Raw genomic sequence first — 136,026 nt, 5'->3', positions numbered from 1 at the left:
CAGCATCTATGGAGATGATCATGTGGTTTTTGTCTTTCTTTTTGTTGATGTGGTGGATGATGTTGATGGATTTTCGAATGTTGTACCATCCTTGCATCCCTGGGATGAATCCCACTTGGTCATGGTATATGATTCTTTTGATATACTGTTGAATTCTGTTTGCTAATATTTTATTGAGTATTTTTGCATCTACATTCATCAGGGATATTGGTCTGTAATTTTCTTTTTTGGTGGGGTCTTTGCCTGGTTTGGGTATTAGGGTGATGTTGGCTTCATAGAATGAGATTGGGAGTATTCCCTCTTCTTCTATTTTGTGGAACACTTTAAGGAGAATGGGTATTATGTCTTCTCTGTGTGTCTGATAAAATTCCGAGGTAAATCCGTCCGGCCCCGGGGTTTTGTTCTTGGGTAGTTTTTTGATTACCGTTTCAATTTCTTTGCTCGTAATTGGTTTGTTTAACTTTCGTGTTTCTTCCTTGGTCAGTCTTGGGAGGTTGTATTTTTCTAGGAAGTTGTCCATTTCTTCTAGGTTTTCCAGCTTGTTGGCATATAGGTTTTCATAGTAGTCTTTAGTAATTGTTTGTATTTCTGTGTAGTCTGTCGTGATTATTCCGTTCTCATTTCTGATGCTATTGATTTGTGTTGATTCTCTTTTTCTCTTAATAAGTTGGGCTAGAGGCTTATCTATTTTGTTTATTTTCTCAAAGAACCAACTCTTGGTTTCGTTGATTTTTGCTATTGTTTTATTCTTCTCAATTTTGTTTATTTCTTCTCTGATCTTTATTATGTCCCTCCTTCTGCTGACTTTAGGCCTCATTTGTTCTTCTTTTTCCAGTTTTGATTATTGTGATATTAGACTATTCATTTGGGATTGTTCTTCCTTCTTCAAGTGTGCCTGGATTGCTATATACTTTCCTCTTAAGACTAATTTCGCTGCGTCCCACAGAAGTTGGGGCTTAGTGTTGTTGTTGTCATTCGTTTCTATATATTCCTTGATCTCTATTTTGATTTGTTCATTGATCCATTGATTATTTAGTAGCATGTTGTTAAGCCTCCATGTGTTTGTGAGCCTTTTTGTTTTCTTTGTAGAATTTATTTCTACTTTTATACCTTTGTGGTCTGAAAAATTGGTTGGTAGAATTTCAATATTTTGGAGTTTACTGAGGCTCTTTTTGTGAGCCACTATGTGGTCTATTCTGGAGAATGTTCCATGTGCACTTGAGAAGAATGTATATCCTGTTGCTTTTGGATGTAGAGTTCTATCGATGTCTATTAGGTCCATCTGTTCTAGGGTGTTGTTCAGTGCCTCTGTGTCCTTACTTATTTTCTGCCTGGTGGATCTATCCTTCGGGGTGAGTGGTGTGTTAATGTCTCCTAAAATGAATGCATTGCAGTCTATTTCCCTCTTTAGTTCTGTTAGTATTTGCTTCACATATGCTAGTGCTCCTGTATTGGGTGCATATATATTTAGAATGGTTATATCCTCTTGTTGGACTGAGCCCTTTATCATTATGTAGTGTCCTTCTTTATCTCTTGTTACTTTCTTTGTTTTGAAGTCTATTTTGTCTGATATTAGTACTGCAACCCCTGCTCTCTTCTCACTGTTGTTTGCCTGAAATATGTTTTTCCATCCCTTGACTTTTAGTCTATGCTTATCTTTGGGTTTAAGGTGAGTTTCTTGTAACCAGCATATAGATGAGTTTTGCTTTTTCATCCATTCTATTACTCTGTGTCTTTTGATTGGTGCATTAAGTCCATTTACATTTAGGGTGACTATTGAGAGATATGTACTTATTGCCATTGCAGGCTTTAGATTCGTGGTTTCCAAAGGTTCAAGGTTAGCTTCTTTAGTATCTTACTGCCTAACTTAGCTCACTTATTGAGCTGTTATATATACTGTCTGGAGATTCTTTTCTTCTCTCCCTTCTTATTCCTCCTCCTCCATTCTTCATATGTTGTGTGTTTTGTTCTGTGCTCTTTTTAGGGGTGCTCCCATTTAGAGCAGTCCCTGTAGGGTGCCCTGTAGAGGTGGTTTATGGGAAGCAATTTCCCTCAGCTTTTGCTTGTCTGGGAATTGTTTAATCCCGCCATCATATTTAAATGATAGTCGTGCTGGATGCAGTATCCTTGGTTCAAGGCCCTTCTGTTTCATTGCATTAACTATATCATGCCATTCTCTTCTGGCCTGTAGGGTTTCTGTCGAGAAGTCTCATGTTAGCCTGATGGGTTTTCCTTTATAGGTGACCTTTTTCTCTCTAGCTGCCTTTAAAGCTCTTTCCTTGTCCTTGATCCCTGCCATTTTAATTACTATGTGTCTTGGTGTTGTCCTCCTTGGATCCTTTCTGTTGGGGGTTCTGTGTAATTCCATGGTCTGTTCGATTATTTCCTCCCCCAGTTTGAGGACGTTTTCAGCAATTATTTCTTCAAAGAGACTTTCTATCCCTTTTCCTCTTTCCTCTTCTTCTGGTATCCCTGTAATACGAATATTATTCCTTTTGGTTTGGTCACATAGTTCTCTTAGTGTTGTTTCATTCCTGGAGATCCTTTTATCTCTCTCTATGTCAGCTTCTATACGTTCCTGTTCTCTGGCTTCTATTCCTTCAATGGCCTCTTGCATCTTATCCATTCTGCTTATAAGTCCTTCCAGGGATTGTTTCACTTCTGTGATCTCCTTCCTGACATCTGTGATCTCCCTCCGGACTTCATCCCACTGCTCTTGCATTTTTCTCTGCATCTCATCCCATTGCTCTTGCATTTTTCTCTGCATCTCTGTCAGCATGTTCATGATGTTTATTTTGAATTCTTTTTCAGGAGGACTGGTTAGGTCTGTCTCCTTCTCAGGTGTTGTCTCTGTGATCTTTGTCTGCCTGTAGTTGTGTCTTTTCATGGTGATAGAGATAGTGTGCAGAGCTGGTACAAGTGACCTCTGGAAGAGCCTCCCTTCTTGTTGGTTTGTGGCCTTCCTCACCTGGGAGAATAGCGACCTCTAGTGGCTTGTGCTGGGCAGCTGTGTGCAAACAGGGCTTCTGCTTCCTGCCCGGTTGCTATGGGGTTTATCTCCGCTGTTGCTGTGGGCGTGGCCTGGCTGGGGCTGCTCCTCCAAAAGGTGGAGCCCCCGTTGGCGGGGGAGTGGCCGGGAGGCTATTTATCTCCGTAAGGGGCCTCTGTGCTCCCTGCTGCCCAGGGGGTTAGAGTGCCCAGAGATCCACAGATTCCCTGCCTCTGGTCTAAGTGACCTATCCTGCCCCTTTAAGACTTCCAAAAAGCACTCTCCAAACCAAAACAACAACAGCAACAATGAGAGAGGGAACAGAAAAGAAAAAAAAGAAAGGAAAAAACACGTGATTTTTTTTTTTGTCCTCAGGTGCCGGTCCCAGGCACCCACTCACCAGTCCTGTCGCCCTGCCTCCCTAGCACCAGGGTCCCTGTCCCTTTAAGGCTTCCAAAAAGCACTCGCCAAAAAGAGAAAAAAAAAGGGAAAAAGCGCGATTTCCTCCGTCCTCAAGTGCCGGTCTCAGGCACCCGCCCACCGGTCCCGCAGGTAAAAACGCGGAATATTCTTTGTCCTCAGGCGCCGGTCCCAGGCATCCGCTCACCAGTCCCGCCACCCTGCCTCCCTAGCACTGGGGTCCCTGTCCCTTTAAGGCTTCCAAAAAGCATTCGCCAAAAAGAGAAAAAAAAAGGGGAAAAACACGCGATTTCCTCCGTCCTGAAGTGCCAGTCCCAGGCACCCGCTCACCGGTCCTGCCACCCTGCCTCCCTAGCACTGGGGTCCCTGTCCCTTTAAGGCTTCCAAAAAGCATTCGCCAAAAAGAGGAAAAAAAAGGGGAAAAACACGCGATTTCCTCCGTCCTGAAGTGCCAGTCCCAGGCACCCGCTCACCGGTCCTGCCACCCTGCCTCCCTAGCAACGGGGTCCCTGTCCCTTTAAGGCTTCCAAAAAGCACTCGCCAAAAAAAAAAAAAAAAACCACTCCGGTTTCTTTCCACCCGCTGGGAGCCGGGGGGAGGGGCGCTTGGGTCCCGCCAGGCCGGGGCTTGTATCTTACCCCCTTCGCAAGGCGCTGGGTTCTTGCAGGTGTGGATGTGGTCTGGATGTTGTCCTGTGTCCTGTGGTCTCTATTTTAGGAAGATTTTTCTTTGTTATATTTTCATAACTCTATGTGTTTTTGGGAGGAGATTTCCACTGCTCTACTCACGCTGCCATCTTGGCTCCACCCCCAGCAGTTTTGAAAGTATGGAGAGAGATGATATTCTGGTTGAAACTGCATTATTCCACCTCTAAGGACATTTTGATTGAATTTGAGAAGAGTAAGCAGCAGGTGCTGCTCAAACGGTGTTAATGACAGAAACCAGGGCCACAGAATCAACCTGCCCAGTCTTTAAGACTTTGCTATCTTCTTATATTGACCCTTCTGTAAACCTTTCATTCTAATCTTAATCTTAATTCCTTTCTTGACTGAAATCCTGGGAAAAAATAAGCCTATCTAACATACACGAGACAAAAACTCTGATTTCTTAATCTTGGGCTCACGAGGGTGAGTCAAAGCTCGGTCTGTAACAGACAGGGGGCAGCCGCTGCCAAAATGCTGAGTTAATTCTCTTGAGCCCTTTCAGTTCTCCTATTTTCCTACCTGAATGGTGCTGCCTTCCTGCTCTCACTGCCCTCTCTGTGCCCTACTCCCACGCTTGTCCACTCCATCCTTCATAAGAGTTCTTACTAGCTCTTTCATTAATGTCCATCATGCCCTATTCCCGTGGGAGTGTTAGGGGATTCAGTTCCCAGATCCTTATTACCCATTTATGGGCTTTTTATTAAAACCATTCTACCCAAGAAAGAGCCTGTGGTGCCAGTGTGCTCTGGTTCTGTATTCCCATCCCCCTTTCACAGGCACCCTTCTCTTCACCTGAAAAAGTGATGGCACACTTCTCACCTATTAGGACTCAATGCAGCGTGTTGCCAGAGGGTTTCCCACTCTCTGAAGCAGCCAGGATAAAATCAGTTTGAAATAGTGGTATTGGTGTTGGAACTTCAATGACTGGCTAACAAATCCTTTTGCAAGTCAAGTGGCTTCTTGGTTCTTCTGAAAGAAAAGCTATAAATCCTTAAAAATCATTCACAATAGATCACTATGTGATTTTGTTAGGATATATCTTGAAGAAGTGACTGGCTTTCCCACAACAAAACTCTCTCTATTACCATCTAGTTACTCAGTGAACAAAACTTCTCAACACATCTATAAACATGACAAATAAAATGAGAATTGGAGCTAAACCCTGTCTTTTTTCTGACCATAAGTAATATTAATCCTTGAAGACATGAAATAACATTTTAAATACCTTATCAATCTCATTAAGAGATGGTTCTAATAGAATCTCATTTTTATATTTAGCAATGATTAACACTTGTACTATAATGATGTTGAGGACCACTAGGTAATAATACTTGTAATAATAACTCAATTCAAGAAGAAAATCTTTATACTTTGAGTCCTGTGGTCAAAAGTTAATTTCAATATACATTTTTTTGATTTCAGAAAAATATTTAAGACTTTCAAGTGTTAGAAAGCACTAAGATAAAATTTCTATTGAGGAATGCAATAAAAACTTGATTTTGAAGAAGCTGTGGATAAAATTTTCCCTAATGTATGTCCACGTCTTATCACTATAGGACTTAGGCTCCATTGAATGTATTAGAAATTATGCATCAATTTTATTTTAAATAAAAGTGGAAATTACATCCTTTGCCACTGTGTAAACTTAGATTGAAAGTTTTTAGATATCAAGTTAAACAGGTGCAAAGAATACATAGCTTTTGAATAACTGTCTTTGGGGATAGATAAGCAAAAAAGTCAGAAGATCCCTGGGCGATGTTATTTCAATCTACGTTTCTTCCCTCTCCAGCATCATCATTCAGAAGGTTCTACGGTGCAGTGGTGAAGAGCATATGCTCTGGAGTCAGGAAGACCCAAGCATAATTACTGAGTCTGAGGTCAGGCAGGTGAGAGGCCTAGGGTGCAAAATTTGAGACGCTCCCAGGTTCGCGCAAGCATCACCTGCACTTGTGCTCACCCGAGAGTTTGCCTCCTTAAACTCTGCACCCTGTGAGCCTCACTTTCCTCACCCCATTCCATTCCAGGTATTTCTGAGACATCTCAGTAAATTATTTTGCTTCTCTGAGGTTGTTTTCCAATAGCAAATGAGGAAAGTAACATTGCTTTACATTATTGCAAAGGAAGGTTACAGTAGCAAACATGCAAATAACTTAGCAAAGTGCCTACCTATCATCACCCATCAATAAATTGCTGCTCCTATCTTCTAACACTGAGGAGAGTATCTGATAAACTAATTCATAGTGAGGCAATAATCAGTGAGGGATTTAAAGGATTCTCATTCCCAGAAGGTTTGACTTTAGAAGGTCCTTGGAAAGGCAATATTTTCACACGTGTGTACAAGGTCACACACATACATGAGTGTACCCACATGCACACAGAAGGGCAGCTGATAGGTGGAAGCTTTTACCCTTTCCTCATGTATGTCCTCTCCCACTGCCTCTCCTTACATTAGTGTGTGCCCTCTCTGTGCTCAAGAATGTCTGTTTTTCAAACAAACCTGAAAAGGCAGAAAACTTGCCTTCCCTTTGCAATAAGCATAGACACAAGCACTTAGTCCACATAATACTTGAAACAAAATGCAGTAGAACCTCACAACGTGTTCTCTGAGGCAGAATCATTAGTGACGATTTAAAAATGTGGAGGCAGGTGGCTCCCACATGGGTGCAGTGGGTAGTTCCCTGAGAAGCCTAGTGAAGATTTAGGAAGTTTCCTTTTCTTCCCCTGCTGTCTTCATCCTTTCAGGTGGCTACAACAAAAGTACCACAGACTGGGCAGCTTGTAAACAAAGGAAATTTCTCACATTTCTGGAGACTACAAGTCCAAGATCAAGGAGACAGCAGATTCGGTGTCTGGTAAGGGCCTGCTTCCTGGTTCCCAGAGAGCTGTCCACTCACTGCCCCTCATGTGGTGGAAGGGGCCCAGGGAGCTCTCTGGGCTCTCTGTTCAGCACTGATCCCATTGATGAGGGCTCCACCCTTCCAAGGACCTCCCTCTCCTGAAACCATCCCATTGGGCATTAGGTCTCAACATCCAAGTTTTGGGGGGACATAAACACTCAGATCACAGCATTGCCCAGTAAGGGCCTGCCTGCAGGACTTGGTCTCCCCCCTCTAGGATCCCGTAACGTACTCTGAGCATGGATTATGCAGGGCACAATCCTATACCACATACAGAGATGAGGAAACATAATTGTACCTACAATTAGCTTAAAATTGAGCAGATTTACTTGATTTCTTGTTTTTGTTGCTTCATCTCTCATTCCTAGCCTTACAACACCAAAACTGGATTTTTTACCAGTTGGGTTAACTCAAACAGTAATGTACTGAGTCATGCATGGAGTCACAGAGATACTAAGTGTTCACTCAACCCTACTATGTAAGAGAATGTTATTCCCTCCAATATTCATTCTTCAACAAATGCTTTGGAATGCCTACTGTATGCCAGGTAACCGTGTGGATGTAGAGGATACGGCAGAAACAAAACCCCTGCTCTCAAAATTTTTTTGACAGGGGAGGGATGGGGGAGGTATTTCTCATAATAAATTAAAACCTAAACCTCAAGGCTTCAGCCCCCAGGAAGCACCCAGGCTGTGCGCTGAGCCACCTGCTCCTTATGCTTCTTTACCTTGAGTTCCTTTGGCCACCATTTACCCTGGCACTCAGGGAGGGCTCATACCCCTTCGACCTGTCTGCAGCACACCAAGGCCAGTGCACCAAAGATAGCCAGTTGCCTGTTTGTATAAAAAAAGTTTTATTGGAATCCAGTCATGCTCATTCATTTATGTGTTGTCTGTGACTGCTTTAGCACAATAGTGGAATTGAGGAGCCGTAACAGAGACCACATGACCTGCAAAGCCCAAAACATTTACCATCTGATCCTTAAGGAAAAAAGGCTCCTGATCTAGAGGTACAACCCAAGCCTACTCTTTCCCTTAGCTCACTTCGCTCCCCTTAGCATGTTTGAAAAAGGCTCGAACGTCCAAAAAGATTTTACTAAGTATTTTCAAAAAATAAAATGGAAATGAATACAGAGAATAAAATAAGCATACAACCCTTCTGATGCTGGACTTTGGCATCTGACCCTGTCACACTTGATTTAGCATAGCATGTTCCTCATTTCCTTAGTCTCTAACATGTAATCTAGCCCAAAGGCAAACCCAGAACAGCAAACCCCTAATCTCTTCTGTTTCCAGCCCAGTTCTGTGTGAAGATCGCCATCTTATGATCCGACATTTGGGAGCTACTTCCTGCACATCTTGAAACCCTCTGGTTCCAACCCCAGTACACCCCTATTCCACAGCCCTCCTGGAATTCTTTTCTCTCAGCCTTCCATAAACGGCCAAGTGCTGCAGATCTCCTCTAAGGACTGACCCAACCAATGACCGCATCCTTCAGAAAAGGGTATTTTCTAGATTACAAAACCAGTGGTATAAAAGCTCCTGGTAAATACGATATCCCAGTGAAAGGGTCACCTTCATGGATAGAGAATGATAGCCAACAGAGAGATGGTTCTACCTACTGCTCAGCTCCCAACTTAAGAAACCCAATCAGCTAAAGAACCTAAATGACCTGAGGAAATCACTGATGGACAATAATCTCAGAAGGACATGAGAAAAGTCCATAAATAAGCGAAGGTGTAGATGTGGCTGTCGAGAGATATGGAACCAAAGCATGGTCGGAGGAACTGAAGGGAGGGGCATGGAAGCCTTCTTTGAAGGAACGGAACTTGGCTAAACCTGGTCTCAGAGCCCACAGGGAAGATCCTTATTGCTAAGAGACCCTCTGCCACCACTTTGTCTCCTCCCAGCTTCTCCTGCACATTATTTCCTCCCTGGTAAATTACCTCAATAGCAGCAGCCACAGCAGCAGGAGACTGTGGGCCTGGTCACAGCAGCTGAGGCATTAGTGGTTGTGTTTACTGGAAAAAAAGAGAGAGAGAGAATTTGAAGTGATCTTAATTCTGCAGAGAAAATTAGATTTTTGGCGATCAGCAGTGAAACACATTTTGCTCAACTAATCACCCTTTCATTCTCATTTTATTAGTTAAAACACTCACTAAAAATGGAGGGAGTCAGTGACTAAATAATAACTCTCAGAGGCTTTCTCTCACCTAGGCAAATGGATTGTTGTATTGTTGTAATTGTCAGGTAGCTGCTTACAGATACTGATTTTCACAAAAGGTATAGAATTTCCTCAGTATTGCATGCTGCCCCCTCTACCCAATAAGGTTACTTAACTCAACAATTTTCCTTCATTACAGGATCACAGAATAAATATTCTTTTCCTGATAAAGCAAGTTGATCTATACTTTGATGTAAAATAACAATGAAAGACTTATCAATAAGATAAGATCAAATTTATTTATTTGCTTCAGATTTTAATCTTCCATTCTATTCTAGTATTTCTAAGGGAAAGCAGACAAAGCCAAAAACCTATTATTACTAGCATTTACTGTACTTCAAAAGGATAAAAATCCTGTGGGATTGTTGAGCACCAATTTCATTCTAATGGACACTGTTTTCTGTTTTATAATTTACATTTGAATTTCTAATATTTTACTTTGATGCATTTCCAAGAGGAGATCGAGACAAATTGTATTTTTCTTTTAAGTGTAATATTAAAGCATCATTCTATGCCACTCCTCCAGGCACCTCATTAAAATTTTTAAAAAGTCACCACCCTTTTCTCATACAGATGTTCATAGGGGGAAAGGGAGCTTAGAACAAGATGAAAAGCATGTTTTCATCAGACAATTGTTCCAGGATGAAAAAGCTCACAGGAATACATAAGGTGTTTCAGAAGAATTAAGGAGGAAAAAGCAAAGGTTGGGAGCAATCTGTGGGTGTCGGACCCACCAGAGAGACTGTTCCCACATGATATGTTTCAGATCACTTGACACGGTCATGCAAGCAACAGAAAGTTATATGGTTTTTAGTCTTCAAGTAGCAGTGAAATGTTAATGTGGGTGGATAAGGGGGGAAAAATGAGCTTCTCATACTTTATTGAAATTACTTTTGAGCTAGTTCTAGACTATGGAGGAGTTGCTAAGCCACCCCATTCACACACACGAACACCTCCCTCCTCCTCCACAGCCACTCCAAAGTTTTGCACAGACTTGCTTCTAGCCAACTCATCACTCATTCAAATTGCATTTATGGAGGGACTGGTACATGCGGGCATCTTGTTATGCCCTGGAAAACAGATGAAAGGACACATTTCCTGCCCCTAATGGAAAAGTCAGACAAGTAGACAATCACAACACAGAGCGGGATGTCTGCTGATATGAGCAGGATGCTACGAGCCAGGCACCCAGCCTAGACGGGGATGCAATGCAGAGGGTGAGGGAAGCCTTCCTGGAGGAGGTGGTAGCTGACTGTGTTTTGAAAGAGAGAATGGGAGTTGTTCAGAAAGGGGAAAGACATTCTTGGCAATCCCTGCCGTCCAGTCCCAGGACAGAAGACGGGAAATGGAAAAGTTAAGTTTGGAAAGGAAAGCAGGGCAATCACACAAGGACTTGGAGGCTATTCTAAGAGTTTGAATTTCATTCTGAAGCAGTTCTGAAGCAATTATGTGCATTTTAAAGAAGGGAACATCCAATTTAGATTCACAGCATCAGTGTTGTGCACAGAATGTCACCTCCTCTCTAAATGACTCCAATCAGGAAAAGGAAGGGCTAGGGCACTGAGTGAAGGAGAAGGGAAACACTTATGACTCAAGCAAAAGGAATGAAGGACAAGGAAACACTTATGATTCCTTTTAAGCAAAAGGTGTACCAAACGCGTTGATGGCTTGGATGCCAGAAGTGAGAGCTGAGGCCACCACATATGTGGTGGTGCAATTCATGGCTCGGGGCCCTCAAAGAGGAGGACGGAGGGAATGGTAATAGTGGGCACAGAGGAGATGAGCAGAGTTTAACTGGTGGAAGTAGCCCAGGGGCAATTCTTCTGGAGGTCTAGCACGCAGGAGACAGGGCAGGGTAGAAAGGCACATTTGGGTGCCATCCAGTGGGTAGGAGAAGTCACAGGTGGGGATGGGTAGTTGAGGGAAGACATAGAGCCCTGGAGAACACCTGCAGTTAAGGGACCCCGAGAAAGAGACTGAGAAGGAAAGAGCACCTGGGCAGAATGAGTACCATGAGCGTCCCATAAACATCAAAGAGAGGAATGTGTTTTAGAGACAGACTGATCAACAAGAGCAAACCCCACACAAAGTAATAAGACCAAGCTGAAGAGGGGACTGGCTTCTGTAAGCATGACATCTTTGAGGATCTCGGCAGAGCAGGTACGGTGGAGTGGTCAGGGACAGCTCAGATCTCAAAGACTGAAGAACAGATGGGGGAAGGGCGAGCAGGCACAGCAGCACAGACGTGAATTCAAGAGGCTTGACAGAGAAAGCAAGTAGGAGAAGGGACAGAAAGAGAACCAGGTCAGAGGAGGAGTGTGTCTTAAAGGTGTGAAAAGAGACTGGAGGTTTGCTGTAAGAATGTATATCTGCCTGGTGAGAATGCTGGGATTAACTCATCCAATGCTCAGGTTTTGAATTAAAAAAAGAGTGGTGTGGGTGATGCAAGAATTTATGGAACACTTACTTGATGTCAGAAACTTCATGTATTTCTTTTCTCTTTTATCATCGCAGCAGTTCTACAACACGGACACTATTGTGGTGTCTCCCTCTGAACCACTGAGGAAAGTGAGTCCGAGTCGGTCACTGATTTGCCCAAGGCCCACCATGAGACAGCAGGAGCTGGAATTTGGCTCAGGGTCTATCTGAAGCTAAAGCTCTGAGGCCCTGGGAATGTAAAGGTCAGCTGCCCTCTAGTAATTTCACCTCTAGGAGCCTGTTTCCTTGTCTGTGAAATGAAAGCTCGAACAGGGAGGTCACATCACCACATGCTTATCCTCTCTGGTGCACCATGCAATCAAGCCCCAAGTGTCCTGCTGAAGAAGCCAACTACTGGTAAACAAACCATGTGAAAATCTATTTAACTTCTTGCCACTTTAACTCCCATCTACACACCTGAACACCAATTCTATTATTTTCAAACTCTAATTTAAGTATAGGAGGAACTGAGTTCATTTTAACGTCATTGCTGCCTGACTCAGCATGACAAAGGCCCATTCCAGGAAACACAAATGACCTTCCCAGGTAGTTTTATAAGTTCGGTAAGGAGATCTTTCTTCTTTCTTTTTATACCAGATTTCATATATATATATATACTTAACTTTGCATTAATTTGTAACACACATTCACAATAGTGCACACACCCTATTTAGCTTGATGAATTTTCACAAGATGAACACATCCATATAACCAGCACCCAAGTAAGTGGTTGACACCCTTTGAAAATTATTTGTTCTTTGTTTCTACAGTTAAAAGCTTTCTTGGTAATTCAACTCTCTACCTCACAGTGAATTTAGAAGGGCTAGCTAATTATAGCTGTAACTGTAAAACACTTTGACAAACTTGAAGTAGTTAGAGAGCTGCTCAAATTGATTATAATGTCACATGGTCTTTCCTTAAATTATTTCACCTGGGAGAATGTCAAACTCTCCTCATTAACAGATCATGACAGAAATGTGTTTGAAATTCAATTTAATGGAGACTTGGAATTTTTTAAACTGTTGGTGGCTTGTAGCCTGAAATAGTCATGTTTAAGCTCTCTGAGTCAGCCTCCTTCCTTTCCCATAACTCTTTCTACATTCCTCTTTTTCTGTAGCAATGGGAAATTCCATGTTTGAAAGTAATAGTGGTCCCCCAAACCTCCAGGTAATATCAGTTGGTCACATGGTTGACTATCACTGGTCCTCAGCCTCAATTCTTGGTTTTCTGGCATTGTTAATAATGTTTTGTACAAAGCCACATTCAGATTTGCACTTTCTCCAGGCACGGACCACCTCCCAGAGTCGGATCTTGTTCTAGATAATTTCTAACTGGAGGGGCATGGTTTGAAACCACCTAGGTGGACTCATCTCAGTGTAGGAGGAATGAGCAACTGGCCTCTTTGAGGACTATGCTTTGTCCTCTTGCCTCAGGTGGAAGAGGGTAGGGAGAACCTTCTGTGAGACAAGGACTCCACTGGGGAAATCTAGAGAATTCCAGAGTCAACAGCAAGAAGAATGCTTGACTAAACTGTGCATGATTTTGGCCCCAGAAAGTCTATGGTACGTCAGCCATTGTGGTTAATCCACAATGATATGAACCGAAGAATAATAATGCTTCTAGTGGCACATGAAAAGGGATCTCATTAATATTATTTATACTTATTCACACTTCGTGACCAACCATTCCAACATGGCTGGGAATTGCCAGAAAGATTGGTTTTCCTTTCCTGTAGCTATTTTAATGACTCTGTTCATTTCACATAATCTCTGGGTAATGAGTTTTTCTTCTTTTTTTCCTTGTATGAAAGATCTGGCTCACAATCTAGATTTGTATTATTTGCAGTCAGATAGTTATTGCTTACAAATTATATGCCTCCCATCTTTCAAGTTCAGAGACTTATGAAGGGAGTGAAATTTTAGTCTGGCTCTGAAAGTTAATAACTCCATTGTGCCTTAGAGCAACATCTATGGTTTGCAAATTAAAGGGCTGTTGTTTTGTTTTGTTTTGCTTTTGGTACTGGCTTAGGTACTATTTTGGATTCTTAGGTCATTTGTTATGTACCTATGTCTTATCTTCCTGAGGAGAATATTAGCTCTTTGAGAGCAGGAACTAAGTCTTGCCGGCCTTTGGATGCCCAAAGTACCCTATGTAATATAACGCATAAAAATATTTGTTAATTGGGTGGTTGGTCAAAGAAAAATAAAAAGTCTAGTAGACCATGCTAATATCTTTTAAGTTTAGAAATAGATACCTATTGTTAATCTGTCATAACAGTTGTATAAAATCAAAGAATTCAGCCTTTTTCAAATTTAAATCACTGCTGCAGACAATAAGCAGATCAAGCATCTAATAAGGTTAAGCATCACTCAGATAGACCAACACCTTTCTTTTACTAATTCTGGCAATAGTTTCAGATGAGGATCAATCATAATCCATCTTTGAAAAAGTGCTGTTTTTTCCCCCATGAGCAGCTAGCTAACAGAACCATCACAAACACGGTAAATGCTTCTCTACAAAATATTTTAAATTACATTCTTATTACGCTCAGCTTTACAGATTTGAACCATCTTGGGAAAGCATCATTTTATGTATCTGACAATAAAAATTAATTCACACAGCAAAGTACAACAACCCTCTTAACCAAATCCATGAGAATGACATGATACCAGGAAATAAGAAAGGTACTTTAGAATGCATGTAAGTGAACAATGTAGGAATTGTGTTGACCTTCTCAGAGGAGACTGTCTTTATAAATCGTGAATAGTGATATTATTAAGTATTTCAAATGCAAAATGTGGATAGATCTGTTTTGCTAATTAAGATGTCTGCTCAACAAAAGTATTCAGCACCTCATTTAAATAATTATCTAGCAGGGTATATTGCACTTCTATGTTGTATATTAAGAATGTTCAATCAGGAGAAAGTCTAGCCCGCTTAGGAATGTTTGTTAATTAAAAGGTTTAGAGATTTATATGGAGTTCCTCTGGCTTTGGGAAAATCCTCAAAGTTAAACCAATAAGAATTACAGCTCCTGTTGTTCATCCAGAACTCATTGCATGCTCTGTCAGCCATCTGAACGCATCCTCAGCCACACAGAAGTACAAGCCTTCTTCAGGCTTGAACAAGCCACTTTCAGAAAAACTTCTTTATTCTCCTTCCATAGCTGGACTCTTCCTACTTGTCCAGAGTTGCTAGTCTCCCCAAGGATTTTTATTTTTCTATTTCAGAACCTGAAAACAAAACAAAGGTTTTTGTCCCTCACTATCCAGCGTACATAACAATGACTGACTTGCCCAGGTTTAAGGATAGCAGAATTTACAAGAGACTAATGGCCAACTTAATATAAAGAGAAGAATTAACTCGATGTCTGTGGTTTATTTTAAGAATATAATAAAATATAATTTAACTTTAATTATAAATTTAAGAATATAATAAGAATATAATTTAATTGTAATGCTTTGACAATACAATAGCAGGACTTTAGGGAAGATTTTCAATGCTCACGTTTTTTCAACGTCTGCCATTTAAGGGCCTATAAATTCCTTCATTCAAGTGTTTTTTTTATTTTCACAGTGAATGTGTTTTTGAAATTTAGTTTAGCTTAACAAAATAGTTTCAATAAGCAAAAGCATTTCCACGCACCAGAAGGGATTCATGCATTGAGTGCACACTTAGTAAATGCCTACTAGATGCTAGAAATCATAGTCACAAGGAATACAAAGGTGACCAACCCTGCTCCATGATAGCTCAGTCTAGTGGGGACACACATACACAAACATAAATACAAATATAACACAGGGTGAAAGTCCAATAACGGGTAGAAGTAAACCCTTCAAGGGTAAGCTTCAGGAATTTTTACAGGCTCTTTTCCACCTAAAGAAACTATGTTCAGAATATTTCTGTAAAGCCTATCATTTATTTATTTAGTCACACTTTCACATATTGAGTTTTAAAAACTTAACCGCGGTATGTTCATTATTCTTTAAAAAATGAAACAAAACAACCTTATTCCTGAAGCTCTCTGATCATCCCAATTTTCAAACAGGAAATCCAAGGCCACCTGGGTAATGAAGGGAGCCTGCTGCAAAGTCTGTGCTCGGGGCTTGTTGTTCCTCATACAACTCTTTAGCTTCTTACCAGCAACGGAGCACTTGGTAATTAGATCTGTTTCCTATTTTAGCAACTAGTGAACTGTCTTCTAAAGATGAAGACTACCTTAATTTTTCTTATTAAAACATCAAACTTCAGAATCATCCTGGGACCAGAACTTCTATTGGATTCTCAAATAAAACCTCTAGCCATATGCATATTTTTTCCCTTGAGTATGAGTCAGTGACTACATATTTTTCTTTCTATCATGGTGTTTTAATCATAAGTTCTCTTGGGTGTGATTTAGATTGTGTTAGCACCAGATACATACCCCATAACACTGGTGCTCCTACAATACATCTTAAACATGTTTCAGGGTCATAGGTTCACTCTCAACACCAGAAAACTCTTCTGTCCTTAAAAAAATGTTCCCTTCTCAACAACAAGAAAAAAACAAACCCTATTAAAAAATGGACCAAAGGCCTTAACATACACCTCACCAAAGAAGACACACAGATGGCAAAGAGGCATATGAAAATATGCCCCACATCATATGCCATCAGGGGAAAGCCATTTAAACAAGATACCACTATGTACCTATTAGAATGGCCAAAATATGGAGCATTGACAACACCAAATGCTGACAAAGATGTGGAGAAACAGTAACTCCCACACATTGCTAGTGAGAATGCAACATATACACCTCCTTTGGAAGATAATTCAGCAATTTCTTATAAAGCTAGACATACTCTTACCATACAATCCAGCAGTCACACTCTTTGGTAGTTACCAAAGGACCTGAAAGCTTGAATCCATGCACAAACTTGCACATGGACATTTATAACCTCTTTTTCAAAATTTCCAAAACTTGGAAGCAACCAAGATATCATTAGTAGGTGAGTGGTAAATAAACTGTGGTACCTCCAGAAAATGGAATATTACTCAGCATTAAAAAAGTGCACTGTCAAACCATGAGAAGATGTGGAAACTTAAGTGCATATTACTAAGAGAAAGAGGCCAAGCTGAAAAGACTGAACACTGTATGATTCCAGCTATATGACATTCTGGAAAAGGCAAAACTATGAAGACATTAAAAAGATCAGTGGTTGCCAGGGTTCAGAGGGTGGTGGAGAGAGAGATGAATAGTAAGAACACAGAGGGTTTTTAGAGCAGAGAAAATACTCTGTATGGTATTATAACAGTGGCTGCATGTCGTCATACATTTGTCCAAACTCACAGGATGTCCAACACCACGAGTGAGCCCTGACGTAAACTGCAGATGGGAGTGATGGTGCCGTGTCAGGGCAGCTCACCAGTCAGCACGACGTACCACCCTGGTGGGGGATGTTGATAATGGGGAAAGTGATGCATGTGTGCATCTCCGGAACTTCCTCTCTATTTCACTATGAACCTAAAACCATCCTTAAAAAAATATAGCCTTCTTTTTTTTAAAGGACTCCCTTCTTTCCTGCTCTCTCATCCTGTCCTATGGCTCCTTCTTCCCTCATTCGCTTGGTTCACTTTCCTGCTATCACTTTTTATTACTATTATCCTCAGTCCTTGCTTAGCTTCACTAGGGTAGCTCCATGCTAACTTAGTAGATGTTAACTGTTCTGTCAAAACCCAAATTTCTCCAAACTTGGCACGACTGGTACCCCCAGGATGTCTTCCATGGGGGGCCTAGTGAGGGATACTGCTGGCCTCCGAAGGGCTCAGGCTAGTCATTTCCTATTTATTAGTTATATTGATCACCACCCCCAGAGGAATGGCAGACATCCTGGCACGGATATTAACTCCACAATATAGAACAAATTTGTTCATCTGTCAAGATGTCTTTCAAACACTATTCAAAATAGTATAGAAAAGCCAGAACAACTTCCCCTTCATTTTTGTCTGACCTATTTCTACTTTCCCTGTCTGAATTATTAACAATGTTCTATATGATTTTTCAAGACAAGCATCCTAGCCAAAAAAATAATAATGATAAGTTTCTTTAGAACATTTTTATTGGATTGAGCCAGAATAAATCTAAAACCTGACTGCGTAGAGCCGGGGGGCACTAAGAATGCTGGGCAAGAGCTCTTCTGCTCACTGAATAGACTTAAACAGGCTGCACCAAACCTGCCTCTCTACCTTTTATTCCTTACATAGCATATTTAATTTGTAGCATTTTATTTTATAAGAATAGCACTAAAATCAAGCTTACCTATCAGGCTGTCTTAAAAGAAATTTATAATCCACTGCAGTTTCCAAATGAGTGAGAAAACTGAAGTTGGGCTTTGGTTTCATGACTTTGATTCTTTGTCAGTCAGTCAACAAATATTTATTGAGTGCTAGACCAAACTCCAGGGACAGTGTTGGGCAGTGGGAAGTAGGAGAGCAGACAAGACAGCAGAATGCCTGCCTTTAGGTAGTGAATTGTGTGGCCTACCATCTCCCCTTCTGCAATCATCTCTCCATATGGTTATGGAATTAAAGAGGACAGTATTTGTTTACAAAGTCATTCATCATATGAAAGAGGTAGTGCCATCCATGAGTACAGCAGGGCTCTGCCACACTTAGGTAACATTAGGCAAAGTGAATTTCCCTTTATACCATGGCAATGACAGTAAGTGCCTACGGAAATGGCCGCTTCCCAAGTCAGTAATAATATTTATAAAATATATTGCAGATTTTGGAAGACAGCCACTAGGTGAATGGCAAAATGTAGAACTTTTCCCTATTTGCCTACATAATTTGTTGGGAAAATGAACATTATTCTTCAAGGAAAAAAAAACAGGAAACTGGCCATTTGAATGGGGCTAATTCTTATGGGCTTCATAAGGGTATCTTGGCACAGAAATTATGTATGAGAAAGAATGGTAGCTCTCTGGAGAACTGGGTAATCAGTGTGAAAGCACTCCACATACATCCAGGACTTTTGAATTTTAGTCATGACCTGTATTAACTCCCACTAAGCCAAGGCAGGGGTGCTATAAGGCAGAGATTTATAACTGGTGGTGTTTTATTAAACCACACAATAGATTTGTACTCTGGACTCATCATAATTGTAGGGAAAACCATCCCCAAGACCAACAGCACCTCTCAAAAAGATCTTTGATACAAGGACACACACACTCTCTCCTTCTACATGAAGCCAAATAGCCAAACAAGAAATTTGGTCCACTGTCCAGGTATCTCTGAATTAGGGGCTCTGCATCAAGATATAAAATCAACCAGATGACAGGGTTCTTTAATTCTTCCACCAGGTGTTTTGGCATCAAATGATTAAGATCAGACTTACCTTTTTTCTATCACGTGAAAGGAGGCAAGAATGGATCAAACACACTTGGAATTACATGTGGGGGAAAAAAATCAAGGGCATGCCTTTGGTAATAAGGAATTGTCTTTTCTACTGCATCAACTTTATTTTACGGGTTGTTTTCAGAACATATCACCGAGGTTAATTGATTGTTACATGCTTGAAAGCTTCAAAGATCTACCAAGTTTGAGAAAATGATGGGAAAGATTTGAGAAAAAGGATGGTTTCTACCTTTTTGCTTTAGTGTTCTAAAATTTTTTCTGCAGTGCAATAAAAGGGACAAATAACAGATAATACTCAGATAACTAGGGAAAAATTGTATTTGTCCTTCTGAACCTAGCTGATATTATCAGTTGACTATCCATTGGTGTCTATCACGAACTAATTCTTGAGTTCTACTACAGAGTATTGTACTCATTGGAATGCTGCCTGCTAATGGAATCAATGAAAAGAACTGAATAGTATTTTATTCTTATATACAGTACTGTGTCTTCAGTGGCTCTGCCAATTGAAAGTGAAATCACACAGTGGGTATGGGGGGTGTGGAGTCCTAGGGCATCACGGGATTATTCAGGGTCCCAGTTTTCCTCTGTTGTGCTCTGATATCCCCAAGTTGTGTCATAGTCCGTCATGGCCACATCTGCCCTTGAGCTGTGGGACTGGGAAGAGAGAAAGGAAAGGGCAAGCAGGTTTCTTTTGCTTTTCAAATAGCTTCTACTTTTAAAACTGTTAAAAACAGCTTCATTGAGACAAATCACATACCACACAATTGACACATTTAAAGTGTGCAATTCATTGACTTTTGGTACACTACATTGCTATTTTTTTAGATTGCGGTAAAATATATGGCTATGGACAGAATGTGTCCCCCCAGAATTCAAATGTTGAGGCCCTAATGCCCAGTGTGACCGTGTGTGCAGGTGGGCCATTTGGGAGGTGGGTGGATTTGGATGAGGTCGTGGACATGCAGGCCCAGAACAGGATTGGTGCTTATACCATGGGAGGGAGAGCCCAGAGCTCTCTCTGAGCCATGCAAGGACACAGTGGGCAGGTGTCTGTCTACAGGCCAGGAAGCACGACCTGACCCGATCTTGGATTTGCTCTCTACTCACTGTCACCTCACATAAAAGTTTTGTGTAATGGGACAGAAAAGGGGTGATGTCTTAATAAGTATGGCTTTTCCACATTCTAGGAAGTGGTGAAGAATTGTATTAAAGAATATCTGCTCTTTGGCTTTTGAGAATAGTGTTATGGCCCTTCTGGTTACTTCTTGAGAAAAGTATTGAGAAAATAAGGAACGAAGATGCTTACATCTAGGGTAAGGGTGACTAGGGGAAAAGGGACAGTTCTGGGTAGAGGAGGGCATGCCCCCCACCTCCACAGCAGCAGACGGGCTCAAGGAAAGAGAGGGACGCTCAGAGACTCCAAAGCAGGGGCTTCCAGTATTGACTTTTGGGTTTTCCTTTTCCACCCTGAAACACCCTTATGATAGGCAACTTCAAGCATTCAGTCTTCTTAACTGCATCCCAGTGTCAACTTTACATTAGCAATACCTTGCATAAATAAAGGAAAGAAGGAGCAGGTTAGGAAGAACCACTAGAAAAGCAGTTTCAGGATAGCAAGGAGCATCTGTCCAGAGTAAGCAGATCCACAGAGGCTGAGAGTAGATTAGGAATTGCCAGGGGCGGGGGAGGACTGGGGAGAAATGAATAGTGACTTCTCATGGATACAGGGTTTCTTTTGGGGTATGACAAAGATGTCGTACAATTCGATGGTGCTAATGCTTATACAATTTGATAAATATACTAAAGACTATTTCATGCTTAAAATGAGCAAAGTTCATGGTAAACTATATTTCAATAAAGCTGGGTTTTTTATTTTAAAAAGTGATTAATGCAGCAGAGGGAGCAGGAAGTAATAGCCACACTGAACATGGCTCAGAAACATTAGTGAAGGTCTATACTTTCCAAGATTATATAAGGTGGAGAAGCAAGTTATTTTATTTGAATATTAAAAGAGATTTACCCAAAAGTCTAGATAGCTGGGGATAGATAGTTATAACAGCAATTGAGCTCTTTTCTCGACTCTACTTTCCGAGTACTTCAACTTCTGCCTGGGTCCCTTAGGGCTCACAAACAGAAAACTGTTCATACACATATGGGTTTTCTAGAAACAAACTGGATTCTCTTCTTTTGTGAGGACAGCAGAAAGGAGTCATGGATAGAGGGTGGGGCCTCACTGAGCTGCAGAATTAACATGCACTGGAAATGCCTACCACACCACTCCCGTCACCTCCAGCTTTTTTATGTCAGATTGAATGCTTCTCACTGAGAGGCAAAACAACCTAATGGGGAAGCACATGGAACTGGAGCCAGACTACCTGGGTTCCAATCATATTCCAGATCTGCAAGATACCCACTATGAGATCAGGGCATGTTACTTAGCCTTTCCATACCTCAGTGTATTTCTTGTGTAATTGGGATAATATTAATGTCAACTTATTGGTCTGTTATGAGAGTTAAATGAATCCGTACATTTAAAACACTTAGAACTGCACTTAGCAAATAGCAAGCACTATAATAAGAAGTGTCAGGCATTGTTATTTATAACAGCGTGCAATACACAACATTCCTCCAATACCCAGTGAACTTGCAGAAGCATGAATGTAGGAATCAACTGAATTGTAAATTGGAGAGAGAGATAATAGATAAAATGATGGGTTGTGTAAGACCATGGGTGATCATGCTATGATAGTTTGTGAAAGACCAGGGATGCATATCTAATCCCCAGCTGGGTGCAGGGGATCACAGCTTGTGTGGTGAAATCAAAAACAAAAACAAAGACAACAAACAGAAAACTGCTTTTGATCCTTGATCCTACCCTGTTGGCTGAGAACAATTAATTTAAATCTGTGTCACTTAGGACTCCTTAGGTTGCAAGTGGCAGAAATCCCAACTCAAAATGAGTTAAGCAAATAACAACAGAAAAGACTTTGTTTTATGTAACTGACAATCTGAGCGATACTGTTAACTTCAGTGAAAGTCAGTTTAACCGCAGGGCCGTGTGAGGACACCAGCACTCAGTCTGTCTCTCCCCGCTCCCTCCATGGTATACCTCTCTGAGCTGTTTCCTTTCTATTACATCTTTTCCTGGTGACAAGACGGCAGCAACATGTCTGTCCCACCCACCCCATCTCCTAGGTTCAAGTCCACTAAGAAAAAAATATGCAACTTAAGTTTTGTCAGAAGTATCCTTGCACTTCGTTGGCTCTGACCAGGTCCTATGACCATGCCTGATTGACCTGAATGTTCAGGGGGAGGAAATAAATGCTTTGATTGGATTGGCCTGAATCTTACACTGAGGGTAGAAAGATGAAGTCAATACCATCTGAACCACATGAACTGAGACGTAGGAGGGGATGGTCCCCAAAGAGGATTAAGAATCCATTTTACTAGTCATGCATCCTGCTACTCTATGTTCTACTTTGTTCTCCTCACAGGCTCTCTTCCAAACCCTGCTGTTTCATCTCAGGAGCAGGACAAAGCAGGTTTGGAGAGGAATACATCCAGAATCATAAGTAGTTGTTGTGTGTGTCATGGTCCAGGGTAGGGGACAGGGGGCTCAGGGAGAAGATATAATTTCAGCATATGCTGTGATGAAGTCCAGCCTGGCAGACCTGACATGGTATCCAGGAATGGAAGCAACAGATGAGTCAGGTCAGCAGTTATCACTTGGAGGGTAACGTGACAGTTGAGGCGTCACAGCAGATACTTGAAACATGGGAAAAGGAGTGTGCATAAAATTGCAATATTTCCAGAATCTCTGGCCTGACTTTGGTGCATCTGCATATCAGTAGGTGTTTCCAAGTGATGGAGAGAAGTCCATCTACACATCAATAGGTAATTACATGGGCCTATGAGGGCTCATCTGGACCAGAGAGGTGAGGTGGAACTCTCTTCTGCTGCAGCCTGGTCAGGAGAGAGATGGGAAGACTGCTTGTAAGAAATTAAAGGGCTTCTTAAACTTTATTTCTCCCTTTGATTGGTTTTGGTTTCAAAGGTACTTTGCCCCAGGATTTTCCTCCCAGAGTTACAAGGAGAGATTTCTTTTATGCCAGAATAAAGTAGCCCAAGACAGACAAGGGAGAATTGATACTCTGGACACCTACCATGACACTCCAATCTCAATGAGCATTGACTTTTGGTCACAACGCACTGGCATGCAAAATTTGCCCACACTCATGCATGTGTCATCATGCCTTGTGTGCAGGAGTGGCCAGAATTCAACATGAGGTGTGGGGGTGGAGTGGTGCAGGAGGTACAAGAAGGACCAGTAGCTTTGTGTGTTTTCCTTTTGGAACCTTCCTTAGGAATGTCTAGCTTCCCTTAACAACTTTTGTCTTTACAGAAATTGAGCAGGCTTCTCAAAAGTCTTCAGTCAGGACTTCTGGTTCCAGCTCCAACATGTAAAGAGCTTGGAAGTTGTGACTTCCACCCGTACAACAAGAAAAAGATGAACAAACAAGATCAATTACTTTTCTAGGACCTATCAGAGAACTGAAGTCACAGAGCAAACTGCCACTCCAAATCTGTTTCTGTTAATCCAGAAAGTTACAGCAAAGATCTTATCCAAAGTAGAGCCTTTGGAGCTATAAATTGGTAGAAACACTTAAATGGTAAATTTTACAAATTTCTGGAGACTGAATACAGACTATCATGAGAGTGAGAAACTCCTGGGGACCAGTCTTAGGGGAGCACCCATTTTGACTCCCAGAAAACTTTGGCACTCTGGCAGAGGGAAGGAAAGAATAATCATTGTGAAATATGCCCCAGCGGGTTCTCTATAACAAAGGCCTACTTTCCCAAAGCAAAGACTTCAGAACCTTATCCCACTCTGGGGAGGGGCATTTCTCCTACTCTAGGCCTTCCTCTGGCCTTCCTGTCCCATCTAAGGGGAGGGACACACAGCCAAGCCACACAGCACACTAAAAGACCAAGATAAAATAATGGGATTGTAAAACACTTCCCCTCCCCTACATTTTATGAGCACACCAACATGGCTCCACTCAGCATGCTAAGAGTGGATTACAGCTGGGAGAGCAGCAGTGTGTAGAACTCTATCTAAGGAGGAATTCTCAGAGAAGCTCAAAGACAACAGGGAACTTAAAAAAGGATACTAGAGGAATCTGAAGCCTCTGGCACCTGTAATTGCAACAAACATTACACAGAGCCCAACTTCTAGCTGTATTGTCATGAAATCTCACACTAGAAGCCTAGTGAATTCAGTTCCTAATATCCCACACATCATGTGGCTTTCAATAACAACAACAAAAAAGATAAAGCACATTAAACAGCAAGGATAAAACATGACTGAATAGACAAAGCAAGCATAAGGACCAGACTCAATGTGACTCAGATTTTGGAATTATCAGACAGGGGATTTTTAAAACTGTGATTAATATGCTAATGGCTCTAATAGAAAAAGTAGACAACATGAAGAGCAGATGGGTAATGTAATCAGGGAGGTGGAAACTCCAAGGAAGAATCAAAAGGAAATGCTAGAACTTTAAAAAAAAATGAAACATTGTGACAACAAATAAAGAATGCTTTTGATGTGCTCATCATCAGGTTGGAAAAAAAGACTCAATGAGCTTGAAGACAGGTCAATAGAAATTCCCCAAATTAAAATGCAAAAAGTCCCCCTTCAGTGGGTTAAGGACTTGCAGGCTCCACCAAGCTTTGTCTCCAGTGAAGTAGTGCTATAAAACACACAGACTGTTAGGCCCTCTGACAACAAGTGATGACTTTTGTAGGATGGTTATCTTACAGAAGTTAGGTCACTGCTTCAGCTCTGCCCTCCATCCACAGTAGCATGCCCATACCCTCTCACTTGCACACTGGGGCACTCATATGTCCCAGTGCTTCTGATGATCACATCATAATTAATAAGAGAGGGCTAGACAGCATTTAGGGGAGAGGGCTGGCAGCAGGGCCAGCACTGAGAACGTCTGTCTGACATCATACTGTGTTCCACAGAGTCCAGCTGAGAAGTGGCAAGTGGGTATGAGGCAGGGCCTCCATCCTGAAGAACTAACAGAGGAACAGATGGCCAAGTCAGGGACCAGACACCCAAGTGGGCACAAAGTGGGTGCATAATCTCAGAAAAAGGGAGAATCCAATTTGCCAGGAATGGGGCACAAAGACAGGGTCATTTAAGCAACAGTGACGACTTCCAGTTCAGTCCCTCCTGCTGTGATATCTTGAAATGCCTCAAAAGCCTCATTCCTACCTAACTCAAAGCCTTACTAAAGCTCAATGGTCAGGGAGAACCTAAATCTATAGATGGGCTCCAGCGTTACTGATAATGGAGGAAGGATTTGGAAGCTAGGCAAGGCCTGCCACCTGTTTATGCTCTCCTGTGGCTGAGCTCCAGGCACTGACACATTTTGCCTTGCCCTATGACTTACTTTCGTGTCATCCAGAGATTTCCAAGCTTTGCACAAACCAATGGATGTCACAGAACTTCCACTTTCGATCTCCCAGGGTTTTCCCTGTACTCAACCCCTGAACTCTGTCCCCTCCTACCATTGGTGTCTGTGTTGGCTAGGCCATGGCACCTAGTCATTTAGCCAAACAGTAGTCTAGATGTTGCTGTAAAGACATCTGTGAGATGTAATTAATATTTACAACCAGTAGATTTTGAGTAAAGGGGACTGACTACCCACCATAATGTGGATGGGCCTCACCTAATCAGTTGATGGCTTTAAAAGCAAAGACCAAGGTTTGCAGAAACAGCAGCAACTCTGCTTCAAGACTGCAAGAGAAAAATTCCACCTGAGTTTTCTACCTGCAAGCCTGTCCTAGAGATTTTAGACTTGCCAACCACCACAATTACCAATTCCTTAAAATATCCCTCCCTCTCTTAGTCTGTGATATAGATAGATGAAGATAGACAGATATGATAGATGGATAGAAAAACATAGATACAGAGATACATACACCCTCTTGGTTCTGTTTCTCTGGAGAACTCTAACCCAACAAACTCTACAAGTTCATTGACAGGTAAGAGTTCATTTTTTTGCAATAAATGCAAGCCCATAGCATTAACTAAAAAGGGGATTTTTTTAGTGAAAAACAATCATCCTATCCATATATCTGGCAGTGGTATTAAAATATATATACATTCAATCAACTTTGCTTCTTTTCATTAATTCTCAGCCTCACAGAGTTGCAACAGGATGTTGGTTTGTAGCAAGCTGACATTAAAATTAATGCTTATTTTTAAAGAAGATAACATGAACCAAGCCAACCATTCTAACTGCAACCCAGTGAGGGCCCCTCTAACTTAAATGGTTTATAGAGTTACCTACAGAAATAATAAACTAACCCTGACATTCAGTAAACCAGGACCAATCACAAACCACCAAAATCACACATACCAGCTCCTTGAGTGAGAATTGATAGAGCTGAGACTTCACTTTGCGTCTGCTTTTGCTTTGTGGGTTTTTCAGAAAATAAAGAAAAATATAGGATGCTACCATTTGACAGTCTCAGGAACATGCTAACAAGTAAGAGGGCTTTCACTCTTAAAGTACCTCTCCTGGACGGGGCTGACAGGAAGGCTTCCCTCTCAGTGCATTCTGTTATTAAAGCTCAAACTCCTTACAAACTGAATGCAGCTGTGGATGGCTTTCAACCTGCAGCCTGAGGCCTATTGTATTTCACTTTGTCAGTTTCCCTGGCTGGAAAATAAGAGTGTGTTTACTGTGGTGGTTGTTCTAAACTAAATAGTCATGCTAATTTAGGACTCTCCCCATAGGGTGGCCCCTGCATAGTGGACACTCGACAATACCCTTTAAAGGCAAACACAAGCTACACACCAACAGTAGAGCATAAATGTGTCTAAAACCACTTATCTTTTAGCAGATAGATTCATACTTTATTTTGACAAATTTAAGATAGAAAAATATCATAAGTGAATATAGCCATTGCTCCTTTTGTAACATGGTTTGGGACATGCGGTACAACTTAATAGGATGGTCTCACTTCGGTTTGGGCTTCAGTTAATACTGAATTATATTTCAGCCATTGCGTTTGCTTGGAAGAATATTGGACACAGTGAACCTGGTTTTTAAAAAAGTTCTGGCGTTCAGTAATGAATATCATAAAGCAATAAAGAAAGCCACCTTAAAAATATTTTATAAATACCACAAGCCAACTTTAAACTTCATGTTTAAAGTTAAGAACTCATATTTTCAGAATATGTTTAACATTTTCTACCAATACATAATAGAATAGAGCACTTACTTTAAAAAAGCATAAGTAAAGAAAGGTTAAATTTGGTATTTCAGATGACAAGAAACAGTAAACATCAATTTAGTGTGTTTATATATGTCATTTCAATAAAGTATTCTTTGCACAGCTGGTCATAAAAATCGTAATTCTAACAATCATCAAAAATGTGCCCCTGTGTGTAATCTTTGAGTTAAGTGCTGTCATCCTTTCTACACTCCATCTTGGGGGAAGGGGGTGCAGTTTGAGGAACTTTGGTACATGCAGACATTTGGTTATGGTTGGAATGACAAAAAAGTTACGTGCCAGGAATCCGCAGCTGAAACTGCTGCCTTTCTTTGTCAAGCACCTTCACATTCTTTTGTTTCTGTGATGCCTCAGGTAAACTCATGCTAAATAATTCACAGATGTGCTAGTGTTGTTGGCTTCCATCCATTTCTTTGCTTCCCGTCCCCACTCCTCACAGAATAAAATTGGGCGGACCCTCATCAAAATATGTTATCTCTAACGTATAAAATACGTGTATGTACATATATACATACAGGCATCTCCTCTTCAAGGACTGGGTAACTCCTCATTTTCTATCAAGTAATCCTTCTTCATGTATTTGGTTCCCCTAACTAATCTCCACACTTCGAGGTAAGTCTCCTTTAATGACCTCTTGCTCACTTCTCCAGGGCTGTCTGAGATCTGTGAGCTCCTGGCCACCAGTGGGGCTCTTCCGGGGCCACCCCTCACCTCTTGCCCGCTCTGCTGAGTGGAGCCACCTGCCGCCTTCCCACCTTCTGACCCACCATTTCCACCCTCTGCAGGCAGCTCCTCCATGACGAACGGCAGCTGATCTCCACTTGGCTGCGCCTCCTCTCCCCTGGGCTGCATGTCCAGGTCCTCGTAGTTGCTTTGCTTTCTGGTCTCCAAGAACTTGGCCACACAGTAAATGATGGAGCCCAGGGTGTTTACTACGACACCGGCAATGAATAGGGAGGTGGGCGCCACGTCGCTGAAGGCCACCATGCCCACCGTGATGGTGGCGATGCTCTTCACCACGCCCACAAAGCTGGTGGTCACCGCCGAGTTGATGTAGGTGCAGTGCAGCGTGGTGAAGTTCATGGCGCAGCCGATCAGGATGCAGGCCACGAAGATGCAGACCATAGCCGGGTCTTTCCAGCCCGGGAAGGACCAGGCGTGGATGGAGTCGGTGCTGGCGAAGGAGCAGACGACCAGCAACGGGGTGGCAGAGACGGCGATGACGTACTGCGCGGTGAGCGGCCCGTGCTCGGTGTCGGCGCTCGCCTTCTGGATGAGCACCAGGTAGGCGGCGTGCACCAGCACCGCCAGCACGCCCGTTACGTACCCGATGGGGTCGCCGGTCAGGTCTCCGGCTCCTGCAGCGCACCAGGAGGACAGCGGAGCCAGGGCAGGGAGGAGAAAGAGAAGACAGCGGGTTGGCGCGGGTGGGGATTCCCTGGGGCAACGCATTGTGTTGGAAAGTAGACGGGGTTTGCAACCGCGCTCGGCGCATGGGTATGAAATGAAGAGCCAAGATCGGTCAATGCCCAGTTAGAGACAGGAGGAGAGGCGCCTTCCCTGCCGTATACCCGGGCAACCTGTCTACCTCTGTCCACGCAAAAGCCCCGGGGAGAGCGCAGATGCCCTCGGGGTGGGCGTGTGGCTCCCCCGAACTGACGTGGAGGTCACTTAGGCTCGTGGTACCCCTGCCCCCTCCGCAGGGCGCCAGAAGGGAGAGGCAGCTCCAGCTAATGGCTTCTAACTCCGGGCGGGCTGGGCGCCGGGTGAAGAATGCCTCCCCCCGGACCCCGGAATAGAGGTTTCCCGCTCCGGGTGGCTCCCATCTCGTCAGTCCTCCAAGCCGGGCTCGCACGTGGCTCTGCATCCTGGCCCCTCTGCCTCGCAAGCCCCTGCGCGGCGCCAGAGACCCCAAAAACTAGCCCTGGCAGCTCAAGCTTGGCTGGGAATGTCCTCCCTACCCTCACTCCAGCCCGGCGTGACCCGAGGAAGTTCACGGCCCCTCTTCTTCCGGCTCGGTCTGGGGACTCCAGCTCCTTGGCTCCGGCGGCTCTCTCACCCCTCCCGGGGGAAAGAAGGGGTCATGGGGTACCAAGGGGTGGGGGCGGGAAGGGTGATACCCTGAGACAGGCGCGGGGGTCGGAAGCCGAGACAAATGGGGTGGGTGGGGGTTCTGAAGGAGGAGGCTAGAGCTCTGGGAAAGGCTCCGCTGGGTCTCAGAAGTCCTGTTTGCAAGCCAGGCGACCACGTTCAAGGCTCCCCGCTTCTCTGCCTCAGTCTCCCCTGGAAGTGAGGGCGGTGCACTAAGTGATCCCCACAGTCTCGGTCCTGTGGGGTCGGGGTGGGGGGCCGGGGGTCAGCGCGGGTCCCGCTCACCTGCCAGGGCGGCGCCGCAGGTGGTGATGAGCACAGCCGCGAGCACCCCCGGCGAGGGCGCGCCGTTCTTGAGCACCAGGACGCCGATGAGCATGGTGACCAGGGGCAGGCAGCGCTTGAAGACCACGTACATGGGCAGGCTGAGGCCGCGCAGGGACCAGAGCGTGAGGCTGGACTGCAACGTGGAGAGCACGGCGACCCCCGCGAAGGAGCGCGCCAGGCTCAGGCCGAAGGGGGGCACGGCGATGAGCCCGAGGCGCCGCAGCAGTTCCAGGCTCAGCGCCGCCGTAGAACTGGTCAGGCACTGCACCAGGGTCAGGAAGGAGAACTGGTAGCGGCTGATGAGGAACTTGAGCAGGATGTTGAGGGAGCCCGAGAAGACCCCGTGCGCGATGGCCACCGAGATGCCCAGCACGCGGCCCCGGCACAGCTGCCGCATCGCGCCTACCGCGCCGCACCCAGCGGTGCAGGAGCTCCGGGACCTGCGGGAGGAGAGCGAGGCGGAGAGGAGAGCCGGGAGGAGCGGAGCCAGGCGGCGGGGTGCCAAGGCCGCGGCGAAGGGCAGGGGGCGCCGGCTGGCCGCAGAGGGCAGCTCCAGCCGGGCGTCCTCGCGGCTCCGCGGCTCCGCGTCCGACTGCCCCGCAGCTCCAGGGAGGCAGTGACGGGGGCGGAGGACTCCGAAAAGTGGCAGGGGTTGGGGGCTGGTCTGAGAGGAGTGGCGGGAATCCTAGCGACAGCGGTTTTTTAAGTAGGTGACGAACTGCGCTGGGTTGTGTCCCGCGCGGGTTCCACCGTGAGGGAGGCGGCCCTGTGGCTGGAACCGGGCAGCTCCTGCCAGCGGGACCGGACCCGCGCCTCTCGGACAGCCGGAGCCCACCGCGCGGGCCCCTCTCCTTCCGCAGCGGCAGCTGCTCCCGCCTGCCGCTTCTTCCCGGCTCTGAGCTGTGGGACGCGGTTTGGGGGATCCGGGACACAGCTAAAGGAAGATTTTAGAAACAGCTCTCCGCGTCAAGCCCCGTTTATTAGCCACGACAAGTGACAGCATTCCCCAGCCTCCTTCCCCCAGAGCTGGAGGCACCTGGCCCAGCTGTCTTCCAGGGAAGGGATGTCAGGGCCGGCGGGCTGTGAGGCTCCGTGGTGCTCGAGCGCCAACGCTCCCACGCTGAAGAAACCCACAGCCCCAGACTTGGCCCCGGCGTGCTTTAGGGCACCGAGGCTGGCCCCTTCCCGCCCCGGGAACGCGCTCCCCAGTGCGCGCGTCTTCCAGAGCGGGACCTGGGATTGCGCGCGCGGTTTAGGGGAGCTTCCAGAGGGAGCCGAGGCCTCGAGGGGCTGCAGACCAAGGGGCGGGGGCAGGGACACGTGTTCCAAGCGAGGCAAAAATGTGAAACATGCAAAAGAGCGAAAACTAACTCTGGAGCGAGCAGCCTCTACCGGTTCTGGTAGAGCGAGGGGTGGAGGGTGCGGACAACGGTCCCCCAGGGATGGGCGGGGAGCCACTGGCCGCGTTAGGGGGATGGGACGGCGGAGGAGGCAGGGGAGACGGCGGGCCGGGGGCTGGAATCCGGGACCTGGACAGCGCGGAGACTAACAGTGCTTCTCCAGATACCCGGAAACCAATCATAGCCTGCGAGGCATTCGCGGGCCTCTCTGCGGAGCAGGAAAACCCCTACCTCTCACCTCCCTGAGCCAGGGCACGTCTGCCTCCCGCAGGACTTGTGAACTGTTTCCATCCCATTTAGCAAAGAGAAAAAGGAAGTTCTTATTCTCTGCGGGCGAATACTTGTGTGATCCTTTGATCTGAATTTCGTTCCTTGGAAAGTAACGGCCGGACCCTTAAACTCAACAGCAGCAGAGGGATTTTTGCTCAGCCAGGTCGCTGATAAGAGGGTTTATTGTACGTGTGACTTAAAAATTTTGGACTCGGCTAGGGTATGGAGTGAGAATGAGCAAGCTTGAAATCGCTGCATTCCACCTGTTTCCGTTCACTTCTCTTATCTACCCATCCCCACCGGGATCCCAACCTCCTACCCCTTAAATGCTGTGCCACAAGACCCATTTCTCTAGTTATTCTTTTGTTTTCTCCTCCTTACATCCACCCCTGTGCTGAACGCAACACTTCTAGCCCAGATGTTGAAGCCATGAGTATTACTACCACAGCAGAAAAATAAGTTTTACATCAGGAATTGGCAACATCATTGGCAGCCCTTCATCTGGGCCAGCTTTTGTACATGTTTGGAGCCCACTTTGGTGAGAGAGAGAGCCCAGTCTCAACCAGTCCTCCTGTTCATATGCCCAGGAACTAGTAGGGCCACCTTCCTGCCACCCACTACCACCTCCCCCCACCAAAACCACAGGTGGACACTCAAGAAAATGTCTGCAAATGGCCCACTGTGCCAACTCTCCAGGAACAGCACTGGAAGGCATTATACCAAAGCCCATCCTTCCAGTTCCCTGGGGAAATCTTGAGTTCGGTTGCTAAAGCTGTGATTGTGATTGCACGCTATGGGCTATTTCAGGGACTTTGGTTTTCAAGTGTTGATGTTCTTCAGGAAACAATGAGGTCTGGAGTAACATTTCTAATTATGTGTAAGTGTGCCGTGTAAGTATATATTCAAAGTATATTCAGATAAGACCTTTGAAAATTAACTTTTTTAAGTCATCAAATAATAGGTTTCTGCTTTGGGGGACCATTCCAATTAAATGGAATCGCAAGTGAATAAAATAAATTGCCTGCATGGACCTAGTTTTGGAATGATTCATTTCTGCCAGCAATTATAATTGCTTCCATTTGTGATATGAACATTAGGTAAAAGATTTGGGGCTGATTCAGCTATCTTATTCTTCTCTAAATATCCTTAGGCAAGAATATTTAGCTTAATATTTGAAACCTATATGGAACAATACATTTTCTCCACTTTATTGCATATAATTTTTTCACCAGAGCTTTCATTTAAAAAAAAATTAATATCATCCCCCATACCAGTTACTAGATAAGCTCCTAAAGAAAAATGGGAAAAATAAGACTATTATGTTTAACAAGGTTAATTGAACAAGAATGTTCAAAAAGCTTATTCAACTTACTGCTATCAAGGGTCTAGACTCAAGCCCCATTACCTTTGGAGATAGTCAATAAATATTGCTGGTGTTAATGAATTCTTTAGCTCATTCATTCAGCAAACATATAGAGCAAGTTTATTTTTATGCCAGGTAGTTTGAGAGTCACAGAGGACTCAAAGGAGAACACTTAGTTCTTGGGGATTCAAAGGTGGATATGAGTGACACTAGCAGGCTTGTGCGATATGGGGGTTTGTGGTAGGAACAGGACAGCACTAAGGAGGGCAATACAATTGGCTGAAGGGAGACGAGGACAGGGAAATACGGTCTTATTTCATTATTTTTAATTATAAAGATAACATGGACTCCTTATAGCATGTAACAGGAAAACAAACTTTATACATAATAAGTAAACACATTATCTTCAGTATTCTCTGCCCCCAACCCCACACCAGCCCACTACAGAGAGCTGCCTACTGTTCAGGGTTTGGTGTGAACCTTTCAATTTATATTGCATATATATTTATATATACAAAACACCCCTCCTTAAAAAATAATAAAATTAGGATATCATTCACATTTTTAGAATTTGCTATTTTTAAAAGCATATTGTGGTAAACAGCCTCCAAGATGACCTCAAAAATCTCCCACTTCCTTGGTTCAGCCCTCCCTCATGTACCCAGGGTGATCTGTGTGACATAGAATACAGCCACTCCTGAGATTAGGTTATCAAAGATGGAGGCTTCCATCTTTAATTTTCTCTGTCTCTTGTATGACAGAGTCAGGAGGAAGCCAGATGCCATGTTGCAGGGACACTCAGTCAGCCTATGGAGGGTCCCACATGGTGAGTTATCTGATGTCTACTAACAACCATGTGCGTGACTTTGGAAGTCGATCCTTCAGGTCCAATTGAGCTTTAGATGTCTGCAGACCCAGGGGACAGCTTCACTAATGTCATGAGAAAACCTGAGCCAGGACAATGCAGCTAAGCCACTCCAGGGCTCCTGACCTAACAGAAACTGTAAAATAAATAAATTTTCGTTCTTTTAAGCCGCTAATGTTTGATGGTTTGCCACACAGAAATAGATAACTAATATACACATCAATGTAGTTTTCCATGTCAGGACACATATTTTTCTATGTCAGAACATTCTACCTTATTCTTTTAGTTGACTGTTCTATACTATAACCTTTTTTCTGTAGACAGGCATCTAGGTTTTACAAACGATGTAATAAATGCCCTGGATATTTGTTCTTACATATGTCTGTGAGTACGCGGTGGGGGGAATGGTACAGGCAGGAAATGCTAGAATCAGGACTGCTCGGTCAAAAGGTAATTTAAAATCTTCCAAACTGCCTTCCAAAAAGGTGCCTAACAGCACCCTCAATTTAACCAATATTAGATATTATCAATATTTTAGATGTTTGCCAAACTGATAAACGAAAAACCCCAGGTCTCATTTAATTTGCATTTCTCTGTCGTCAGTGAGACAAAGTCTGACTGAGCAGAGCTACTTAGAGATATTGTGGTTGGGCTCCAGACCACTGCAGTAAAACAAATATTGTGAGGCAAGTGAATTTTTTTGCTTCTCAGTGCATATTGAAAGTTACACTTAAACTATATTGTAGTTTATTAATTGTGCAGTAGCATTGTCTACAAACATGCATATATCTTTATTAAAAAATATTGCTAGAAAATGCTAACCATCATCGGCGCTTTCAGCAAGTCATAATCACTGATCACAGATCAGTATAACAAATACAATAATGAATATGTTTGAAATATTTGGGGAATTACCACAATGTGACACAGAGACAAGAAGTAAATGCTGTTGGAAAAATGGTGCTGACAGACTTGCTCAATATCGGTTTGCCACAAACCTTCAGTTTTTAAAAAATATGTTGTTTGCAAAGCACAAGAAAGTGAAGCATAATAAACAAGTATTTTTTGAAGTACATTAAACATTTGCATTTCTGTATCTATGAATTGTCTATTGATACCCTTTGTCCACTTTTACGTTTGGATGTGTTCTTAGTAAATTTTAAGCTTTTATAAATTCTGGATATTAACTTATTTGTTATATATTTTGCAAATAAATCCTTCCAATATACCCTTGTTTAGTGCAAATGGTGTGTGTTGCTATTTTAATTTGTGTATGTTGTCAGTCTTTTCTTTAGTCATTTCACATGACTTTCAAATGACGCATAAGAATTTGCTAAGCCAAGAGCAGGGCAATCCAGGCCCATGGACTAGCTTGAGCAAAGAAATGAAAACCTGCATTATTTACACAGGGAATTCGTGAGCACACTTGGTGCTGCTGGAGCACAGAGTGTGTGACACCACGGAGAGAAGCAATGCTGCAGGGAAAGGCAGGGGTTGGCCCCAGAGGACCTCAGCTGCCTGGTTAGTTAGCCTGAACTTTCTCCTCTAGCAATCCTATAAGCAGAGAAAGGTTTCACACTGAGTTGATGCAATCAGGTTGCATTTTAGATCAGTCCCCGGCAGCTGTGCTGAGGACGATGGCTCTGAAGGCACAGAACTAGAAACAGACACGTCATTTAGGAAGCTGCTGTGATCATTCAGAGCATAATGACGGCCTGAACTAGTGCAGTGGTGGCTGGACTGAAGGGAAGAGACAGAATGAAGAAGTATTTAGGGGGGTAAAAGGGACAGGACTTAGTGATCTATTTGATGTGTCTTCTAATGGAGACGTGGAAGGGAAGGAACAGAGATGGCAGGTCTTTAGCTTGAGTGCATGAAAAAGCATGGGTAGGTGGAGCCCACTTAGGGGGCAAGATGAGTTAGGTGAAAAGTGAGTGCAAAGGCTGGGGCGTCCTGGGCAGGGAAGGTAGGAAGTACAGATCCAGGAAGATTCAGTAAAAAGTGGAAGTAAAAAACACTTAAGTGGATATTACCTCATTCAAGAAGATCAGTGAGCTATATTTTGGAAGAGCCATATTATAGCTAAGATAGTTGCAAAGCGCCAAGGCAGAAGGGATAGCTCGCTCTCAGCCTGCATCTTCCTGGGAGTTACATACCTTGGTAGGATTACTCCAGATCCTGGGTCAGCTTCTTACCTCGTTAGACTTTGAGGCTCAGTTTTGTCAGTTCCCTCAGGAATGACCAGGATTTAGTCACAGAGAGTTCCACATCTTTGTTATTTTTAGGTGAGTCAATTTCTAATATTCCTAGGGAAAGGAAGCTGCCAGGATCATGAGTTTGGATACAGTTGCAGCAGATTTCACATTCCAGTTTCATACTTCCTGGTTATTATGGCTCTTGAGAGCTTTTGTTTCCTTGTCTGGAAAACTGGGAAGTCTTCCTTGCAGGGATGTTATAAAGATTAAAAGGGATAACATGCAGAAAGCATCTCAGACAGGGTTCAGATCCAGAAGGTACTCAGTGAGCTGAGTGTCTTTTCCTGCAATCACTCTTTGGTGCGTGCTGACAATGCAGGTGCAGAAGGAACTGGGGGAGACAGACAGGATAAAAACTATGAGCTCGGTAGCCAGGAGATAAATGCTGACTTTCCCAACCTGGCAGGAAGACTGGTTGTCCTCTTAAAGTCCAGAGACTGCATGGCTTGTAAACTACCAGGTATTTACACATCTTGTGCCTTCTCTTTCAGGATAAAATCCAGCTCCTTTCCTTCTAGGTTTCCAATCTTAGCTCGAGGGAACCCACTGGATAAATGTTCACCCACATTCATTCCTGTTGAGAGACTCCAAGAACCTGAGTTAAATATTATGAAGTTAGTGCTGTAAACATCTCTAAAATCTCCAAAATAGAGGCAAAAAATAAATCAAGAGAGATGTTAATTTTTATATCACAAGTGTTTGTTTCAGAAGATACATGGTAGATTAGTTTAATAAAAATCTCCTGCATTCTAAAAGGAAAATAAATAAGTCATTTCATTGCAATAAGAAACAGCTCTATGAACCTCACCATAGTGACACTAAGAATGTGTTGGAGCTCCTTGTTTCTTATGATAAATTCACTTTCCCTGAGACCACTCACTCATTTAACAAATACTTATTGGGCACCTTCTGTGTGTCAGGCATGGTGCTAGGGCCAAGCTTGGGACTAGGATGAATTGGGTGCTTGACCATGCTTCCCATTTTGCTGCCAGAAGCAACTTTTTTATAGACTTTGGACTATATGTCTCCTCTTGTTCTATCTTTCATGCAATCTTGTTTTTGTATTTTGTAAGCTACCATTTTTTTTTCTGAAACAAGTAAACAAAGAAATATGTAAATTAGATGATATACATGTTTTATTTTTATTCTGATTACAAGTATATTTTGCTGTTTAAAAATGCTCAAAAACTTGTCAAATTTTAAGGACAATTTTTGCCATTTATAACACGTTTTATTTTAATGGTACATAAAAATATAAATATTATTCAAAGTTTTGTTTGACCAATTTTTCCCTTTTAATCTATATTTTTACAGGTCATCTGAACCTAGAGATTTTTTAAGGAGACTAAGGGAGGTAATGAAGAGGGTTTAGAGTATTACTTGGGGCTGGTTTCAAGGGGAATTGCTTGAAACCTTAGTAGGGCCTAAAACTTTTTGCCCCGTGGCCAGTTTTTAAAAAATTTGATAGTAGAGAAGAGAGAAATGGTCATTGGTATATCTAAAAATATTTGAATAAATGTAAAGAAACTTGTAAGCTCTGAACTCACAGCATTCCATGCTCTTAAAGCAGGCACCAGTCCTTGATGAAATCTTATTCATCCTGTGTCAAGCACATAGATGCTCAATGAATAACTGCTGAATAAATCAAATCTACATTAGAGCCCTGTTATTGAACCATAGATATAGCTATATTACATATAGTATTGTACCCATATATACACCATTTTAGAAAAAGTAACCTTGCTGGGAATGTCATAAAATCACAAGTGATCAAGAGATGCAGTTTATTTTTATTTTTATCAATAGCAGTGATTACATTTTACATAAAAATTGATAAATTAAAAACAAAATATATTACTATCAATATAATCTATGAATCTCCCATATTTTAATTCATTTTATAATACAGAGGTTACATTTTAATAAATCATATAATATATACCATAACATCACTTATTCCTTAGGATTTTAAGAAATATGGCTTATGTGCCAGGCTTAAATAGTGAGCCAAAGTCTTTATCAGCTGCCTTAAAACTGATTCCAGGGTAATTTGTAAAATTTGAAATCCGAATAGCATATAAAAGCATAATGTCTATGTTATCAATAGTTTATTTCCCACTAAGTAGTCCTTCAGCCAATATGCTTTGTTTTTGATTGGAGTAGTATATCTCAAGCAGGCATAGTAAGACAAACAGGATCATATATCTTTATGGTTTCATCCCAAGCACAGTCTGCCACCTAGAAAACAAAAAAGCAAATAAGAACAAACAATCTACAAACATTCAAAAATGGCAGCAAAAGCCTTAGCCACATTTAAGTAGATCATGCACTAGTAAACATAACCTTAAAATATGCTTTTAAGTGTATTTTAAGATACACTTCAGGGATTGTTGCCAATTGATTGAAGTTGCCTCTAAGAATTTCCGCCAGCCCCACTTCACCCCAGAGACACTTAATTCCCTATACATCCTGAGATTAATGTTGAAAAGATGCGTTCCTAAACTGAGAATCAAAGCACTGTGCTAGGAACTGTGGGGATAAAAAGGAGATAAAGTATAGCCCTTGCCTTCAAAGAATGGCTCATTCAAGACTGAAAGTGGAAAGTGCTCTAATAGAGACTCTCTGAGGAAAGACTATTTGAACAAGCTGGGGCAGTGTCAGAGGAGTTCACGAAGGCCATGACATTCACACTGGCCCGCTTTAGGCACTGACATGGGAGACAAGGGCATTCAAGTCTAAAACACTATGTAAACATGAAGGGTACAAAGTCTATGATACATAGGAACTGTGTGTTAAAAACTTGGTGAGTGTATAGGTTAATATATAAAATCAATTATATTTCTATATACTAGCAGGAAAAAAATTTTTAAATATATTTATAATGGGATCAAATAACAAAATATTTACATATATATGTATGTAATAATGTACATTTAACAAAAGACATGTAAAACATCCACACTAGAAACTACAACATTGCTGAAATTAAAGAAGGCCTAAATAAATGGAGAAATGTACTAAGTTCATAGGCTTGATACTGCTTAAGAAGTTAATTCTCTTTTAAAATAATTTATAAATAATTCACAGTCCCAGCTTTTTAATAAAAATGGATGAATGACTTTTAAAGTTTATGTGGAAATAAGCAAGACCTAGAATAGCTAAAAAAAGAAACTTGAAAAAGAACAAAAATGTTGCACTACTTATACTACCAGACTCAAGACTCACTAAAACACTACAGTAATCAAGACAGTGCCATATTGACATAAGGATACATTAAGTACAGCTGATCCTTGAAGAACACAGGGGTTAGGGGTGCTGATCCTGCTGCACAGTCAAAAATCCATGTACAACTTTTTGACTCCCCAGAAACTTAACTACTAATAGCCTACTACTGACTGAAAGCCTTACTGATAACATAGTTAATTAACACATATTTTGTATTTTATGTGTACTATATACTGTATACTTACAATAAAGTAAGCTAGAGAAAAGAAAATATTAAGAAAACAATAAGGGATCATGGGAAGATGGTGGCATGAGTAGTTCAGAGGAAATCTCCTCCCCAAAACATATATATTTATGAAAATACAATAAATACAACTATTCCTAAAAGAGACACCAGTGGATGCAGTACAACAGCCAGGATACATCTACATCTGCGAGAACTCAACATCACATGAAGGGGGTAAGATACAAGCTGCGGCCAGGCGGGACCCGAACACTCCCCCACCCCAAAACCTGGCGGGAAGAAAGGAGTCGGAACGGGGAGGGAGTGAAAGCCTAGGACTGCTAAACAACCAGCTCTAGAAATTTGCACCCGGAACGCAGACACAAGGTGCACAGGGTGCTGGATATTAGAGAAACGGAAAAGCAAAACCTGTGGGCAGGTCCCCACAACCGGCGCCCCTGAGACAAAAGAAAAGCGAGTGCTTTCTGCAAGTCTTAAAGAGACAGAGAACCATAGCTGGACAAAGTTATCCCGGCAGCTGGGAATACCGGGGAAACTTAGGCGCCCTAAATGGAGGCAGTGCAGCTCTGAAGCCCCTCACGGCACTAAGCAGCCTGCCAGTCATTCCTCCAACTGGCACGGACCCCGACACATGGGCCCAGAAGCAGGAGAGAACTGTGTGATCAATCCAAAAGGAACAATATCTGCATTATAGGGGTACCAGAGGAAGAAGAGAGAGAAAAACAGATAGAAAGTGTCTTTGAAGAAATAACTGCTGAGAACTTCTCAAACTGGGGGAGGAAATAGTTGCTCAGACTACGGAGGCACACAGAACTCTCGAGAGACGGGATCCAAAGAGGAAAACACCAAGACACCTAATAATTAAAATGGCAAAGATCAAGGACAAGGACAGAGTATTAAAGGCAGCCAGAGAGAGTAAAAAGGTCACCTACAAAGGAAAATCCATCAGGCTATCCTCAGACTTCTCAACAGAAACCTTACAGGCCAGGCTAGCACAAGCCTCTCCTGCGGCGCACGGATCTGCTCTTGGTTCCTTCCAGCGCTGCTGTCCCCAGCCTTTGGTAACCACAAATCTAAAGCCTGCAATGGCAATAAGTACATATCTTTCAATAATCACCCTAAATGTAAATGGACTGAATACACCAATCAAAAGACACAGAGTAATAGAATGGATAAAAAAGTAAGACCCATCTATATGCTGCTTACAAGAGACTCACCTCAAACCCAAAGACATGCACAGATTAAAGGTCAAGGGATGGAGAAAGATATTTCATGCAAACAACAGAGAGAAAAAAGGGTATTGCAATACTAGTATCAGACAAAATAGACTTCAAAATAAAGAAAGTAACAAGAGATAAAGAAGGACATTACATAATGATAAAGGGCTCAGTCCAACAAGAGGATATAACCATTATAAACATATATGCACCCAATACAGGAGCACCAATATATGTGATACAAATACTAACAGAATTAAAGGAGGAAACAGAATGCAATGCATTCATTTTGGGAGACTTTAACACACCACTCACTCCAAAGAACAGATCCACCAGACAGAAAATAAGTAAGGACACAGAGGCACTGAACAACATACTAGAACAGATGGACCTAATAGACATCTATAGAACTCTACATCCAAAAGCAACAGGACACATATTCTTCTCAAGTGCACATGGAACATTCTCCAGAATAGACCACATACTAGGCCACAAAAAGAACCTCAGTAAATTCCAAAAGATTGAAATCCTACCAGCCAACTTTTCAGACCACAAAAGTATAAAACTAGAAATAAATTGTATAAAGAAAGCAAAAAGGCTCACAAACACATGGAGGCTTAACAACATGCTCCTAAATAATCAATGGATCAATGACTAAATTAAAATGGAGATCCAGCAATATACGGAAACAAATAACAACAACACAAAGCCCCAACTACTGTGGGATGCAACAAAAGCAGTCTTAACAGGAAAGTATATAGCAATCCAGGCATATTTAAAGAAGGAAGAACAATCCCAAATGAACAGTCTAATGTCACAATTATCGAAATTGGAAAAAGAACAAATGAGGCCTAAGGTCAGCAGACGGAGAGACATAATAAAGATCAGAGAAGAAATAAATAAAATTGAGGAGAATAAAACAATAGAAAAAATCAATGAAACCAAGAGCTGGTTCTTCAAAAAAATAAACAAAATAGATAAGCCTCTAGCCAGACTTATTAAGAGAAAAAGAGAATCAACACACATCAGCAGAATCAGAAACGAGAAAGGAAAAATCATGACGGACCCCACAGAAATACAAAGAATTATTAGAGAATACTATGAAAACCTATATGCTAACAAGCTGGAAAACCTAGGAGAAATGGACAACTTCCTAGAAAAATACAACCTTCCAAGACTGACCCAGAAAAAAACAGAAAATATAAACAGACCAATTACCAGCAATGAAATTGAATCGGTAATCAAAAAACTACCCAACAAAAAAACCCCCGGGCCAGATGGATTTACCTTGGAATTTTATCAGACATAGAGAGAAGACATAACACCCATTCTTCTTAAAGTTTTCCAAAAAATAGAAGAGGAGGGAATACTCCCAAACTCATTCTATGAAGCCAACATCACCCTAATACCAAAACCAGGCAAAGACCCCACCAAAAAAAGAAAACTACAGACCAATATCCCTGATGAACGTAGATGCAAAAATAATCAACAAAATATTAGCAAACCGAATTCAAAAATAGATCAAGAGGATCATACACCATGACCAAATGGGATTCATCCCAGGGATGCAAGGATGGTACAACATTCAAAAATCCATCAACATCATCCACCACATCAACAAAAAAAGGACAAAAACCACATGATCATCTCCATAGATGCTGAAAAAGCATTCGACAAAATTCAACATCCATTCATGATAAAAACTCTCAACAAAATGGGCATAGAGGGGCGGAGCAGGATGGCGGCATGAGTAGAGCAGTGGAAATCTCCTCCCAAAAACACATAGGGCTATGAAAATATAACAAAGAAAATTCTTCCTAAAATACAGACCAGAGGACACAGGCCAACATCCAGACCACATCCACACCTGAAAGAACCCAGCGCCTTGCGAAGGTGGTAAGATACAAGCCCCGGACCGGAGGGACCCGAGCGCCCCTCCCCCTGGCTCCCGGCGGGTGGAAAGAAAAGGAGCGGTTTTTTTTTTGGAGAGTGCCTTTTGGAAGCCTTAAAGGGACAGGGACCCCGGTGCTAGGGAGGCAGAGCAGCAGGACCGGTGAGTGGGTGCCTGGAACCAGTGCCCGAGGACAAAGAATATCGCAGGTTTTTCCTTGCGGGACCAGTGGGCGGGTGCCTGAGACCGGCGCCTGAGGACTGAGGAAATCGTGCATTTTTCCCCTTTTTTTTTCTCTTTTTGGTGAGTGCTTTTTGGAAGCCTTAAGGGACAGGGACCCCGGTGCTAGGGAGGCAGGGCGGCGGGACCGATGAACGGGTGCCTGGGACCGGCACCTGAGGACAAAGAATATCCTGTGTTTTTCCCTGCGGGACCGGAGGGTGGGTGCCTGAGACCGGCGCCTGAGGATGGAGGAAATCGCGCGTTTTTCCCCTTTTTTTTTTCTCTTTTTGGCGAGTGCTTTTTGGAAGCCTTAAAGGGACAGGGACCCTGGTGCTAGGGTGGCAGAGCAGCAGGACGGGCGCCTGAAGACAAAGAATATCGCGTGTTTTATCCTGTGGGACCGGTGGACAGGTGCTTTTTGGAAGCCTTGAAGGGACAGGGACCCCGGTGCTAGGGAGGCAGGGCAGCAGGACCAGTGAGCGGGTGCCTGGGACCGGCGCCTGAGGGAAAAAAAAAAAAAAATCGCCTGTTTTTTCCTTTTTTTTTTTTTTTTCTGTTCCCTCTCTCATTGTTGCTATTGTTGTTTTGGTTTGGAGAGAGCTTTTTGGAAGTCTTAAAGGGGCAGGACAGGACACTTAGACCAGAGGCAGGGAATATGGGGATCTCTGGGCACTCTAACCCCCTGGGCAACAGGGAGCACAGAGGCCCCTTACGGAGATAAATAGGATCCCAGCCGCTCCCCCTCCAACAGGGCTCCACCACTTTGGAGGAGCAGCCCCAGCCAGGCCACGCCCACAGCAACAGAGGAGATAAACTCCATAGCAAACAGGCAGGTAGCAGAAGCCCTGTCTGCGCACAGCTGACAAGCATAAGCCACTAGAGGTCGCTATTCTCCCAGGAGAGGAAGGCCACAAACCAACAAGAAGGGAAGCTCTTCCAGCGGTCACTCCTACCAGCTCTGCAAACTATCTCTATCACCATACAGGCAGACAAAGATCACAGAGACAACACCTGAGAAAGAGACAGACCTAACCAGTCCTCCTGAAAAACAATTCAAACTAAAAATCATGAACATGCTGACAGAGATGCAGAGAAAAATGCAAGACCAATGGGATGAGATGCAGAGAAAAATGCAAGAGCAATGGGATGAAGTCCGGAGGGAGATCACAGATGTCAGGAAGGAGATCACAGAAGTGAAACAATCCCTAGAAGGACTTATAAGCAGAATGGATAAGATGCAAGAGGCCATTGAAGGAATAGAAGCCAGAGAACAGGAATGTATAGAAGCTGACATAGAGAGAGATAAAAGGATCTCCAGGAATGAAACAACACTAAGAGGACTATGTGAGCAAGCCAAAAGGAATAATATTCGTATTATAGGGATACCAGAAGAAGAAGAAAGATGAAAAGGGATAGAAAGTCTCGTTGAAGAAATAATTGCTGAAAACTTCCCCAAACTGGGGGAGGAAATAATCGAACAGACCATGGAATTACACAGAACCCCCAACAGAAAGGATCCAAGGAGGACAACACCAAGACACATAGTAATTAAAATGGCAAGGATCAAGGACAAGGAAAGAGTTTTAAAGGCAGCTAGAGAGAAAAAGGTCACCTATAAAGGAAAACCCATCAGGCTAACATGAGACTTCTCGACAGAAACCCTACAGGCCAGAAGAGAATGGCATGATATACTTAATGCAATGAAACAGAAGGGCCTTGAACCAAGGATACTATATCCAACACGACTATCATTTAAATATGATGGCAGGATTAAACAATTCCCAGACAAACAAAAGCTGAGGGATATTGCTTTCCAAAAACCACCCCTACAGGGCATCCTACAGGGATAGCTCTAGATGGGAGCACTCCTAAAAAGAGCACAGAACAAAACACACAACATATGAAGAATGGAGGAGGAGGAATAAGAAGGGAGAAAAGAAAAGAATCTACAGACAGTATATATAACAGCTCAATGAGCGAGCTAAGTTAGGCAGTAAGATACTAAAGAAGCTAACCTTGAACCTTTCGTAACCACGAATCTAAAGCCTGCAATGGCAATAAGTACATATCTCTCAATAGTCACCCTAAATGTAAATGGACTTAATGCATCAATCAAAAGACACAGAGTAATAGAATGGATAAAAAAGCAAGACCCATCTATATGCTGCTTACAAGAAACTCACCTTAAACCCAAAGACAAGCATAGACTAAAAGTCAAGGGATGGAAAAACATATTTCAGGCAAACAACAGTGAGAAGAAAGCAGGGGTTGCAGCACTAATATCAGACAAAATAGACTTCAAAACAAAGAAAGTAACAAGAGATAAAGAAGGATACTACATAATGATAAAGGGATCAGTCCAACAAGAGGATATAACCATTCTAAATATATATGCACCCAATACAGGAGCACCAGCATATGTGAAGCAAATACTAACAGAACTAAAGAGGGAAATAGACTGCAATGCATTCATTTTAGGAGACATTAACACACCACTCACCCCGAAGGATAGATCCACCAGGGAGAAAATAAGTAAGGACACACAGGCACTGAACAACACACTAGAACAGATGGACCTAAAAGACATCTATAGAACTCTACATCCAAAAGCAACAGGATATACATTCTTCTCAAGTGCACATGGAAGATTCTCCAGAATAGACCACATACTAGCTCACAAAAAGAGCCTCAGTAAATTCCAAAATATTAAAATTCTTGTAAGCAGCATATAGAATTTTTCAGACCACAAAGGTATGAAACTAGAAATAAATTCTACAAAGAAAACAAAAAGGCATACAAACACACGGAGGCTTAACAACATGCTACTAAATAATTAATGGATCAATGAACAAATCAAAATAGATATCAAGGAATATATAGAAACAAATGACAAAAACAACACTAAGCCCCAACTTCTGTGGGACACAGCAAAAGCAGTCTTAAGAGTAAAGTATATAGCAATCCAGGCACAGTTGAAGAAGGAAGAACAATCCCAAATGAATAGTCTAACATCACAATAATCGAAACTGGAAAAAGAAGAACAAATGAGGCCTAAAGTCAGCAGAAGAAGGGACATAATAAACATCAGAGAAGAAATAAACAAAATTGAGAAGAATAAAACAATAGCAAAAATCAACAAAACCAAGAGCTGGTTCTTTGAGAAAATAAACAAAATAGATAAGCCTCTAGCCAAACTCATTAAGAGAAAAAGAGAATCAACACAAATCAACAGAATCAGAAATGAGAATGGAAAAATCACAACAGACTCCACAGAATTACAAACAATTACTAAAGACTACTATGAAAACCTATATGCCAACAAGCTGGAAAACCTAGAAGAAATGGACAACTTCCTAGAAAAATACAACCTCCCAAGACTGACCAAGGAAGAAACACAAAAGTTAAACAAACCAATTACGAGCAAAGAAATTGAAACAGTAATCAAAAAACTACCCAAGAACAAAACCCCGGGGTCAGACGGATTTACCTCGGAATTTTATCAGACACACAGAGAAGACATAATACCCATTCTCCTTAAAGTGTTCCAAAAAATAGAAGAAGAGGGAATAATCCCAAGCTGATTCTATGAAGCCAACATCACCCTAATACCAAAACCAGGCAAAGACCCCACCAAAAAAGAAAATTACAGACCAATATCCCTGATGAATGTAGATGCAAAAATACTCAATAAAATATTAGCTAACAGAATTCAACAGTATATCAAAAGGATCATACACCATGACCAAGTGAGATTCATCCCAGGGATGCAAGGATGGTACAACATTCGAAAATCCATCAACATCATCCACCACATCAACAAAAAGAAAGACAAAAACCACATGATCATCTCCATAGATGCTGAAAAAGCATATGACAAAATTCAACATCCATTCATGATAAAAACTCTCAGCAAAATGGGAATAGAGGGCAAGTACCTCAACATAATAAAGGCCATATATGATAAACCCACAGCCAGCATTATACTGAACAGCGAAAAGCTGAAAGCTTTTTCTCTGAGATCGGGAACCAGACAGGGATGCCCACTCTCCCCACTGTTATTTAACATAATACTGGAGGTCCTAGCCACGGCAATCAGACAAAACAAAGAAATACAAGGAATCCAGATTGGTAAAGAAGAAGTTAAACTGTCACTATTTGCAGATGATATGATACTGTACATAAAAAACCCTAAAGACTCCACTCCAAAACTACTAGAACTGATATCAGAATACAGCAAAGTTGCAGGATACAAAATTAACACACAGAAATCTGTAGTTTTCCTATACACTAACAATGAATCAATAGAAAGAGAAATCAGGAAAACAATTCCATTCACCATTGCATCAAAAAGAATAAAATACCTACGAATAAACCTAACCAAAGAAGTGAAAGACTTATACTCTGAAAACTACAAGTCACTCTTAAGAGAAATTAAAGGGGACACTAATAAATGGAAACTCATCCCATGATCATGGCTAGGAAAAATTAATATCATCAAAATGGCCATCCTGCCCAAAGCAATATACAGATTTGATGCAATCCCTCTCAAATTACCAGCAACATTCTTCAATGAATTGGAACAAATAATTTAAAAATTCATATGGTAACACCAAAGACCCTGAATAGCCAAAGCAATCCTGAAAAAGAAGAATAAAGTAGGGGGGATCTCACTCCCCAACTTTAAGCTCTACTACAAAGCCATAGTAATCAAGACAATTTGGTACTGGCACAAGAACAGAGCCACAGACCACTGGAACAGACTAGAGACTCCAGAAATTAACCCAAACAAATATGGTCAATTAATATTTGATAAAGGAGCCATGGACATACAATGGCAAAATGACAGTCTCTTCAACAGATGGTGCTGGCAAAACTGGACAGCTACATGTAGGAGAATAAAACTGGACCATTGGCTCACCCCATATACAAAGGTAAACTCAAAATGGATCAAAGACCTGAATGTAAGTCATGAAACCATTAAACTCTTGGATAAAAACATAGGCAAAAACCTCTTAGACATAAAGCTGAGTGAGCTCTTCTTGAACATATCTCCCCGGGCAAGGAAAACAACAGCAAAAATGAGCAAGAGGGACTACATCAAGCTGAAAAGCTTCTGTACAGCAAAAGACACCATCAATAGAACAAAAAGGAACCCTACAGTATGGGAGAATATATTTGAAAATGACAGATCCGATAAAGGCTTGACGTCCAGTATATATAAAGAGCTCATGCACCTCAACAAACAAAAAGCAAAAAATCCAATTAAAAAATGGGCAGAGGAGATGAACAGACAGTTCTCCAAAGAAGAAATTCAGATGGCCAACAGACACATGAAAAGATGCTCCACATCGCTAATTATCAGAGAAATGCAAATTAAAACTACAATGAGGTATCACCTCACACCAGTAAGGATAGCTGCCATCCAAAAGACAAACAACCACAAATGTTGGCGAGGCTGTGGAGAAAGGGGAACCCTCCTACACTGCTCGTGGGAATGTACATTAGTTCAACCATTGTGGAAAGCAGTTTGGAGGTTCATCAAAATGCTCAAAACAGACCTACCTTTTGACCCAGGAATCCCACTCCTAGGAATTTACCCTAAGAACGCAGCAATCAAGTTTGAGAAAGACAGATGCACCCCTATGTTTATTGCAGCACTATTTACAATAGCCAAGAATTGGAAGCAACCTAAATGTCCATCGGTAGATGAATGGATAAAGAAGATGTGGTACATATACACAATGGAATACTACTCAGCCATAAGAAGTGGAAAAATCCAACCATTTGCAGCAACATGGATGGAGCTGGAGAGTATTATGCTCAGTGAAATAAGCCAAGCGGAGAAAGAGAAATACCAAATGATGTCACTCATCTGAGGAGTATAGGAACAAAGGAAAAACTGAAGGAACAAAACAGCAGTGGAATTACAGAACCCAAAAATGGACTAACAGGTACCAAAGGGAAAGGAACTGGGGAGGATGGGTGGGCAGGGAGGGATAAGGGGGGGAAGAAGTAGGGGGGTATTAAGATTAGCATGTATGGGGGGGAGGGAGAAAGGGGAGGGTGGGCTGCACAACACAGAGAGGACAAGGAGTGACTCTACAACATTTTGCTAAGCTGATGGACAGTAACCGTAATGTGGTTGTCAGGGGGGACCTGATATAGGGGAGAGCATAGTAAACATAGTATTCTTCATGTAAGTGTAGATTAAAAATTAAAAAAAAAAAAAAAAATAAAAGAAAGAAAGAAAGAAAGAAGGAAAAGGGGGATTACTCCTTAACAGGATAAAACTATTGGTAAATCAAAGATCAACGCATGCTTTAAATATCCTTAATGTTGATCACTTAAAGGGTGTCAGATGATCAGCTATGGAGGTACTGTTTTCTGATAATATTCCTTTCTCTTAATTTAAAAAAAAAAAAAAAAGCAGTTACTGTGTGCTGACCTCCAATGAGTTCTGCACAGTGGTATAGAGGGCATGTCAAAGTGTGGGCAAAGGGTCTGTTTGTTTCTATGCAGGAGATCAAGGCCTAGCTTGGATACCCAGAAAATGAACTAAGATACGATATGAGGAGGAGCTTCCGGCATCAGCACTCTCTGGAGGACTTGTGCCGGGGGATGATCATCAAAAAGCCTCCACAGGGATTCGGACGATGCTGCAGTTGTGGCTGCATCCAGCCCACCATCTCCTGGACTTGCCATAAGAATGAGGAGGGAGATGTCTAGGCTGGCATGTGCATACAGTGAGACAACGAATTTGACCGGATCTGTACTGTTGGAACTCAACCAGGAGTTGGGAGGGGTGCAAGTTGTATCACTCCAAAATCTCATGACTATAGACTATCTATGGTTAAAAGAACATATGGGATGTGAACAGATCCCAGAAATGGGCTGCTTTAATTTGTCTGATGGTTCAAGTACAGTTGGACAATATCCATCATATCATAGATAAATTTTCACAAATGCCTAGGGTGCCTAAATGGTTTTCTTGGCTTCACTGGAGATGGATGGTAATTATAGATTTGCTTTGTTTATGTCACCGTATTCCTATTATGTTAATATATGTGTGCAAATTAGTTAGTAGTTTAAAACCTATACATACTTAAGGTACTATACAAGAAGATATGTCAAAGAAATAATCAATCCTCCCAAGTTTCCTTCGTATGCTACATCTATAGCTTTTCTTCTTCCTTCCTAATTACAACCCTTAAATAGAATTCGTGCCTCATATCGAATTTACCGAGTATCATAATTCCTCCAGGTGGTAAAGATACCTTGAGACAAGTGCTGGGCATAGAAGCCACAGGGCATAAATCTGCAAAGAAGTAAAAAGCTAACCTTTGCAAACAATATGGCTTCTCTCTCACTTACCAACTTTACATTTCCCTGTATGGCCCCGGAAGATGACTGGTTAGCCAGAGACGGGTAAGATTCCTCAAGGGAGGAACAACCTAAGGCAGGCACAGTCGCAGGGGGGCCATCAGGTGAGAATTTGGGGATCAACAGAGGTGAGGCTCAGAACCTCACCCCCCCTGCTTTGAGAGAAATCTTCTGCATCCGTGGATGTCTTGATGCCCTTGTCTAGCCTGGATTAATACTTAGTCCATAGGCACACACCTGATCATCTGATCATCTACATTTGCCTTCTTACAGCACTAAACTATGTTTTCTACCTTTATCTTGCATCTACCTACCACTTCAGCATTTTATTAAAAATAAAAATAATAATAATAGTAGGAGAAATGGGGGATCAACATATAGATCAAGTACAAAAATCAAACGAATATTCATATTTGACCTGATTGTTTATAGGTCATATTGCATGATCAAAACCGAAAGTTTCTGTGATGACTGCCCTTGTACTGTTCACCATGTAAGAATTTATTCACTATGTAAGAATTCGTTCACCATGTAAGAACTTGTTTGTTATGCTTCAGAAGATTGGAGACTGACGAGAATTAGGCTTGAGATGGATTAATGATTGTACATTGAGCGTTGACCCCCCTATACTGAATTTTATTGTTGTTAACAACCATTTGATCAATAAATATGAGAGATGCCCTCTCAAAAAAAAAAAAAAAAAAAAAAAGTTGGAGTGAAAAAAAATTCACCAAATTTAACTCTTTGTTTATATAGCATAAAAATGAAACAAGGTACCAGGGTATTCTCTCCCCAGGGTAAGCTATGAACAGCAGCTATACTCTATCATCTACCTTGCCTTGCAGAAAGCATTAAAACTCTAGAGCTTTTGTAAGATTTTGCTAGAATAAAAATCTACCACCAAAATAAAAAAAATAAAAATCTACCACCATAGCTGGCAAAATTAATAAAAATAATTCCTACTTCCAACAAGAAAAAAAAAAAAAAAAAAAAAAGAATAAAATACCTAGGAATAAACCTAACGAAGGAAGTGAAAGACCTATACCCTGAAAACTACAAAACACTCTTAAGAGAAATTAAAGAGGTCACTGACAAATGGAAAGTCATCCCATGCTCCTGGCTAGGACGAATTAATATCGTCAAAATGGCCATCCTGCCCAAAGCAATATAAAGATTCGATGCAATCCCGATCAAATTACCAACAGCATTCTTCAATGAACTGGAACAAATAGTTCAAAAATTCATATGGAATCGTCCAAGACCCTGAATAGCCAAAGCAATCCTGAGAAGGAAGAATAAAGTGGGGAGGGGGATCTCACTCCCCAACTTCAAGCTCTATGGCAAAGCCACAGTAATCAAGACAATTTGGTACTGGCACAAGAACAGAGCCACAGACCAGTGGAACAGAATAGAGACTCCAGACATTAACCCAAACGTATATGGCCAATTAATATACGATAAAGGAGCCATGGACATACAATGGGGAAAGGACAGTCTCTTCAACAGATGGTGTTGGCAAAACTGGATAGCTCATAAGAGAATGAAACTGGATCACTGTCTAACCCCATACACAAAAGTAAACTCCAAATGGATCAAAGACCTGAATGTGAGTCATGAAACCATAGAACTCTGAGAAAAAAACATAGGCAAAAATCTCATGGACATAAACATGAGTGACTTCTTCATGAACATATCTCCCAGGGCAAGGGAAACAAAGGCAAAAATATACAAGTGGGACTATATCAAGCTAAAAAGCTGTACAGCAAAGGACACCATCAATAGAACAAAAAGGTATCCTACAGTATGGGAAAACATATTCATAAATGACAGATCCGATAAAGGATTGACATCCAAAATATATAAAGAGCTCACACGCCTCAACAAACAAAAAGCAAATAATTCAGTAAAAAAATGGGCAGAGGAGCTGAATAGACAGTTCTCTAAAGAAGAAATCCAGATGGCCAACAGGCACATGAAAAGATGCTCCACATCGCTAATCATCAGAGAAATGCAAATTAAAACCACAATGAGATATGACTTCACACTAGTAAGGATCACCATCATCGAAAAGACAAACAACAACAAATGTTGGCAAGGTTGTGGAGAAAGGGGAACCCTCTTACACTGCTGGTGGGAATGTAAACTAGTTCAACCATTGTGGAAAGCAGTACGGAGGTTCCTCAGAATGCTCAAAATAGAAATACCATTTGACCCAGGAATTCCACTTCTAGGAATTTACCCTAAGAATGCAGCACTCCAGTTTGAAAAAGACAAATGCACCCCTATGTTTATCGCTGCACTGTTTACAATGGCCAAGATATGGAAGCAACCTAAATGTCCATCAGTAGATGAATGGATAAAGAAGATTGGTACATATACACAATGGAATATTATGCAGCCATAAGAAAAAATCAGATCCTACCACTTGCAACAACATGGATGGTGCTAGAGGGTATTATGCTCAGTGAAATAAGCCAGGTGGAGAAGGACAAGTACCAAATGATTTCACTCATATGTGGTGTATAAGAACAAAGGAAAACTGAAGGAACAAAACAGCAGCAGAATCACAGAACCCAAGAACGGACTAATAGTTACCAAAGGGAAAGGTACTGGGGACGATGGGTGGGATAAGGGCAGGGAAACAGAAAGAGGGCATTACAATTAGCATGTATAGTGTGTGGGGGGCTCGGGGAGGGCTGTGCAACACAGAGAAGACAAGTAGTGATTTTACAGCATCTTACTATGCAGATGGACAGTGACTATGAAGGGGTATGTGGGGGGGGAACTTGGTGAAGGGCGGAACCTAGTAAACATAATGTTCTTTCTGTAATTGTAGATTAATAATACCAAAATAAAATAAATAAACAAATAAAAAGAAAACAGTAAGGAAGAGAAGATACATTTACAGTGCTATACAGTATTTATTGAAAAAAAGATGTATATACAAGGGGACCTGTGCAGTTTAAACCCATGTTGTTCAGGGTCAACTGTAGGTCAAAGGAACAGAACAGAGTTCAGACCCCACACTGGGACAACTGCTTTTCAATAAATGTGCCAAAACAATTCAACAGGGAAATGGAAGTCTTTTCAACAAACGGTGCTAGAACTGAATATCCATATGGAAAAAAACTGAACCTCAACCTTAACTTCACACCATAGACAAAAATTAATTTAGGTGGTCAGATCACAGACCTGAATATAAAAGCTAAAGGTATAAAGGTTTTAGCAGAAAACAAAGGAGAAAATATTTTCAATCTGAAGGTAAGTAAGGGTTTCTTAGGACACAGAAAGCAATAACCATAAAAATTTTATGACTTAGATTCAATCAAAAATTAAACTTTTGCTTGTTAAAAGACACTGTTAAGAAAATGAATAGGTAAGCCAGAGTCAGAGAAAATATTCAAAAAAACATACATCTGACAAATAACTTATATTCAGAATATTGAAACAATTATTATAACTCAATCATAAAATATCAGTCCTATTAAAAATGGGCAAAAGCCTTTACTAACAGACAAAAAATAAAATAAAGAAATGACCAATAAGCACATGAAAAAATGTTCAACATTATTAGGTATCAGGGAAATGCAAGTAAATGCCACAATGAGATTCCACTATATACTCAAGAGAATGGCTGAAATTAAATAGAGGTAAAAGCAAATGTTAGCAGGGATGAAAAGTAGTTGTAACTCTCATACATCACTGGTACAACCACTTTAGAAAACTGGCAGTTCTTATAAAGTTAAACATATACCTATCTTTAGACCTAATGATTCTAGTCCTAGAGGTTTATCCAACAAAATGAAAACATCTTTATGAAACAATGTATATAAGAATGTTACACAATTGGAAACAACCAAAATGTCCCTTGACAAAAGAATAATAGATTGTAGTAAATTTCTACAACAGAATATGGCTGAGCAATACAGTGGAGGGAACTAATGGTAGGATCAACAGCATGGATGACCCTCACAGATAAAAAACTGAGCAAAGTCAGTCAGACACAAAGGAGTACATATAGGAGATTGTGTCTTCTAAAACAGGCAAGAGCAATCTATAGTAAAAAAAATTAGGGCAATGTTTTGTTTTTTCAGCTGGAGGTAAGGGTGGGGTTAGAGAGAGACTGGAAAGGGATAAAAGGGAATTTTGGAGGAAGATACAAATGTTTTGTATTGTGATGGGATGTCGATTATACAAACATATCTGTCAAAAACGTCTAAGGTTTATACATTTTGATATGTATAAATGGTACCTAAAAATAGTAAGAATAATAATGACAACAATAATAATAATTGAATGAGGGGTGGAACATAAATGGAATAAATGAAATAAGAATGTTGACAATTGTTGAAGCTGGGTAATGGAAGTTCATTATCCTATTCCATTTGCTTTTGAAATTTCCCACAATGAAAAAAAAGAAAGAAAAGAAAAAATGTAAGCAGTAACAAGACAAAGTAGCAAGAGAAAGGTTTTGACCAGAGGTACAGTGTACTCTATTTCCCACCCTTTAAGGTTACACCCTTTGAAAGTTACACAAAGGAACTCATAGTCTTGGTCAATCTAATTAGTTGGCTCTCCTTAACTGAATATAAGAACCATCAGATTAATCAGAACATATTAACTCCATATCATTCCCTAACGATATTTTAGATCGGAATCTAAGCTACAGCATTAGACACCTTTTAGTCAAATGTTTTAAGTATTAGAAGATTTGGTTGCTACCTACTTCTTCATTTCTCACTGCACCAGGCTCAAGCTCTCAAATCCAGGCATCTTGTTCATGCTTCCATGCTCTTGTCCTTTTACTGATCTCCTCTCCTGAATAGACTCTCTTCCTGCCCCCACCCCATCCCCACCTCCACCTCTGCTTCTCAGCCTTATTCTGCCTGGAATTACATCTCTCTTTTGAAGAATGAATTCAAGCATCACTTCCACTCTGAAATCATTCATAGTCCCTATAGTATTCAGCTGTACTTACTTATTGACACGTGTGTTTTCAGCTCTTTGAAGGCATAGACTATGTCCTGCTACAATATAATAATGACTCAATAAATATTAGCTCAAATAATGTATATAGATTAAGACTGCAGAGATTAACTTTTTCTTGTGTTTCACATTAGAGTAGCAGAGCTAGAACCAGAACCTAAATCTGCTGAGTGTGACCATTAGAAATAGTGTATCTTAAAAGGCAAACTGATATTCATTATCTGCCTAATCCTGCAGTTGCAAGTTTTTATACCACGGGACACAAAGATCATTATATTAATTTACTATTGTCTCATCTATGTATACTTTTTCAACTGCTGGACCTATCCATAATGGTAAGTGTCAACTATTGTAGAGAAAAGTACCAGAGAAATAAGACACTGGCATCTAATATAAGGTTTCCATAAATTATGTTTCTGAACTCTTATTTAGCACTCTATCAATCAAGCTTCTTATTTACTCAGAACTTATAACAACTAACTAATGTCTAGGCCACTGAATCAGGAAATGCTCATATATATTTAATTGGTAATATGAAGAAGACCTAAAATTGCATGATACAGAATTATGAATAGATTGGTTCAAATTAATGCAAATAATATTTCTCCATTAACTAATTAAACGCAATCTAGTGCTACAAGTTTTTTAAAGTTTACCATAGAAAAATAACAAAAATAAGGTAAGAGACAAAGCATTTTAGTAAACTAACAGAGGTTCCATATTCTCCAAGGTAGGCGAGGAAGTCTCCTAAAGGAAGGATGACTGTATGGTCCCCAGGGGGAGGGAGCGAGGGCTCTCATTATCATTACCCAATGATCTTCAGAGGCACTGCTTCCTACCTGATTCTATGACAGATTAAACACAGGCCTGCTTCTTACTGTCCTCTGCTACTCATCTGAGGCTGGCCAGAAGACAAAAAAAAAAAAAGACTGCTAAAAATAAGAGTTGACAAAAAGACCCAAAAAATAAATAAGTGAACTAAATGACATGAAAATAAATTATCCACTTTACAGGATGAGATCAACTCATTCTTCAGCTTAAAGCACGGGATCTTTCCTAGCTCCCATTCTGTTTCTTCATGACCGAAGCCATCTTTCCCTCCCGTCTCCAGGAATGCACTCCTGGCCATGAAGACTCCTTTAAGGCCAGACTCTGGATAGAGAATGTGCAGACGGTAATAGGATATCTACTTTCTCATCTACCAAAGATCCTCTTTCTCAGTTTCAGCCTCCTGTAGGAGGACTCACTTCTTTGCCCACTACCTGCTGTCAGGGAAAACTGTGAAAGCTTGAAATCAGCAGAAAGATTGCTAGTGGTTCTTTCAGTGGAACACTGGCACTGGCCTTGGGTTACCTCATTCTACAGGGGTCTAAGCCTTTCAGTCTTTGACTGGATTATTTTACAACTCTGAAAGTTATATAAAACTGATAGTAATCAAATGATTCTCATCCATTAAAGTTGCAAATGAATGTTGCCCTGTGGAGATGTAACTGATGCCTCCTTCTACTCCCTCCCCCTCCAAAAGATGATTCCAAACATTACACTTGATTGCCCTGTGGATACTGACCAGTTTTGCACCTATCAGTAAATTCATTTCAGCATTCAGTGATGCCTAATGTGTCTGTTCTTTGCTTTCTTTGAGATAGTTTTAAAATCTTTTATGAGTTGCATAAAATTTTTGACATATGTTCATACTGTATTTGTATGAGTCATGATCGCCATTTTGAAAATTATCCTTCAATATGGACCACATACAGGGATGTAGCTTATTTGCCTCAGCAGGGTAACCATTATTTCTATGGAACATAATAACCCTTGCTTTCCCGTAGGAGATAACACAGTAAGAGAAAAACCATTTCATTAAAAGAACAACCATGAAATGGATGGTGAGAATGGGCAGATAATTATACCAGAAAAAGAGGCTAAGAGTAATTGCTAAAATTGGACATGAAATTGAGCTCCAAACCTCCTGGCAGCAAAGGTGAAAAAGGAAAATAATAACATAAGATATGTAAATATCATAATCTATCTGCCAGTTAATCTGGGGAGATAAAGGTTTTCCTAGCACTTGACTATAAAAGAAATATATATTATGTCTCCATTACAAAAATCATTCAATGCCAAAAGAGTGGCTTTACAAGATAGAAAGACATTCTTCATATGGATGTTTTTTAATGAACATCTCAACTCTCAAGCCAAAAGCATATACTATTAAACATAGTTTTCTACAGGCATTTCTATAGACTAGTATTCTCAAGCTTTAGCACGCATTAAAATTACCTCAAGAGCTTGTAAGACACAGACGACTGGCCCCCATTCTCATAGCACAGGTTCTCAAAATGTGGATGGACCAGCTTCTTTGGTATCAGCAGCCTGGGACCTTTAAACCAAGGTTCACAGATGGGCTTCACATAGTTCATAAGTGCAATGTTTTGTGTGTATATACACTTTTGGAGAGGGGAGAGAGAATCAATTCCTTCAGATTCTCAACCCAATTCCAAAAAACTTAATCCAGAGCATCTCCAGGTAAGCAATATAATCACCTAAGGAGCATTCTAATATGAGAATTCTAATTGAGAACCTGTGCTATGAGAATGGGAGCCAGAATTGAGAACCTCTGATAAAATCTCTGATGTCAACTTTTTAAACTGGGCTTTTGTCATGTGCATGGCCTGGAGTTTTTGGGCATACTTTATGTGCAGAAATTTGTTGTTGTTGACTAACGAGAAATAAAACATTCAGCAGGATTCCAGTATTTCTTCTAAAGGAAGAATTCTCTTCCTTTCTTGAAGAGAAAGAAGACATTAATTTATCAGTAATATAATGGAAAACACCTTGTGCCACATTTTCACATTTTTATTTAAAATCTAAGTTTCATATCTGGAAGGCTGATATATGGTAGGAAAACTGTGAATTTGGAGGAAAACAAAGACGAAACAACTAAACTATCTTTAAAGAAAAACATGAGCTCTACATGAAGCATTCCTAAACCAAAAATTTATATCGTTTCCTAATTCTATTCTGTATAAGCCAGTATCCAAAATTTGTACCTAAACACAAGACAATTTTATTGATCATTTATATGAATAACAGTATTTTTGAGATTTGCACCCTGTTGAGCTCTAAATGGGATGAAGTGGTTTATAGATTAACCCATAGGACCAAATAAAGTAAATAAAGAGTAAAAGGAAATCTGTTCTAAACAAATGGAGCAAAAGCTTTCAGGCATCAAAGCTGAACACTTCACAACACTTGCACAATGAATCAGGCTCTGTGCTTTATGATAATTAAGGAGAAAATGAAAATATGCTGGGCAATACAGTTTTCTAACAACGTGCACATGTGGATATAAACACATTTGCACAACTAAGCCTGAACAGGATTTTTTTTAGAGTCAGCAATTATACATCTGTGTTCCCTGTGTTTTGAATATAGCAAACCTTTAGTAAATGCTGTTGAATGAATGACTCTATGTATGAGTGGTTTTCCTCCTCAAAAACTTTTGTTCAACAGAGTGAGCTTCACTCATAGGAAAGAGCACCTTTTCAGGTGTGAGGTCAGTGATCCAGGTAAAGGCAAAGAGGGGATTTAGAATTTGGAGGACATATGGGATTTTTGAGTGTCATGAATATTACCCAGAGAGGTTTCATAGGGAGCTTTCTTTTATGTTCCAGGAGCTGAGAGTCAACATCTCTCAGCATTACAAAACTATCTAAAACATAATTCATATACATATATATGCTTACATTTATCTATTTATTCAGTAATTATCGGGCACCTCCTCTGTGTCAGAACTATGTTGAGGAGGCTATAGGAAACAAGATGCGCCTGGTCTCTGACCCCTCAGATCTGGAATCCAGAAGAGAGAAAGGTGAATAAATAGACACCTACGATGCAGAGTAAGATGAACAATGATAAAGAAATTATAGGGTCCAGGAGAAGTAGGGAAGGCATCACTGTAACCAAATATTAGTAAAGTGGATGCTAAAGTGGAAATATTACCTAAGCTGTGGCTTTAAGGAGAAATATGTCTTAGCCAAAGAGCATTTGTTGTTCTTATTGTTTGTGGGGAGGGGAGTATGCAGAATACAACAGAGAGAAGGAAAGTATTCTAGGCAGTGGAGTGATTAAGAATAAGTGAAAAACTAAGTTCTAGCTTTAAGGCAACGAAATTGCATTATAACTCCTCTGATGGAACTCTTGTTCTTTTTGAGATAGAGCAGGGAAATGGGACAGGAGTCATACCATTGTAAAATTTACTGAGCCTGTGAAAAAGGCCCAGTTTATTCTTTAACTTAATCTGTATGCTATTCTTCCTCTTCTTCCAGCACCTAAATCAATTAAGTAACTTTGTAACCAGGATGAGAGAAACAGACCCCCAAAGTGTCAGTGAACCTATGTGGATGAAGAATGCCAAGATCCAAATCATCAGTCATGTAAAGAACCCTGATCTTAAGACAAAGCTTCAAAGGAATTATGAATCACCTGTATACATTATGCCTTATGCTGACCTCTACCCTAAAGGCCCTATAAAACTCCAAACCCTAAACCTTTAAGTGCACCTCCTCTTTGAGGTTGCCCATGCTCTCATTTGTATACTGTCTTATATCAAATAAACTTTCTCGTTGCAGAAGCCAATTACACTTGTCTCTGAACTCTTTTTCATGATAAAGGCAAGAACTCTCCAACCTCCATCTCCCCAGTGGTAAAATGTCTTTTGTCACTTTGCTATTTCATTCAGCTTTCTAGTCTTAACACAATCCTTTTCTCCCTCAGACCAGTAGGGAAGTGGAAATTCTCAGAACATAAGCACTCCATCCAGTGGTCCGCAGCTCCCCCAAATCCTGTGGTGGTAGGGATATAATTCTCACACTGTGAAGATCAAGCAGGCCCTGGATGCCAGATGACCCTGGCTTCAGGAGTTGGCAAGGGATCTGCCCTATGCTGAGCAGGAGTTCAATGAACTTGCCTTTTCTCCCTCTGTTCTTCCTTGTTCTTTGTTGCTGACATTTGCTTCTACTCTTGCTTTAATGAATTCCTTTCTTGCTGGCACTTGTTTGACCTGGTCAAGAATTTTTTCCTGCTCAGGGTCAACAACGCTTGCCCTGTCCGGGTTGAGGTTTCTTTCACCTAGTGCGCAGGGACAGACCTCCCCAGATGCAGCTGCCCGACACATTTTGAAAGAGGCTTTTTTTGTGACTCTTGTCTGACTCTGTCTAGAGTTTCTTGAAGGCTGCCTGCCAAGGCCTATCTTGTTTGACCGTCTTTCCTTACAGGGAGTGTGTACATGGACACCACAGAATAGGAGCCTCCGGGCTGTACCTTTTGACCAAGGTTATTCAAGGGGAAAATTCGTTTCTTAACCTATAAGCCCCATTGGTACATTTCATCCCTATGCCCTCTGAATTTCCCTTAATCTGAGATCAAAATGCAAATCTTTCCATTAAAATTCAGAACTAAATTGATCAACATTAGAGGAAAACTGGTTTGTCAAAATGTTATGTTTGTTAGTGTAAAACTTGAGAGAATCAATCTTCATTAGTATTTTTTAAGGCTGCTGTCTCCAAGGGTAGTAAAAAATAACTGAAAGTAAGATTCCACATAAATTCTAATTTTATTTTCACTTTAAACAGTAAAATAGAAATCCCTAAGTTTAAGAATAAGCACATTAATTAGAAATACAAATTTCTGGCTATTGCCCTAATATGTCAATTTCTTTAAAAACATGTAAGGAAGAATTCTTGAAAAATTAAATAGAAATGTATTACCTATTAATATAGACTATTAATTTTTAAATAGAGCTATGCTATACACATCATGACATCATGACAGTCATATGAAACATGCTGAGAGCAACTGTGACACACAAATATTTCAGCATTTCCTATAGGCAAAGTACTGGGCTAGATTCTATAGCAGACCCAATGATATTAAAGAAACAAATCCAGCCAATAAGGAGTTTATAATAAAAATTTATCATTGGTGGATCAATTAAGACTTGTTGATAATAATAATGGTCCTCAATAATAATGGTCCTATAATTGCTAATTTTGGAAAGGAAACATTATGATGAAAATACCATACTTTAAATACATGTATAATTTAGAAAATGAATTTATATTCCTTAATTTGATGAATTCTCTCCATTTTATTAAAATGTTTACAGATGCCACTAAGGTAATTTATCTCAAATGATTTCATATGGCTATAAATATAACAAAGAATTCCTACTGACCTGTTAAGAGATTTATTTTTATTGACAAGTTTTACATTTTCTGTTTATCATTATATTCTTTTCTTGCCATTTTGTGGATAACTGCTTTGCCCTTGGGAAACTTGTTCAATCTACTCTAATTATCTGTATGACACATGGCTTCTTTAGCAATAATGAACAAGAATAATAGGCAGAAGGATGTAAAGAGAATGAAAGAAATCACTAACAGTCAACTCAAATTTCTGAAAAAGCAGCCCAGTCATTATGTTGCAATGTATTAAATTATGGACTAAAGAAAGAACATTTTACTTAACCCGCTTACAATAGGAAAGGACAGAGAAGAATATGGTTTCTTATGTAAATAATTATGGAGTTTAAGTTAAAAGTAAGGAAAGAACTGACTAACATAAAAAAAAATCATTTCATTCGTTCAATATTTTATTTAGTACATATATATCAGATAGTTTGCATTAATCACTGTGTATCTCCTGGTATACTGTTGGCACTCAAATTTACTGAATCAAAAAAAAAAAAAAAGAAAGAAAGAAAGAAGAGAAGGAAGAAGATAACTTGTCCTGGACTTAGAAAAGCAGAAATACTTTACACAGGCAGAGGTGGAGGAATGCAAGGGAAAAACAGAGATAACAAATAATAAAATACAATTGGTGTGTCATAGCAGGGTTACATAGGATGTTAAGAAAGAAAATGAAAAAGCAAGATAAATTATACTGAATCTTGAAGCCAATATAAGATTGTATATCAATAACACTTCAATTAAAAACAAAAGTTCAGGCTGTACCCTGAAGGTAACGAGCTGCCTCTTAAAGGTTTCTAGGATGACATGATGAAGATGACAATTTAACTGTGTTGATTTGTGAATTAAAACGGGTAGGTAACCAGTATGGCAAAAGCTTAATGGTCAGATTAATTAAAGAACATCATAGGAGTGGCTGACCATGACTTCCAAAAAGAGAAAGACCTGTTAGGAGGCAAATGTAAGACCTTTATTAAATGAGAAAGGCCTAAAAATGGCAGCAATAAGAAAAATGTATTCTGTTGCAGGAACATATGTCTGTTCATTTATTCCAGTCTTTTTTAAAGGTCTCTTAGTAAAGGTCTATAATTTGGTTTACCTAGATCCTGCGCATTTTTTATTTTTATTCCTTTCTGCATCATACACATACATGCACACACAGTTGCTGCCATGTAGAAGCAATTTTTTCCCATTTTATTTTTTAACTGATGATTACTGGTATCTACATGGTATTCATTTTTGTGTATATATTTTTATTGATCTTTTTATTGAACTCATTATTTTTAATAGGTTTAAATTTGGTGTTCTTGGATTATAACATTTAACAATCACAAAGTACAAATAATGATAAAATTTTCTACCTTTTAAAAATTTTGTATTACATTTTGTTTTCTTCTTATATCTAAAAGGCTACACTTTTAAGAACCATCTTGATTAACAGTAACGATGGTAATTCCCATCTGTTTCTACCTTTGATAGAGCCATTGATACAGCTCAGGTTACACGCTAAGATTTGCATTATGGAAAGTTCTCCCCAGAAGTGGTGTTGAGAAATCAGTGCAATAATGGAAAGAGCAGAGAAGCCAGTTAGGAGGCTACTGCAGAAAAATCCATGGCAGAGATGCTAATAAATGCTTATCTAAAGCAGTGGTGCTAGACGGGAGCAGTCCCAATTTCAGAGATATTGGTGAGGAAAAATTCACACACTTGACACCCAGTTGAATTTCGGGGTATAAAAACGCAAGAAAAATTAGGATGGCTTTTCAGGTCTCTAGTCATCCCTATTATGCAATCAATTACTAGGTTAGGAAAATTAGAGGAAAAGTAAGACATCTATTTGATATCACACAGTACAGGCAAATGGAAAAATGGGTTAAGCATCATTAGCATATAAATAAATGACAGCTTTAGGGGGAAGTCTCCATTAAGGAAAGAGAAGTAAGAATTGGAGATTGAGAATACCTATTTTTGCAAGGAATGTACGAAGAAACTGGCAAAGGAGATGAAGAAATTTAGTAAAGAAAAAGAGGTTAGCATGGTTAGCATTAAAACGATGAAAGGGGAAGATTTCTCTTTTTAAAAAATCATAAGACTATATAGCTAAAGAAGAAAGAAGCGTGAGAAAAGGCTATTGGTTTTCAGGAGTTTTTCAGTGACTTTTTTTGGCTTAACTTCAATTGAATGATGAAAGGGAGACAGATACAGGGATTTAAAAAAGAGTGTTGATATTTAGAAACTACAAGCTACAAGTAACTACTAATTTTTCATGTTCTAATTATAGAAGAGAAATCAAATTTACTGGTGAAGACAGGACAACAAAGTCAAGTTAGTTTTGAAAATAGAAAAAAGAACTGACTGAAGATCTAAAAAACAGTAGATAAATGAGGAAGCAAAGATCTAGAAGAGGAAGCCAGTGAGAAAACTAGGAACTCACAGGAAAGAAGGAAGAAAAAGGGATAAATACTTTGAGGTGGTAGAGATAAAAGAAGATATTACCTATTTTTACAATAAATTAGGAGGTAAGGTCAAATGTCCAGAGTGTTAGATACTGTAGAAGGCCGAGAAAAGATACTGTGGTCAATGGACTAGAAAATCAAGAAGATTTCAGAGGTAAGTTGAGTGGGACCAAGAGCCCAAATGAAGGTTTTTGAAAAAGTAATTTGTGGTGTGCTATTACTTGGTTTGTAGGCAATGCTCCACAGTGTAGAGAAAGGAAAATGAGTAGGGGGGTGGGCAATTGAGGTCTGAGAGCCCAGAGGCAGCAAAGGCTAAGGTGTCAACAATTCTGGAAGCTCTCACTGCAAAGGTTGTCCATGGAGTGCACAGGGGAGCAGACACAGGTTAACACATCCATCTTAATAGCACACCAAGATCCTTCAGAGCTGTGCTTGGAGAATGTTAAATGGTTCGGAAAAAACAAGCACTTGTTATATAATTTTAAGCTAAAACTTAGATAATTATGAAAGCATCAAAGAGGAAACAAGAGAGACTAATGACACTGGATGCTTCTGGCACATGTTCTTTCCATCTCTAAAGCTAGGTTGTAAGAGATGCAGAAAATGTCACCTCAGATAAAAGGTGAACAGGGCCCAGATATCCTAACTACCAATAATGCTAGTTTTCCTCTAAAATCTCATCTTCCAGTCACATAGCAAGAATATTAAAGTATTTTTATCCACTGTCAATCTTTAAACTTGACATCCAAGATGGTGAGAATAGGGATTCGAATCAAAACATGAGCTAAATTTTTAAATGACACCTATTTTTTTGTTGTTGTTTCTTTATTACCTTATTTTTGAAATTGAGATATAACTGATGTATAACATTATATTACTGTCAGGTATACAACATAATGATTCAATATATGTATATATTGCTAATATTTTTTTTACTAGAACATCAACAAAGCCAGATGCTTTTAAAAACACATCTACAGAACTAGTTTAAATCATATCCAAATCTAAGCATCTTCCACTGAAACAAAATGAAAATACACAAAATTCTTCTGCCCTATTTTGAGGAAAAAATCTTTATAGTGCTTAGATGTGCTGATCATGGATAGACTGGGATATTCATTCATTAAAGATTATGTTCACCAAGAATTTTGGGAGTCCCTCAAGAAAAGTACACGTATTTAGTGTAACTACAACTATGAAGAAACACATAGAGAAAATGACTGGAAGAGTATTTACCTCTCAGAAGGAGAGAGTGGTAAGATTTGGAAGCATGAGAAGGCTTTCTGGATGCTTGGTAGTGTTTTAAATCTTAACTGAATGGTGGTTACACAGGTGTGGCCACTTCTTGATAACTTATTGAGCTGACCAGTTAAATTATGTGCATTTTCCAATATGGATGTTACACTTCAGATAAAATTTCTAAAAACAAAAGAACTGAAAAGAAACATATTAGTTAGTGTTGTATAACACAGATTGTTTCTGGAATGATGGGACCATGGGTGATCTTTTATCTTTCTTCTAGATGTAATTCCCATTTTCATCATGGGAAAAAAGATAAACTTTATTAAAAATACAGAGGTGAGTTATTGGAATGAACTAATAATGTCTACTTTAAAAGAGGCTAAAAAGAAAAATAATCATCTCTCAAAAGGAATGTATAACCATATATAAACCTGTACCCAGGTTATAAATGCTAAACTAAATATCAATAAGTATTTGAAAGAGCAGAGTTAATGACTGCAGAGCATAAAGTCAAGAACTCTAAAAACACATTAATATAGAAAATCCCAATTATACAAATGGGTAGGTTACAGGTCTAGAATAATAAACTTAAAAACAGAAAAAGGGTTTCCAATTTAAAAACAAGTATAAAAGAGAAAAGAGAAAATGCCAGTAAAAATAATGATCAGAGGAGAAGCAAATCAAAGAAAAATTTTCTGAAGTGAAAGATAGCTTCAGCCTGGTTAACAAGAGAAACCACAGAGTATTCTCAGCAATTATCCTTAAAGAATGACCCCAGACACTTACTTGTCAAGTTTTAAACCTTTAAATACAAGCTTTTATATTCTGTTAAGAAGAAAAGAAGTATAACATAAGAATGCCTTTGGATTTCATTTTTCAGGTCTTTAAGAAGGGAGAAGCTAAAAAAGAAAAAAAGGAATTATAAATACAAGAACACAGATAATTCTAAGACAGAGAATATGTTAAGACACAGAAGCCCTACAGTAACATCAGCTGTTAAGTCCTACAGCTGTGAAGATCACCACAAGAGAAGAGGTTTTGAAAGAAGATAGAAAGGTCACCTTCTAAGAGAATGAACTATGAACAAAGGGTATAATTAAATTAAAACATAATCAGTAAATCTGATCACATGCTGTGACAATAAAGGATAAATATAGTATGTCAAAAACAACATGAACTACCAACTATGCCAACAAAAGGCTAATGCTATAGATTTTAAATGGCTACAAATTCTTTGCAGCTACTCCCATCAAGAGGCGGAGTATCTTTCTCACTCTCTGAATCAGGGCATGGCCTTGTGATTTGCTTGGCAATAGAAGGCATGTTGTGCAACTTCCAACTATAGTCCTAAAGATGCCTTGCAGTTTTTGCTCTTGCCTTCTTGGAAATCCATGATGACTAAGTGAAGATGCCTGGGCTTGTCTGGAAACACACAGCTCAAAAGACAGCCAGTACTAAGGCGGACCTCAAAAAAAAAAAGAACAACCTAAAATAAACAGTCTAAATTCACAACTAAAGAAACTAAAAAAAGAGCAAATGAAGCCCAAAGTTAGTAGAAGGAAGGGCACAATAAAGATCACAGCAGAAATAAATAAGATAGAGAAGAATAGTACAACAGGAAAAAAAATCAATGAAACCAGGAGCTGGTTCTTGAAGAAAATAAACAAAATAGATAAACCCCTAGACAGACTTATAAAGAAAGTGTATGCACACACACAAAAAACCAGAAATGAATAAAGAATAATCACAATGGACACCACAGAAATACAAATAATTATTAGAGAAAATTATTGCCAATAAATTGGACAACCTAGAAGAAATAGACAACTTTCTACAAAAATACAACCTTCCATGATTGACCCAGGAAGAAACAGAAAACTGAACAGATCAATTACCAGCAATGAAATTGAACTGGTAATCAAGAAACTCCCAAAAAACAAAACTACAGGACCAGATGGCTTCACAGCCAAATTCTACCAAACATTTAAAGAACTAGTACCCATCCTTCTTAAAGCATTCCCAAAAGTAGAAGAGAAGGAAATACTTCCAAACTCATTCTATGAGGCCAGCATCATTCTAATACCAAAACCAGACAGAGCACACACACAAAAAGAAAATTACAGACCAATATCCCTGATGAACATAGACGCAAAAATCCTCAACAAAATATTAGCAAACCAAATCCACAAATACATCAAAAAAGATCATTCATAATGACCAACTGGGATTTATTCCAGGGATGCAAGGAAGGTACAATATTCATAAATCCATCAATATCATACACCACATTAACAAAAAGGATAAAAAAAACACGATCATCTCAATAGATACTGAAAAAGCACTTGAAAAAATTCAACATCTATTCATGATAAAAATTCTCAACAAAATGGGTATAAAGGGTACATATATCAACATCATTAAGGCCATATATGACAAACCTACAGCCAACATCATACCTAACAATGAAAAAGCTGAAAGCTTTTCCTGTAAGACTAGGAACAAGACAAGGATGCCCACTCTCACTGCTTTTATTCAACATAGTACTGGAGGTCCTAGCCACGGCAATCAGACAACACAAAGAGATAAAAGGCATCCAAATTGGTAAGGAAGAAATTAAACTGTCACTATTTGCAGATGGCATGATATTATACACAGAAAACCCTAAATATTCCACAAAAAAACTATCAGAACTAATAACTGAATTCAGCAAGATTGAAGGATACAAAATTAATAGACAGAAATCTGTTGCATTCCTATATACTAACAACAAACTAGCAGAAAGAGAAGTCAAGAAAACAACTCCATTTTCTATTGCATCAAAAAGAATGAAATACTTCGGAATAAACCTAACCAAGGAGGTGAAAAACCTTTACTCTGAAAACTGTAAGACACTCATGAGAGAAATTAAAGAATACACCAATAAATGGAAATACATCCCATGCTCATGGTTAGGAAGAATTAATACTGTCAAAATGGCCATCCTGCCCAAAGCAATTTACAGATTCAATGAAATCCCTATGAAAAAACCAATAGTATTTTTCAAAGAACTAGAAGAAATAGTTCTAAAATTCATATGGAACCACAAAAGACCCTGAATAGCCAAAGCAGTCCTGAGAAAGAAGAAAAAGGCTGGAGTATTATTCTCCCAACTTCAAGCTCTACTACAAAGCTACAGTAATCAAAACAATTTGATACTGACCCAAGAACAGACCAGTAGATCAATGGAACAGAAGAGAGCCCGGATATAAACCCATACATATATGGCCAATTAATATATGATAAAGGAGCCATGAATATACCATAGGAAAAGGCAGACTCTTCAACAACTGGTGTTGGGAAAACTGGACAGCTACATGTAAGAGAATGAAAATGGATTATTGTCTAACTCCATATTCAAAAGTAAACTCAAAGTGGATCAATGTAAGTCATGAAACCATAAAACTCTTAGAAGAAAAAGAGGCAAAAATCCCTTGACTATAAGCATGAGCAATTTCTTCCTGGACTCATCTCCTCAGGAAAAGGAAACAAAATAAAATGAACAAGTGGGACTACATCAAACTAAAAAGCTTCTTACAGCAAAGGACACTGTCAGCAGAACAAAAAGGTAACCTACAGTATGGGAGAATATATTTGTAAATGACTTATCTGATAAAGGGTTAACATCCAAACTATATAAAGAACTCATAAGCTTCTACACTGAAAAACCAAATAACTCAATTAAAAAATTGAGGTCCTCGGCAGAGGACCGAACAGACACTTCTCTGAAGAAGAAATACAAATGGCCAACAGGTACATGAAAAGATGCTCCACATAGCTAATCATCAGGGAAATGCAAATTAAAACCACAAGGAGATATCACTCAGACCAGTCAGGATGACCACTATCCAAAAGACAAGAAATAGTAAATGCTGGTGAAGGTGTAGAGAAATGGGAACACTCCTACACGGTTGGTGGAAATGTCAATGGTGCAACTTCTGTGGAAAGCAGTAAGAAGGTTCCTCAAAAAACTAAAAATAGAAATACCATTTGACCCAGTAATTCCCCTCCTAGGAATTTACCCAAAGAAAACAAAATCCCTGATTTGAAAAGATGTATGCGCCCCTATGTTTATTGCTGCACTATTTGCAATAGCCAAGATATGGAAGCAACCTAAGTACCCATTAATTGATGAATGCATAAAGAAGATGTGGTACATATGTACAATGGATATTATTCAGGCACAAAATGAAGAGATTCCACCATTTGCAACAACATGGATGGATCTAGAGGGTATTATGCTAAATGAAATAAGCCAGTTAGAGAAAGACAAATACCATATGATTCCACTTCTATGTGGGGCCTAAAAACAAAACAAAGCGAACAAAACAGCAGTAGACTCATAGACAGGGAGAAGTAACTGGTGGTTACCACTGAGGAGAGGTTGGGGTGGGTGGCTGGTGTGGATGAGAGGGATAAAGAGTCACAAAATCTCAATCATAAATTGATCACAGGGATGGAGGTGTAGCATGGAGGACATAGTCAGTGGTTCTGTGACATCTTTCTATGTTGACAGATAGCAAATGCACTAGTTGGGGTGAGGATTTAATAATGTGTGTAACTATTGAATCACTGTTTTGTATAGTTGAAACCAATATAAGACTGCATATTAACTATAGTTAAATAATAAAAAAGTCTTTAAAATAATAAAACAACAGTAAAATTAAACTCCAAAATAGAATATAAATAAAATGGAGGAAAAAAGGATAAATTTGTGGGGAAAAGAACACTACAAACTCATCACCAAAAATATTATACAGAAAGTAACTAGATCCTAGGACTTGGAATTAAGAAACCTCTTCTCCAAATCCCAAATTCAATAGGTCACATAATCGTGACCTAGTGAGTTTCTCAGTTTCCCACTTACCACTTTTAACTTGTCTTTTAATTTGGGTGTCTAGACTATTTAATATAGTTGTTGAAATGCTTGGATTTAAAGGATTTCACATATACAATCATGCCATATGCAAACAGAGATAATTTTATATCTTTCATTCTAATTTATGTGACTTTCATTTCTTTTTCTTGACTAATTGCTCTGGCTAGGACTTCCAATACTATGTTGATTAGGAGTGGTTAAAGTGAGCATCCTTGTCTTATTCCTCATCTTAGAGAAAAACTTTTCAGTCTTTTACCACTGAGTATGATGTTGGCTGTGGGTTTTTGCCATATGGCTTTTATTATGTTGAGGTAACTGATTATTTTTTATAATTATCTCCACTATTGGCTTATTGGTTATAGCTCCTTTTCTAAAACTTCTTAGACGTTATCAGAGGGTTTCCAATATACATCCAGAATTTATCATAATCTACCTTCAAATAATATCACCTCACATGTAGTAATAACTTTATAACAGTGTACTTTTAATTCCTAGCTCTCCCTTGTTCTACTATTGATACATTTTACTTTGCATATAATATAAACTCTATATTACATGCAAATATATCACATAAATATTTTATCTTTAAGCAGTTAATTACTTTTCAGTGATAAAATTAACAAGTATCTTACATATTCACTTCACTTTTGTCATCTACAGAGATTATTTTTCTTCTCTTTCTTTCCTTCCCTTTCTTACTTTTTCTCTCCTTTCTCCCTTCCTTCCTCCACCATCCCCAGTCTCTCCTTTCCTCCATTTCTCTTTCTTTTCATGGTTTCATGTTTTACTTTGGATATATTTCTTCTGACAGAACTTCCTTTTACATTTCTTGCAGCACAGATGTGCTCTCAGCTTTCATTTGTGTGGAAATTTCCTTATTTCCTCTTTATATTCAAAAGATATTTTCACTGAGTATGGAATCTGGGGTTCAGTTTTCGCATCCAGTGTTTTAAAAAAACATTCCATTATCTCCTAGCTTTCACAGTTTCTGACAAGAAGCCTGCTGTAATTCTTACCTTTATTCTTTTGGCTGTTTCTTTTTTTCTTCTATCTGCCTGTAAGATGTTCTTGTTATTTTCATTTTTTAGTAGTTTGAATATGGGTATGACTTGCTTTTTTTGTTTTGTTTGTTTGTTTAAATCCTGCTTGGGGTTCTCTGGGATTCTTCAACCTGTGGTTTAACAGCTTTCATCATTTGTTAATTCTCTTTAAATATTTCTTCTTCCCTATGCTCTCTCTCTCTTCTCCTTCTGAACTCCTACTACATATATGTATGAACATCTGATATTGTCCAACACAATTCCTGGATGCTGCTCTCTTTTATTTTCCCAATTCTTTTTTCCTTCTATCATTTCAGCTTGAGTAATTTCCACTGACCTATCTGTAAATTCACTGAAGTCTTCTGATGGGTATATTGAAGGACTGAATCTCTAAAACTGTACTTTAAAAAGTTGGTACAATTTTTATTTGATTGTTTCTTATTTGTTCATCTCCCTGCTGAAATTCTTCATCTGTTCATGTCTGCTGTCTGCCTTTTCCACTAGATTCCATTTGTACAGCAGCTATGTCTTCTTTCTGCCATAAGTAGAACTGTTGTAGTATCCCATCTCTCTTTGAAGGAAAAGGTCTGTCTCTGGATTTCAGGCTACTGGTTTGCCCTAACATATCGGCTCTCTGATGGCTTCACAAAAACGTCTGATTTTGTAGTTTATCTGGCTTTTCCTTATTTTTTCAGTAGGAATACTTTTCATCTTTTCACATCTTAGCAAAAATCAGAAGTCCTGCCCATTCCCCCTTTTTTTTAAACAGCTTCATTGGTATAATTTAAATACCATAAAAATCCCTCTTAAGTGTACAATTCAATGATTTTTAGTATCTTTACAGGCTGTTCAACTATCACCACAATCCAGTTTTAGAACATTTCCATCACTCCCAAAAGATCTTTTGTGTCTATCTGCAGACAATTCCCATTTTCATCCCATTCCCTAGATAACCACTATTCTCCTTTCTAGTTCTATACATTCCCCTTTTCTGGACATTTTATAAAAATAAAACTATATAATATTTAGTCCTTTGCATCTACTTTCTTTCACTTAGCATAATGCTTTGGAGATCCACCCATATTGTAGCATGAATCAAGTTGTTCCTTTTTATTCCTGAATAGTATTAGATTACATTGCTATAGCACATTTTGTTTATCCACTTACCAGTTGATGGATATTTGGATTGCTACCACTTTCTGGCTATGAATATACATGTACAAATCTTTGTGTGGACATATTTTTTCATTTCTTTTGGGTAGATACCTAAGAGTGCAATTGCTGAAGGCATATGGGAAATTCACATGCAACTTTTTAAGAAACTGTCAAACTTTTCCAAAGTGCACATTTTACATACCTATAAGCATATGTGGGAATTTCCTCCTTCTTGAACTATTTTTTTCTTTGAACTTCAAAGATACCATACTTCATAGTTTTTTTTTCTCTGTCATTGGCCATTCCTTTTTAATCCCCTTTGCTGGAATTTTCTTCTCTGAGGGAGTTTCTTCTGAGCCTCTTCATATTCTCTCTAGATAATTTCACTCTGCCCCAAAACTTTTTAAATCATTTATATGCTCTAAATTCCCTAAATTTGTATCTCTACCCTAAATTCTTCACCAAGGTAGAAAAGTCTATATGTGTCTACCTGATATCTCCATTTGAATGTCTAACAGAAGACATCACAAACATAACTCTTGATTGTTCCTATTTCCAATCACATCCTCTTCACCTGTCTCAGGGAATTAAAGCACTGCTCACCTTGTTTTCTAGATCCAAATCTCAGGAGTAATCACTGATTCTTCTGTTTCTATCATACTCCATCTCCAATCTATCAGCAAATCCTACTATCTCCAAAATATTATCTTGAACCATATGAAATTTCCAGCAATTTTCTTTCCATCTTTCCATCTTTCAATCTCTGTATCTCTTGGATTTTAAGAAGAGATTCTCCTGCATTACTTCAAGAGATTTTAAACTGGCCTCCTAGCTTCTAACTTACCTGTGATCTATTCTCTCACAGCAGCCAGAATGGTCTTTTAAATATATAAATAAATAGCTACAGGGGGCGGAGCCAAGATGGCGGCGTGAGTAGAGCAGTGGAAATCTCCTCCCAAAAACACATAGAGCTATGAAAATTTAACAAAGAAAAATCTTCCTAAAATAGAGACCACAGGACACAGGACAACATCCAGACCACATCCACACCTGCAAGAACCCAGCGCCTTGTGAAGGGGGTAAGATACAAGCCCCAGCCCGGCGGGACGCGAGCGCCCCTCCCCCCGGCTCCCGGCGGGTGGAGAGAAACCGGAGCGGTTTTTTTTTTGGCGAGCGCTTTTTGGAAGCCTTAGAGGGACGGGCCCCCGTTGCTGGGGAGGCAGGGTGGCGGGACCGGTGAGGAGGTGCCTAGGAACGGCGCCGGAGGACAAACAATATCCCGCGTTTCTCCCTGCGAGACCTGGGGGCGGGTGCCTGAGACCGGTGCCTGAGGACGGAGGAGGTCGCGCGTTTTTCCCCTTTTTTTTTTTTTTCTCTTTTGGGCGAGCGCTTTTTGGAAGCCTTGAAGGGACGGGGACCCCAGTGCTAGGGAGGCACGGTGGCGGGACTGGTGAGCGGGTGGCTGGGACCGGCGCCTGAGGACAAAGATTATCCCCCGTTTTTCCCTGCGGGACCGGTGGGCGGGTGCCTGAGACCGGCACTTGAGGACAGAGGAAATCGCGCGTTTTTCCCCTTTTTTTTTTCTCTTTTCTGCGAGTGCTTTTTGGAAGCCTTGAAGGGACAGGGACCCCGGTGCTAGGGAGGCAGGGCGGCGGGACTGGTGAGCGGGTGCCTGGGACCGGCACCTGAGGACAAAGAATATCCCGCATTTTTCCCTGTGGGACCGGTGGGTGGGTGCCTGAGACCAGCACCTGAGGACGGAAGAAATCGCGCGTTTTTCCCCTTTTTTTTCTCTCTTTTTGCCGAGTGCTTTTTGGAAGCCTTGAAGGGACAGGGACCCCGGTGCTAGGGAGGCAGGGCGGCGGGACTGGTGAGCGGGTGCGTGGGACCAGTGCCTGAGGACAAAGAATATTGAGCGTTCCTTCCCTGCGGGACCAGTGGGTGGGTGCTTTTTGGAAGCCTTGAAAGGACAGGGACCCTGGTACTAGGGAGACAGGGCAGCAGGACCAGTGAGCGGGTGCCTGGGACCAGCACCTGAGGACAAAAAAAAAAAAAAAAAAAATCGCTTGTTTTTTCCTTTTTTTTCCTTTTTTTTTTTTCTCTTTCTTTCTGTTCCCTCTCTCATTGTTGCTGTTGTTGTTTTGGTTTGGAGAGTGCTTTTTGGAAATCTTAAAGGGGCAGGACAGGTCACTTAGACCAGAAGCAGGGAATCTGGGGATCTCTGGGCACTCTAACCCCCTGGGCAGCAGGGAGCACAGAGGCCCCTTATGGAGATAAATAGTCTCCTGGCTGCTCCCCCTCCAACGGGGCTCCACCATTTTGGAGGAACAGCCCCAGCCAGGCCAAGCCCACAGCAACAGCGGAGATAAACCCCAAAGCAACTGGGCAGGAAGCAGAAGCCCTGTCTGCACACAGCTGCCCAGCACAAGCCACTAGAGGTCGCTATTCTCCCAGGAAAAGGCTACAAACCAACAAGAAGGGAAGCTCTTCCAGCGGTCACTTGTACCAGCTCTGCAAACTATCTCTATCACCATGAAAAGGCAAAACTACAGGCAGACAAAGATCACAGAGACAACACCTGAGAAGGAGACAGACCTAACTAGTCCTCCTGAAAAAGAATTCAAAATAAAAATCATGAACATGCTGACAGAGATGCAGAAAAAAATGCAAGAGCAATGGGATGAGATGCAGAGAAAAATGCAAGAGCAGTGGGATGAGATGCAGAGAAAAATGCAAGAGCAGTGGGATGAAGTCCGGAAGGAGATCACAGATGTCAGGAAAGAGATCACAGAAGTGAAACAATCCCTGGAAGGATTTATAAGCAGAATGGATAAGATGCAAGAGGCCATGGAAGGAATAGAAGCCAGAGAACAGGAACGTATAGAAGCTGACAGAGAGAGAGATAAAAGGATCTCCAGGAATGAAACAACACTAAGAGAAATATGTGACCAATACAAAAGGAAAAACATTCGTATTATAGGGATACCAGAAGAGGAAGAAAGAGGAAAAGGGATAGAAAGTGTCTTTGAAGAAATAATTGCTGAAAACTTCCCCAAACTGGGGGAGGAAATAATCGAACAGACCATGGAATTATACAGAACCCCCAACAGAAAGGATCCAAGGAGGACAACACCAAGACACATAATAATTAAAATGGCAAGGATCAAGGACAAGGAAAGAGTTTTAAAGGCAGCTAGAGAGAAAAAGGTCACCTATAAAGGAAAACCAATCAGGCTAACATCAGACTTCTCAACAGAAACCCTACAGGCCAGAAGAGAATGGCATGATATACTTAATGCAATGAAACAGAAGGGCCTTGAACCAAGGATACTGTATCCAGCACGACTATCATTTAAATATGATGGTGGGATCAAACAATTCCCAGACAAGCAAAAGCTGAGGGAATTTGCTTCCCACAAACCACCTCTACAGGGCATCCTACAGGGACTGCTCTAGATGGGAGCACCCCTAAAAAGAGCACAGAACAAAACACACAACATATGAAGAATGGAGGAGGAGGAATAAGAAGGGAGAGAAGAAAAGACTCTCCAGACAGTGTATATAACAGCTCAATAAGCGAGCTAAGTTAGGCAGTAAGATACTAAAGAAGCTAACCTTGAACCTTTGGTAACCACGAATCTAAAGCCTGCAATGGCAATAAGTACATATCTTTCAATAGTCACCCTAAATGTAAATGGACTTAATGCACCAATCAAAAGACATAGAGTAATAGAATGGATAAAAAAGCAAGACCCATCTATATGCTGCTTACAAGAAACTCACCTTAAACCCAAAGATAAGCATAGACTAAAAGTCAAGGGATGGAAAAACATATTTCAGGCAAACAACAGTGAGAAGAAAGCAGGGGTTGCAGTACTAATATCAGACAAAATAGACTTCAAAACAAAGAAAGTAACAAGAGATAAAGAAGGCCACTACATAATGATAAAGGGCTTAGTCCAACAAGAGGATATAACCATTCTAAATATATATGCACCCAATACAGGAGCACCAGCATATGTGAAGCAAATACTAACAGAACTAAAGAGGGAAATAGACTGCAATGCATTCATTGTAGGAGACTTCAACACACCACTCACCCCAAAGGATAGATCCACCGGGCAGAAAATAAGTAAAGACACACAGGCACTGAACAACACACTAGAACAGATGGACCTAATAGACATCTATAGAACTTTACATCCAAAAGCAACAGGATATACATTCTTCTCAAGTGCACATGGAACATTCTCCAGAATAGACCACATACTAGCTCACAAAAAGAGCCTCAGTAAATTCCACAATATTGAAATTCTACCAACCAATTTTTCAGACCACAAAGGTATGAAAGTAGAAATAAATTCTACAAAGAAAACAAAAAGGCTCACAAACACATGGAGGCTTAACAACATGCTACTAAATAATCAATGGATCAATGAACAAATCAAAATAGAGATCAAGGAATATATAGAAACAAATGACAACAACAACACTAAGCCCCAACTTCTGTGGGATGCAGCGAAAGCAGTCTTAAGAGGAAAGTATATAGCAATCCAGGCACACTTGAAGAAGGAAGAACAATCCCAAATGAATAGTCTAACATCACAATTATTAAAACTGGAAAAAGAAGAACAAATGAGGCCTAAAGTCAGCAGAAGGAGGGACATAATAAAGATCAGAGAAGAAATAAACAAAATTGAGAAGAATAAAACAATAGCAAAAATCAACGAAACCAAGAGCTGGTTCTTTGAGAAAATAAACAAAATAGATAAGCCTCTAGCCCAACTTATTAAGAGAAAAAGAGAGTCAACACAAATCAACATAATCAGAAATGAGAATGGAAAAATCACGACAGACTCCACAGAAATACAAAGAATTATTAAAGACTACTATGAAAACCTATATGCCAACAAGCTGGAAAACCTAGAAGAAATGGACAACTTCCTAGAAAAATACAACCTCCCAAGACTGACCAAGGAAGAAACACAAAAGTTAAACAAACCAATTACAAGCAAAGAAATTGAAACAGTAATCAAAAAACTACCCAAGAACAAAACCCCGGGGCCGGACGGATTTACCTCGGAATTTTATCAGACACACAGAGAAGACATAATACCCATTCTCCTTAAAGTGTTCCACAAAATAGAAGAAGAGGGAATACTCCCAAACTCATTCTATGAAGCCAACATCACCCTAATACCAAAACCAGGAAAAGACCCCACCAAAAAAGAAAATTACAGACCAATATCCCTGATGAATGTAGATGCAAAAATACTCAATAAAATATTAGCAAACAGAATTCAACAGTATATCAAAAGGATCATACACCATGACCAAGTGGGGTTCATCCCAGGGATGCAAGGATGGTACAACATTCGAAAATCCATCAACATCATCCACCACATCAACAAAAAGAAAGACAAAAACCACATGATCATCTCCATAGATGCTGAAAAAGCATTTGACAAAATTCAACATCCATTCATGATAAAAACTCTCAGCAAAATGGGAATAGAGGGCAAGTACCTCAACATAATAAAGGCCATCTATGATAAACCCACAGCCAGCATTATACTGAACAGCGAGAAGCTGAAAGCATTTCCACTGAGATCGGGAACCAGACAGGGATGCCCACTCTCCCCACTGTTATTTAACATAGTACTGGAGGTCCTAGCCACGGCAATCAGACAAAACAAAGAAATACAAGGAATCCAGATTGGTAAAGAAGAAGTTAAACTGTCACTATTTGCAGATGATATGATTCTGTACATAAAAAACCCTAAAGACTCCACTCCAAAACTACTAGAACTGATATCGGAATACAGCAAAGTTGCAGGATACAAAATCAACACACAGAAATCTGTAGCTTTCCTATACACTAACAACGAATCAATAGAAAGAGAAATCAGGAAAACAATTCCATTCACCATTGCATCAAAAAGAATAAAATACCTAGGAATAAACCTAACCAAGGAAGTGAAAGACTTATACTCTGAAAACTACAAGTCACTCTTAAGAGAAATTAAAGGGGACACTAATAAATGGAAACTCATCCCATGCTCATGGCTAGGAAGAATTAATGTCGTCAAAATGGCCATCCTGCCGAAAGCAATATACAAATTTGATGCAATCCCTCTCAAATTACCAGCAACATTCTTCAATGAATTGGAACAAATAATTCAAAAATTCATATGGAAACACCAAAGACCCCGAATAGCCAAAGCAATCCTGAAAAAGAAGAATAAAGTAGGGGGGATCTCACTCCCCAACTTCAAGCTCTACTACAAAGCCATAGTAATCAAGACAATTTGGTACTGGCACAAGAACAGAGCCACAGACCAGTGGAACAGATTAGAGACCCCAGAAATTAACCCAAACATATATGGTCAATTAATATTTGATAAAGGAGCCATGGACATACAATGGCAAAATGACAGTCTCTTCAACAGATGGTGCTGGCAAAACTGGACAGCTACATGTAGGAGAATGAAACTGGACCATTGTCTAACCCCATATACAAAGATGAACTCAAAATGGATCAAAGACCTGAATGTAAGTCACGAAACCATTAAACTCTTGGAAAAAAACATAGGCAAAAACCTCTTAGACATAAACATGAGTGATCTCTTCTTGAACATATCTCCCCAGGCAAGGAAAACAACAGCAAAAATGAGCAAGTGGGACTACATTAAGCTGAAAAGCTTCTGTACAGCAAAAGACACCATCAATAGAACAAAAAGGAACCCTACAGTATGGGAGAATATATTTGAAAATGACAGATCTGATAAAGGCTTGACGTCCAGAATATATAAAGAGCTCACACGCCTCAACAAACAAAAAACAAATAACCCAATTAAAAAATGGGCAGAGGAACTGAACAGACAGTTCTCCAAAAAAGAAATACAGATGGCCAAGAGACACATGAAAAGATGCTCCACATCGCTAATTATCAGAGAAATACAAATTAAAACTACAATGAGGTATCACCTCACACCAGTAAGGATAGCTGCCATCCAAAAGACAAACAACAACAAATGTTGGCGAGGCTGTGGAGAAAGGGGAACCCTCCTACACTGCTGGTGGGAATGTAAATTAGTTCAACCATTGTGGAAAGCAGTATGGAGGTGCATCAAAATGCTCAAAACAGACCTACCATTTGACCCAGGAATTCCACTCCTAGGAATTTACCCTAAGAACGCAGCAATCAAGTTTGAGAAAGACAGATGCACTCCTATGTTTATCGCAGCACTATTTACAATAGCCAAGAATTGGAAGCAACCTAAATGTCCATTGGTAGATGAATGGATAAAGAAGATGTGGTACATATACACAATGGAATACTACTCAGCCATAAGAAGTGGAAAAATCCAACCATTTGCAGCAACATGGATGGAGCTGGAGAGTATTATGCTCAGTGAAATAAGCCAAGCGGAGAAAGAGAAATACCAAATGATTTCACTCATCTGAGGAGTATAGGAACAAAGGAAAAACTGAAGGAACAAAACAGCAGAATTACAGAACCCAAAAATGGACTAACAGGTACCAAAGGGAAAGGAACTGGGGAGGATGGGTGGGCAGGGAGGGATAAGGGGGGGGAAGAAAAAGGGGGGTATTAAGATTAGCATGCATGGGGGGGAGGGAGAAAGGGGAGGGTGGGCTGCACAACACAGAGAGGACAAGTAGTGACTCTACCACATTTTGCTAAGCTGATGGACAGTAACCGTAATGGGGTTGTTAGGGGGGACCTGATATAGGGGAGAGCATAGTAAACATAGTATTCTTCAGGTAAGTGTAGATTAAAAATTTAAAAAAAAAAAGAAAGAAAGAAAGAAAAGGGGGATTACTCCTTAACAGGATAAAACTATTGGTAAATCAAAGATCAACGCATGCTTTAAATATCCTTAATGTTGATCACTTAAAGGGTGTCAGATGATCAGCTATGGAGGTACTCTTTTCTGATAATATTCCTTTCTCTTAATTAAAAAAAAAAAAAAAAAAAAAGCAGTTACTGTGTGCTGACCTCCAATGAGTTCTGCACAGTGGTATAGAGGGCATGTCAAAGTGTGGGCAAAGGGTCTGTTTGTTTCTACGCAGAAGATCAAGGCCTAGCTTGGATACCCAGAAAATGAAATAAGATACGATATGAGGAGGAGCTTCCGGCATCAGCACTCTCTGGAGGACTCGTGCCGGGGGATGATCATCAAAAAGCCTCCCCAGGGATCCGGACGATGCTGCGGTTGTGGCTGCATCCAGCCCACCGTCCCCTGGACTTGCCATAAGAAGGAGGAGGGAGATGTCTAGGCTGGCATGTGCATACAGTGAGACAACGTATTTGACTGGATCTGTACTGTTGGAACTCAACCAGGAGTTGGGAGGGGTGCAAGTTGTAGCACCCCAAAATCTCATGACTATAGACTATCTATGGTTAAAAGAACATATGGGATGTGAACAGATCCCAGAAATGGGCTGCTTTAATTTGTCTGATGGTTCAAGTACAGTTGGAAAATATCCATCATATTATAGATAAATTTTCACAAATGCCTAGGGTGCCTAAATGGTTTTCTTGGCTTCACTGGAGATGGCTGGTAATTATAGATTTGCTTTGTTTATGTCACCGTATTCCTATTATGTTAATATGTGTGTGCAAATTAGTTAGTAGTTTAAAACCTATACATACTTAAGGTACTATACAAGAAGATATGTCAAAGAAATAATCAATCCTCCCAAGTTTCCTTCATATGCTACATCTATAGCTTTTCTTCTTCCTTCCTAATTACAAACCTTAAATAGAATTCGTGCCTCATATGGAATTTACCGAGTATCATAATTCCTCCAGGTGGTAAAGATACCTCGAGACAAGTGCTGGGCATAGAAGCCACAGGGCATAAATCTGCAAAGAAGTAAAAAGCTAACCTTTGCAAACAATATGGCTTCTCTCTCACTTACCAACTTTACATTTCCCTGTATGGCCCCGGAAGATGACTGGTTAGCCAGAGACGGGTAAGATTCCTCAAGGGAGGAACAACCTAAGACAGGCACAGTCGCAGGGGGGCCATCAGGTGAGAATTTGGGGATCAACAGAGGTGAGGCTCAGAACCTCACCCCCCCTGCTTTGAGAGAAATCTTCTGCATCCGTGGATGTCTTGCTGCCCTTGTCTAGCCTGGATTAATACTTAGTCCATAGGCACACACCTGATCATCTGATCATCTACATTTGCCTTCTTACAGCCATATAAATCAAGTACAAAAATCAAATGAATATTCATATTTGACCTGATGGTTTATAGGTCATATTGCATGATCAAAACCAAAAGTTTCTGTGATGAATGCCCTTGTACTGTTCACCATGTAAGAATTTATTCACTCTGTAAGAATTCGTTCACCATGTAAGAACTTGTTCGTTATGCTTCAGAAGATTGGAGACTGACGAGAATTAGGCTTGAGATGGATTAATGATTGTACATTGAGCATTGACCCCCCTATACTGAATTTTATTGTTGTTAACAACCATTTGATCAATAAATATGAGAGATGCCCTCTCAAAAAAATAAATAAATAAAATGTTTTTTTAGAAAAAAAAAAAAAAAAAATAGCTACATGCAAAAGAATGAAACTGTACAACTATCTTACACAAAATTAACTCAAAATAGATTAAAGACTTGAACGTAAGACCTGAAATCATAAAACCCCTACTGCTGCACAGTAAAGAAAATCCACAAATTGAAAAGGTGACCTACTGAACGGAGAAAATATTTGAAAGTCATGTATCCAATAAGGGGCTAATATCCAAACTACATAAGAACTCATATTGCTCAATAGTGAAAAACCAATCCAATTAAAAAGTGGGCAGAAGAGCCATTTATCCAAAAACATACAGATCATCCACAGGTATAAGAAAAGATGCTGAACATCACTAATCCCTACAACTGTAGGGGATACTCAATAAATATGACAGAATGAAAGATTAATCAATGAATGTCAAAAGAGCATTAAGAGAAACAGAGAAATAGTTAACTACATAATACTTTTAAAAGATTAAAAATGCATTAATAATAAAAGACACATTAAATAATAAAAACTCTTCAATATTTCATTTGTATGACCTACAGCACATAGCAAAAAGTTATATAAAGAACAATGACTAACACTAAAGAATAGGGAGAAACATAAAATTTAGTTAATTATGTTAACACCCAATTTTTGAAACCTTGACCGGTAAACATTTTCTTAAATTCTAATGTTGAATAATATCCCATAAATAACTTATTTCATTCTCAAGTAATAGCTATGCTCCCTCTTATACATGATCTGTGACATACTATTACTTTTGTCTATTTATGATCTTCCTTCTGTCTTTTCATGAAGTTAATGCCTATTCATTAATCAGATTGTCTCACTTCCTTCCATATATCTTAAATAGGTTAAATATCTATCCTGATTATGAATTCTTGGGGAAAAAAATGTACTTCTTCATAGGTTTCTCACAGATGTCCACTTACCTTCATTGGTGAGATATTTGATGCAATAGTAGACTAAATGCTTTATGAAGGCAAGGTCCATGTTATTTTCATTCCCCACTTAATCCCTGTACCTAGCACAAGGTCTGACTTACGAAAATACATGTAGAGAGAATAATGAGTGAGAGGAAATGGTCTTATTTCTAAGGTCCTTCCAAATCCCAAGATTATGTTCATGATTTAACTCAGTACAGATTTCTGGCAGTTGTACTGTACATTATGCCAGTGAACCTGCTGCTTATTTAGAGCTCAAAGACCCCTGCTTCTTCACTCCTGTTTGCTCTCAATAGCAACTATTTCCTTAGTACAAATGGAATTTGGTTATTCAACTGAAAGAGATGGGTGGTACCACCAAAGTCCAAACTTGTAATAAAATCTCTTATTATTTAAGGATTCATAAAATTTGATTAATAAATCTTCTGAAAACAAAGTACCTTTTAATAAAGATGGTCTATGTGTGGAAGGTTTACAAAACACTTGGCACTCCTCAGACCTGGATGAGATACGGCCATGACCAAAGAGGGGACCTCAGGTCACAGTCTGGGGCTCAGAGTATAGGTTAACAGGAATATATAAGAAGAAAAGTATTTATTTAGGGCGCTTTGTTTGGTATTGCCACATTTCAATAGGTATAGTACCACTTTTTTTAACTGGGATAACAGGTACTATTATGCTATTAAAAATCATCTATAATAAATATATTTCTCAGAAAATGAACTAGTGCATTTTAAGCACATTATATTTACATTAAAAGTAATGCCGTTTCACCCATCACTATTTCAGTTCTTCTCTTTTTAGATGCTATTAAACCATTTAAAAATAATTATTCTAATGCTAATCAAACTATTCTAATGTCTAATGAGAATATTTTAAATTATATCAGAATTATGTCTTAAATTCCTAAAATAAGAAGAAACCAATATATTCATTTAAATTTAAGAACATAATAATGAGAAATGGGATTTTTCCTTTAGTCTAATTTCTAAAACATCAGGAGATTGCACCCATTACCTGAGTAGGACTCTGAAGACTGAAATCTAAACCACAAGTAAACTCTGTATGATGTTCCACTGTTTCAAGAAGAGGGTCAGGCTTTGAAAAGTTCCAGAATCTGCGAATACAAACAAAAAGAAATAATTTAAGTATCAAAAATATCAAAAAAAATTTATTTAAGAAAAAAACAGGTATTTAATGTAATAAAAGATTTCATCAAAACAGGTTCAACCAATTCATAAATGCAGAGCCCTACTACTTATCTATATAAAAATTTAATAAAGAAAAATTGACTCCATTCTTTTATATATATATATATATATGCATATATATATAATTATTAATCGATCTACCCTTGTAGAAGATGATTATATTCTTACATTCCCATTAGTATACCTTGTAAGATGGATGCCTAACAAGTTTCAATTAAATATTTTTTTGTATTGTACAAAGACATTTGAGATAATAAGCACTAGGCTTCTGTAGCAATTTCTAAAAGCATCTGTGGCAATAAAATAAGGATACTGGATTAAATGAACTCTAACATTTTGTGATTTTAAATACTACTTCGTTTCTCAACAACTGACATGAAAAGATGTTAGTTTAATTTACATTTCAACAGCAATTCAAATTATTTAAACGAATCTGTTCTCTTAAAAAAAGGTTTGTAATTCTGAAACTATCTTTCTTTAGAGGCATAGCCTTTCTTACAGATTCCACATCAGTGTAATTTCTGGAGTCAAGAAAAACTGAAATGTGTTTTCCTGGGCCAATTAGCACTCTATTTACCCTCTATAGACTGCAAGTGGCAATATTTACCATAATATATCTCTGATTTCTACTGTACAAAGAAGAATTTGGCCCTATATTCAACACAAAAAACAGTACTTTATTTCTTAAGCTTTATTTGCTCATCATCTTTCTTATTTGACTCTAAACATACCATAAAAAAGGTCACTTTCAGAATCATATAGTCATATCCCAATCAGCTTCTCTAATGATCTACAACAGGGAACACACTGAGGATTAGCAGACCTCTTTGAAAGAGAGTAAATACACAGAAACAGCAGTCACAGTTTGTTTAACCTGGTGGTATTATTTCCCTTATAAATACAGAGTTGAGTTGGCCTTATTAAGTTTGAAAAGGATTGTTGCTATGGATAATCCACTGTGTGAGTACCAGAGAAACAATGAATAAATAGCTCATTTATCATATTACTGAAAATCTACAAAATACTTAAGCAGAGTGATTTTACTTTCGAAAATTTGCCTGTTCAAACAAATGAGGGAACAAGTTGCAGTCAGTCCTTCTCAGAAATCATAATAGTGGTCTTGACTGCCTTTCTGTGTTTGTTGCTTTGGGTCTAGAGACAGAAATTGTACAGAAATCTAATTTTCTAGATCTGATAATGTTCATATAAACAACAGTAAATATATAATTACATCATATTGTTTCTAAAACATGTTATTCGGTGATTAGCATTATTTGAAACAATAAATGATTTTGTATATACCCACGATGCTCCAAAAAATATTTAAAATGGTTTTAAAAATGTGCATATGTTATGACCAAAAAAATTAGCTAAAGGAAAAGTAAAGGTAAGGAAGTAAATTCAAACCTGCAATGAAATTGGTATACAAAAATATATTCCATGAAGTTGTATATGCTTGACAAGGGGGAACCTCAAGATGCTAAGCCTTCCAACAGTCAAAAGAAAAAAGGAGACATAATTAGACCCTGAATTCATAGGGGCTAAAACCAAATTGCCCTTGGGAATTACAGAAGGAAATTCACCCTTGGGAGTTAATGGAAAGAACTCCTAGGCTTATGTAATGAAAAGCATCCTCCATATCTCTTAAGGAAACAACAGAGATGTTTCATGAGCTTCTACTCAAGAGTCAATGACATCACCCCAAAGGGCAGCTTCATACAATCATTTAATGGGAAGGTCAATTTAACTCAGGTATTTTACTCTCTGACTTAACTTGGGATTTAGAATTTATTTCAGTATAATGGGTGGGTTAAACACTCTTTAGACAAAACATAAAACTTGGTTTCTTTCAATAGAAGTTTTTAAGGATAATAAAAAAGCAACAAAAATTTTGTTTGTATCCTACTGCCTACTTCCTGGAATGCAATTTTTGTTGTTTTCAGCCAGTTAAGTATTATCCTTAAGACTTCACTGAGGACAAGAAGGTAGGCCTTAAAAAACTAGGATGCCTAACAAGGTCATATGGTGAAACAACCCAACTCTAGCTTAAAAGTGTGCTAAGGGAATTCACATATGCAGGAGACTAAGATTCTTTTCAAAAAATCAATTTGAATTTGCTCTAATACATAGCTTCATGGGCAGAAAAGGCCCCATACAGTTCCACACCACAGTATCACACCCACCACAATTTTAACTAGGAAAAACAATCAAACATTTATCTGCATTTTGGAAAAAACTCATCAAACAAGATGCTGAAATGCTAAGGATTCTATTTGGCAAAGAGAGGGTCAATGAATTGACATAAAAGCAATTACACCATTTCATAGCCTGATGGAAATTGTGTAATATACAAAGTGAATATCATGGTGCCAAAATTATGAGAGGCTCATTTCCAGGAGAATGGCTGTCTAGGTATCTAGATCAGCATTTTAGTGACAACAATTAAAACTCGTACAAAAATTTCATGAAAGCATCAGTGAGGAACACTCAGGTAAAAACTATGTAAAGACTGGAACCAGAGTGGTAAATGGAACAATGAGGCCAGCTTTTGCCCTGAGAGGATTTGCTAAATAGAACATAAGCTTCAATTTTCTTAACCTCAAGGGGATCAGGAGCTAGAAAAATCAGAAAAATTAATATATAAAAATTTTAAATAATTTTTGGTAAACTAAAATATCTTATCAAAAATATCGATTCAGTAAATTACACAAAGCTAAATAAGTTAGGAAGGCCAAAAGCTAATCAATGTAAAATAATTTATTTATTGCTAATGATTTTATTAATAACAAAATAAATATGTACTTCTTTCCTCATTTGACTCTCTCATGGCAACCATTGTTAAGAGTTCAATGTGTATGCTTCCAGATTTTTCTATGAATCTCCATTCAAGTTCTACCAGAAAGGAGTGAGTTTTAAGGAGGAGGTGAGTGTTTTTTTCCCGGTTTTCTCACATTTGCAACTAGGTAAGTAGGCAAGGTCTTTCCTTGCAATCTTCTGGACTCAAGGGTCCCATAAGTTCTATTTATCTGAGGGCCTTCATGTGCCTTCCATACAAGTAAAATGGGCTCCTTTTTACTGAGGGAAGTCAGGCTACATATATCACTAAGTGGTCAAATGAGGCATATTATTTTTAAGTGAAATGTTTGTTTTGGTCCAGTTGGTGCCTTTTTGTCTCTTTGCAGATGAAATCACTATTTATGTTCTCTCATGGGAAGCAAACATACTGGACAGGCCTCCAATGATTAAAAATATTGCAGAACTGTAGAACATTTTTCATTTAAATTGGAGATTAAGAGAGAGAAAAATTCATCACAGTATAGAGTCTTGTTTGAGTTCCTTTTTGTTTTCTGACTCCGCAAATTTTTAACACTGTTACTGTTAAATAAAACTTCAAAACTATTTTTCAAATTAAGCTGAATTAAATTACTTTTTACTTTACAAAAATATAAATTCAAATCTCTATACTAACACTTTTGAAATTTAGCCAACACATAAATTCAGTAGAAGACTTAAAATCTTTTTCAAAGTTCTTCCTTTTCCTTTCCTGGCCTCAACTGATAAGTTAGTCAGCAATTCTTTGTCTTTCCTAACTACAGTAAAAAGATGGGAAAAAGTTCTGACTACTTTTTAATACCTTACATATATATATTAAATTTAGTTGTGTTTTTAAAAATTTAAGCCAATTGCACAATCATAATTCCCTCTGTGTGCACTGCTTGGGTCTGGTGTCCTCTATAGTGATGAGCACAAATGATCGGTAATGCTTGATGTTGCTGGTCCCAGGACCACACCCTAGTCGGTTGCTACTGGTAAGGTTTTATTAATACACTGTGGTTCTAACCACTAGTGAAGGCAGAACTTTGGGAAGAAACAAACATATCAGAGGCAACTTATAGGCAAAGATTTTCACAGGAAAAGTAACACTATTATCCCATATAGTTTGATGAAATCAGCAGATGAGGCAGAAAAGCCTACTTTTTTATTGCTAAAAAACAGAACAGTATCAGTGTTAGTTGCAACTTCCCAATAACAAAGAACAAAGATGATCCAAAACTGGGTTTCCCACTTTACACAAACTATCCACAGAAAGAAAAACTTAACAGTTTTCATAGTGCCTTCCCATGATCTTAAACTGTTTTTGATCAGCCCAAAAACTTTTCACAGTAGATGCAAAGGGCATAATTATTCTCACTGAAGAAATGAGGAGACTATGCTCAAAGAAATTAAGCAGTACACAGTAATAAATCGTAACCCCAAAGCACAGACTCTACAAGCATGATGTCCAGTACTTTTCTACTGGAAGATGTTGCCATTTACTTTTTCTCTAGCCTGGGCCATGCCAGGGAATCTGGAATATAGGTGGGCAGGATCTGGGATTCTTCAGGTAAATTTGACCAACAGGCTAAAAGTTCAAATGGATCTGGATCAAGTCAAGTCAGGCCTTCCCCCAAACTCCTCAAACTACATGAAAATTCCATAAGCCAAAGCCCATACCAAGACTTGGTTAGTCTGCCAACTTACAGTCAAAAGCAAAACCATAAGGATATTACAAGCTAAAATAAATCTGAACCCCCATGGCAAGGAATTCAGGGCTTTTCCTTTCTCTCTGTTAATATTTTTTATATGTACTTACTGGATCCTCTCATCCAGCACTCAACTGATCCCCTCTTTTTGTAACCTCACAGGTTTCCATCCTTTTGAGGTGAATCCCCCCCCTGAGTAGAACATACAGAATTACAGGCTTATTATTTATTTTATTGTCAGTATTCCTGTTAGAGGGGATTAAAAAAGAGAAATTGCAGACCAGCAAAACAATTTTATAAAGAACCAAATTCATTCATTAACTAAAAAATATTTGTTGAGTAGTAATGCTCATTGATTGGCATGACTGGATTGGAGAGTTGTTTTGGGTAATAATAAAAATAAGTTTAAAACAGAAAAGTACTACCTGCTAAATGAAAAATAGATGATTAATTTTAAAGAGTTACTGAAAAATTTTCAAAGATGACTTTTAGGACACTCAATCACAAATATCTAGAAACCATATCATATATACAAACTTGAAAGGCTAAATACAATGAAGTTCTAGAATTAAGCTTCTCTAATTAATTTATAATAATATTTCAATTAAGCCTTTAATTAAGCCAGTATTATAGAGGGGCTTATTCCATTTCATCACAATAAATTTAAGCCCAGGAACCACATACCACAAAGCTGGAGTACTCTGACAAATTAAAGAAAACCATTAGCTAATGGAAGGCTTGCTCTGAGAGTATTTATGGCTGCTCTCCACAGGGATGCAGGATGACTTACTGAGGAATGCGGTATCTCAAGAAGAGAAAATAAAGGAAAAAAGAAAAATTCCTACAGAGTTTGTTTACTGCTTGCTGGTACAAACTCTAATAATTTTGCCGTAAACTTTTAAACAAATACCTGCCTATGCAAGAAACAAAATGGGAAGAATGCCATGTACTCATGAAATACTATCAAAACCTCATGGGTAAGAATAGTCTATGGACATGTGGACTGTAACTGGCACTAACATGTGGCTACCTAGAGAAAAAGATAATTTCACAGCAGTGCAGACAATAATGGGATCAGATGAGGTTGCAGCAGAACCTGCACACAGTGCCGGGGGTGAGGCAGACAGGAAGACAGACACCGATGGAAGTGGGCGAGAGAAAACAGACACAGAGCAGATCAAATAATTCTGTTTCTCTTCTGGTGACTGGACATGAAAGCTTCAGGGAAAAAAGAAAAAAGAATTAGTCTGCAGAACGAGGAGGAATGATGAAGCAGGCACTCTGAGTAGAGCAGTTCAGGGCCTTCCTCAGGCCTGGCCCACTCCTGCTCTGTTGCTTTGAGGGATCCCAGATCCTGAAAACATTCAAAAAAGTCATCTTTGAAAACTTTTCAATAACTCTTTAAAATTAATCACTATTTTTCATTTAGCAGGTAGTATTTTTCTGTTTCAGAGTACTCCAGCTTTGTGGTATGTGGTTCCTGGGCTTAAATTTATGATGATGAAATGGAGTAAGCCCCTCTTTCCCCTTTGCTATGCAAGCTAGGGCAAGATGATTTCTGTTTTACACACAAGCACACACACATGCACGTGGCACCTGCCCTAACAGTGGAGAAAAATAAGGGACACTGCTGAATTTTGTCTAAGATGAAAACAGATGAACAATTACTGGTTTTTCTCTATATGGTTCATTCTATTAGGGTCAAATCTCTATGAATTCAATTTTAGAATACTTACTGTTGTCACATTCTAGACTGGGGTTTCAGGACAGACTCAAGGGGCATTATTTATCCCTGAGCTCTTAAGGTACAGAGTAAACTACTATCAGCTGATGCATAGCACCCAGTTGATCTAAATATATAGGCTTACTAAGTGTGCAAATAACTAAGAGAAACACTTAAGTTTTCTGCTTGATATCCTTTTTCTTAAAAACTGCAACTGCACAGAGTCATTTTCAGTTGTTATCTTTTGACTTTCTACTACTGAGGATGAGGTAAAGCAATATCTACATTAGAAAATGTCAACATATATAGCAAAATCCACTCAGTTGTCTTATTGAAACTGTACAACAGAATTTTTTTAATTGTAATGCAGATTACTGACAAACTCCATAAATTTTAGTCGGAACTAATCAGCACAATTCAGAGTTCAAAGCAGTGACTTATACTGCATTAAGCTAAGGCTTGGCATTCCTCCCTCCTTTTATTTCTTCATGAGCTTACAGTAGGTTATGAATTAGACATGATTTTGGTTTCATTCTTAAAGAAATATGTTAGTACTAAATAATTCTGAGAATGTTCTACAGTTATACATCAAGGTATTTAAAATCAAATCTCACAAGTTGCTTTCTAACTAATGCATGCTCTTTCATTTCACAACAAATTATTTTCACTTTTCACCTGTCACTTAACTTGCAAAATGATTCTTCACTTCCCAAAAGATCTTTTCAGTATGACAATAATTAACATAAGAATTTTCTAATTTAAAAAAGTCAAATGGAAAAATTCTTTTGAGATATATAAAAACACCAATATTATCAGTAAACTTGGGAGTCAATGCTTCATAGATACAAATATCTTAATCCTTTGATATATGAAGCTCAAAGATTTATTATTAAATTGCATATTATAATTGATTATAGAAAAAAACCCAGCAGATCTATCTGTAACTCTAGTTAACAGTCAGGATACCAATACAATGGTTCCAAATTTGTTAAATAGTAAAATTTTGTGATCTAGTCACTATGGACTTAAACACAACAAAACAGCAAGTTTTCTCCTTGAAAAATATCACTTTCTTATCCCAGTAGGACTTCCCACTTTAAATTCTGTTTTATTAATGACTACTTCAAACTGTATTAAAATACAATTGTTTGCAGGCTTTTATAGCATGACCAAAGGTCAACATAATTTTTCACATAATTTAAATTCACTTGCATTTATAAACATTTACTTAGTATAACCATGTCCCCAGGTACTAGAGACAAAACAATGAAACAGACAATCCTACCCTCTAATCAGACAATGGGCTTTATTAATACAAAATACATTCAGTACTAAAATACGCTTTTAAAAATTAAACAAATATGCAAATGCAAATACGTTCATTCTTAAAAAGGTAACCAAAGGCAACTACATTAAGATGCTTTCCTAATATCATGGTTAAGTTTGGTGAGCCTTTGCCACAAAGCAAAAATTGTGATAGAGTTACAAACACATTTATTTATATCTAAGATATCTGAAAGTCATAGAACATTAAACAATTCTTTGGTTATTTTAAGAATTCAATCACAGTTCTTGTAAATGCTAACAGTTAGTATCATATCATCTTGTGGTTTGATAAACAAATATGGAAGAATTAAAAACAACTGTCTTAAACAATGAGGTAAAATGATCATTTGGAAGCTGCATATGAGCTCACAATTCAGCCATATTTCTTATCTATTTACTTTGACTGACCTTTTTTTTTGTGGGTAAGGGGGACTAGGTAAAGTTGAAATGAAAGGTTTGTGAGACAGAGTACATATTCAGCTATACTATCTGTTTACTTTGGCTGACCTTTTTTTACAAGGAAGGAGAGAAAGAGAAGTACCTGCCCATGGAAATCTCTGTGCTAATAAACATAAGGATCAAAAAAGCCTATCAACCACACCAAAGTTAAGACACTTACTATATAAAGGCAAATCCCATGAGAGTAAATGTGACAAAGATAAAAGGTATTTCTGTATTTCCTGCTTTGTTAAGATTCTAAGTTTACTACAATCAATTAAAGACTATTTTCCTGCTTATACAATATAATGAAGTGATTGTCTTACTTTACAATTAAACAATATCATTATTATATTAAAGTGTTTGTAAGAAACATTTTCAGAGCCTTATTTTACACAAGCAAAAACAGCTTACTTCTCATATGTTTTTATTTTGAAAATTACAAACCGACAGAAAAATTCAAAGAATATAATGGCCACCCCTATATCATTCATCTAGCTTCACCAATTTTCAAAATTTTGCCACATTTGCTTTATCTTTCTCTTTCTACACATACACATATAAAATAGTATTTTTGCTGAACCATTTAAAAATACATTGCAGACATCATGATTTCAGTGTCTTTTTGTGATTCTGCTTATTTTTAACAATTTTGGTCAGAGGTGTAAGAGCATGTATTTATAGTGATGGTGATAAATACAAAGTTTGAGGAATATATGTGAATGAATAAGAAAACAAACTAAAATTTACTGAGTGCTTGATGTGGGCCAGTCACTGTGTGAACAGCCCTGCATACATTGACATTTAAACCTTACAACAGTATGTTTTACGACTGAGGACACAACAGCTCAGGGAGGCCAAGTGACTTTATAAGACATTAAATATAGTTACTAATGGCAAATCCAGAATTTTAAACTATATGTACTTTTCTATTACATCATGCTGCCTCCCTAAGAAACCATTTTTTAAGCAAATATATACTTACTATATAATAATTTCGAAGAATACAGAGGTTGAATTGAAATAGAAGTATTCATGTGGTTTGCATTTGAATAAAATTCAGCTTTGTACAGTGCGCCCACTGTTCTGGTTCACTCTGTACCATATTCACAAAGCATGCTTCCCCCACCCCAACTTGACAATGTAACAATAATTCCCATTCACAAGGCTCCTTGGTGGCTTTAAGCAACATAATTATCTTATTAAAGTAATCCTAGGTAAGGCATGAATGATCAACACCTTAACCCTCCCTACTATACCTACATTTTAGAAGAGAAAATTTGTTACTATTAATATTCTCATTTTAAAAACCTATTTGTTTGAACACTTCCTATGTGCCAAGAGTGTCTACACATAGTTTCACTTAATCCTCTGAACATCCCTGCAAGGCAGGAATCATTTCCTGTATTTCACAGCTAGTAAATGGAAGAGTCAGCCTTTCAGCCGAATCCTGATGGACTCAAAGGAACATATGCTCACCCTACCACACAACCGATTTCTAACCCATAGACCTTTCCAAATGTCTCCAGCAAGCAGAGGTGAGGTGGGATAGTACTGATTCTGGATAACCTCCTGCCCTCCATGTAGTACTTCTCTCTCATCTTCTTCTTAACTTGGAATTTTCTTAAGTTATAGTTTATGAGATTTACCAAGTTTTGGTCCTAGATTGTCAAATCTCTCCCAATAAAACCTTGAAGTTACATAATTTAAGTTAAACTATTTTGTGCTTTTCAGGAATATTTATTATTTGTGCCCTAGGACTCAAATATACTTTAATAACATAATATTATAGTTCATCAAATGACAGATCATCTGATATGTACTTATTATAGTAACATTATACTTATTTAGGAATATAACTTTGGGGAGGACCAACAACCCAAAATAGAAAAACAAAAAACAAAGAAAAGTGTGTATATGTAATAAATGGCTATTTTTAAATCCATGTTTTTTATTCAGTGAGAAGATTTTAAAAAGTACATATAGAAGTAAAAAAAACATGACAGCTGGAAGTAAAGAAGCATAGAGAAAACATAAAAAGTGAAAGAAACTATAAAATAAAACTTTGTAGGGCCACAGTTCCTCAGGACAGTTTTATATTACAGGCAGTTCTGTAACTGATACAATGCCAGCCATGGTCACAGGTGGTTAGATTTTTGTTAAGGAAGATTTAAGATTGTGTTCCTAAGTTATATCCCACTTAAAGAAAATAAAAATTTATGTTAAGGATACTTGAAATCCCATCCATCAGTAACCTTTAAATTCTAGTTATATCTTTCCAAACATTTTTCGGTAAAAATGTATATACATATGCCTGTGTGTATGTGTATATTTACACATATCTCTATATACATATATTCTGAAAGGTTTTCAATCTATAATTGTTAAGATAAAAGTTATGGCACATAACATTTTTTACAGCCATCATTGTCAAGACTCAATTATATAGGGTATGGAATACTTCAATCCTGAAATGATTATAGATGTTAGAAGCAATATTGTATTTTGGCAATACAGTCCCAATGGAGAAAATGCTTATATAACAGAGCAAAATTAGACATATTTAGAAATACATAAAGGCTTGGGCTTATCCAAAGTTTTCAGGTATCAAATAATATAAAAACACACCAGATTTGGAAATCTAGGTTCAAGTTTGGCTCTATTACTTGCCAGATATGTGATATCAGCCTGCCCTTCCACTTCTCTGAGTCAACTGTCTTCTGGATAAAATGAGCACACCCCCAGAGCAGTACTGTATGGATTCAAGGAATTATTATATGTGAATATGCTTTGTAAACGAGACATAGCTTATCAAAAATAGGAAGTTAAATATGAGAACAGATATTGATGTGGAAGAACCTGAGGCATAAAGAAGACTCTTCTCTTGGACCTATCCCAGTTGGGGTTCCTACTGTTGGAACCCAATTCAACAGAGGCACTACTGACACTAGAGAAAGAGGAGCTCATTCCTAAATATAGGCATTATCATGGCCATTACAGGACCTTATGCCTGGTCCCTGCCATTAAACGCCAATAGTGTCCCCCACCATTGCATAAAACCAAATACGGCCCTACTAAGAATTACTGCAGGTTTAACTTAAAGGGCAAATGTAACCAGGAAAACATACACATTAAGCTGCAGGTCCTTTTACCTCTGTATAAATAAATGAAGAAGAATGGTCTGAGGCAATGAAGGGGGTAAGGACTTGATAATATGGGTGACTGTTGAAACCACTGTGTTGTTTATGTGAAACCATCATAAGGTTGTATATCAATGATACCTTAATAATAATAAAGAATGGTCAAGGAGGCCACAGAGACTGTATGAGAGCTCTAAGCACCTAAGATGCACTGAAGGGGGAAAATGTTCTGCCAAGGGGATAGAATGGTAGAGAGGAGACAGAGACTGTTTAAATAAAGTTTATCTTGTACATACATTTCCAGGCACTTTTCAATGAAAATGAATATATATGCACATGTAATTACAGAAGTTTTTTAAAATCACTAATTATAAGATAGCAGTCATCTAGGTCTAAGGCTGGCCCCAGTGGTGTGCGGGAGCCAGTCTGTACTGGTTGAGAGCTGACGGTGCACATCTCTTCCCACGCCATGTTTACCACCATCACACTGGTGATATATGGTGGCCACAGTGGGAGTATCTGGATATGGCCATGGTGGGAGTAGTTACACCACTGAACTCATATTTCAAATACTACCGATCAGGTTCCCCCCAACCTGCCTCAAGAGCTGAGTGTTAAAATTTTACCAGCACACCACTGGTCATCCCTCACTGTGTTTTATGTTGAATAATAAATTGTTAATAAACTCAAATGGCATCATTATCTGATCTTATAAAGAAGAGAAGCACTGATAAAACTATTGTTACCTTCTATTTGTACTTTTAGAGTTCAATAGTGGATCTATGAATTTACAAGTTATGTACTGGACATATTGACAAAAAGTTTGACACTGTCACCAAGAAACTGAATTCCAAGGAGGCAGGGAACAAAAGCCTACGTTGAGGCTGTCTGCTTTTGTTGCCATAAAATAAAAATGCTTAGTTCACCTTTGAAGAGTAGCTGGAATAGGCCTCAACCTCAATGAGATGGTCTTCTGTCACTATCCATTCTGGCAGTAACAGTAATGACTATGATAGCAAACACTTATATAGCACTTACTATGCGCCAGCATTTGTGTGTATTAACTCATTTAACCTCAAACCAATCCTGTGTGGTGAGGACTACTATTATCTCCATTTTACAGATAAGAACATTGAGCCACACAGCTTTAAAATAACTTGTTCAAATTTATACAGATAGTAAAAGGCAATCTGGCTCCAGAGGTTGCAGTCCTAACTCGTGTTACCCAGGAATGTTACCCAACCCTCAGTTAGTCCATTTAACATGTGTCCTCCACTACTCTAAATCTGTATTTGTGACTACATATCTCCTACTACACCAACTCAAATGGCATGCTCAGAGTTCACCGAAGTGTTCTTCCACTTTTCCCCAAGCCTTTGCTTCTATCATTTCCTCAGCAATACGTTTCAAACTATTACAATGGCTGTCAGATAACAGACATTCTATAAAAGTACCTGAATTTTAAAGCAGAATACAGCTCTACCATTCTGCAATCAAAAAGTGTTAACAGTTGAGTTGGAAACATTAAAGTTGCTGGTATAGTAGGCAGGGAGTTTTATATCATACAAGCTGTGGATAAGTAGTTTGAAAACATTGGAATTAAAATTCACCTGGTATTTTGCTCGCCAACAATTCTATAAATCTGAAAAAAAAATTGCTCTTTGGTTTATTTTTACCAAGACCATTGATAAAATGTTTTAAATTTTAGAATATTTATAAAAACATCACGAAACTAAAGAGTGCTACTGTGAGGCTTAACTAATCACTTCAGCTCTATCAATTTATGGAAGTTCTATCTTTAAATATCTGTAGTATCTGCCACAATGTGGAAGAGACAAATGTTGCCCTTCCTAATGAAAAGAGCACAATTACAGTGGCGTTTACATTCATTTGGCTGTCATGCATACAGCTTGTTGGTTTCTGTGTTTATGGAACAGTCTACTAGGTAAGAAACCAAAAACAAGCATTTAGAACTCAACACATGCTTAGGCACGGTTGGCACTGCAAAGGTGGCTCCGCAGATAAAAAGGTAAACCTAATGAAGAGGATATCAGGAGAGGCTAATATGCTAAACCTGGGGTGATAACATTCATAGACAAAAGGAAATAATTCACTATGATATAGTTTACATTTAGTGCTATCTGAAGTGAAGTTTAGAAAGAACCAATGTGTATGTGATATTTTTCACAAAGGTTGGAGATTTTATTTAGTCTAAACCATACTAATTTCAAATGCTATATTACTTATTAATTTTTAGATTTTTATTTATTCAGTGAAATGAAGAGCTATACTATCATGTAAAGGTCTTAAAGCTTTTTTAATTAGATATGAAAATATACGCACATTAAAAATATGAAATTGCTTTTTATAGTACTAAAATACCCATCAGTTTTTATAAATGCCCAACCATATGAACTATTTTAAAACAAAAATTTTAAAGCTTACAAGACTAATAAGCAAAATATAAAAATGGGCAAGTAAATGCAAGCTTACATATGAAAAGCTTATGTCACAAACACTAGTTATAAAAAGTCTAAAGGTGATAATTATATAACCATCAGTGCTAAAAATTAAACAGGTTACTGCTTATTTCTTATCTTAAGTCTTTTTCTTTTTGTTAAAATGATTTTTCTGGCACTGAAAACATCATCAATCTAGTGAGAATTAAATTCCTGAATTCAGAGGATAAATTTAACTCCTATCATATGGGATAAAACTTACCACAAAATGCACCATTTCTGACCTTTCCAATGAGTGGTCACCACATACAAATAATGAAAGACTAAATTCACACAGGCATTAGTGCAATTTAAGTCATATTCTCATCATGTTTTGACAGTTATAAATATACATACATTTAATATATATATTCAAAAATCAAAGTTTTAAAAATGGTTTTATTTTCCTTTTCTATTTTCTTTTCATAAGAAAGTGTTTGATAATCCTATTCTGAAATACACAATTACTAGCCTCTAGTTACATTTAATACAGAGGCAAAACAGTAATTTAGTAGTAGCCATATGTATGTTAAAATTAAAATTCTAATTGTGGAAAAAAACCAATGTTGCTGCTACATACTGCCTGTGAGTAATTTGGTTTATGTTTTATTCCACTTTATATTGGAAAAATACTTATCAATTTTCCAGAAAAAAAATAATTCCAGGTTTCATGCTTGACTAGGGATAAGGCCATAAATTGCCCTGGTGAATGGAAGCTTAAGGGAACACTAACAGCTTGGCTAAGAACGAAAGAGAAATGTGAGAGAGGAGTTAAAAGAAAACAGGATAAAGGAAGTCACAAGCCAAGGATAAAGTCAAGGGACAGCTGCAGCTTGATGTTATGGGGAAAGAAGAGGTAATTTCATGAGTAGAGTCCTGAAGATAACAGAAGTGTATAGAATTAAGAGCACTCATGTCCAAGAGAAGCAGAGCAGAGAGGCACAGACTTCGATAAATGTGCAGTCTTATAGGGAAATTGAAATAATTTGTGCTTGAGCCCTACAATTAAATAATTTATTTTTTTAAAGAGAGAGAGGAGGTCTTTTACTCAAAGTGTACAGAATAGGGTTGGTGAGGTGGCTTCAGAAGGGAAGCAAAGGTGGGGAACAGTGAAGAAATCAGCACAGTACTTCCAAGTATGTCCTCTTAGGTAAATTTTATAATCCTTTTGTGAGCTTGTGAAGACAGATATTACTAATTCTATTTTACATATAAAAAACCTGGATTCTAAATTACATAGGAAAAATTGCCTATCAGAATGTCTTTTTCAAATACATTTGAAAGATCTCTTATTATTAATTAAATTTCAACTTTCCTAAATACTTACAAATGCAGCTTAAGATACTTCTGATCTTATGGTATGTTACAGAACCATGACCTATGCCATTTCTCTTCCCAGAAGCACTAAACATCTATCTCCAATCTCCAGTTTTGCTGAGGATTCAGGAAAGAAGCACAGTAGAGAGAAATTCTTAAAAGTGGAGAGAAAAACAAGGCTGTGAGCCACAAACTGTGATGCTTTCTGAGTGTGATTAGGTACCTACAAGTTTTTAGAGTAGTGCAGTCACATTCAAAGGCCCAGTCTTAAAAATGTCCCTGAAACAAATTCATATCTACAAAAGTAAGGCATTTCCCATCTGGCTATGCAGGGGGGCTTAAGTAGATAGAAAAAACAGGGAGTGGCCACTAGATTAAGATCACAATGACAATTCTGAAAAGGAAGAATAGGTAGTCACTAGGTTTCCACTTTTAATTAGAAACAGAACAGTGAAATGGATTTAAGATGCCCCTTGATTGGCAGGATCTAAAAATCTGAAAGACCTAATTAAAACTGTTAAGGATACTAAAAATGAGATCATCAAATGATTAATGCCCCATCTCCAGTGATCAGTTCCAAACACTAGAACAGTCTCTGAAATTCAAGGACTAGATCTACATCTAGAAATGCCTTCTGAGCACACAAGTAACACTGTAAGAGAGAAGGTTGAAAGTTCACTCTTCATCCTGCTCAGCCTATCTGGAGGATCTCACATTACTAGCCATCCGCATCTGGATGAAACTCTCTTCTAAGCAGTTTCTAGGACATACTTCATGCTCTGCAGTCGCCTTTGGTTTGGGTGGGCTGTTCCCTTCTTCCTTCCAACATTAATTCCCTCCTGAAGATAATGCCTTTTTGCTCTTTCTCTAAAATTATCTCCCTTTGGCTTATTCATTCTTATGGGCTGAATATCAGTAAGTCAATGCTCTTCAAATCCACATTTACAACCCAAACCTCCAGCAAATGCTCTAACTCCATAGTTCTAGTTTGGAAAGTTTGGGGGATGGCCAGAAACTGACAGGTTTTCTTCCTGCCTCCCATGTTCTTCTGTTCCCATGCTAAAAATTATATAATCTCTCCTTACTATTTTACACAGACTATTAGAAAAACAAAACCTGGTTATGGTATCCTTTTAATTGAGAGCTGGAGGCCTCAGTGTGATTATGTTTCCCAGTTTGTCTGACTGCTTGCATTAGATCAATCAAAAAAAAAACCAAGTTAGGGCATGTAATTTCTCCCAAAGCATTGTTGTAATTTATTCTATTAGAAGTACATTCCTTACAAACAAAATTATATAGCTTATGCCATATAAACACTGACTCAGGAGTAAAGGAGAAAGGAATCCTGGGTAGCTGAGGCAATGAGGCCATGAGAATCCAAAACTCAGTGTATCTTCACAAAACCCAAGACAGAACAAGTAGAAGGACAAATAAAACTACACAAAACTCAAGGCTTCAACACATCCAAACTTCTAACATGTAAAAAATAAAAATAAAAAAAGATTTTCAATGAGTTGTCTCCCATGTTTCAGCTGTAAGCCTGGAAAAACTGAATGAAACAAAGAAGGAAGAGCTAGAAGCAGGTCTAAGACTGACTTAAGTGAAAGAAAATCCATCCTGAAATACTGAAAAGCACAGCACAGATTACATATTTAAAAGTGCATAGGACACAAGGAGTTCTCTAAGCAAGTTAACAGTTTAGGGGGAAAAGTGGATTAAAACAAAGGAAAGGTACCACACAACAACATTAACCCTGTCCAAGATATGCAGAAACACACAAAGTCTTCATCATTAAAAAAAATACTACAATAAAAATAAAATGGATATAATTCAAACAATTCACCTGACAGAAGATTAACCTCAGAAAACAGTGAAGCAAAAGAAAATTGTAGTATAACATTCTAAATGGAATTAAATATCTTCAAACAAGCACTTGATGACATGAAGAAACAAAAAGAAAGCCTTGACTTTGACCAATGTGGTATAATAAAAAATAGATTTGATCTTTGTCTCCAATTTCTGGCACATAGTTCCTAAAATCCTTGGAATTGATAGGAACGTCTTTTGTTATTCAAAAGGAGCCCCTTTTGAGCACACCTGAGTTAATGCTAATGAGATGACTTATGATGGAGTTGCTACCAGCGTCAGAATGGGGCTGGTCACCAGAAAGACCAGCTGATTTGAGGGTTGGAACTTTCAGCTGCACCTACTGAATTCCCAAGGAAGGAGGAGGGCTGGAAATTAAACTCTACTCTTGAACAAGATTTGTTGACCTTCAAAGGTTGGAGAACACATCCATGTGCTGGGATGGTGGTGCACCCCAGTTCCATGAGTAGAGTAGCTCTGCACTCAGGACTCTTCTGGATCTCTCCCTATGTACTTCTTCATTTGGCTGTTCATCTTTATGCTTTATTTTATTTTTTATAATAAACTTACAAATGTAAGTAAATGGTTCCCTGAGCTTTGTGAGCCATTCTAGCAAATTACTGATCCTTAGAAGGGCATCATGGGAACCCCCATTTACAGCTAGTCTGTCATAAGTACAGGTGACAACCTAGACTTTTAACTGGTATTGAAGTGGGGGCAATCTTGTGTAACTGAGCCCTTAACCTGGGGGATCTGATGTTATCTCCAGGTACCTAGTATCAGAATTAAGTTAACTTTGTCAGACATCCAGTTGATGTCCATTGAGAACTGGGGCAATGCTTGGTGTAGGAAAACCACACACACACCTGGTGTCAGCTGTATTGAAGAGTAGAGGAAGAAAAAATAACGCAAAAAATATAATCAGCAGAAATACAGCTGATTGAACACAAGAAAGTAATAGGAGAAAAATGGGAAAATCATATCAGAAATGAAGACAAAATTATTTCTATGGTGCCCAAAGAATAAGTTCACACAAAAACATAAGGGCATTGAAATTAGCCAAGAAATAACCAAGCAAATGAAAATGAGAAAAAGAAAGATCAGGAATGTTTGATATAGAAGACAAGTAAAAGAGATCAAATTATTTATAATTAGAGTTATTTCTAGAAGATAAAACAATGGATCAGAATAATTAAAATTATAATCCAAAAAACTTTCTGGAAATAAAGAAGACTTGAATCTACATATTTAAAGAACCCCCGGAACTCTTTAACATACAGAAGAGAAAACTGAACTGCAGCAATCAGGGTCTCTAGGAAAAAAAAGATCAAATAACTTAAGAGGACAAGAGATTAGACTGGCATCAGAATTCTCAAAAACAATGTAGAAAGCAAGGCAAAATGAGACAGCAATTTCAAAAAAACTCCCCCAAACATGTAAATCAAGGAGTTTGTATTCAGCTAGGCTATCTTTCAAGTATCTAGGCTATAGAGAAATAGTTTTAAACACGAAAGATCTCCTAAGATGTTGTACTCATCAGCCCTTGAGAAATCTACTAAAAGATAAACTTCATCAAAGCAAGAGATGGCAGAGAAATTTCAGCAAAATGATTGATGATGAGTATTTAGTATGCTGAGTTTTGTGTCCAAGACTTAAAGAAAGTAGGAAACAAAAGTGGAAGAGTAACATATCATGATATGTGCTATGTTATACTATATATTCTCAAAAAGTACATATAAAACACTCAAAATTTGATGGAAATGGGAGAGAATAAAAAAGGAAAGTACAATAAGCTCAGTGGTTGCTGCATATGTAACAGCTAGGGATGAAATAACACTAAAAACTCATAAACCACATAATAAATGGTTGAATTAAAAAATCCCTTCTTAAAGACAAGGGAATAAAGGCATTAAAAAAAGTTTTAAGACCAAAGGCAACCATTAAAACAAATAAAAACTCACCTATGAGCCAGAAAGACAATAACAAAAATATCACATACAGAAACAACAAATACAACATAATACGTATAATAATCATAACATAAAATGACAGACTTGATAGCAAACTTATTTTTATCAAGAAATATGAATAGGTTAAACTTGTCTATTACAATATAAAAATTTTTGATTCAGTTAACCAAGTAAGACCCAAATATATACTCTATACAAGACGTACAACAAAAACAAAATGGTTTAAAAAAGCTAAAAATAAAGGTATGGGAGAGGTATACTTGGAAAGTGGAAACAATATGACATAAAGGGCAATGGTACTGAAAAGAGACAAAGCAAAATTAAACTAAAAGGCTTTAACTGTGATAGAGAAGGACTTTCTTTGATGCTATGAGTCTCAGTTCACTGTATGGCTATTACAAATAGCTATACACCAAATAACACACCATCTAATTTACAAAATAAAAACTGTAAGAGATGCAGGGAGACATACATAGAAATGCAGTGGTAATAAGAGATTTTAACATCCCACTCTCAGTACAAAACAGATTAGTTGGACCCAAAATAAAGAAGGATACAGAAGATCTGAATAACAACCAATTAGTAGAGCTTATGGTTATATATTGTACTTACAGTGTGATAATAAAGAATATACCTTCATACCAATAACATATGGAACATTCACAAAAACTAATCATTTATTAGGTCCCCCTTAAAAGTCAGAATGTTCCATAAAATACAATGACTGAAAATAATATTCTCTAATCACAATGCAATTAAACTAGAAATTATTAACAAATGTTTAAAAATAAGAAGGAACTTTCACCTGGAATAAATAAATTCTTATTAAGCAACTCTTGGGAGAAAAGGGAAATAGAGAAGTCACAAAATTTTTAAAAATTATAATGAAAATATTAAATATAGGATTTATGGGCTATAACTGAAATAGTAACCAGAAGAAAATTCATAGCCTTAAACACTTAGACAAAATTAAAGAATAAAAATAAATTCCTAGCTCAAAAGTTGAAAAAAGAACCAAGTAAGTCACAAGAAAGGACCAAGGGTAAACAAAGATAAAAGCAGCAATTAATGAGGTAGTGAATAGAAAACAGTAGTTCTACTCAATAAAGCAAAATCTGGCTTGCTGAAGAAAAAAATAACAAAATAAACATGCCATTAGATGATGTAATCAAAGAGAAAATCACAAATACACAAAATCAGAAATGACCAGGGTGAAAAAACTGTTGAAAGACAAGAAATTAAAAAGTAATGACACTACAGGACATTCGTACAAATGAATTTCAAAACCTGTAAGCAATGGATAACTTCCAAAAGTGATCCCATCAGTGATAAAAAAGTTTATTTATTTATTTATTTTTTATTTTGGTATCATTAATGTACAATTATATGAGCAACATTATGTTTACTAGACTCCCCCTATTTTCAAGTTCCCACCACATACCCCATTACAGTCACTGTCCATCAGCGTAGTAAGATGCTATAGAATCACCACTTGTCTTCTCTATGTTATACTGCCTTCCTCGTGTCCCCACCCTCTGCTGCTACATTATGTGTGCTAATCGTAATGCCCCATTTCCATTTAAGAAATAAAGTAAGTTAGCAAGAAAGTACTCCACAAAAAGAACCATGGTTGGATGGTTTCACAGGGGAATTCTACCAAGGTTTCAAAGACCAAATAGCCTCAATGCTGCATAACTGTTTCAGAGCATTGAAAATGTAGGAAAAATCTTAATCCTTTTTTTATGAAGCAAGTAAAACATTGTATAAAAACGAAGGAGAAGAAAAAGAAAACTAGACTAAAAGCACCTCTGATGCAAAACCTCTGAACCTCTGAATAAAATATTAGCAGACAGAATCCAATACCACAGTTAAGAAAATAATACACAAAGAACAAGAGGGATTTAGTCCAGAAAGGCAAGGTTGGTTCAATACATTAATACATTATATTAATAGCTCTGAGAAGAAACATCACGATCACCTCCCCAGATACTGAAATTGACGTTAGCATGATGAATAAACATAACATATATACTTTGTCTTAAAGCTAGCACCTTACTTTTAACAGGGAAACACTAGAGGCATTTTCACTAATACAAGAATTAGACATTCTCTGTAACACTATTTAACATTGTAATAGATGTGTCTACCAATGCAATTAGATAAATCAAGTAGAGGCATCAAAACTGGAATTGAAGATGTAAAACAATCTTTATAGATGATATGATTACATACCTGAAAACCCTAAAGAATCAATGACCTTTAGATGGCAGAGAAACAGGCACTCTCAAACACTGCTGCTTGAAATGGAAATTGGTATAATCCTCATAGATGGGAATTTGGTAATATCTAAGAAAATTATGTTCACCTTTTGACCCAGCAATCCCACTACTCTGAAGTTAATTCTCTAACAATGTGAACATACATACATACATACACACATACAGGGTTAATATTCATTGTGACATTGTTTATTTACAAAATAGTTGAAACAAGCTAAATGCCCATACATAGGAAAGTAGTTGAGTAAACTATAGTATACCCACATGATGAGTATTAATTATGTAGAATGAGAAAGATCTCTATGAACTGATAAAGACAGTGATTTCCAGGGTATATTTTAAGTGGAAAAAGCAAACTTGACAAGAGTATCCAGAGTATTCCACTTTCTATGTAAGAAATGAAATATACATGTGTCTACTTAACTGAGGATAATTGGTTACCTATTGTGTATGGGACCCTACAGAATGGGTTGGAAAGAATAGAGGAAATGTAGAGGGGAAATCAACACCTTGCTGAGTATATCATTATGTACATCGTGGCTTTTGGAGTCATGATAATGTTTTGTCTGCTTAGAAAAAGACAAAATCAACAAGGATGGGAGAAAAGACTAAAGTTGAATATAAACAGAAACATGAATCAAACCATGTTTCAAATTAATAATATAAACACACTAATGGAGGAGAACAGAACTAACCTAAATAACTTCAATTCACAGTATTTGGACTAGGAAAAAAAGCTCTAAACAAATATTGGGCTCTAGTAAAATGCTTTTTTGCAGAGGCATAGCTTTGCAAATCTGAAACTACTTTGTGAATTTTACAGGGCTTGGCAAATAAGTAAACATATTGTAGGTAACAGGAATTAGAAGTTATAAATTTGGAAAACGAGCAAAAAATATAATGGACTGTATGCAGTGTGCGGTTGGAACTAAGGGGTAGGGATAGAGATACACACACCCATGTATAACTCACACACAGATGCACATGTACACATACATACATTTCATATATGTACATTCACAAACATACATATACTCATACAGATTTTATCATTTTTTAACAATCTTAGCCTTAACATTCATATTAGACCTGAAGAAATGGCATTTCCCAATTTTTAAAATGTAAATTTAAAAGATACTGGCTATGCAATCTATAGGATAGGAAGGTATTTCTACAGGAAGAACTGCCAGGAAAACAGGCCTTGAAACTGAGCAGCAAACCTAATCTTTAAATAGCAAAGAATTTACTCTGATATGTGGCTCCATCATAAAAACATAAAAAAAAAAATTATTCCCAGTAGCAAATATCCAAATGTGCACAGATCAGATTATTTTCATGTTAATAAGACAAACACATTATCTTTCATATAAGTTGTAAAAATGCAAATGCTTCTTGGTATTTCATAATGAAACTTATCAAAAACCACTGTACCTTACAGTAAAATCATAGGAACAAGAGGCTAGCACGGAAGCATGAAATGGTGAAAACTACAAAACAAAAGCAAAAAGATTTTAGAATTACTTGTAATTATACTATGCTACTTCATATTGTCATTCCCATACATTACAATAAATTAAAGTTTAGTCAGGACTGCCACTTAAAATTATGCTTTCCTGAACCTTATATGCTTTGATTCAAAGCAAAAATCTTTTGGCCCTTTAGGTATCATCTACAGGAAATATTTATTTTTAGTTTTCCAAAAAGAAGTTGTTCCTCAAGTTTTTTAGTGCTTACTTATAAAATATCCCCAAAGTATTGATATTCTGGGAAAGTTAAATACAATGGCTAACCACAAACGACTTCTACAAATGTAAGAGATTTAAGTATGTGGTAATACAAATATATAATCATTTAACTTATCAATTTTATGAATATGTATTATGACCGTTATATGTACAAGTATCAAATAAGCATTTAAATGTTAAATAAAATCACCTTCAAAAGAAATATTGTTATTTGTATACTACAGCTAATGAAGAATGATATCAAGGACAAAAACTGCAAATTTAAAGACAAATAGTATCTTTCAGATAAGTGATAAACACATTTTAATAGGCTACCCTTTGCAATTATAATTTTTCAGTGTTTTTCTTACCAGTACTTAATAGTTACATATACATATTTATCTACACTTGAACACACTTCATTAGTTTGTAAAAATGCTTTCACTACATTATCCAATTTCACTTTCAGAAGTACTGTGAAATATATATAGAAAATATTTTTTGACTACCAAACCTATGTGCTATTAAAAAAACAAGATGCTGTGTCTCATACGTTGAGTTGCAGCCAGTAAAATTTAAATATTAATTTAACTGAAATTTAGAGTTTTGAAATAGGAATAACATAATTATCTTATTGAAAAGATCAGTAAGGTACTTTTCTACCTTTAATGTAATAAAACAAAGAATGAGGTGTCACTAGGAGGTGTCACTTAATGTCCTTCTTAGTGATCAAGCAAAACCTACCTAAATAAAAGCTAGGAAACTAACTTAAGGCACCTTATAACTACACAAATTTCTTAGGAGCAGCAGAGAAAAGTTATCTTTATCTCGTCTTCTACTGTTTGTGAAGTGGAAAATTTTCTATACCCAAATGTTTGTGAACATTCATATGTATTATCATGATAGGGGGGAAAAAAAGAATTAACCATCTCTGTATAAGAGTTTAAATAAAACAGAGGCCTGCACAATGAATGGACAAGAATGAAGACTATAATATGAAAACTGTATTACTATAGTTTAAAAATATTAAAGGCATAGTAGATTGGGGATGACAGAATGATAAAACATTTTATTTAACCTTAAGCACTAATTACATATGTTACCCCAATTCATTCAATAATTTTTCAAATGTTTTTCCTAATTTGAATTTTCAATATTTATTATAATTGGGTTAACAAAAATATGTATAAGAATCAATAACCTCAACGCCTAACCATCTTTAATATGTATTTAATTGATTATATTCTACATATAAAAAGAAAAGATAAAAACTTACTTTCACTCTCCTAATAGCATAGGTATGACCAAGAAGCTCAAACACCGGCTGTCGTACATTCCTCAAGTCCCAGCCTCTCAAACTACAATCAACTGCCCCTGTCACCAGCAAATTCTGAAAACAATTCAGAGAAAAATAAATAGTGATTTCTTTGTAATTAAGCAGTACCCTCGGTTTTCTACTCAAAACAATATCTATTTTCTGGTAATTATTTAATCTGAACCTAGGAGTCATTCTTGATAAGTTTTATGACTAGTATAAAAGAAATCAAAATATACATCAAAAAGCAAAAATTAATATGACTTGAGAGAAAAGGAACTCAATATGCTTTACATATTTGATGAAATACACTACACTCAACAGAAAAAGGCATAGTCCCAACTAGCACTGTGGATTCTCCAATACACTTCTAGTAATATAAATAAGTACTTAAGGTCTTAAAAATTGTGTCTGACAAAGAAGCCCACCTTTCTCTTCAATATGCTCTGAGGTTTTACCAGGCATTAAAAGGCAAGAGGCCTGTTATTTTAGGAGTATATGGAAGAGCAAAGTGCATAAACTAAATTTTTATGTTTTTCTAAATCTAAAACATTGTTCCCAACTCTCATGGACCATGTCTTAATATATCTAATCATGTCTGAGAATCTATGCAAATAGTGATGTCTCCTATCTAATCAGGTTTTAAATATTCTGCTATCTAGAATCCTCAGTTAACCCAGAGTTCCTGGCTGAACAGGCCAAGAGTTGGGTACACATTTACCCCTATTCCATGTCAACCAAAATAGTAATTCATTGCCTGAATGTGTTGGGCTTTAGCATAAGCTCATTTGAGAAAAAGTTCCAATAATTCAAAAAAAAATTTAACTACTCTCAAGTGTACAACAGTACACTTTTTACAATTCTCCAAATTATACCATATAGTCCACAATTTCATTTCCCCTTATGGAAAATTCACTTATGAGAGAGATGTGAACTGTAGTTACTAGCACTGAAATTTTTATGTAGGCCAAGTGTTATTATTGATTATGTACTTCATCTCCTTTTAATCTATTTATTTCATTTTATTTAAAGAACTCTACCAATATAATATTCTGTTAACTTTTGACTAATTAATCAAAAACTGGGAAAAAACAAGGCATACATCTTAGACCACTTCAGGTACATAAACAGCATATCAATACATGTTAGACCTATTTCTATTTCTAATTCATACACTCATGTGGTTAAATGAAGCTTTGCAAAATGCAACCAATGGACACTGCTATCTTACAGAAGCATGAAGCTTGGTTAGGCTTATATAGAAAATTGTAAAAACTGATGTCAAACTAAAAATCAAGTTTCAGCAGCCTGACCAGCCAAATGAACAAGAACTGAAAGCAAAAGGTAACATAACTTGTGGGGGGTGAAGAGCAATAAAGAAAAAAATTATATAAATTGCAAAGCAGTTTCCCAAACAAATAAGCAAGGCTGCACTGCTGAACTTTGAGAATTTTTGTTTCTTATTCTGCCTGTTTTATGTGCACTTGAATCCAATTACTGCTAATGTAGGTCACTGACAATCATCAAGTAAAAATGAAAGGGACTGACTTTAACTTAATGGTCCATAAACACTACCAAAACCCACATAATCAAAGATAAAATAAAATCAAGAACATTTCAACATTAGGAAGGGCTCAGCAGCTCAGGACAAAGCCAGGACAGGGTACCTCATTGTATTTACACCAGTCACAGCTCAAAATTTCTGCCTGATGTGCTGGAATCACAGTTCTGACTCCTGTTGACTTCACATCCCAAATTCTTAGAGTCTGATCACCTGGAGAAAGAGGAAGACTTGATCACTTTCCATCACACCACTTGGATGCTAGTGACGTATTGCACTCATGATAATAAATCAAGGGAAAGCACACTGCTTTCAGTGTTAGGATACTGCCACCTATATATCATATAAACATATATACATATTGTTTTTAAGTATAATAATGCATAAGCATTACTAAAAATGAATGACTACTATAAGTATATGTACCATGATAATGTTTTTAGATGAACTCAAAGCAGGAAAATATGAATCTCATACTGTGGTGACTAAACACACACACAGTGCATTTTTGAGGATAGGAAATAGGCCCTGAAAATCCTTGTTTCTAGTAAATAAAGTTAGCACCCTCTATCAGCATATTCTACAAGAAACAAAATGCTACCAGTTTTACTGTGAAATGTGGGTGGTCTACCAAGCCAAAATGGAGAATTATTAAATCTCAGCTTTTATGTTTACTGCATTTTGATGGACCAGCCAAAGGCATATTTTTCTCCTTGGAAAAAACAAGCTGAAAAAATGTAAGGATTATATATTGCATTATAATAAAAATGGTTTACATTGCTTAGCTGCACAAAGTCACTCTGATTATACACTTTATATGCTGTTTCCTTCAGTTTGTGTAAACTATAAGGAAACAACAAAATGACCAGACAAATATAACTCAGGATATACATGGATCTATACATGTATATTTACATCAAAAGTAAATTATATATAATAACTGATCATAGGAGAAAGATAGTTCAGCTTGATGAAAAGAATATGGTCTATGACCCGATTGCAGTCAAGGTCTTCAATTGCACTTAGTAGTTGTGTGGCCCTGCACAACTTACATAATGTCTCTGAGTCTGATTCCTCATTTCTAAACAAGAAACAGAATGTCTACATGCAGGCATGTACAACAATTTAGTGAGACAAAGTTTCTGTGGAACATCAAGCATAGTCTCTAGCACATAGAAGATACTTAAATAGCACACAAAAATGCTAAAACTTTAAATTCCTTTGTTTACTTACATACATTTTCCTGTATTTCCAATTCTAAATCATATGACATTTAGGTAATTTTAGCAATTTTAGACAACTTTTTTCTGATTTCTTTGGATGTTGATTAAGAAAGGTAAGAATTAAAATGTTAGTGACAATGAAGTGTAGAGGTTAAAAATAGGGACTTGGAGTTCCAGAACTTGGTTCCAATCCAGCTCAATCATTTGGTAACTGTTGATATTTAATCGTTACTTACCCCCCCATAAAAATTTTCCTTACCTATGAAAAAATATCTGCTTTATAAAGTTGAAATAGGTTGTACAAAATAAGAAAACATACCCATAATTTGAAGTCATTCCTGCCCCTATTAATAATAACATGAACAACAGCTAATTTATTAAGTGCCAGATGCTAGTCTAAACATTTTATATGTATTAACTTTTATAAAACATCCCAATGAGGTAGAAATTTTGATAATATAAGTAGTTTTTGTAGTAATTTACAAATGAGGAAACAGAAGCACATGAAGATGAAGTAACTCTCTCAAGATAGCCAAGTGGTGGAATCAGGATCTGGAGCAGGACCCAGGCAGTCTGGCCCCCAGACTACGTGCTCTACTATTACACTCTGCTGCCTCCTAGTGTTGCTGGAGGAGAAGTGCCAGATAATCAATGTTGGTTGAAGTTTGAGAAATTTTTCTTTTATGTTAATTTTTTTTATAAATAGGGGAAAAAAACATTTAATCACACATACATACATATAAGACATTCTGTCATATTTGCCCCACAATCATTTTAGAAATAAAACACAATAGATATAGTTGAAGCCTTCATTATATTTCTAACCCCATTCCCTATTGTCCTCACCCAGAGGTCCCCAAATGATGAATTTGGCATTCTTTTCATCGTGTTTCTGCAATACTTTTACTACATTTTTATAGATCCATAAATACATATTATTGCTTCATGTGCAGAATTAAAAATATATATATTTTTTAAACTTAAAGACACCTCCCTCCTAAAAACCACTAATGATAGAAAAGGGTAACTAACACTTTGGGAGCTACCTAAGGATGGTAGGGATGAAAGTGAATGATGAGCTTGTAAGTGCCAAATGGAAATTGTTCAGAATTGGTACAGACTAGAGCTTCAGGTATCTTCAGGGGCCTAATTATAATCACTGTCTGGGGTTTAGCCACCAGCCAGTATAATTTGCTTCAAAATTATAAATAGCTTTGATAGTAAAAGTATCTTTCATGACTTTCCCTATTCTTCAAAGTATAAAGTGGGGTGGTGTATATGTTTAGTGTTGGTCTGCCCAGAAACACCCTCCTTATAGGAATATCCTCTTCTCACCATGTGATTCTGGAAAGACCTATGGCTCAACACAGTTGACCAGCCTGGGACAGGTCCAATCAAGGCCAGTCATACTATGTCATCCCCTGCCTTGTCCACAGCTGACAGGTCAAAGGTAGGTACTTGGGATTTTCTAGAAATACAGCTAAAAAAATAACATCAGTCCCTCTTACCACAGGATTTATAGGTTATAAAGTTGAAAAGCCACTGGCAGCCACATGTATTATTGCAGGGAGAAAACCAGCCTGCACTCAAGTTAACAAGCAAAGAAAAGTCCAGACTGGAGACACAGAATGTGTCCTGGGGCCATTTAAGCATCATCCCTTCCCTTCCTGGGGTTGCTTTTCAATAAATTTTAGAAGACCTGTGGTAAGATAGTTTAAGGTCTATCTCCTGTAGGCAAATTATATCCCTTATCATCATGGAGGGAGTGAATGGAATTCACCTGAAGCTTCAGTGTCTAAAATGCCCAGCCCCAAGAAAAACATTTGATTCAGCACAATACTTCCATTAAAACATAGGAAATATCTAAATGATGTGTACTAGCTTTCAAAAATGTATACTTAATATCAGGCCTGAAACTATATAGTCTGTTATGACCATGACTAAAGAAAGCCCTGTTTAAAGTTCAAGAACTTCTGTTGATCCTAACAGTTACATTTTTGGGTATGTGAATGGTTTAAAGTAGCAAACATTACAATGAATGTGGACTAGGAGATAAGAAGTAACTATTATTCTAGCAACAGTTTAGATGAGTCTCACGAACCCATGTTGAGCAAAGAAACCAGACATAAAAACATAAAAACAGGCAACATTAATCTGTGCTTTTAGAAGGCAGGACAGTGGTTACCCTGAAGTGGGGGATGAGGAGGTAATGACTGGAAGGATGTGAGGGAGACTATGGGAACATTCTGTTTCTTGATCTGGGTGCTGGTACACAGATGTGTTCATTGTGAAAATTCACTGCATTGTATACCTAAGACTATGCACTGTTCTGTATGTGTGTTACTTCCAGAAAAGATTTAACAAAACAACAAAGGCTGGGTGGATGGCTCTTCCCAATTTCCTGGGATAAAATTTTGGTTCCTCACTATCATATTCCAGCATTAATTTTAAAAAAAAAACATGGCTTAGGTCATCCCCTCTTGCATTTAATTTAAAGAGCACAAGAAAGTGAGAACTGTTCTGGTGGAGCTAAAAATTCCACTTCCTCGACAGCTGCTTCTGCTGTACACACTTGGCACTTCATCCTCGTCACTTTGTTTCCAGGTAGGGGAGAGACCTTCTGGCCAAATGGAACCATGACTCATCAACTCTTTTGGCCACCAGGACATGTGCATTTATGTTATGTTGTTTTTTTCAACTGCATTTTCCAGACAGCTGGCCTTTCACTGTCAGTCAGCCATTTATTGGAGCCCTGTGATGGGCACCATAGACCCACCTGAATCACCAGCTTTTCTTATCAGCTGCAGACCTGCCACTGGAAGCAGAACCAGTGAATTTAAGTGCATAACATGGAATAGAAGGGCCGGCTGCTACTACGTCTAATTTCAAATTGCAGCAGGTAAGAGGAAGCGGGTAAAGAAAATGAATATAAACACTGAGTCTGAAACTAGGAAGTGAATCGAGTAGCAAAAGGATGCATATTGATCTCAAATAACTGAACTGAAATGCCAGATGTAATACGACTGTTTTTCTTAGAGCAGACTGAGGTTTCTTTTAACTACTGAATCCCACACTTTCAGGCAACGGTCAGACTTATGCAGTTGTATGGCATCTGTATTAGCAGGATTGTAATTTAGTTTTCACTGTTCAAAAGAATACTTCACATCAATTCTCTTCATGTAAAGAGTACAAATATTCTTCCTTTCTACTTCATATAATTTAGAAATATGAATTCAGTACTAGTACAACTTTCATGAGCTAGACAAAACACAATGTCCTTAGAGGACTCTGCTATGAAAGGTAATCTAGATCTAAATCTCTAAAAACTTTCCCCTTTTCAGTCTGTTTTAAATTAGTTCATGGTAACAAATTTAGTTCTAGATTTACAAATACCATACAACTTTGAAGATGACTAAATTCTTGGAATAACTTAACTGTTATAGTCACATATATTATCTTAAAATATGTACCATTATAAGCAGTTCAATGACATAATTGTATGTGCACCACAGGATTTAGTTAGACATAAAATTGTATCTTGATTGCCTATCATATAAGCTTCTACCTCTTATAACATCTGTAAAAACATGTATTTTACAACTTTGGGTTTCAAAACTATGAATTTTATACTTGAGGTGATTTCTATGCAAAGATTATAGAATGTTTTACAGCAAGCTCTTGTCCACAAGATAGATGACAAAGAGAATTTAACTGATAAAGACCATAATCTAACTCAAACTTTAACAAAACTGAGAGAAAAACTAAGGAGTTCTCAAACTAAAGAAACTACTTCCTCTCTGAATTCAGCACTGAAATAATTCTGTGGGTTTTTTTAAAAGAGGTAAGCATATTTCTATAAAAACAAACATGCAATTACCATTACATCAATAGAAATATGACACAAATTTGGCATCTTAGAAACACAGCTACAATGTAGAGCAGTATGGTGCTTTCTCAAGTAGGCCAGTCACTAGAACCACTGCGGTGATTAAAAAAAACACCTCCCAGAGATACTTGATTCAGTAGGACTAAGACGGAGCACAGAATACTGTTGTTTATTTAAGCTTCCCCAGTGATTCTGATGGTTAGCCAGGTTTCAGGCTCACTGGATGAGTATGCTGTTACACAATCATGCGTTCCAGATTTGACCTGAAGCAAGTTACTCTGAAACTCTCTTCTCAATTTTAGTTCTGAGATAAGTTCTATTAGTTCTGTTAATTCTTACAGCACATACACATGCAAAGGCCATTCAGATGTTCCTCAGATATGCTCTGTTGTCTCCACAGCCCATCCCTTTGCTTCCCACTTCTCATCTCCTAACCCTTGCTTGTACTAATGAAGTAACTTAAACACTGTTCCCTCAGGGAAGCTTCTCTGACCAGCCAACTTTGACAAGTTCAAGAATCCTTTGCTATGTTTCCACAGAATTCTGAGCACATATGTTAAAAATAAGACTCAACATTTACAGAGCCCTCACTGCCAGGTACTGTTCTTTGCCTTTTGTGTACATTAATTCACTTAATCCTAAACAAAACTCCAGGATGTTTATTGTCCAGGTTATTATTGTCACTCTTATTATTTAAATGAGGAATGAAGGTTAAGTAGCATGACCAAAGTCACATAACAGGGGTGACAGCAGATTTTGCTCCTAGGCGGTCCACATTCCTAACGACTGTGCTACGTTGCCTCTCCTTCAAAGAACTTCATGCTTCTATCTGTTGCTAGTGTGTTTTCTTTGCATCTCTCTTTCCCCCTGATTTTATGTTCTAGGAGAACAGGAACCCTGTCTCTTTCATCCCTTAAGTATCTTCAGTGCCCTGAACATGGTGGACATTCCCTAAATATCTGGTCGATTCACTGACATTGTCCCTCTCAAATCAAAATTAACCTTGGATATGTTTTCAAACTTCTGATAAGATGGTTACTCCCCATATCTTATATAATAATATTCTAAAATATTTTAGTGTTTTCCTGTATAAGGCATTCAGCTCTGTAAAATAAAACACATGCCCTAGGAAATAGACGAAAATAAGTCACGCAAAGAAAATATGCAAGTTAGTTCAAGTGCCTACTAATACCTTATACATAGATTATAAGCAAATTTTGTCTCACTTAAAATGGCAAAAGCACAAGGAGAGCGTCAGAGCTTATCCCAACTTTTACTATACTGCAAACCTTTTTGTGGAGTGGATGAATATCAACTTTATGAAGTAGGCTAGTATTTGAAAATCACCATGAAGGAGTATTTCAGGAAAATGGCAAATGCTGGATACACCTTCCACTGAGTTTCCAAAATCATAAAAGCTAGCAGAAAACGGCTTTACTGTCATTTAGATACTTTACTGTATTTAATTTTTTTAAAGGGACACATTTTATAGCTCATAGGTTTAGTGTTTGGTTTTCATCAAATCCCTTCTTATTTATTTCAAGCCTTAGATGTGCTTACAATTTAGTGAATATCGGCCCCCTAGAATGGATCTATCTGCTTCCACCTAATCAGGATTTACTCTTTCCTTTCTCAGTGCATTTGGGTACCACCCTCTCTTCCACCTCCCATTCCCAACTGCAGGAGCAAAGCAGGCCCAAGCCAATCAACATATGACATCCTCCTCTCCCAGACATAGTGATTAGTTTAAAAACACCCACATGGACCTGAAGAGCCAATGAGAAAAAATGAAGCTTTCCTAGAGGTCTGAGAAAAAACCTCTGTTTTCCATCCTGGACACAGACCAGAAAGGGTGGATGGAGGGGCTGGGGGCTACTGTCACCTTGCTGTCACGTGGTACCAGCAATGAAACCAATGCAACAGAGCACAGTACAAAAGAGACAGCAAGAATATTCTTTGGTCCTGACAGCCAGCCCTGTCCAGAAAGCCAGAAGTATTTCTGGACATTACAACTATGTGAGCAAACAAATCACCTTCTTCTTTAAGGTGATTCAGCTCAGAATCTCTTTCACTTTCAACTAAAGAAATCTTGGCTGATATGCACTATTTATATTCATTTGTAATATAACACATGAAGGTAATATTAAATAAATGACTTTTTTTCTATTAAAGCAAATATATGTTCTGTTGATAAAAGACTTTTTATGTACTACCTATTTACAATGTACAGGTAGTTAAGTTTTGTGATTATACTAACTCACTATACACAATTACTCTTTTTCTGCTATTCAGTCTCACACAACAAATTTTTTTTTTCACATACCAAATGTTCTATGCACAACATCCAGAGTCAATATTATGTAAACCATGTGAGACAAAAGGCCAACATAAGAGGAAGGGGTGTATGTGACTCAGATCAAATAAAGGGCAAATATGCACAACTCTGCCAGGCATTTAAATGAATTCAGCTGTATTAGTTCATGATTCTGTCATTATCAGGTTTTATATTTAGTCATGATTATAAAATGAGTAATAATTAAGAACAAATGAAGACAATTTTAGAATCTTGAATATAAATTAACAAAATTACAATAGTAAGGCAAAGGAATTTTTAAAATTCTATCAGTAGTTGGAGTCTTACTTACTAATACTTTCACAAATCTGTAAAATTATCCTCATCATTAATTCTACCTTATTATGAATGCTTCCATAGGCATCCAACAGACATGTTTTTACTGTTTTGCTAGAAGGAAGTATATTTCAGTTCATTTTGAGGATGAATCTATTCTATACCACTAATTCTATCCAGGATTTGAAATGAATCCTTTGAAACTGTAGGATATAATACCAAAGGACATACCTACCCTAAGAAAATGATGCTACTGTTAATCAATTCACACGCTTATAAGAATTTTAGTTACACTATACTAACGTTCTGTATTAGGGCTTTCAACAACTGTGGTCATCTTACAGATCTGATTCATTATTATCATGAAACTCATTAGCATTTACACTAAATTAAAAGCATAAAAGATGAGTAACTCATGTTATATATACAGGCTAAAGGAGTAGTTAATTCAAACAAGTGTATTAACATTGCTATCATTTACTTAATATATACCCAGCCTTATGGTTAACTGTGCCACAGAAAGATAAAAGAGTCAAAGAAGAATTTAGGCTCAGAAAAAGAAATGTGACAAGTAAAAATACATTACTGGTCCCACCCCAAAGGACTTGGTATTTTGGAAAAGATTTAACTCAGATTATGAACCACAAACCATGACTTAGAACTTAGAAATTTTTTAAATAATAGCAATAACTTTATAAGTTATTTTTCATTCTACAGAAAAATGCTACAAATTTAAATCAGTAAACAAAATACTTTTTGAATTAACTGAACCTCTATAAACAGAAATTACTATTATTCAATATTATCTTAGGATCTAAAACATTGCTTAATCTAATGTACATACTTGTCTGTTTCCAATTCTGAGTGTCTTCAACCTAATAATACTTCGGAATTCAGAGACATCTGATCATTTTTAATTTTTAGAATTAAGGAAAATAATGAAGCAAACAAATGGGAAGGATTTTTGTTTGGGGGAGGGAAGGATTTCTGGACATTATATTTCCTATGGAAGGTACTCAACAGAATTCAAAAACTCAGGGTATTGATACAGTTTACTAGCAATAAAGGAACAATTATCCTTCTAATGGTTTGTCTTCATTTGCCAGGTAATGAAAGAAAGGAGAAAATACTAGAAGCATACTACCTCCTCCCCTAGATATTGTCTTCTCTCCTCCCCTAAACAAACAAACTGCACAAAAGAACTTCCATTTCTTTATCTCCCCTGAAGACTTTGGACTAGGGGTCAGCAAACATTTTCTGTTAAGGGCCCAACAATAAGTAAGCATTTTTGGCTTTGAGAGCCAGTCCATCTCTGTCACAATTACTCCATTCTACCACGATGCTGTGAAAGCAGCCATAGACAGATGATACATAAATGAATGTGTGTGGCTGTATTCCAATAAAACTTTACTTACAAAACTATCGGTGGGTCATTTTGATCTGAGGGCAAGCATCTGCCAACCAGTGCTCTATTCTAAGGTTCTTTCTCTTAGTCTTCCCTGGTGCTCTGATTTACTGCAGTGGCTTTAGTTCCATTTATGAGTCAATGACACAATTTGTTTATAAGGCCAGATTTCTCAGCTCTAAACTCAACCTTCTCACTGACAGCCCCACATGTGTGTCCCACAGGCTCAATGTGTTCTAAAACTCAAGATCTTCTCTTTCAAGCATATTTCCATCTCAGTTATGAATTGCCATATACAAATTTGTCTTTGCCAGGAATCTAGGAGTCATTCTTTACTCACCCTTCTCTCACCTCTTCCATATTTTATAAAATCATCTCTAACAACCAATCAAATCAGCCTCCAACCCTTCTGCCACCATCCTTATCCATGCCTTCATCTCTCTCTTAATTAATCTCTCTGCATCCACTCTTGCTCACCTCCAAACTATCCTCTCTACATGACAGCCAGAATGAGTTTAATAAAGCATAAGCCTAATCATACCACTTTCTTATTAAACCTCAATGTCTTCTCACTGAACACGGGATAAAATCCAAAATCTTGAATCCAGCCCACAAGGCATGATCTGGACCCCTGTATGCTACCAAGACCTCATTTTTACTACCCTTTCTTATGAGCAACAGTCTCCCTGGTTTTCTTTCAGTTTCTCAAATGCATCAAGTTCTTTCTCTTGGACATCCTACTCTCTCTACCTGGAATGTTCTCTTTCTTTGTCCTCCCAGGCCTCCCATTTTTCACTGAGCCAACTCCTTACCAGAAACCTATCAAGCAAAAAATTGATAGTTTTGACTACCGAAAGTTTTAAATGTTTCTACAGTAAAAATAAAATAAATAGGTTGAAAGACAGACAAAAATTGGGGAAATGTTTAACATATGTAAGATAAATAAGACTAATTCTCAGATATAAAAGGAGCTCATACATCAATACAGAGAAATGATAACAAACATTAGTAGAAAATGATCCAAAGCCATGCATGCGCAACTCAAAAAAGAACAACTATAGTGGCCAATTGGCATATAAAAGGTATTCACAATCCCTAGTAATTAAACACACAAATCAAAACAATTCGATGTCATTTTTCATTTATCAAATTGGCAAACATTTAAAAGATTCAGGACGTGCATCTGCTTACCATTTCAAGGTCCAAACCTTAAAATAATTGTTTGCTCAACACTATCAGAAGTAAATTTTTAAATTAAAAAAAATTTTTATTTATATTTTATCTATTTAATTTATTTTACTTTATTTTTTATTTATAGTTTGGTTAAACTATAAGGTGCTGCTGCTCTGAAATAAACACACTTGAAAATAATTAGTATCATGTAGATTATGTATATAGACATAAAATGATCTAACTGAATAAATCCTCACACTGGACTATTCTGAGCAGACACCAGTTTATCTTTCCTTCTACATGTCTCCTGAGGCAGGGTGGAAGGAGTTCGAAGAGGCAGCCTAGAAGAGCAACTTTGTCCTTGCCCATGCCAATTAAATTGTTCACCTTCGTTTCATTTCTACATTTTTTACAGCTTTAATGGCACTCAATACATTACACAAATTATTTAAAAGAAAAATGAAGCAATATAAAGTATCAACAGCTTTTAGAAAGGAAAGAGTATGCAGAAAACTGTCTTAACCCAAATGTTTATTTGTGGTACATCAAATAAAAGAAACATGTTGTACCTGTTTTTAAATATGTTTTAATTTCATAAATTTAAATACATAATATAAATGTATGTGTATAATCCATAATATATAATTAGTGGGTGTTCTTTTCCCTCAAGCTTATTGAAAACTAGAGTCTAAGAATTCTTTCTGAACAATAGTATGATTCACTCGATTCAGCTCTAATACAAGACTAAAGTTACTAAGAAATCTCCACAGTCAAAAACTGTTTTATAGTAACAGTGTTCTCAATGGAGAAAATGAATTGGGGGACAGGAGATTTTGACTCAAAATTACAAAATATTTTCCTATATAGCTGCAACAACAGTTTTATACCTATAGCCTATAACATCTAGTATCACTAAGCAAATTCAGCCTTTGAAGATATTTGACTTTTTTGTCAAAAGTATTTTTTTCTTTGATTAAAAAAATTTTTCTTTTTGATTAAAAAGTTTTTCCTTTATCAATTTATTTTTTTGAAAGTATAAAAGTAAAAAATAAAAAGTGATGATCTTACTTTGTCAATTACCATAAATATTTATGATTAATTAGCACATGTCACACATTCTTCTAACTTTTAGACTTACTTCGTCCTGATAAATCAAGGATAAAGGCATCTAAGCAAAGCACCTCAGGGGCCAGCAAAAGGAGTTAGATTGGTTCCCAAATTTGAGAGCTTTATGACCAGGTATGGTCTGCCTAAGATGAACCATATGTGTTCATTAATAGTTGAAAAGGAGTCCAGGCCTGAGTCTTTCCTGTCTAGAGGTTGGTAAAGAATGAAAAATCTAAAAAGCACAAAGAATAGTATATAGAGCCCCTTTTTCCCTCCCAATCTAGGGTGCACAGCGCCACCTACTGGGGAAAGCAAAGCCACCATTCACTACAAGCAAGGCTCAGTGATTTACCTGAGGCTGAAGCAAAGCACCCAGGGATGTGGGGAGACCAGATTGTGCTATAAACGACACTTTCATGGCCTCTAAAGGTGCACAGAGACTTTTCAACAGTTGGATCCCACTAAAAATAAATGAATAGATCAATTACTTAACAGAGGTAAATTCAAATTTATGCTTTTATGTATACAATATATACAAAATACTATATATATATATATTTATATATTTACACACACGATATACACACATATTTCAAGGATTTTTTAAAGCCTATTTTCATATAAAGCTAGATGGTATTTAAAGAGCCAAAGTAATCATGCTGAGCTAATAAGTTTACAGCCAAAAGATTAGAAAATTATAATTTCTAATAAGTATTTTTTTGAAAAGAAAATTAGGTGTCTAATTCAAAAACTACTGAAGTACATTCTAGAAGCAAAAAAAAACTGTAGAAGCTTTCAGAACTGAGTATTTGGTTTTAAAAACAGTAATTCTGACATACCAACTTGATAGTTTGATCCCATGAGCCAGACACCACAAGCTGTTCACCTCTGGTTTGGCTCCAATCAACACTATACACCTAAAAAGCATTTGAAAATGTCATTTAGGAAGCAAAAGAACATCAACTTCATTACTGTATTTTGTCTCTTTATGACAGTGATATTCAGTTAAAGCAACTAATTCATTTCACTTAAACATCACATAAAGTCCTACAAATCTAAACTTGGTGTCTGAGAAATCATGTTGTCCATTCCTCCAGATTTATTCCTTACATATAAAACTCCATTCTACTTTAACCAAATTCTAAAGAATATTTCCAAACTTCACAGGAACAAATTATAAAATTATACATATCTTTAAACTGACCAACAAACCACTGTCTGGAACAACCTGAAGAAATGTCAAAGAGATTAAAAAGTTAGTCATCTAAAAGCTCGCCAGGTCAATGTTTATCAGAAAGCATTAAAATTCAATTAATTTCCCTCTCTGGCCTTTCTTAGAAAAAGCTTATAGGAACCAGGTAATCCTTTCAGATCTCTCAGTAAACAGCTTTAGTTATCCAATGCTGCTATTCAAATCTATGCTTCACTGCTCTCAGTGAACCATTTTAAATGAACCATTTGAAAACTTATGGAAATATTTTTCATTCTGCCATTTTATACAATAGAGTATATACAGATCACCACTTTAAGCCAAGTTCAATAACACAAGTGCATAAATATTTTTTATGAAAGTAGTCCTGATGTGGATCCAAGTATACATCATTAAATGTGATTAGCCAGCAGATTATTTTGAATCTGAAAACTCTAGCTTATTTATGGAGGAAGCATAAATGTCTGCAGCTTGTGGTGGCTTAAGCATGGGTAACCTGTTCTCTACTGCCTAGTTCTATGCCTAGCCATGTTGGGGCCTGAGTAAGAGAAAAAAATCAGTAACAGTGATCCTGTCGTTATTTAGAACTTTAACTACTGAGTGTTTTGAGGTCTGTTTAACTGCATACCCAAGGTGAGTGCCTCACCCACCCTATCATAGTCCTGATCCTGCTGCTGCCCATGTTCTTAAAAAGAGAAGAACAGCTGGAACACTAAAGAAACCATATTGCAGCCACAGGGAGCAGAAGGAGCAGCAAAAACCAAAGAGCCATTGCAGTCATTGGTGAGTTACTGATGAAAAAAGACAGGTTTGGAAGCAATCACTGAAGATCTTGAGAGCTAAAGAGTTTAATGCTATCCTCCAGGCCAGGACTCAGCAAACTTCTTCTGTAAAAAGCCATACAAATATTTAGGCTTTATGGGCCATTCAGTCTGTCAGCCCTATAGAGCACAAAAGTAGCCATAGGTGGTACTTAATAAATGGGCATGGCTGTGTTCCAACAAACCTTTATGTACAAATCAGACAGCAGGCCGGGTGTGGCCCTGGCTCATGAATAGTTTGTCACCTCCTACTCTAGGCCAATGTGAATACTCAAAAATAAGCAAAATAGCAAATATTTATTGAGTACCTACTATGTGTCAGATGTTGTCATAAGCACTTTATGTATTTGACCCCATTTAATCTTCACTTCTATGAAGTAGATACTGTGCCAAGGTCCAAAAAAGTTAGGTAAACTTGTCCAAAAATTCTAAAGCTAGGAAGTAGCAGAGCTGAAATCTCAAACTGGGGAGCCTAATTGCAGAGTCCACCCTTAATTATTATGCTGGGCTGTCTCTACTGCATGCTGCTGGAGGGCACTTTGAATTGGAACTTCTTGGTGGCCTTGAGCTGCAATACCGGTATCGCCCTTGCAGCCCACACTGATTCCATTCCGTCTGCATGAATTAGCCATATCCATGAACTTAAAGCCTCTGTCCAATGGGTGAATTCCCACTCATCTGTCAAGACCCAGTCCCATTTCATCCTTTATATAGTAAGGGTCCTGATGACAAACCCCTCAATGAGTTAAATGCTTCCTTGTACACTCCAACAGCATCTTGTACTTACTTATAATTTAGCATTTACCATATTTTACTAAAATTTGTGTTAAATAACCGCCATACCTGGTTGATTTTGGAAGTCCCATCATAAGCAAAATCATCTTGTATATCTATGCTCATTGCAATATAACAGGCACTCTAATGATATGAGTTAAGATAATTTATCCAACTACATTTATTTTCACCACCTGCAAGGCTGCTAAGTAGTTACAAAGAGCTACTGTTTTCATTTAGAGGATAACTGAACAAATGTAACTGAAAACTAACATCAACAGCTCAGTTCCACGGTCCTGTACACATTTCCAACATGATGCAGAATTTGAAACTCTATGATGTCTCATCTTTTAAAACTACACGAGCCTCCAGAGGCTCAGAGAGAAGCCAGAGAATTTGGAGAGCCCTAAACAAAAGAAAGGAGGTAAGAAAATATGCTGATGGCAGTGTTGCTGCCTGATGTTTTAATCAGTCACACAACGAAGTGTAAACATCAGGGCTCTAGGACAAAACTAAGGATAGAGACACTGGTGAAGTTAAAAATGGGACAAACGAGAAGGAAATAAAGGAAACCCAATCAATAAGTACTTTGTTTTACTGTGTATAAAGTATTAGGACATGGTAAAGTACAGTACAGACAGGATATTATGTTTTAAAAAAAAGAAACTCTAAACATAAACACAAGACCAGTGCTGGGATGGAAAATCCCACATGATACCCGTAAGACAAGGATCCATGCAGAGGCTAGAGGACTGGCTAAAATGTCAGCAGCAGAAAGCACAAGGGAAAAGAGACACCAGAAACAACTCTTCCAAAGACATAAGCAGGCACAGAAAGCCCCCTAGGGATCAGGACCAGTGAGCACTGCCATGTCACACTAAGGTTTCATGCCTGGGGACTGTCAGTGATCATGGCATCAACAAAACTGGAAAACTGGAGGAAGGAAGATAATGTGTAATTTTAGACATACTGAATATGAGGTGACAGCAAGATAGTCAAGTGGAAATGTCTAGAAGCAACAGGGTTTGGGCATTAACCTCAAGCTCTAAAAAAAGTTTACAGATGGAGGGATGTTTGGGAGACACACAAGAAGAAGTGAATGGATTCCACTATCACAACTTCAAGCTAATTCACTAATCTAGACAAGAATTTAATAAGCACCTACCAGGTACAAGACAGGGGGAACTGGGATACAATATTAGACAAGACATATAAAGTCCAAGCTCTCATGGATCTTACGTTTTTGTAGGAAAAGACAGCTGTAAATAAATAAATATGTAATTTTAGATTGTGATTAAAAAAAAAAAAAAACTACAGAGAGAAATAAAGCGAAATAGGGAGACCAGAAAACAATGACAAAGGCAGGCGGGTTACTTCTCAATACAGTGGTCAGGGAAGACCTCTGTGAACAGACCTGAGTGGAGTAAAAGAGAGAACACTGCAGATCCGAGAGGAAAGGCTTCCAGGAGAAGAACAGGGAAACAACCTACAGCAGGAAATAAGTTTGTCCTGTTTGAGGAACCAGGTCAACTGGTTAGGAAGGACAAGATCCCAAAGGGCTATGGTTTGTACATAATTTCTCTTAAAAGGCTACAAATATCAACCATAAGCTACCACCTAGATTATAGCATCCTTTTAACTGCTTTCCCCATCTATTCTTGCTCCTCTCCAATCCATTATCCTCATTACATTAAAAACACAAACTTATGACAACCCCTACCCCCAGAGGAAGCCCTTCAAAGGTTTCATACTCCTGCATATTACCATCTTCACTCAAAACTGAGATTTATCCATGCCACTGCTTATTACCCAAAGGTCAAAGTCATGTAGAACTATGCATGATTTAGGGATGCATTCATAGGTAGTAAAATTAAAAGGAAAAGCAAAGAAAATGGAAACAGAAAATTCAGGATAGTAGTTACCTCTGGGAAGAAAGAAGGAGAGAGAAGGATAGAACCAGTAACAAGGACCTCCAATGGTGTAAGTAATGTTTTATTTCTTAAGTTAGATGATGAATATACAAATGTTCATTATACATTGTTATATATTATGTACATGTTATATGCATGAAATATTTCACAGTAAACCTTTTAAATCTTCAATGTCTTTCCATTGATCTGAGCATAACAGCCAAAATGTTAACTGTTCCAGGCACACAGGCTCAATCCTTCTCTTTCAAGTATGCCCTTTGCTTTGCCTCTAATCCTGTTCCTCTGTCCTCTCCACCTGAAGAGTTAATTCCTACTCTCCCTTCATACTCAAGGATTCCCTCCCTATCTGTCCCCTGGAAAAGATCCTCCCCTCTCTTAGCACTCTGCCCATTCATACCAGTTATCACACTAGAAATTAGATAACCAGCTGAAGCCTCTCTCCCCTAGAGAAGACAAGGACTCCTAACACCTAACAGAAGGGCATGGACTATGCCCGACGTGTTCACTTCCCCACTGGGCCTAGTACAGTCCCTTGCAGACAGCAGAGTTAATCACAGTTTTGGAATGAATGAAGGGATAGAGAAGCAAATCTGAATGGAAAGCGCATCTCACACTACTTTTCCTTCCTTTCCCTATTCCCACTTTACCCCTTCACTCCCTCTCAAATAGTGGGCATGGGAAATGGTCAAGTATTAAAAAGAAGAAAGATATGCACTTAGGCTTTAAAAGCAGGATCTTCTAAAGGCCTATCCTCTGAAATTATTCTTGGCAGTATTGAAGAAAACTGAGAAACTGTAGAAAGGAAAAAAAACACTAAACAATATTTTGTCCCACTTAATGAAATCTGAACCTCATCAAAATCAGTTTGAAAGGACAAATTTCATTACTGAACCAACTCCCAACGAGCTCATTTTTAGTCTACTGTATAGTACTTCCCTTTTCAAGTTGGTCTATTTAGTTAAAAATCATTAAATAAAAACTATGTCCAGAATATTCATACTTACCTGTATCAACACAAAGGAAAAGGACATTCATTTTTAATTACTGAGTGATTAGAAAGGGCTACATAATTCTTTTAATGTGAAACTTAAATTTTAAAAAAATTTTCATTATAGAAATTTTTAAATGTACATAAAAATAGAGAAAGTAGCATAATGAATCCCTGGTATCCATCAGATACCTTCTATAATCATCAACATTTTGCCCATCTCATTGCATCTGTCCCATTATTGACTAATTGACTGACTGTTGGAGTATTTGAACATCAGACTATTTCACTCAAACACTTCAGAAGATAAAGATGTTTTTCTTTTTTATATAAACATGAGGCCATTTTCAAACCTAACAAGATTAACAACAGGTTCTTAATGTCATCTAATACTCAGTCCATACTCCTATTTCCCTGATTGTCTCAAAAATGTTCTTTTGCAGTTGGTTGATTTGAATCAGGATCCAAACAAAATTCACATTTGACATTTAGCTGCTACGACTCTTAAGTCTCTTCTAATTCAGGATAGTTCTCCTCCCCAACCTTGCTTTTCCTGTCCCCAATCTTCCCATGCATTTATTTATTAAAGAAACAAAATGAATAGTCCTGAAGAATCTTCTACATTCTGGATTTGGCTAAATGTTTCCTTTCAGTAGTATTTAACTTTTCACTCTACCCATCCTGTTTCCTTTAAATTGGAAGTTCCCAACCAGCCTTGACCTTGACACAGTGGAAATTTCTGGATTAGGAACTTAACCTTCTATGAAATGCTGTTACTCTTAGGGTCAAGAGTTAGGCCTTGGCCTCAGTTTTCTGAGGTCTTATCCCAACAGATAAGAGCCTCTTTATGTTTTACCAATTAAGCCCTCCATCTTTCATCCTTAGCTCTTAAATGCCAATTAATCACTGTTAGCTTTTCATTATCTTTTCCCAAAGCTTTGCTGTCCTTTTTTGAAAAGAGTTTGCTCCATATTTATCAAATGCCAGACACACCAAAGGGCTTGTGGTTGCCTGAACATGTCATGCTCATTTACAGATCTGTACCTTTAAAGATGCTCTTTTCTATGAGAAGTGCCCTTTTCCCTTTGGGCTGCTTGGCAAACTCCTACTAATTGCCCAAGACTCAGATCAAATAGCATCTCTTTTGTGACAGTCGTTAGTCCCCCCTCACTGTATCACTTCTGGACACTTCTTTTCAACATTACCACACCATATTATTAGTTTTTAATTAAAGTATCATACATATACAATCTTATGTTGGTTTCAAATATACAACACAGTGGTTCAATAGGCACCCATATTATTAAATCCTCACCCCCTCTAGTGAGGTCACTATCTATCAACATAGTAAGATGTTACAGAATCATTAATGTATTCTCCATGCTGTACTACCATCCCTGTGACCAACCTGTATTGTGATTGAGAATTATTGACCACACTATTATTAAATGGTTTGCTTCTTTGTCCCAAAAGTACTACCAGAGACTAGCATCTGAGTCTTATGTATATTTGCATCTTCAGTGTCTAGCACATGCCTGGTACATAACATGTGCCACCAGTACAGACAGATCTAGCTCTTTTAGTACAAGTTCAAAACTTTAAATACTAAAGAAAGCCCAAAAAAGTGAATGATTTTAAAACATAAGGGTTAAAAAATGATGACAGATATTACATCCTATTCATAGTGAAATCCAAAAAGAGAAAATTGATTCAACTGACACCTAACTAGAAATTATTTTTCTCTACTATCACCATTATCGGGGGGAAAGTTTTAAACTACTATTTTAAATTGTAGTAAAATCTTACTGCAGTAAATTAATCCAGAAAGAATGGCTGAGCATGATTAAATATGCAAAAGGAAATATATCAAGTTCACTTGTGTCCTGGAAAGAAGCTAAGAAATAGACAGATCTCTTTGGCTGACAAATTTGTTGTACAGTTTTAAATGAAAATACACTTCAAAAGGGAACAAACTGGTGTTAAATGCATGACTGATTGTCATTCTGAATTAAAATTTATTATGGGTATCGATCATTATATTCTATCCTTAATAAAGGGGTAAAAAATTATTTTTTTTAAAGAAAGCAAAATCTTAACCATATGGCACTTCTTTACGATATATAGTTAAATGCATTTTTCCCACGAGATATTAGTAGTTGCATACTCCATTCAAAGGTAAGTTTTTATAAGCAATAATCAACTTTAAATGAATCAAGTATCTTTTTTATTTCAATAAATTGTTAAGCCTTACTATTTGACAATGAAGAAAATGTTAGCTATTTTTAAAAATTATAATAGGCACACTGAAAGCGAGATATTGAAATAAACATTAAATTGAGTCAATTTGCATCTTTAAAGTCACTTTCAGCCCACTCTCAATAGCACAGGACTGCACGTCACAAAGTAGAGAGAAAATGCTCAATCCACTCTCTTTTTCTTCTTTTCCTCACTGAACTATTTTAAATTTTACTTTTTTTCTACTCCTATTGTACATTCAGCAGCCGGCTAAGCTAAAGGCATTAATGGGGCTGAAAAGACATAATGGCTTTGTCAGACACCTGTTAATACAGAGAAGAATCTGATTCCTGCTTTGATGCTAAGTTTAGAAGCCATACACACAGATAATGTCCATGGTTTTCTTTCTTTTCATTTCACCAAGACCTTCATTCCTAAAGGCCTAAAATACATCTACATGTTGGATTGTTCTTTTTGCTTCAGTACCTACTCATCTGACTGTCTGAAAGTTGACGGCTGGACTTTTCTCAGACAGCCATCAAGTGGTGAAATGGGTAATTGGAGTATTCCTAACTTGTTTCATATTTTTCTAACCCTATACTAATAAGAGCAAATAATAATAATGCTCCTATTTATTCAGTGCTGGCTCAGTTCTAAGCACTTACAACAACCCTATGATACAAACTACTATTCTCCTTGGTTTGCAAATGAAGAAACTGTATTTTATGAAAAATGAGTAACTTGTCCAAGGTCACACAGCAGGTAAGTTGCAGAGTCAGGGTTCAACCCTAGATTGACTGAAACCCTGCTATTCATCCTCATTCTATACTCTGTCTCATGGAAGAAAAGAACCCATTGTTTGCTATTCTTGAATGAATTGGTAGAAAAAAATAGAAGTCAGTTACACTCATTTACTTATTAATTTATTTAACAAATACATATTAGCCCCTCAAAACTCTCTTATTTGAACTTAAATCCTTTTAAGTGTTTCTGAGTATTTGGGATAAGAGGCATACTTTGAATAAAGGCTGTATTTCCCCCAAATGAAAATGCCAAATATTTGGTATTATAATACTGAGCTTTAAGTTGATCACCAGAAATTCTTTCTCTTAATGATCTATAGAGGATGGCCTATGCATATCCTACAAGTTCTCTATTCATCACTTTGCTTGGTGAAGTTTGATTTTTACTAACAAATGTGAGAACAACAAGAAGTAAGGTTGTAGCATATAGTGAGAAGGGGAAAATTCCCTTTTCCACTTTGCTCACAGAACCCTACATTGCGTCCTTTGGGGAAAGCTCTGTCCCTTTCTCAGGCCAGGGCTGACTCTTGTTAAGTGAAAGCAGGAGTAGGGGCTTTCCCTCCTAAGTCCAGGGTAAGGAATGCATATATGATGCTCTTCTAGCCACTGAGATGTGACTAGGCGGGAACCTTCCCTCACTCATAGAAGGCGTCCCAAGACAAGAACGTTCACCATTTTTGCTCTTTGATTTTTACACTTGAAACTATTAGAAAGATAAGAAGAAAAGAAACCCACTGAAGACAACAGAGTGGAAAGGCTGGGAGAACTTGGGTATTTGATGGCGTTAACAGGCCCTGAAAACCTAAGGCAGAACCTATTCCACCCCCATGTATTTGATCATGTGAAATAATAAATTCTGATGTTGAATCCACTTTCACTTGTATTTTCTATTACACTAACAGCCAAGGTATCATAACTAACACAAATGCTTACCAAAAATTACATTTGAAAAGAAATAAAGAAGGACAACCTAAAATAATAATCTGGAAAAAACTCACAAAGCATGTTTTCAGTTCAAAAAAACCAGTTACATAATTATAGAATGATATAGAATGATATAGCCTTAGAATTTAACAGCTACATAATTATAGAATGATATAGAATGATATAGCCTTAGAATTTAACAGCAGCACAAATAAGAAAGATCAAGTGCTTTACTGTGGACTAAAAGTAACGCAACACTATGATGTGACTGAAAAAAAAAAGTATACAACCATGCTAGGTAATATAATTAGAAACAGGTTCAAGATTATGGTGGCAAAACCATATAAAGCCCATTCTCACAAAATTAATCTTTTATTGCAAAAGACTAATATGTTTGCATCTCATAAGCATTTCCTGAAGGCTTCTATGGTCCAGGCAACTGTGGTAGACACAAATTTGAAAGTAAATGTGCAAGTTTTCACTTGAAGGATCTACAGCTTCCTTGGAGAAAATTTAAAACTATTAAAGGTAAAACACCAAAAGAGGATGTTTTTACTTATCACATTCATTAAGAAATATGTACGTATTTTACATGACTGAAGGCCAGACTATTTTCTATGCTACCCATTCACACACACACTACCTAGACACATGAACTAGATTTAGATCTTAAAATTTCTTCAGTAAGCTCTACCTCATATTCAGTACTGATGCTCTTGCTCCAATGAAAATCCTTAAGAATCTTAATGAAGCCCTAAAGGCAATCTTGTGATGTCTTTGTGAAAAGTCCACCTACCTCTATCTTAAGGCAACACATGGCAGACATATCCTTACAGCATAAAGAAAAAGATGGCTCTCTCTGAAGAAAATGGTGCCACAATATGCTTACTACTGGAGGGGATTTTACTGACTAATGAGAAGCCTGACCTTTTCTTCTTTCCTAGTTCCTTAGGCCAAGATGTATTTTATGTATGAATAATCAAATAATAAGTGACATCTAACATGTAAAAGAAACACTACAACCTAAATTTCTCATCCCCAGAAGGTATTTCCCCATGTTTCCACCCAAATGGATTTCATCCAAGGAAAACAAACAGCCCAGAAAGACACCCTTCCTACCTCCTGAGAGTGCTCCTTGTAGACCTGCAGTGGCCCTGAGGCTTTGGCGGTGTCCCAGAGCTGCAGCGAGCCGTCACCACTGCAGGTGACCAGGACATGTTCATTGTTCTCACTCCAGGTCACGTCAAACAAACCATCATTCCAGTCAAAGCTATCTCAGGAAAATGAAAAGTAAAAACAACATCTAGTTATCTAGGCAGCTGAACATAAAATTACAAGCACAATTTTACAGGTTTTTAAAGTTTATCACATATTTTAACACACATTATCTCCTATGGTCTTCACAACTATGGGATTTAAATAGAGCAGGCACCTGATGGATGCAGAAACAAGTTCAGAGAGGTAAAAAAAATAGCTTAGGTCACACAGCCAGAAAAACTGCAGAGCTAGATTAAAATTAGGTGTCTCAACTAGAAATATGGCACCATTTATATGAGGGCATGCTTCCACACCTGGGGACTCACTGTTCTTTGTGGTTCATAAGGAGGGACCAGCAAGCACTTCAAAATATTAATTTAAACCAATAACTTCAATTTTTTCCTGTCAATCTTTCACCTGAGCTATGAGCAGGAGGAGGTATTTTCTGACAGAATTCCTTTCCTTTCTCTACCATTGATGGAGGTGTTAACAAGTTCAACAGGCACACAGACAAGACAGAAATGGAAAGAAGAAAGGGGAAGAGGCACTACATAATCCACAAAACGGATTATTAGCTCCTGAATGAGTAAAGCTAAACTACATTAAGAAGACAGCAAAGATAGGAATGTCACAAGTTATACTATCAGGCTCATTTTTTTTATATTTAAGCTTTATAATTTATAAATGGACACTAAGAGACAAAGGCTTTAGAAGAAAAATGACATTATCAACATTTAATGGCAAAAATAAGTTCTACAGTATGCAAATACTGAAGTTTCTTTTTCATTGCAAATTTAAAAACTAAATTATTTTATTGATCAAAAAGATTCAAAACATAATTCTGTTAAGACTTTAATAGCAACAGTTTAATAATTACAACCACCTTACCTTCTAAAAAGCCTAAGCCCAGATTCATTTTGATCCACTATTAGCAGGGTTCCACAACCTAAGGAGAGAAAAAAAACCCAAGGTCATGCTACTGAACCTGCTGGAGGACCATCTAAAGTAGAGAAGGAATCAAGTAACTAATTTTACTATGACAAATTTCTCCCTACAGCTATTGAAACCAAGTATACAAAATGATCAGGACTATGCTCTCCATTTCTATCATTCTGTATGTGCTTCAAAATCATATATTCAACTTACCTCACCTATGCTTGGAAATCAGACACAGCCCTCACAGGGGGGAGAGATATTTGAATGCATACTCACCCCGGGGAGCCAGGCACACAAACCCCCAAATAGGTGTTTCCATCCCTATTCACAGGTGAGAAACCCTGGCCTACAGACCCCGGGGACTCTACTCCTTCTGCTATATCCCACTGCCTCGCCAAGCAATCTAAAACACATTCAACGTGTGATTTTAAACAAAATACCTGGAGGAATTTACCACGTATTTGGTAGTAAAGTGCAGAACACAGTCTACCAGTTATCTAGCAAAGATGGACTGCTTTACTAAGGGATCAACGTTTAAGTTGTATTTGTTATAGAGACTGAGAAGGAAAAAAAACTCTTCTGTTTTAAATTTATTGTTTCAATTACCAACTTTTTAAGATTTTTTTTAAAGGATTTAACCTAAAATGTCATTACACCTAATGAACCTTCAGCCTAACTGGTGGTCAAGTATTGTAAATCTGAATGCGCAAGCACTGAGAGCTAATGGTGAAAACCTAAGAAAGTAAATATTTCTCCCCGTTTGAGTTTTAGGCACATTGATTTTTTGGCTGTAGGACCAAACAAAACCACCAATAGCTGACATTATGCAGTGACTTGTTTCAAAGAGCTTCAGCATGCAATTAATAGCTAGGATATGAATTAAAATAAGAACAAGACTGGATCCCGCCTTCCAATGTAGCCCATCACATGAAAAAGTTAATCTGAACCCCAAACAACTGCTTGCATTTTTTGTATGTATTCCTCCTAAGAGAACAAAAGGTGAGGGTTGAACTTGAGAAATCTTGTGACCTCGATTACAGGGAGCGTCCAAGCGTCTACTCGGGGCACCCTTCTTACGACTGAAAGCCGGAGTACAGACTGGGGAACGTGGACCACTTAGGTACTGGGGTGACCCTGCAGACCGTCTTCCAAGGGCTGTTAATCCCGTCAGACAGGCTGAAGGAGCCACATAGGCTAAACCCGCTCTCCGCAACCTGCTTGTGCCTACGGGTGTGTATTGGGTGGCGGCGGAGTCCGTGCGCGCTTAAGGAACAAGGACAGGGGCCACTAGGAGCCTCTTCTATGTTACTTCGGTGCCGGAAAAGCTGAGAGGCGCTGTTTCCAGACCAACTCCCCACAGTGGACGAAGGAGGAAGCGGGAACTGGCCCGTTCCTCGGCTCCCCCTGGCGATCATCTGCATCACTGTCTACAGTCGGAAGCGGTTTCCGAACGCCCGAGAAGCCGCGGCTGGGCTGGACCCCGGCCCCGCCCCCGCCCCGGCGGCGCGGCCTCACCCGCGATGCCGTAGTGCTGCGCGGCTGCGCAGGCCAATCGGCCCGGCAGGTACGGAGAGAACTCGGCCGCGTAGCCGTGACGGCCGGGCACCCGCAGCGTCCGCACCGCTCCGCCGCGCGCCGCGCTCATCCCGCCCGCCGTCTCCGGGCCTAGAAGCCCGGGCCGCCGAAGCCGTTCCAAATAGGAAGCCTGACCGTCCAGACTCGCTAGAACTAGTTAAGAGACCCAGGAAGACGAGGCGGAAGTGAGGATGCCGGCGTCTTGAATGTTAGATTTCGATTGGTCCGCAAAGGAAAGGGTACTGACTCCGAGGGTGTCCATTTTTATTTTGGGCAAAGTAAACTGATCCGCGCCCTCTGTAGCTTTCGGGTAGTCATTCTAGCGTTGAGAGGTAATTTTGATTTTTGTTTTTGGATATCATCTTCCACGGCGGTTTTTATCTGTTTTTTTGTCAATTCATTAAGTTTTTGAAAGACTGTCATCCGGAAATGTTCCTGATGATTACAAAATGAGACAAGCTACAGCAACTTTGAAGTCAGGCCGTGGGTCCAAAAGGCAATTGACTGCTGTGTTGACCAACTTGAGGCAATATTAAATCAGGTGGGAGTGAAGCTAAGGAAAGAAACCCATAAGCAGCTACTTTTAAATTCTCACTACGTATATTGTACGGTAATAAGTGCTCAGATGCAGGGCTAATTAAGGAAAACTAAGGCTTATTCATTCATTCATTCATTATTTCATTCAAATATTTACCAACTATGTAGTATGTGGAGGGTGACCATATATAATTTATCTGCCAAACAAGACACTTTTGAGAGTGAAAGAAGGTGCAGTTGCTGATTTAAGCCAGATGAACAGGCACAAACCTAGTCATATGGTCAGCTTAACTACACACCAAGTACAGGGCTAGGCACTTGGGATTCAAAAGCCGTAATATATAGGCCATCCGCTCAAGAGATTAGTCTAGTAGGCATGACACTAGTTAAGTGTAATCAAAATACTATAGGTGCTATGAGAAATATAAGATGGCCTATTTAAAAAAAGGAAATTGTCAGTGCTGGAGAATGGGGGGAATAGAAGGAAAAGCTTCAGAAAGGAGGTAAGGTTTGTGATGAGTAAATGATGATGAGGTTTTCTTTAAATAGACGAGATGGAAGTCACTGTAGGAGCAGAAATAACGTAAGCAACCCAAAAGACCTAAACAGCATGATCCATAGGAGATTGGGGCTGCCAGGACGCAGCATGGACAGACAGAAGAGGTATAGTGAAGAGTATTGAGTGGAGGAACTGGGTGTTGTATTGGGACTGGTTAATGGAGAGTCTTGTGTGCCATACCAAGGGAATTCCATTTCTACTGTAATATAAATGATAAGGAACCATTAGAGTTTTCTACTGTGAGAAATTAAATGACCAAGTTTTCCTTTTAAAAGATCTAGCAATGCTAATCTAGAGGACAGAGATTAGAGATGGGGAGGCCAGTTAAAAGAACTTACTTAGCAATAGCTCTAGCAAAAGATAAGAATTTGAAACAAAGATGATGATGATGGGAGTGGAAAGCACGAGTCAGATGAAATTTTAAGACAAAAGCATGA

General features: G+C 38.3%; 2 protein-coding genes across 3 annotated transcripts; both read right to left on the bottom strand.

The window, feature by feature from the left end:
- Window positions 1-27,026: 27,026 nt before the first annotated feature.
- On the bottom strand, window positions 27,027-30,351 carry SLC35D3 (solute carrier family 35 member D3). The gene is made up of 2 exons (XM_017644907.3): window positions 29,799-30,351; window positions 27,027-28,780 (listed from the first exon to the last, which is right to left on the bottom strand). The coding sequence occupies exons 1-2, from the start codon at window positions 30,235-30,237 to the stop codon at window positions 27,951-27,953; spliced, it is 1,269 nt and encodes a 422-aa protein (XP_017500396.3). The 5' UTR covers window positions 30,238-30,351; the 3' UTR covers window positions 27,027-27,950.
- Window positions 30,352-37,763: 7,412 nt separating this feature from the next.
- Window positions 37,764-134,661, bottom strand: PEX7 (peroxisomal biogenesis factor 7). Of its 2 annotated transcripts, XM_073219652.1 has the most exons (11): window positions 134,434-134,661; window positions 132,871-132,928; window positions 131,845-131,995; window positions 121,879-121,956; window positions 121,392-121,500; window positions 109,723-109,829; window positions 108,017-108,130; window positions 106,448-106,503; window positions 83,743-83,842; window positions 40,395-40,542; window positions 37,764-38,231 (listed from the first exon to the last, which is right to left on the bottom strand). In XM_073219652.1, the coding sequence occupies exons 1-10, from the start codon at window positions 134,561-134,563 to the stop codon at window positions 40,408-40,410; spliced, it is 1,038 nt and encodes a 345-aa protein (XP_073075753.1). In that variant the 5' UTR covers window positions 134,564-134,661; the 3' UTR covers window positions 37,764-38,231; window positions 40,395-40,407. The 2 variants fall into 2 exon arrangements, with proteins under 2 accessions (XP_073075753.1, XP_036850619.1); XM_036994724.2 differs by lacking the exon at window positions 40,395-40,542.
- Between the last annotated feature and the right edge of the window lie 1,365 nt (window positions 134,662-136,026).

Source organism: Manis javanica, chromosome 13 (genome assembly GCF_040802235.1).
Source record: "Manis javanica isolate MJ-LG chromosome 13, MJ_LKY, whole genome shotgun sequence".
NCBI lineage: Eukaryota > Metazoa > Chordata > Mammalia > Pholidota > Manidae > Manis > Manis javanica.
This window is presented reverse-complemented; position numbering and strand designations above follow the sequence as displayed.

Bases quoted from the DNA above. Each gene is read 5' to 3' on its own strand.
- PEX7 (XM_073219652.1), bottom strand. From the start codon at position 134,563: ATGAGCGCGGCGCGCGGCGGAGCGGTGCGGACGCTGCGGGTGCCCGGC. The intron at 108,131-109,722 runs GTACCCTGTCCT...AATTGTTTTCAG, and splicing joins ACTGGTGTAAATACAATGAG to AATTTGCTGGTGACAGGGGC. The intron at 106,504-108,016 runs GTAAGTTTTTAT...TTTGTTTTGTAG, and splicing joins ATGCTATTAGGAGAGTGAAA to TTTTCACCATTTCATGCTTC.
- SLC35D3 (XM_017644907.3), bottom strand. From the start codon at position 30,237: ATGCGGCAGCTGTGCCGGGGCCGCGTGCTGGGCATCTCGGTGGCCATC. The intron at 28,781-29,798 runs GTGAGCGGGACC...GGTGCGCTGCAG, and splicing joins CTGCGGCGCCGCCCTGGCAG to GAGCCGGAGACCTGACCGGC.